Below are 144,179 nucleotides of genomic sequence, written 5' to 3'. Positions count from 1 at the left end.
TGCTGATGCTGCATCCAGCATTGCTATCTTCTACTTTCTGTAAGCCAGACTGCAGCACTTAGCTATCAATTTCTAATTGTGTGTGACAGTACAAGGGAACACAGTGTTATACTTGTGCAAATTCAAAGACCTGCATGCTCATAACTTACCCAAAATGTAGCCCTTACTGAATGTGGTTAAATGGTCAGTGCCAACGCAACCGCTGGGTACTCCACCTCACCCCTTGATCTTTGGTCTGGGGTAGTGCATCAGTTCTGCCAGTTTATTTAATAGGAGATGTGTGAAAAAATGTGATTGTTAGTTTTCAGCATATTTTTCACTTCTAACATTTCCACTGACCACATAGACCTTTGTAGTTAGCAAATGGCAATTAAACAACTGTTTACATGAGGTATAAAAAACCACACATCCCTGCTAGGATACTATACACACAGTACAAAAGGTCCAAATCTGTCAACTGAAAGAAAAGGTGCTCTAATTTTGTGCTGTATAACTAACAACTGTTAGGCTATTTGAATAGCCTAACAGTCTGATTTCCCCTATTAATCTGCCATTCTTCAATGATAAACCCAGCTGACACAGTTTAATAAAAGCATAAAGTAGAATTAACTATATATGATAGAATTGTATATTAAGGGTTATTTACTTATTCACTTTGAAGAAATCCTCTGCCCTAAAATCAGTATTATTTCATGATGCTATAAGAAATTGTTGCTAAATAAGTTTTTCATCTGCAGATTTGCCTGGTGTAATGGATGTGTGCGAGCTTTTTATTTGTCACCACACTGACTAATATATTCTCAGTGCTACGAAAGCTGCTTGGTATCTCAGATTAAGCTTTTTGTAAAAGACAGGGAAAGCATTCAGCAGAAACCAGGTGATAAGTGGAGTGTTTCAAAAGAAGCAGTGAATGCTGTCAGCAAACTGTTGTGTGTTTTATAAAGAGGCTGGACTGGAAATATAATTTGAAATCTCATAAAACCCTATAATTGCTCATGAAACTCCTCAGCAGATTTCTCCCAGTGACAAAAATGAAACACAGTAGGAGGCAAATATTAAACTTAAGACATAACTGGGGCATTCCAGTGTGTTCAGGAAACCACGAATCTCAACCCAGGCTCTCAGGTAACACCTCTGTATAGTGAGCGGTGTAATCATGGCTTATTTCACAGCTCTGAAGTACTCAAAATTGTCTTGGGGGCTTTCTCAAAAATGATAAGCCTGCTTAGCGTTTTATTTTTAAGAAACAATGAGAGACACAAGGTAATTGATTCACAATCTCCATCATTGGAGATACTCAAAAGCCGTCTGGACATTGTCCTGGACAGCTTACTGGCCATGACTCAGCTTGAGCAGGGGGTTGGACCAGTTGACCTCCAGAGGTCCATTCCAACCTCAACCCTTCTGTGATTCTGTCAATAATTTTTATAAGGAACTTAAAAGTACAAGCGAAACTGATGCACTTCCATCAGCTCTACAAAATACTCTATTTTTTCAGATTCATAGAGGCAAGCAAAAAGGAAATTAAATGGTCATCGCACTGAAGCTATAGTAACTATTTCATTAAGGCCCTAACTTCTATTTAAACTGTCAAGTAAAGCCATCCCAGTCTGACTTTCAGACTCAACTAACTTAATCCATGCTGCTAAGTCAGTTGTGGTATTGAATGTCTTTTCCACTAACAGTTGTCCCTTGTCTAGTTTACATGGGTGTAGCTTCAGTTTCCAGTCTGCTATTTGCCACATTTGCTAAAGGCCTACCAATCTGTAAAACCTTTTCCCAAAAAGTAAATGTAGACCACAGTCTGAAACACAGCTGGCACAGACCTTGCTACAGTGGAATGATTTCACCGTAGTTTAAATGATTAGTCTTTCTGGTACCCAGCAATGTAGAACAGGATGGCCATTGCTATAAAGAATGAAACACAGACAAATGTTACATTTTCTGTTGTCTCAATTCTGCTCAGGATCATGGCTTGTGTACCAACTGGACTTCCTAAACCTTATATAATTAACTTTCAGTCTTAGACTACGTGGAAAGGCTCTCTGATTTTGTCGTATAAGTAGAAAATAAAATATGATGATCTCATCTTCAGAAATTTAACAGATGCTTTTGTATGTTAAAACGAAAATCAGAATTTCAGTATAATGTGGAGACTGAAATAAAAGTCAATAGTTCAGAGATGGCCTGATCTCCAGGGGAAGAAAAAATTACTCTGGTAAGGAAGAGTAGGTTTGACCAGAAACCAAGATACCTGATAAAGATAGATGCCAAAGGATTAAAGACTGCTCCTTTCTCCTCTGTTTCTCAAATGCCATCTTTCCTCATAGCTGTACAGCACACACTGTGTTAGCACTTGGCCTCCACAAATCACCCCCTCCCGTTACTCCCCTCTGAACAGGACGCTCATCCTAAGCAGCAGAGTCTTCCGCGTGGGCTACTTGTGTATGATACGTGGTGACTGAGAGGACATGGGACTTTGCAGGCATCATCAGAAACAGTACCAGTAATTATGACCAACCCTGGATACGGAAAACAGCTGTCTCAGAAGCTTTTAGTGATTATTATAGTTTTGTTATGATCTGTCAAACCCAGATGTATAAATATCTTATTGTTAATCTACTTGTTTAGCTGCTTTGCTGTTCGCTCCTGCTGTTGTTATCCTTGTCAGTTTGTTTGGTTGGTTTTTGGTGGTATTTTTTTTTTTTAACTGAGAAACAATGCAATGAGGTTAAAATTAAAGAAAATAAAATCGCCATGCTTATCACAGTACATATATTCCTATTAGAGACTATAAACAGCAATTCTGCTTCACACAGCCAGAAGTCGTCAAGGTTCACACAACAGAGTGGAGCGTATCACACTATATCACTCCCACAAGCCTTAATCTACAAGCCTTGTACATTAACCGTGAAGTTGATTTCTTCTGTGAAGCTCTCAGTCTTTATTTTTACTTTATCAGTAAGTGGTCTGTATTTTAGTTGCACAGATCAGCTTTCAAGCCCCTTCACCCGGAGAATTTTTAATCAATTCTTCATATGGATTTTTGATACTTAGGGAAATTTTAACATTACAAATAAATTGTGGTACTTGGTGCAATATCTCAGTTTATCTGAGAGCTTTCAAGACTGAAGATAAAGAATGCATTGCATGGCATATATTTGTAACAGTGAAGTGACAATTTCATTAAAATGCAAAGAATAAAGTTAGAAGAGAAACATATTTGTACAAGTAATAAAAGCTTATTAAGTGGCACTGGCCTTACATTTTTTGGGGGAAGCCACTGTGATTGCCAGCTTCTAAAATCACCATGTTTTGCTATTTTCATTAATCTTGACACAAACCATAATTCATTTAACAAAAGGTTATCAGCATTTTTTAATCAATAAATTTAAAAGAATCAGTAAAATTCTCAAGAAAGCATCTAGGACAGGGTCTCTGTTATTTACAGAAGAAAAATACGGCTCCTAGAATTGAGGAAGGTATATTTTTTAATCTATACTATTACATATGTACAAGCTAAAACCTAACATCTGAACCTGTTTCACATCAGACAGCTTTCTGGTCCTCTTTCAGATCCTCTTTCAGATACTCATTCTGATTTCAGGATTGAAATTCTGCCTTCTTTAAGGCCAATACTGACACCTCCCTTAATACCTCTTGGGTCAGAAATTCCACCTGAGTTGTATGAACACAGGCAAAATAAAGACTGTCCAAGGAGCAGCAATTACAGATTTTATTGAGTTAAACCTACTAAAGACATTGATTATTAATGTCTCACACGACAGTATATGAGACATTAATAATCAATGACTAAAGCAAATTCACAAGAGCTCATGATGAGTCTTTAATATAATGGATAAAATAACAAATATTAGCAAATATTCAGGAATTGTGAAGGAAGGAAAAAGGTTTATATTTGGTTTTGTCAGGCTTCCAGCTCTCAAATAATTCAAAGAGAATGGTTTCGAGGATTCTTATATTTCTCTCCAAGCCTTTTTAAGAGCCAGCTACCAGTAAGGAGTATGAAACATTAATTAATGTCTTAATTTTATATCTATTTCCATTTGTAGTAAGGTTTTTCCAGGTGGTCAGCACGCATTTAAAATTATGCTTCTTTTTAGATGACTGGAAGCACTCTGAGAATTAAAAAAATACATTTACAAGGGAAAGGGTTGAGTGGGAGAGATGTCTTCCACCTACCCTAGCACTTCTGAAAATGTTAGAGCTAGGTCTTCTTTCACCTCTCTGCTGGAACTCAGCTGATTCTCCAAGTGATGCTTTTCCATTCAGGTGGAGTCCAATGATGCGTCCCAACACCACTGAGTTAATTCCATCATTTCTTGTACTTCTTATCTTGCACACTGTGGTTCAGGTTAATTTGCATAAACCATTTCCATTTTCAGGACACATTTATAAAGTCATTTACATAGCTGACAACTGCATTTCGGTGAAAGATTCATAGCATGGCTTCTGGTCTCCTGCTAATTGAGGTTAGAAAGGCATTACTGATGTAAAAATAATAATGATATCCTGCAACTCAGTACAAACCTACTAATAATTAAGGTCTGGAAAGAAAACAATCTTTCCATGTTCTCTTCTTAAATGTAATTTAAAATTCTCATTACTATTCCATGAAAAAAAATCTTAACTGTAACTGTGTTATGGTCCCCCAGTAAGAGTTTCAATTGTTTTGCTGATTGTTCACAGTATATGTGAACAATTTTATTTACTTTAAGTTTATATTCTCCAGAGTTTTAGGAAAAAGAAGCTCTTAAAAGATTGAAGACAAACAGCTGGACTATTTTAAAAATCTTGGCTAGAATTTATTGCTATCAAAGTTCACATGCGATATTCCTGAAAACCAGTTTTCTACAATAGCTCACTGAAGAACTTCAAAAAACTGTAGCAAATCAATTAACCTCTTAGCTAATACATGGCAAAAGTGAATGACAAAGGACCATATTCTTATTTTCAGGTGCCTGTGGTATTCACATCCCTTATGCCACGTGTGAGCATCCAACAAGGATTCAACATCTTTTGAGAATTCTGCCAGGCAGGGACAGCTGAATGTCTCAGCTCCCTTTGCACATCTGCTACACAGCATAACTTCCTTGCTTTTGTAGTTGTACTGACCATGCACAAGGCTTTCAGTTATTTCTGCCCCACCACGTATTTTCTTCCAGCCTAAGGAGGTCTCTCTCCCTCTTTCCCCACTACTTCCCCAGTAGAGGAGTCATGCCCAGCTACTGGGAGGATACCTGCCTCCTAGTCAGACTGCCTTCAGAACCCTGAATCCATTTAACACAAGCACTAGCTAATTGCTATCAAATTTGAGAAAGGTTATGGCCTTAAAGATGTTAAATTCCCACAAGTATCCTGAAAATACCTGCCTAGTAAAAAAACACCCTAATAACATGCTGGTGAAGGGAAAGATGCTGGGCAAGTTCTTCAGCTTTTTAGGCAACAGAGAAAAAGCCAGAGGAGAAAGATTTCATTACCTTCATTGCTCATTTTAAAGCTTGGAGCTGACTACACCACAGGCACCTCTCGAGGTCCCTCCTTTGCCCCTTCCTTCCCTCTCTGCTCCTGGTTTCTCTTGGGACCAGCACCAAGGCTGCTGTCTGGTTTGGCCAACAGAGGTGTGCTCACCTCGGGCACCATGCTTTATCCTGGGCACCTGAGGAGCAGCAGATGTGAATTGCCCAGGCTGATGCTGGGAAAGTTCAGCCTGAGACAGCAACAAAACGTGCCTCTCTTCTGCTTCAGTTCTCCACCCATAGAAACCCCCGCACACGCTGGCAGGTGCAGGGATCCTTCTGAATGTTAGCCGCTGCTTCAGTCCCCACTGCAAGTCCAAACACTCAGGGCCAAAAGGGAGAGATGAATTCCCCCTTTCTGACAGTCACTGTGTTTGGGGGATGCAGGGAGGGTCAGCAGAAAGCTTTGACTAAATCAATTGGTAGAACACAATACAGTACATCTGTCTACTTTTAACCCAAATCGCCTTTGTCTAAATTTTAAAAAGTTCTTATTATGAATCTGTTAAAGGGTGATATGTATTGAATATTTCTTGATAATTCTTAAAATGGACTTTTGCTCCATAAATTATGTGATTCCTAGAATAGATTCTCCACACCAGCAGTGTAAGTGCATACACAGAACTTGTATTTATTCCATAATAAATCATGACCTTGAACAGCCTCACATGAAAGCTCTTTATATATAGCTGTTTGGTGATATGGGTGAACGTGATTTTGCAAACTTGCCTACGTACTCTGTACTTTTTTAATAAAACTGGAAAAACCAGTGCAGCATCATCATAAACATAGCTTCTTTTACCAAGACGTACATTATTTCTAACAAAAAGTTTTTTCACTTTGTTCTAAAAACTTACATATATTAATATATTTTATATACTATATTAATATTTTTAAGTTTGTGCTCCTGTTTATTTTTCCTTCACATGGCTTCTTAATTGCTAAAATATGGCAGAAAATGTAATACCTAAAATAATGTAATAGACACTAGAGAGCGATAAGGTATCTGGGAGAGGTGGCATCCTTTGTATATAACTTACAAGATGGACCATAACATCTGACTCTAATGTGATGCAAAAAATGATCATTCCTCTCCCACTGACTCTGAGGGAGGAATCATGTCTTCCTACATAATCTGCATGATGGATTGGGTCATTTCATTCTACTGTAATGCAAATAGTAGATATTCTTCTTCCACTGACTTTGAATACTTTTCTTTACTAAGCTACATTTTGAGGTGCTGAAGCATATTCATAAAAATGATTAAATAAGCCTCTTAACATCCTTGGCAAGAAATTAACGTTTTAGTGACAGGGGAACAGAGGAACAACAATGTTAGAGATTTTACTCCATCCCAGAATTTATTTAGCAAGTTTAGAATCCACTTATCCTCACTCTCCATCCTGTGTATCACTTTCTAGAAGACTTTCTGAGCCAGATTCTGAGCACTGTGTCCTGCAGGAGATATGAGGAAATCCTGCCCTTTCTCTAGGTAGTAGCACGTGAGCCTACACTGAATCTCACCTCCCACATGCCACCATTTTAGGAGGCACAAACCTAGAATTAGAGCTAGAACTGCTCTCCTGGCAAGTCACCAAGATTTTTCTCTGGGATTTGGCCCAGGATCTTTTGTGGTTCCTGTGATTCATACTGATCATGAGTTAGATCTGAGAGTGGTAGATCCAGTGTCATGTGCACAAGCATGTTGAACTTGCACACAGACGGCACGTGCTGGATACGTTAGACTTGCATCAGATCAGATGCACAACAGCAGGGGCTCCAGCACCTCTCCAGCCTGAGCTGTGGCACAGGACAAGCTGATCTGTATGTGCCAAGAAAATGCCAGACACGAGAGCCACGTGTCTCAGACCTGACTTGTTTGCTGTCTGGTTTTGCTGTCCTTTCCAGACTTCTTTCTATTATTACTTTCTTAAGAACTGTAATGTCTGGGAAAAGCCAGAAGCAATATGCAGTCAGTCACGTTGTAGTTGGTCGTGATTTGTCCAGAAACAGAAAACTGCATTTCCTAAAACAGAATCATGTGGCCAAAATCATCCCTACCATTACTGTGGTCAATGCTGATTCGAGAAGGAAGAACGTGGTCTAAAGTTTATACCGTGCTCTATGCTGTTCAGCAGGAAGCCATCAAAGGAGCTTTTCAAACCAAATCCTTGACCATGTATCCTTTCAGCAAACAGGGATGCTGACTGGGGCACTAGGAGAATACTAAAGCATAGCCTTTAACTATATATATGGAATACATAACTTAAAAGACAGGCTTATTGAATAATAGTTTTTATTTTTAATAAATGAGGTTATCCTAGTAATCTCATTTAAAGAAAAATTATCTTTATAAAGGAAGATTCATTAATATGAAATTCAGATATGTTAACTGCCTACATTTTCTTTTACATCAGCGGGGTATATGGACACTCAGCATTGCTGTAGTAAACTAACATTTGCATTTTAACTTTACGAGTTTCTAACTAAAGTATAATTAATTAGAATGATCATGTAGCATATGGATTCAACTCAGGAGCATCAATCTGAGTAAAGTTTGCTTGTGTATAGTGTCCTCTCCATCCTTCCTGAACCCTTCTGGGGAAAGTTACTCTCTAGAAACCACCAACCTGACCCTTTCCTCTCATTCAGGATCTCAGGAAACAGATTTGGGTAAGAGGATTCAGTTGAATAATTTGATTTCCTGAGTAAAAGGATTTAAAAATACCAACCCATCTTTACTAGGCTATCTAGAACTAAAGATGGCAATTATTCAAGGAGATGGTGGTCATCTGAGCAGCAGGGATATAAAATGTTTTTTTCTAGGGTGGATAAGCTGAATAAGGCCTCCTTAGCAAAGCATAAAAGGAAAGGAAAATGTGCTGGCTAAGAGAGCTGCTTAATTTGTCACAAGTCAAACAGTGGGGTATAGACTTCCAGCAGGCCAAGGCCAGCACTCAGAGATAAAAGACTTAAGAGCAGCCTGGCAGAATTTGGGCTGTAAGCCAGGATCCAATCCACCACAAAGCCCCAGCTGGTGGACCTTGAACCAAGGAGCAACCCACTACTGAACATGGGCTGGTAGACCTCAAGACATCCACAACAGGATGCAGCTTTGGTGGACCTGAACTGGGGTTAAATGGGGTAGAAGCCTTTTTATTCTGTTGGCAGTTCTCCAGGCCTTTTGCCTAACATGATTCCTAAAGAGACAGAGGATTCTGATTATTGTCCAGTTGTGGGTTTATGAGTATGGCTTCTATCCACATAGTAGATGTTTGTATGTGGTGGCATAAATGTGTAGACTGTCATTTAATGCTAACTCATATATCATGTCCTTTTTGACCGTACAAGTGACAATGACTTTTCATGTTATTTTCAAGCGAAGATTACTTCTGTTGGTGAATGGCCTGTGAGAGGCGAAATCTTCCCTCATGGTATACCTTATAACATAACCTAGGTTCACTTTAATCTACATTTACAGAAAACCATGAAAATAACCTACAACTTTTAATTCTGAAATATAATTATCCTTTCTACACTATAACTAATGATTCTTTCCACACTGTAATTCCTTCAATCTTTGATCCCATGCCATAAAAATTGATTAAATTTTGTTACTGACTTCATTAAAAGCTAGATAAGGTACTCAGGTTTTCAGTAAGTTAAAAGCTTTTTCTTAGAAGCATATTGATGCATCTTTATGGAGAACAATGGTACACTTTCTTCCCAGTTGCTACACGGCATCTGGCAAATAAGATGAATACAGAAGTTAAATACATATTCTTGTGGCATAATGTAGTGCTATGCAGAAACACACAAGTAAGCTCTGAATGAGCCACCACAGTACAGGAAGCCACATCGTCCCAATAGCACCATGCTACATCCAGTACAGGTAATTAGCCCTGCTGCTGCAGGCCATGCAACAGCCTAAGAAAAAGGTATTTATAAAGGCCCTCTGAATGGGTAATTTATTTGTAGTGGTCTTTCTGGAAAGGAAGGGACTTGGACGAGCTTTTGCAGATTTATGTTCAGGCATCAGGCCACCCCTGCAGTACTGTGTACAGTTCTGGTCCCTGCTATACAAAAAAGATGTGGACAGGCTGGAAGGGTCCAGAGAAGGGCCACCAGGGTGATCAAAGGACTGGGAAGCCTGCCATATGAGGATAGGCTGGGAGAACTGGGTTTGTTCAGCCTTGAGAAAAGGAGGCTTAGAGGGGATCTCATCACCATGTACCAGTACTTAAGGGGTAGCTACAAAGATGATGGAGACTCCCTTTTTACAAGGAGTCACACGGAGAGGACAAGGGGGAATGCACACAAGTTGCTGCTGGGGAGATTCCAATTGGACACGAGAGGGAAATTTCTCACAGTGAGGACAGTCAACCATTGGAATAATCTCCCCAGGGAAGTGGTTGACTCGGCCACATTGGACACTTTCAAGAGTCGGCTGGACAGGGTGCTGGGCCATCTTGTTCAGACTGTGCTCTTCCTAGAAAGGTTGGACTAGATGATCCCTGAGGTCCTTTCCAACCTGGGATTCTGTGATTCTGCGATTAGCTTCTCTAATCAGTCACGAAGCAAATTGTTTTGTGCATGATTTGTTGACCTATGAGAAAACTAAAGAGAATTACAGAAGTACATGATGGTTTGTTTTTTAAGTAACTCGCCAGTGTCCAACCACCAAGCTAGCACAAAGCCAGCTCTAGCATCCAGGAATCTTGATTCACATTCTCAGTTTTGCCTTGCTGGACAAGGAAACAAGGATGAAGTCTGCTCCATTTGTCTTGAGAAATGTGCTGTAGGAAAATGCTCTGCCTAGATACAGGTCTGCAAAATAGCTCTCCCCTCACTGAAATTCATTGTGCTTAAAGTCTCTGCTTTTATTGAGTTCTCTGTTTTGACTGATGAAAGCCTTTCTCACATGTCTGAAAGGTCAAAATAAACAGAACGCAAATCATCAAATTACTGTTTAATTGCATCCCATGAAGCATTGGAACTGTATGCTCCATTCATCCCATACATTTGTTTTACTGAAATGAAAAATTACTTTGACTTCCACTTTTTATTTTAAATGTATTAGTCCTCCTCTTTAGACATTACGGTTATTAATGCTCAGGCTGCTGCAATGGCTCTGAATTCTTATCACTCATTCAGCTGACACTATTACCCAGTAAAAGCTGACATCAGAAATGGTACCTTAATATTAGAAAAAGAAGTCATGACTGGAATTATTCATAGATTACACAGCATACACTACTTGGAATATAAAGAATCAGCAGAGCTGTTTTTTTAATAAAAATTTATAGCCTGATCCAAAGTCAATACAAAAATTCTCCATGACTTCAGTAAATTTTTATTCTAGCCCTCCATAATGAAATTTAGAAGGGAGACCAGCAGTTGTGTCCATAGTTTTCATTCTCTATTTTGATGTAATTTAACAGCACTGACAAGAAATCTATATAAATATAGCAGAGATTTCTGGGTGTGTTCCCTGCAGAATCAAACAAGAGATTATTTACACTACTAAAAAGTAACTAAAGAATAAGCAGAATCACAGTATTTGGCAATGACAATTAAGTAAATAATAATGATATTTAAATTATATTATCCATTAGCTAATATAAAGCTCAATACTTCCCAAACATATATCAAAGTGAGGAGAAAGATGCCTCCACTGTTAATAAATTGTAAAAAGTGTTGTAAAGGTGAAAAAGACACTGCTTTCTTAGTAGGTACCTTCAGCTGCTGCAGCCACAGCTATTGCTTCTCCTTCCCTCAGCTGGCCCTTTGCTGCTGACAGGTGTCTGACCAACCAACCTTCCCGAGGCCTCCCCCAGGATAACATGTACGATGACTAGAAAAACTGAGATGATACTGAAATCAGGAACAAGAAAGTAACATGGAATCCATAACGGCCACAACTTCATATAAATACACACTGTAAATTTTGTTCTAAGCATACTTACTGAGTTGTAAAATCTTATTATGAGTTTGCATGGTTTTTCAACCTGTAATCATATACACATGCAAAGCTATGAGATAGGAAGTCTTTACAGGTACAAAGTGTTAATGATCCCTTGAAACTGTGCATGGAAAAGCCTAGAATGATGACTAGGCATGGATGAGTACAATTGCATGTGTTCAGGGAAGCTCCCCTGATTCCCAGCAACACTTGGCAGACACTTCGTAACGGTTTTATTGAAAGAACATGATAAAAAAAATGAACGTAGCTTGAATACACAATGAGACAAGATGACTCCAAACCTTATCCCAGGAAGAATTTGCCATCTATGATGGAATTGCATTAAGACCAGAAACAGCCATGGTTCTCTTTGACAGCATTTCATAAAGTTTGAATCATTGTGATGGGTGAAACTGATAGGTTTGTCACTACTTGCCGAGATTTACATACGTTCTCATCATTAGAGAACTTGAATAATGACTGCACGTACTCTTCCACTTGTGACTTGCATGATTAATTCTTTGCTTGACTGTTTAGGTGACAACGAGCAGCAGCTGTAATCAGCCCCCTTCAGCCACTTAAAGTCTTAGGTATGGTTTTACATGGCATCCTCTGTTTCTCATGGTGGCACTATTTGGAGAATACAACCAGGAAGGACAAGGCTGATGACATCCTAAGTCTGGTGTCAGTTTTGTCAGGTTTCAGAATATGGGAGGAAACACCTGAGTGATCTGACTGCATTTGTTGGAATAAAAGCATTCAGAAGGCTACCATTTGTTAAATAGCATTAGAATAAACCAGGATATTAAGTGACAAGGATATTGATGAAAGATGCTGACATTATTCCTTTTTGAAGTTACCAAATCCTAATTAAAAATATCCTGTCCTCTACCTCCGCTTCTACGTGGTTATTGTATTAAGTTTTTCTTAGAAATGTTTCATCAGCTGTTACTTAATTGCACAATGGATCAAGATTTAACTAGCAATTTTTTAATAATAATTGAAGCTTACTGCATAACAAAACAGCAATTGAAATATTTGATACTAACATATCATGCAACATCAGCTTTTGAATTCTCTAATGATGCCTGTGATTTGTTAGGCTGTTTTCACAGCCTGTAATTGTTGAAAGTAGCAAGTTAATCATGACTATTGTGAAAACCTGTTTATCAAACACGTAAGAACACTGACATTCTGGTTACTTATTTAATAATTCACTGATAATCATGTCATTATTATTATCATGTGAATAAGATTCCTGGGCTTTTAGTTGTGTATTGGAGCTCTGATTATACAGCATCTTTTCAAACAGCTTTCCTATTTTTTCTTTTTATTGCTTTTGTGATGGAAGTATGGAGTAACCTACTAATAAAACATATGGGCTTTTGCTATGTAAATGTATTTATCTAGTTTAATTGGAGACAGCACTGAGGACCAGAAAATGGTAGCAGTGGTAGGACAGTTGGTAGGAAGTAAAGCACCCCTTTTAGAAAAGATCTCTTTTTTCTTTTTTTAAAGAAGGAGTAATTGTTCATTAATATTTTGGGGAAAGGAGACTGACATACACATTGCCTAAGCAGGGCATCTGACAATGACACACCTGCATAGGCTGCTTTTAAAAGGTTATAAATACAAGGTCAAGACAAATAAGCTTGCAGACTGCATACTGCATACATCTTCATTTCTTCTATGTGCTTTTTCTTCCTATGTGTTGTCACTGATAAACAAAACGTTGATGAGTCAGTCACCTTAAAACCACTTGCTGACTAGTCGTTTAGGCTTCCCAGCAGGAAGAACTGCCGATGCTAAGGAAGAGCTGCAGCCACACCTGCTAACCACGCACAGCTGATTTACAAAGCTGGGGAGTCTAGGGCATGGCCTCTGTGTGTGGGAGCTGCCAGGGAACAGGCCAGAAAGCCAACAGGAATACAATTAATCATGTCAACAGAAAGATTGTGTTTATTTCACAGGCTCATTCTGCGAAATGATTAATATGAATAAAACCAATCAATGGAAATACAGCATAAACATAGTGAATATTAACAATACCAACTTGACCTCTATGTCCAGCCTCTGTTGTGAGATGGATTCGTGATTTCATTATTGTAATGTCAGAACTATAAAATTAATTTTTCTACAAGGCACTTTCAGTGTATGAAGAAAACATTAATTCAATATGTTAAAAAGGATTTGAAATGTTAATCATGTCAGTATAATTTCCACACTTTGCTGTAAGAAACTAAAGAATTAAATGTGCCGCTTAAAATTGCATATAGATTTAATATATTATTTCAAAAAATCATAAGCAGATTATAAAGCTATGAGTTGTGAACACCTTATGTGTGGCTAACTGGGGTTTTATTTTATAGAAAATTTAAGTAAAAATTAAAAATGAGCCCCTTAACTATGGATTATAACTACAGTCCTAGTAGGGAGACGTACTTTTTTTACCTAGTTATGTGTAAATCATTATTTATTGAAAAATGGAAGAAGAGTCATGGGGCGAAAAAAAGAAGGGTGACATAGGATATGTGAATTTTGTAAAGAAAAATCTTTTCATATAGCAATGATATCAAATGCAATAATTTTCTTGAATAGTGTATGAGGAAAAAGATCTAAATAAAATTGTACATAACAATGAGAGACTCAGCCCAGCTGCTACCAAGAGACATTTTCCTACTGCCTCCTGGAGCCTCCGTTTCACTCTCCGATTATTTAGTTACTGCACTAAGTAACCTTCCTTCAAAAATTGTGTTTGATGAGGCTATTGCTCCTAGTGGAGTCTTAGTTCAAATCTGAAGCACTCATGAAACAGGGTTTCTCAGAATCTGTTCATTTCCTATAAATTTTATGTCTACATCTTGGTGTTTTAAGCATGTAATCCTTTAAGAGACCTCCTTGTCCTGGCAAGGTAAGAAACAGGCCCACCTGTGAACTTCAGATGGTTTTAGCATGAACAGCATCTTTAATCTGGTGATAGTCCTTTTCCCTTCTTTGGAACAACTGATGTATTTCCCTGAACCGATGTAAATCAAGTCTCAAGTCGCCAGTGATGGCAGCTTGCAAATTGCTTAAGAATTTCTGAGGTCCAGACAAAATCCCATGGAGATTAGCTTCACGCTGTGCAGTATCAACTAAAGGGCAATTTTTGACATTATACTCATTTTATTCTTTATAATGCTTTTTGAGATGTAGGCATGCAGATGTGACGGAGAAATAAATAAATGAACAACAGCTTCTCAATGTCTGTCCTAAAGTTGGGCTGAAACAAGACTAACGTTTCAATTGAACTTTGACAAGTAGAAAGAAATGCTGCAATTATTTGTGTTTTTAAGCACTGCAAAAAGACACGTGGGCTGTCTTATAGCAATTACACAGGATGTCAGCAGGAAGGCATAGACCTTCTTACTCACAAGAGTTATTTTTTCCTTTGTTCTACAACTTTACCTGCCTAGATGAAGACTCCTGTTATACTGCAAGCTTATTGAAGTAGTAGGTTTGGTCTGCTTGTACCATACAAGTGGGTATTGGTCCAATACCAGGTGTCTTAGTTCCTACCAGAATACAAATACCAAAGCAATTAATGATATGGCTATATGTTGTAACTAGAAAAGCCAATGCAGCTTCTTTAGCCCAGTGGATGCCATGCCTGAAACAGCAAACTCTGAACGGACTTGTGATGTTGTTTGCTTTACACTGGAGTACTGATAAGTCACTCTGGTATCATCCTGGGAAATAAATTCAATCCCCTGGTATACGGAGTGAGTCACATCTTTAATAAAAGTAGGTAAAACCCATTTCAGATAAAGCATTGCAAGGGTTTAAAGAATGAAGGAGAAATTATCTTTGCAAATGAAATTTAAATCATTCACAGAACCGAAGGTTCAATAATAATGAAATCTGAGAATCTTTTCTTTCAGAACAATAAAATGATCATGTACCCTTGGCGTCCCGAAACAAAGGCCAAGTCTTTTTTTTTTTCCCCTTTCAGGATCAATTGTTAAAAGTGTAATGCAAGCTGAAATCGGTAATGTACTGAGTTAAATTCAAGACTGGTTATATTTAACAGGATTTGCTCTGCTCCCGAAGCCGGGGGGAGGTGGGGGACGCTGCTCTGCCCGCGCCCGTCCCCGCCGCCGGCCAGGCTCCCCCGGGACGCCACCCCGCCGCCGGTGGGGGGGGGAGAGGGTGTCTGCTGCCTCACGGTCCGCCTCCCTGAAACGCACACTTGTCGAAAATCACCCCATTTTCAGGGCCTGGTGGGGAGCACCGGGGCAGCGCGTGGGCCCTACGGTCTGCCACACCGTCCCCTGAGAAACGCCCACGCTGGTTCAACGCCTCGGGGTGCTGCAGGCAGGCTCTGGACGGGGCCGCCTCTGCCAGGGGGCCGCTCCTGCCGGGCCGAACCGGCCTCCTGCCGGGCCGAACCGGGCCTCCCCGCAGCGCCGCTGCCGCCGCCCCGTTCGGCGCGGAACTACAGCCCCCGTCAGCCCCCGCCCAGGCCCGCCGTACCCAGCAGGCCGCGCGGCGCCCAGCGCTGTCGTGGCGCTCGGCGGGTGCCTGAGCCGGGCGGCCGAGCTGAGCCGCGGCCGCCCTCGCCCCGCCGAGCCCCGCTTCCCTCAGGCGCTGTGGGCTCGGGAGCCCTTCTCCTCCTCGCGTTGTTCTTCCTTTTCCTCCCTCTGCAGTCCCGGGCACAGCGATGAGGCGCGCGGGGCTGGGTAAGCGCGGCGGTGCGGGCCGGGCTGGGCCGCTCCTCCCGCCCGGGCTGGCGGGACGCCGGCGGCAACCGCGGGCAACCCCCCTCTCCTGGTGCTGGGGAAGGTAAAGGGGAGGGGAGCGGAGAGGGGGAAAAGCTCGGCGGGGCCGGGCCCGGGCAGCCCGTGTTCTCGCGTGGGCCGCGCTGTGCTTGGCCCGTGGGAGCCGTGCCGCAGCCGGCTGGGCCCGTCCCGGCCGTGCCCCGGTGGGGGCTCGGGGTCCCTGCGTGGGGGGGGCCGTGCCGAGGGTGCAGGCGTGCTGCAGAGCCCGGGAGCCTCGGGTGGGAACAGTATTGTGTCCCTGCTGTCTCTCTTCGCTTCGTAGGTCAGTGGGATTTGGGATTTGTGTTTAATTGTGCTCGTGAATGGTTCTAACGCAGTATTAGCGTGAGCCATGTTCCATGGATGGACAGAATTGACAGTCTTCAGTCAAATCCTTCCCAGATTCTCAGCTGTTCAATTTTAGTACTTCTGTATGTTTTATTGCTGTGTTTGGGGGGTGCGGGAGCCCAACTGCTGACCATTTATTACAAATATAATCCGATGCAAAAGCAGAAATCTTTGTAGAGTTCCTGCTGAGTGTTTTGAGAAGCTTAGGCCACGTTTTTCAACCAGCAGCCACGTTGACAACTATAAAGAAACTTTGAACTCCCATGTCATGTTCTAGAAAACCGTGTAGGTGCTGTGACCTCACTGTAAAGCTCAGGTGATGATTATGCTTCAGAAGTTTATGACTGAGTTTTGGTACTTCTAGAAGGTGAATATTTAGGGGCTGTTAAATGCCATGTGGCTGAGCCAGGTGTGTCTGTAACACCATCCTAGATTTGCTTCTACGCTTTCAATTTCTGTTGTGTAATAGTTTTTCACAGGATAAAAAAGCCATGGATACACTTCATATGAGATCAAGAGAGGTGTTGGGGTGCTTATCGTAAAAAGGTGGGCATTTGATAGTACTCTGATCTTCAGTCCTTTTCTTTGTCAGACCAACAGCTTGCTCTCGGGTATGAACTGAGAGGGGTTAGACTGAAGGCCATCCACCTCAGTATGTTATTTCTGAAAAAGTAGAGAGATGGATGTTTATGGAAGGAGTGCAGGGAAAAGAGCATGCCTTCTTTTCACATGACTCTGGCAAACAATGCCTTAAGAAACTACTTCTAAAAAAATTGTGCTGGAAGGCAAAGCAGAAGACTTAAATGTCCCTTATGGCTGCAGCCAGCTGCAATAGAACTTGCTGCTTTCCCTTGACATTTCAACTGTCAGTCTAGAATTCCTTTTTATTTAGTAGGCTGGAAACAGAAGCTGGGCACCAGTGCTTCTGCTGTGGGCACCAGCTACCTGGTAGCTCTTTTTTAGCCTGTGATTATGTTATGGTCAAGTCCATATTACATGTCCTGTCAATGAACAGTGTTGCAGGACAGCCCATGGAACTGCCGTGCTGAAGTTTCTGTCCTTACTGTGAACAGTGGTAGCCAGGCTTATACCTAGTGCTTTCTATTACATATATAGAAGTAGCCATGCTGATTTAAAAGCTTTGGGGCAGTTGTTCATGTCTGTTGTGACACAGTCTGTGTAATAATCATAGGTATGGTATTTTGGCCTGAAGCTATATGGTAATATTAACTTATATTATACAAACATATTCAAAATTGTGCGTCACTTTGTAGGAAGTATTTATTGGTAGAATAAGACAAAGGGAACAATTCTGAGTCTCTAAATTATGAGTTTTTTAAGTCAGCTTTCCACACTTGGCATTGATACTTTTGACTGGGAGAGGACTCTCACTGTGATGAAATGGGAACATACATTTTACCCAGTCTTGTTGAGACTTTGTCACTAGCTTAATTTATAGAATAATATTAAAACAGTTTATAAGGACAAACTAAAAGAGTGTGATTAGTACACTTAAAGAACAGCTTTATGGGTTAATATAAAATGATAGCTGTTATGAAAGTAGCATCATAAAAGTAGCTGGGTGAAAAACTGGCTGGATGGCCGAGCCCAGAGAGTTGTGGTGAACGGAGCTAAATCCAGTTGGTGGCCAATCACGAGCAGGGTTCCCCAGGGCTCAGTGTTGGGGTCAGTCTTGTTTAATATCTTCACTGATGATCTGGATGAGGGGATCAAGTGCACCCTCAGTAAGTTTGCAGATGATACCAAGTTGGGCAGGAGTGTCGATCTGCTTGAGGGTAGGAAGGCTCTGCAGAGGGACCTGGACAGGCTGGATTGATGGGCCATGGCCAATTGTATGAGGTTTAGCAAGGCCAAGTGCTGGGTCCTGCAACGCTACAGGCTTGGTAAGAGTGGCTAGAAACCTTCCCAGGCGGCGAAGGACCTGTGGGTGTTGGTTGACAGCTGGCTGGACATGAGCCATCAGTGTGCCCAGGTGGCCAAGAAGGCCAACAGCATCCGGGCTTGTGTCAGCAATAGTGTGGCCAGCAGGAGTAGGGAAGTGATCATGCCCCTGTACTCGGCACTGGTGAGGCCGCACCTTAAATATTGTGTTCAGTTTTGGGCCCCTGAGTACAAAAAGGACGTTTAGATGTTGGAGTGTGTCCAGAGAAGTGCAACAACTACCTGAAAGGAGGTTGTAGTGAGGTGGGTGTTGGTCTCTTCTCCCAAGTAACAAGCGATAAGACAAGAGGAAGTGTCTTCAAGCTGCATCAAAGGAGGTTTAGACCAAAAGGGTTGTCAAGCATTGGAACAGGCTGCCCAGAGAGGTGGTAGAGTCACCATCCCTGGAGGTGTTAAAAAAAAAAAAAAAAAAAAAGTGTAGATGTGGCACTTGGGGACATGGTTTAGAATGCATGGTGGTGTTGGGTTGACAGTTGGACTTGATGATCTTTAGAGGTCTTTCCTAACCTTAATGGCTCTATGATTCTTTTCTATAATTCCCTCTTTTAAAATCTTAATATTACTTGTGCCAAGCACACAATGAAACAGTTTGAGATGGAGCTTTATCTGTGAACGTGGTTGGTGTCTCTCTTCTCTCCCTTTTTCCTCAAAAAGAAAAAAGGCACCCAAACACGGGAAATCTTTACATTGCCTTGAAGAGGAATTAACCGAAGGCATTCAGATAATCTTTAGCGTGGCATCCTGACTAGCCATATAAATGTTGATTAATGTTATGGTTGGATTGCTAGTTGAATTAATCTAGTAGGATCTTTGTGATAAAGCTTATGACAGTTCTTTTCTGTTTACCTTTCTCAGTCTTGGTCTCTCTTCTTTGGTTTAAAATGTTTGATTTGAGGCCTAAGACTGACTTTTGTCTAGACAGCACACAGTTTTAATTCTCCTGTGCATGTGCTGCTGTCCAACTGTTGTCTGTAGGAGATCTTTATTAGAGGCTGGAGGAAGCGAACATGTGGAGCTGAGGAGCTTTCATTCCCTTCAGCTCCGCTTACTTTGCTGAGTAACTTGTCTTGATAACAGTCCTGAAGCTCCATCACCCAAACAACAAAGGCAGGAGTGGGAATAGAACTGCAGAATGGTGACAGAAATGGCAGTGCTCTGCTTAGACGCCTGGCTTCTCATCTGAGTTCTTTGTTTGTAGAGCAATACATGTAAGGATCAGAGTATGTTCTCTCCTTTAAATGTGGGTGTGATCAAACAGTATTTGTCTTTGTTGGGAAAGTTGAGATCATTCTCTATTCTGAGTTAGGCTTACTGCTCTATGTAGTGGCCTCGGTGCTCCCTTCACACCTCCATGTAATGCCTAGGTTGATTTCCACAGAAGTAATCTGAAAACACTATGTGGGGAAAAATTTTATAGTATTAAATTAAAACGATTCCTCAGTTTTCCATCTTTGATCTGCATGTTGAAAGATATCTGGCATATTTGAAAAAGGTTGAATCTTTACCTCAGAAACACACAGCGCCTCTGCCTGGTTGCCGAGGGTGCCATTAAGGAAGTGCATTTTTAGATGGAAAGAGTGCTGTTCCACGTGTGAAGAGAACCTGCTCCAGTGGCGTTTTCTAACTATTGACTCTTACCTTTTTAGGCGATGGAGCACCTACTGGTAACTATGGCTATACCAATAGTGGATACAGTGTTTATGAAGAAGAAAATGACAGGTTAACAGAAAGTCTCCGTTCAAAAGTCAGTGCCATTAAATCAGTAAGTATTTAATTATAGTGGTATTGTCACATTTATTAAGTTAAATTATATGGACCAGTGAAGTAGCAGCCTTAGTTTAAAACATAAATTCAATACAAGAAGGAATTATTGTCAACCAAAATGCATATTCATTTGTGTAACTGATTCTTCATTTAATTAGATTTTTAGCTAGAGGTGTCCTTTTTTGCTTATATTGAGGACAGCTGTAGTGTTACTTCTGGCTTATTATCCTACAGAATGAATTACTGTCCCTGCAGAAACTAGAAAATTTGACTTTAGGTCAGTAAACTGGCACAGGTTCGTTTAAGAAAATGGACTACTTGTTTTTGGTGGTGTCATTGTGGCTCATCAGCTTCTGCTGTATCTGCTGATAAATCTGTAATGTGAAGAACAGCTGTTAGAAGTAGCATGCTAATATACTTTGAAAGAGAAATTTCTTGTTTTAATGATTCCGATTCCTTCCAGAGATTGAGGACTTCGTTCAAGCAAGTCTGACTGAAAGACAGCTCTTTGAATCAAAATTGTGTGCGTTTTTTTCTTAACCTAAGATTTAAAAAAAGACAATATCTTAGCAATAGGTGTGGTATCTATGTATGTCACACAAGCCAATGAATTCCTAGGCCTAAATTCATTCAAATACCTATTGTTATAATATCCTGTTGCTTAAAAGTAATTTGTTTGGTCTCAAATAGAAAATAAAACCTTAGGTTTAAATGAAGAAATTATCCACCTAAAAAATTTAGAATAAGTTAAGGAGGTAAAAAGAAAAGCTTTGACCTTTGTTACAGAATTTGATTTCTTGTCGTCTTCTCTGGTATTTTATATTTCAAATCAGTGACCCAGGGTATGTTGATAGTGCCCCATGGAGTAGCATGTGTGCTCTTTCTGCAGTTGCATCTTTTACTGCCACGTAATGATCTTGAGCATGCAATAATTTTCAGATAATCTTCCTAGAAGTGTCATGGTGCACACTTGACTTGATAATAGATTGTGGTGAAATGCAGTAGTAGGAAATAATGAGATCTAGGTTGTGTCACAAAAAACATGGGGTTTTGCTAATCCAAAGCATTGGGGCCTGGAGCGCATTTCTGTCCCTTCTAGTTCAGCTGGTTGTTCTTAGCAACACACTGGCCTTGAACTGTTATGGAGGAAGAGCTGCTAAGAAGCCTCAGTGGGGGCTCTCCCCTATTTCACTTGGGAGCTGCTTTTAAACTGTGATTCTCCTGGCTGGCCCCTGTCTTTGCTACGTTGCAGCTGTGTGGCATCTCTGTGCCTGGTCTTATACCTCCCAGAATCCAACCCTAATGTGAAGACTTGACTTTCTGGCTTGACCTTGGACCTGTCTCACAGCTGTGGATGTGCTGGGTGATCACCAGGCTGTTGCTGACCCTGGTTACTACCACGGGACTGACTGTCACTTGCGTACTCAACTTGATTCCTTGTCCTGCTGTGCCCTTGCTGTTTCACTACACAAAGCAGAGAAGGAATAGACAAGTTCACGAAAGAAATTCCCGTTTATAGCATAGCAGCAACTTGTCAAGAGAGATGTGTTAGCAGGTTACAGGCGTCAACTCCAGCAACACCGAGTCAAGAAGAGTGGTTGTGGTCCTTTGTGCTGCGTGCCAGTAGTTTTAATTACTTGTTCCAGGAAACGGGTAATTGCTACTTAGATTTGACTACATCTTGACTTTCTGAAATTCCCTGCAGTAATTCTAATAAGGAATTCTCTGTTCAAGGAGAAAAGGGGAGGAGGAGCACTGAGTACCTTCGGTGACTCTCTAGACTCATCTAGTAAAATGACAAATATTTAGTTCCCTAAGGGTTATTGACAGAATACTGTGCATGTTATTTTGTTTTTTTGAAAATACTGGGTACTGTGTTCACATTTTACCTGGGCGAATGCTAGTCATGTCACATATTTTAGACTGGTTTCTCTATGTATAAATGATTACTGATTTTGTTTTTGTTTTTGTTTTTTTTTTTAATAGCTTTCCATTGAAATTGGAACAGAAGTTAAAAACCAAAATAAAATTTTATCAGAGATGGTAAGTGTTTAGTGACAATCTTTCTTTAGATACGGGTCAGGATTAAGAAGTCAGTAATGTAAAGCGTTCCTTTAGTATGGACGTTTGTATTAAAATGTTGACAGCTTATTGTTGACTGTAAAAATGTCACTAATTCAGCGGCAATATTTCTGTTTAAAAAGATAGATGTGCAAATGTATTACTTCCAAAGCACAATGAAGGTCTTTATACTTCCTATTTGTTTCCAATTAGCAAATGTAGAGTATTAATAAAAAGGCAGTGCTATATTTAAATGTGTTTAAGAATAGAAGAGGGAAGCAAAAATTAAGGAAGTCAGAAATGCCTTTTTTTGCTTGCATCCATCTGGATAAATGGGTGACAGTTTTGCGTGGTTAAATTTTAGAAACTGCCTCTGAAGTAATTTTAGTTTTAGAAAAATTGAAAAAAAAAACCAGGTAAAACTACACTTAGCAAGCTTTGGGGGTAATAATTTTTTTTCCTCAGATTAACATTTTTGGTTTTGTTCTTTTGTTTGTTTTTAAATGTAGGATAATGATTTTGACTCTACGGGTGGACTTCTGGGTGCAACTATGGGCAGACTGAGAATACTCTCCAGAGGAAGCCAGACAAAGCTATTATGCTACATGATGCTCTTTTCATTGTTTGTTTTTTTTGTAATATACTGGATTATTAAACTGAGGTGATGCATGTTACCTTTGGTTTTAGATTGTGTACTTTCAACTATAAAGCAGTCTTAATTAATGAAGACATGGATCTGAAGTGGCATGTTCTGTTGATAAAACACAGTGAAATTGTAAATTGCATTAACTGTTAATGCAATGTTATATAGTTTTCTTAATGTATCGGATTTTTTTCTCATCATCCCCTGTTTTGGGGGGATTATATGTAAATATGCAGAAACTGCTGGCATAGTAGGTTGCTTTTTTAGGGGAAAATAGTTTTTAGAATTGATTTTAAAAATAGAGAAAACAACAGTTGTTTGGATATGAAGTAATTGCAGAATTACAAGGCTTTCTCTTTCTGTGTTTCGTTTTGGGCCATGCTCTAAATTAGAGCTCCAGTTTCAGGCATATAGTAATTTCCAGGTTGCAAAAGCATGAAGAATACTTGGATCTTTCTAAATTGGTTTTATCTGCGGCTTTTTAAAAGGCTGGCCTGAAGCTAACAAAGGTAATAGTGGTACCCCCCCCAAAGTTATTTTTGTGGATAGGTCTGATAGTGTATGTGTTTAAGTAGCTTAAACTGGGGAGAAGTTTGGGGGAGAAGTTACTTAAAACTGGATTTTTTTAGTTTAAATGTGACAAATTATGCTTACACGTTTCTTTTAAGCAAATGCCTTTGATCACTGGGATCAACAAAGATGGACACAGTACAACTGTTTTCTTTATATTTAAAGTATGTAAAACTTAATGATTCCATTGAATCACTACAACTTTTACCATTAGTATGTTTACTTTTCAATCGGTGATGATTCCTAAATCTACACTACATGATGTCTGAAATATGAGGTCAGATATTTTGAATCTTATATTGAAGTATATGATGATGCACCTGTTGGAGGTGCTGTCATATCAAGGTTTTTTATTTCGAAGACTTAGTTTTGGCTTATCAAATAGTTTCTAATAGCTGAAGCTATTATATTTCAGAGTTCAACATTCAAAAATTAAGTTTCCTAGATATTGAAATTGTATCTATAATTTTTGAACAACTTTTCTAGAAATACTGTATAGCATGTTGCCATTAATAGCTAATTACAGTGACAAATAAAGTGGCCTGTAGTATTCTAGCTAGTGTTGTTTATATACATTCTTTTCTACTGTAGAATACCAATGTGTTTTTTTGAAATGGTGCTGCATTTAAGGGGCTATACTTGTGTGGGGAGCACTAAAGAAATTGATGCATATAGATTTCATATGTAACGGAAGCGTGACATGTAAATCACTTATGTAGTACAACAACTTAATCAGAATGCGTAAAAGTAAGCCAAGCTCAAATATTTCTAGCCAGTTTAATCTTTGACTGTTAAAAGGTCTACAAAACTTCTACAAATAACAGAATGTCGAAGTACTGACACCAGGATAATGCATTGTCTTTATATGAGAACTGCTAGGCTTGTTGAACAAGTACAGCGTTCCCAAAGCTAGTCAACAGGATGTAGTTTGCCATCCAAAATTGATGCACTTGTATAATTTTTATGAGACAGTGGAGTGCAAGGTACCTAACGCAACGATAATTACTGACATATCTGTCTGACAGCCAGACTTTCCTGATAATCATCTTCTAGAAACACATTTCTGACTCTTAAACATGGTGTCTGAACCATTTCTTGACTTTTTTTTTATTAGTAATCAATCTGCCATACCAATAAATGGAAGAAGTTTTTACCTACCTAATATAAAGTAGAAAAATGGGTGGATGCAGCTAATTAATGGCTGATATGTTTCCTTTGGTCCGAAGAACATGCTAGGGTGTCCCTTAAGTCTTGACAGAGCACATATTAGTAAAACATCTTCTATCAGTCCTTCAAATCATGTATAAAACCAACAGGATTTTCATTTTAAAATGCCAAACCAGATTAAAAGGTAATTAATACAGAATAGGAACTAGGTTTTCCTCCTTCCCCCTTTCCCCCATTCTTCAGTGGTGCAGGGGAGTGAGAGGAAGTGAACTGGGCAGGGAATCCTAAGCCTATGTCTTCCTTTCTTTGTTCCTTCCTTTAATGGGAGTTGTCAGATTTTTTACTGTTATCTAGATAGGGTGGGAAAGGGGGAGAAAGCTTCAACACAAGAAATATATGAAGCCACAAAAAAACTTTCTACATCTCTATGTTTAGTAGAAAACACACAAGGTGGTTTTGTTTTTTTTCTTCCAATTAAGTGCTAAGACACAACTCTGTAGGGCTCTTTTAACGTGAACTTGTTGAACAGAAAGGTAACTGAAAGTTACATCGTCAAAACTGACATATTTCTATATGAGGTTTTATATGCTAGTACTGAATGTGTCACATTTCCTTTTTTTCACTTCCAGTAAAAGGTCAATTTTCAGTTTAAAATCTGAACTGAAATCCTGCAAATTTGCTTAGAATGGTTAAGGCGACTTACGTAAAGATGAAACTGCTTTGAGAATATTTCACTCGGGAGGGGAAATGGCAATTGGTGGGAACCATACACTGCAGCCTTAGAATTTTCCTCAGCATCTGGGCTTACTTTATCGGTGATTTTCTGGTAGAAAAGTATTACTCTGAAGTCCTTAAAATTCACAAATAGTTAGCAAGATTTCAGGATGCTATAGTATGATCTTGTATAATCCACTGCAGAGCCTATTTTATATGATAGAAAAATACAAGTAGCATTTAGTTATACTTTGTAAAAGTTGCAGTTACTAGAGCTGCAGTTATGTTTATTCTTGGTTTTGAAATCTTGTACGTAATTTTTACACAATATTTTTATATTGTGTTTCTCATTTAATGTAACTTAGACTCTACCTAGCAACCATACGGATTATTTTGAGGTGGAAGAAAATATCATCTTTTAACTAACCAACTGTTAACCTCAGTTGGTTAGAAGGAAAAGCCCACTGAAGCTTTTTTTTGCAAAAAGGTACATTGTCTCTTCTGACTTAAATGGCTGCTTTAGGAAGAGTTGCTGATGTTTTTGAAGGTACGGCTGATAATGCAAGTAAACATAAAGAATAAGATGTAAAGAAGATCAGATTAAGAGTTTATGCTTATCCTAGCAGGTGTATATTTCAGTGAGACTTTTTGGGTAACAAATCACAGTAATTGTGAAAGTACTTAGTATACACTTCTGGTTTAAGGTGACTGTGGCATATAGCATAAATTGTACCATCTCATTTAAGTAATAACACACAATTTTAACATTAACATGGTTTTTAAAATATTTTTCTTTAATGATTACACACAAAACATGATACCTTACTGCTGAAGTTCAGGCTTCCAAAAGTTTCAGATAGAGTTAAACAGCTGTTCGTAGAATTCTACAAATAAAAATCAACCCCCACTCCCAACACCAAACATCCATGACAGAGCATAGTACCAGTTGATGTGAACTTGGCAAAGATGAGAGAGTTCATTTTGATGATTATTGCTAAAACTGGGATAGGGAAGGTACTTGTAATTGAGAGTAAAATCACCATTCCAGTATTTGAATATGGAAAGGAATAATTTGTGCCTTAATTATTGAACTTGAAAGCAAATTTACCCTGAAATTAAATTAGGCTGCTAGTGAAATCGTAACTGTATCGGTATGGAAGTTATGTTTCTTAACTGGTGGCTTAGGTGCTCTAAAGTGTAGATGCACCTAGATTAAAGACCTTTTTTTGGGTGCTTAGTGTGGATCACTAGACCCCCCCCAAAAAAGTAACCCACCAAAAAAAGGAGGCCACATGCTTTCAGACTGCTTCGTATCAACAGAAATTTGATATTGGAGAACACGTAGAATGATAATGGTCAAAGACCCTGATAAGCAATTCACTGGCAAAATTACTGTTACGTTTTCTACTTATTTTACCCCTGAAACATATACTGGCTGTTACCGTCAGTGCGCAGGACAAGCCATGCTCTTGCTTGCTTAATTTCCAGGGTAGAGCACAGATGATGCATCATTTGCTTGGAAGTGTTCCCATGTATTTGCATATGATGGAAAGCATGGTTTCATCTGTACCGCCTCCTATCGATAATAATCTCATGTCTCTGTAGAAATACAAAGAGTAGATTTAAACATTTGAATGCTATACTGATGGAAAAAGTACAGACCTGTACATACCCATTTATCCTATGCAACTATTATGGAGCTGCTTTTATTACACTGAAACCCCTTGTTTACAGAAGTATGTAGATGGAGTGGACAAATGTGTTGTCAGCACCGTAAATACCCTTTTGTGTACAGGAATGTTGCTAATTCAAAATCAAAAGGCTTAAGATGTAATTTGGCACATCCAATATTCAGATTCTTTCAAAAATAACCTTATCTTGGCATAACCCTGTATTTTCATCTTGAAATAAGTTAAAACCTCTCCTAGCATACAACTGTCCCTCCATAAGCCCAGCCAGACGCCATAGACTTCTGCTTAGGTCTGATCACTTTGGCCTGGCATATGAAGCATCACAGGCTCCTCCCACGGTTTTCTGCTGGACCGCCTGCTCAAACGACCTACACGTTACGTGCTGACACCAGCTCTCTGCAGAACACCTCATCCACTGCCTCCTCCTGATGAGATGGTCTGCAACGCTTCCCACAACATCCCCGCTGTTCTTTTGCCAAAGCTGTAGGTGCCTAAGCCTGCAGCTGAATTTTTAAGAGGGGAAGGAGCTTTTGGAGGGCCAGCAGCAAAAAGTATTGCAGCACCTAATTTTGCTTAACTGTGTGGTCCATCAGTACGTGAGGTGTTGGAGAACTGTATGGAGAAGGTACAATTTTCATTCTAGTTTTTTAACCAACAAGCGTCGTGGTCTCCCTGATGGCTATGTGAGATCTGGCATAATCCATATTAGTATTATAGTAAAGTATTATAGTATAGTATTATATGGTATTATAGTGTAGTATTATATAGTATATAAAGCTTCTCTGCTTTAAAAATGAATGACTGCTCCAAGCTTACTTTTGATATTTCTAATTGCACTAATTTAAAAACTGCCATTAATATCACTGAGTCATCCCTAACAGTATTGCCTAAGTAAGTTTGCTGTGCTAGCCAGACTGCAAACTACTGCAGCCTTAAGCAATTTTCTTCACAAATTTCTTTTATTCTTTGGGGAGAAGAAAAAAAAAAACCCAAACCCAAACCACTGAAACAGTTCTGCTAAACTACCTGAAGATTCTTCACCTTCCTATGGGCCTTGTTGAAGGCAGCAGAGCGGGAACAAGGGTAGGTTACTTTTTCTTCATGCTGCAGTGCTGTCTGCTTTTTCATGCTGCAGAAAGCCCCTGCCAAAGCTTAGCATCTTGCATTTTCACAGCACCAGTAAGTAATTAATCCTCAGAACCCCTCTGTGATGCTGTAATAATCCTCCATTTGCAGCAGGAATCCTGGACACATGTGGCTTGTTTCTATGAAGTTATAAATAGGCAGCAGTAAAATCTGGCTTTGGTGGTGTGTGACACACGTCAGGTCATCACACATAAATACATGTTTTAAAAAAACAACTTTCACATATATTTGTGTGTGTGTGTGTGTGTGTCTCTACAAAATTGCTGGTGAATATATTTTTGTCTCTATGGGTGAGATAAGGAATATTTCCTACAGAATCTACAGGCAGGCAACTAATGCCTAATCTCTCTCCTGGGGAGACAGGATAGAAGGTCTCACCTAGTTTAAGAGGATAGAGATGACAAAGGACTCAAATGACTTTAATCTAGCAGCCCTCTTCTGGCAAAGAGCCTCGCTTTCAGCATAACAAAACAAAACCACAGGACTAACTATCCTGCCAGGAACTCTGTGAGGAAGCTGGGGAAAATGACATAGTAAAGTAAGCTTGTTTATCTTAAGTTTATATTATATCCATAATGCATTATTAATACAGCATATAAATACTTTCATATATAAGTATTAGAATTTTATTGCTTTAGGTAGGCTGCCCCTGGAATGCTTTTGATCTGGCACAGCAACGCTTTGCTTCTGATTTCTCCATCGCCTTGTCACTGCCCCCATGACAGAGCAACGTGTCCTGCACTACCTGCAGCCCTGCTGAGGTGAGCACCGACCCGTGATGGCTTCACCCTGACCAAGGACAGTGAGGAACCAGCCTGCAACACACCAAACAGTTATGTAAAGGTGTCATTTTGAGGGACCAAACATCTCTAGCTGCTTGTTGAATGCTGTTTTCCTCAGAGAGTGGGAGTTGGCCTGAGGAAAGAGACAAATCTTGACTGTTGTGTTCTGCCCTCCTAAAACACTCCGTGCAAAGATTCCTCTCATTCAGGAAACCCCATGCACCTGAAACATTCACTGTGGATGATAAGACTTGTTCTACTCAACCAAATCAAGAGATGTAATGTTAAAAAGCAACCCACTTTTTGATGGATTTAAAAAAAACCAGAACAATTTCTTCAATGCTGAGTTAAAAAACTGCATTTATGAGGGAGGGTGAAGAACTCTTCCCACCCATGAAACTCAATCCAGGTTATCAATAATTTCTAGTGAGGCAGCAAAAGGAACAAAAAGTACCCTCCACATGATCAAATCAAGTTGCCCATCTCCACAGGTACCATGTCATATAACCTCATTCAGAAACGTATCAAGCACTGCTTTAAGGAGAAAAAACAAGCCTCCTTTAATCTTGGGCTATCCTAATTTGAAGGCTTTCACATAAGTGTTCTAATGGTTAGGAACCCACTAATGTACGGCCTGAATGTGTTCCTGAGTAGTATAATTCAGTATAATCCTTGAGTTTAACATTCCTCTTTGGCTGGTGTTGACCCCTCTGCATCCAGAGTGCCATTCAGCCCTTTTTGCACTAGCCAAGCCATTTCCATCACCCTGCCTGAAATCTTTTGGTCCCACTTGTCCTGAAAATCAGGGCTGGTACTTGCTCCAGTCTGAGCTCTTCCTTGCATGGAATTTCTCTAGCCATGAAGTAGGGACAGGTACCTTCCTCATAGCACGAGGAAAGCTTTTGACCTTGTAATGTGCTATATAGGCACTAAGACCACAGCTAATGGCACACTAAATCTGTATCTAGCCTCACGCTGATAAAATGTGATGGTGTTTGCGACTGTGCATCCCACTACCATTTACTACCCGCAGTTGAGAAGCCATGCTTGCTCAGGGAACTGCTCTACACCAAATTTTCCTCTTGAAAGCCATACGGTATTGGGATCTAAAGAGCCCTTTCTGTTCACAAACACCCTGCAGGGAGCCAGCTGCACTATCTATCATCAAGGCAGATGTCTTCACATAACTTTGAAGTCCTGAGAAAATAAACTAAGTCATTTTTTTACCCTTTTCCAGCAGTCATCTGCACCAGTCAGATGTGGGGAGCAAAGCAAGTTTTGGTGACTCCAGCTCTGGATTTCCCTAGCAGCCTGGCTTAATGGCAGTAGTCCCTCAGAGATGCTGCTGGCTGCTTCCCTGGTTAGAAGGCCATTGGTAAATCCTTCCCAAGGTTTATGTGGATCAGAGTATGACTGCTTCCTTTCAGCACAAATTGCACTTGATTACAAAACAGTTATCCTTTTTTCTCACCATTATTACTTTAAAGTTGTATTACTGGCAAGATTTTCTCTTTAAAATATATTGATGCACCCTCCAGTTTAATATTTTGTGACTTCTTCCATCTTCAGACTCAGCTAGATTGCTTATAGGCTGTCCAAATTAAGCAGCATCGAACGGAGACTTTGACTCAGAGGGTGAAGTTTGAGCTGATACCACCCAGCGTGGCAGGCCTCCAGCCAGGGTGGCACAGCCCAGTCACCAGCGGCCATGCCTGCCAGTCTGGGTGGCCCTGCCCGTTTCCCCTACGGGGCATTCTGAAGGGACAGCTGAGCAGGAGTGGGCATCACCTTGGCCTGCTGTGGAGCATAGCTCCGCTTTGAAGTCATCGCTGTACAGTCACCTACTTTGATTTGCCATATTAGAACTACATGTCATGTGCTTCACCTCCTAAATTCCCTCTCAGGGTACTCACAAAAGTCAACCACAGTGGTATACAGGCATCTGCCTCAAAATCTCTGCAGAAAAAGGTTGAAACTACAGATTTGTTTTCACAGATGACTGAGGAAGCGTTACTAAGTCTTGTCCCAACAGCTAGCTACTGACTTTAAAGCAAATTGGTTTTGTCAGCAGAAATTGATAGGTTTCGTTTTGTTTGCTACAATCATAAATTGTGATAATGACAAAGACTGATGAAAAAGCCCACAATTGTCTAGAGTCAGTCTAGTTTAGACATGCTTTGTAAAGAATGAAAGAATATAAGTGAACAAATAAAGAATGAAACTGAATAAAGTATTTCAACTTACTTTTTAAATGTGAGTAATACAAAAAATAATTTAGAAGGAAATCCATTACCTACTCAAAAAAATTTCCTCTTAAAAACTATATAGAAGTTTGACTTTTAACTATCCTGAATTACAAATAAAGCTTCATACTGCAATACCTAGGTGACAGTTGAGGGGGAAAAAAGAAATCTGGTTTTCTTCTGTAGCTATGTGCATTTGCACTTTATCTATTTCATGTGAGTAGTCAACCAGTATTTTTCACTACCGCTCTCTTGAGTCTTTCACAATGCAGCAGGTAAAGCAATGACAGCATTCTCCCCATCACACCCCACAGGACTAAAACTTGTAAGAACTGGCAGCAGTTAGACACAGTGTTTAGTACTTAGAAACAATCTTAATTTAAAAACAAACAAACAAACAAAGAAACAACCTTTTTAAGAAGGCCAGACAAGTTCTTCCTATAACAACTGAAGTGTACATCATTACTATTAACATATATAGATCACTACCTGAAATTTTTTAAAACTCATGTTATGAAGTCTGAAAAATTGCAATATACTTGCTACAGAAAGTTTTCCTCCCTCTGATCTCTCACGACTGGGTTTTTCATATAGATTGTGGGTTTGTTCAATAATTGAGTTTTCCTAAGTCATGATGTCTTTGAGGCATTTCATACAGGGGAGAGAAAATTAAACAAACACAACTACAGTCTGGCGTTCTTCTCCAGAATCCTGCTAGTAGGGTAAAGTCTGGAAAGCCCACTCTTATTGTTTTTTATATTGGCTTGTATTTTTCTATTAAACCCTTTGATATTTGGGCTCAGAACTCCTTTTCAAACCCATTCTCCTTCTCAGAGTCCCTACAACTGAAAATGAGACATTTACGTATATAGAGTCAGCACAGTACAGGCACCTACAAGGTAAACCAGCTATCTTTATGCCTTCTAGAGAATACTGCACTTTAGAAAAGCCAGTTGTTCTACTAAATTTAAAAGACTAATGATTAAAATGACAGATGTGAATAAAGTTATTTGGCAGACAGTTTTGTGCCGGGTCTGTTTATTATCTCCCCACCAACACTAGTAACTAAAATTCAAAGACTTCATGCACTAACCATGCACTATGTCCTGTGCTCTTTGAGCAGTAACAGCCCAACACGTGTCAAAGGCTAACATTTCCTTGGAAACTTGGTAAGAATTATGCTACAAAAATCTTTGTACATCATGACTAGATGTCATGCTGTGCACTTACGCTGCTTGCTACCCGACAAATATCACAGTGACGTGAATGGTTACTCAGACTGCTGCACAAAAAAAAAAACGGCTTTAGGAAAGTTGGTGCTTTCCTTAATGCTACAGATTAACAAGATTCTGACTTGAAGCTGTAATTGTTTATTTAGGTAATACTCCACTTCTCCCTTCCTGGAGCTCATGGTTACTCAGTGAGGGAATTTTACTGATTCACAGAAAATTTTAGAGTATAGATATCATACCACCTTCAGCATCATTTATAGGAGTGTTTGTTTTAGAGGCAAAAAGATATGTTCCTTTAGCCAGCTGACACATTTTATACCAATAGAAAATACTCTTGATTTCTTCTCAGGAAAAACGTGCCTGTGCTGGTGTACTGAGAAACCACTCTGGAATTAACAAAGCCTTGCCCACAGTTAGCAATAACATACTGGGCTAGAAAATCTAAAGACAAATCAAAGCTATATAAAAACACATACACATTAATCTGAAAACATTACTACACTGACAGCAAGTTCATAAAATACTACTAAGAATAGAAAAAGTAACTAACCTAGAGTTGAATCTAAAAAGAAACAAGCTTTTTACAGATTTTTTTTTTAAAAGTGTTCTGCTCTCACTTTCCATAGATATGTTTACCAAAACTTTCAGATAACTGAACCACTAACTAATTTGCTAACCTTTGATTATGTATTGTATATATAAGGGCTGAATTGAAATCTGTTACTGCAAGAAAATGCAAGTTCCATTTTGGTCCTTCTACAGAATATAGAATTTTTCTAACAGCTGCCAAGAAAACTGTTCGCTTAGAGAGAATTGTGGTCTAAGTAGATATATGGTAAGATTTGAAGGGACTTTAATTAATTTGCAGAAAGGCCTCCGTACTATTTTAGTGATTTAACAGCCTACTGGAAGCAGCTACATCTCTCATATGTCTCACACAGTATCTGATATGATAATCAGGTGGAGACTTATCAGAAGAGACTACTGCAGGAGCCTAATGGTGAACTCCAGTTTCACACATATATCTGGGGAAAAAGATAATTTTCATTGGTTTTGAAAAAGTAAGCCTGTTTTGTTTTAGTTCTGTTCTTGTAATCAAGACTACAAGCAAACAAGGAGCAAAGAGGAAAAAAAAAACCACTTGTTGGTAGGCTTCCCCTTTTTTGCCTTGTCATACTGTCTGGGAGGTACCAGAGGACCATCAGGGAAAACATGGAGTTCACTTCTTTCACCGGACATTCAAGCCAATCTGTGTGTAGTTCAAACTACACAGTTGTGATGCAAAGCCAAGATTCAGCAAAGAAATAGTCAGCCTACGTCCTGACACTCACACATGTCACCCGGAAGTGATGTGGGACTGTGGATACCCTTGCATCCACAATGTATATCACGACATACCATTCAGTGGAACAATACCATTCACACCAGCTAGGAGCTGGTGCCCTTTTCAAGTAGGTGATCTTTTAGCAGGACGTTTAAGAGGCCAGATTTCAGTAAAGCCATTTCCTATTTTCAGCACTCGCTTGCTTACCTGTAAAACCTGCTCACCAGAACCTCGCTGGTGAATCCCATTCCTCCCCAAAACTGGAGACAGGTATCACTCACTTCACGGGCCAGACGACCTGCCTTTAGCTTAGCCATGGAAGCCAATTTCGTCACATCATTACCTTCCACATAGAGAGCTAAAGAAAAAAAAGATTTAAAAAGCACAGTTATACACACACTGATCACAGCCTGACTCTTGGCAATCACCTCCCCACGTTCCTTTAGCCTGACAACATTCTTTGCACGAAAAGAAGCACATCTGGGAAGGCAGATGTGGGAGCTCACCAACGGTGCGGTACAGCAGTGCGCGAAGGAGCTCCACTTCGGTTGCCAGCTCGGCCAGGCGGAAGTGCACAGCTTGGTTGTGCAGGATGGGCTGGTCAAACACTTTCCGCTGGCGAGTGTAGTCAATAGTTTCTCGTATTATAGTGTCCAGCGGTGTCACAGCTTGAAGAAGCAAAGCACAGAACAAGACGTCATTTTAGCCAGATTTGTTGTTTTTCTTCTTGTTGAAAAAGACCTTTTTTTCCCCATTGTACAAACAATGCATTAGGTTTCCTAAAGTAAATTATTCCATACACTCAGTTTGAGGTGCAGTTTCAGTTCTGAAAAATGCCTGGCATTTCCTTGAACCCCGAAGACGTCTTTATCCCTGTTCCACCTGAGCCCCAAACTGCCAAAACTCAGAGCAGAGTGGAGGTGGGTTGGGGGGAGGGAAGGAAAGTCATAAAGAGCAGTATGTAATGATGAGTATGTAAACTTTGTCCTTAATGCCTCATCTGGGGCCCCGGCAAAAGCTTGTGGCAACTTCTGCTTTCCATGCTACCTGTGTCCTGAAGATCTGTTACAATCCTGAAAGAAAATCTGAAGGCAGACGGTGTGCTCACTGAGGCATCCTGTCGAAATACAGAGTTCAAGGAATCTTTTAGGGAGAAGGCAGAAACCTATTCAGAGATCAAAGAACAGGAACAGACTGCTTACTTTATGTCATCAGACACTGGTACAGAAAGGAAGGGAAAATCATTAAGACTCAGCCACGTTCAGTAAATGCTAAATAGTGCTTCTAAGGGAAAGAGAATCAAAACAGGATACTGCTGGAAGACAGGTGAGAGAGATGGCGATACTGTTTTAAAGCAGGAGAACAAGTTTACTGCTACTTTTTGAGCAAACTTAGAGATACCCTGTTTTAAACAGGAAGAAAAGGGAAAAGGTTCTTTTCCAAGGCAAACCAGCCTTGAAGTGAAGGGCTAGGCTATCCGCCTCTTGCAGGTTACCTAGGATAACAGCTGATGCTGAATTTGTGGAGAATTTTGCTTGGCAAATGCGACCCATGTCACTATGGCAAGCAGTAAGGAGAGGGAGAGTTCACAAATCCATCTGCATGAGAAGGGTCACATTTTCACTTTTCAAAATACACATAGCCAGATCCATTCACATTTAGAATTTAACCCACAAAACTCTGAATCTGAAATGCAGAATACAACAAAGTCCTGGACTACTACAAAATCCCTTTTCCCACCTGCCAGTTACTCACGTTACAGTTCCTTACAGGAGCCTGGTGTGCTTCCATATTCCTTTTTGCATCGCTTTCAAGATCACCTCTATTTAAACTTCATCCCTATACTGCTCTCATATGCAGACTCTGCGTCCTACCAATTGCACCCCGCCACGATCATTCACCAGCTCTCTCACAGAGTGCTATTTTTCACATGCTGTCCACGCATTCTGTAAGCTGATCAGCTTTTCTCATTCCTTAAATGTTTTCCCCTCCTTTCTCAAACAACTAGCCTCAATGCTTATTTTCAAAAGTGCATATACAATAATGTCCTAATTTCTTCTGTGTTAATACACTATGCTGCCACCCTAATGCTGGTTTTCTGGCCAGGAAAATAAATTTCTGTTTTCAGGTACATCTCTTGTATGGAGGAATATCCCTGTTCTTCCAAAGGACCATGTAACACAACTGCTCTCAGTGTCCACCTCTGTGCTTCACTGCCTCTTTCCTGCCCCATCTGATCCATCCTCCTCTTTCCTTAGCTGCTATCACCACTCTTCCACTTATTCTGCTTATTATTATTATTATGTGGGGGACATCATCCCCCACAGCATCCTTCTCTCTAAACTGGAGAGATACAGATTTGATGGGTGGACTGTTCAGTGGCTAAAGAATAGGTTGGATGGTCGCATCCAGAGGGTAGTGGTCAATGAATGGCTCAATGTCCAGATGGAGACCAGTGACGAGCAGTGTCCCTCAGGGGTCCATACTGGGACCGGTACTGTTTAATATCTTCATTACTGACATAGGCAGCGGGATCGAGTGCACCCTCAGCAAGTTTGTAGATGACACCAAGCTGAGCGGTGCAGCTGACACACCAGAAGGATGGGATGTCATCCAGAGAGATCTGGACAAGCTGGAGAGGTGGGCCTGTGAGAACCTCATGAGGTTCAACAAGGCCAAGGGCAAGGTCCTGCACCTGGGTCGGGCCAACCCCCGGTATCAATACAGACTGAGGGGTGAAGGGATTGAGAGCAGCCCTGCGGAGAAGGACTTGAGGGTACTGGTGAACAAAAAGCTGCACATGAGCCAACAGTGTGCACTCACAGCCCAGAGGCCAACCATATCCTGGGCTGCATCAAAAGAAGTGTGGCCAGCAGGTCAAGGGAGGCGATTCTGCCCCTCTACTCCTCTCTGGTGAGACCCCACCTGGAATACTGGGAGCCCTCAGCACAAGACAGACATGGAGCTGTTGGAGAGGGTCCAGAGGAGGGCCACAAAAATGATCTGAGGGCTGGAGCACCTCTCCTATGAAGACAGGCTGAGAGGGTTGGGGTTGTTCAGCCTGGAGAAGAGAAGGCTCCAGGGAGACCTTGTTGTGGCCTTGAAATATATACAGGGGGCTAATAAGTAAGGCAGAAAGAGACTTTTTACCAGAACCTGTAGTGACAGGACAAGGGGCACCAGTTTTAAACCGAAAGAGGGTAGATTTAGACTGAACATAAGGAAGACTGCTTTAGGGTTGGAACTCGATGATCTTTAATGTCCCTTCCAATTCAAACCATTCTATGATTCTAAGAAATTCTTTATGATGGGGCTGCTGAGGCACTGGAACAGGTTGCCCAGAGAAGCTGTGAATGCCCCATCATTGGAAGTGGTCAAAGTCAGGTTGGACAGGGCTTTGACCAATCTGATCTAGTGAAAGATGCCCATGGCAGTGGGATGGGACACAATGATCTTTAAGGGTTCCTTCCAACCCAAACCATTCTGTGATGCTGTGACTACAGGTATTTAGAGCTATAAGCATAGCTCTAACATGGCAAAGCTTAGCTGTGCAGCAAACAGCAATGAAACGCAGCACACTGTGAATACCATCAACTCCCAACAGCCTTCTACTACATTACAGCACACAATACTTTGCCGGTCTCATAAATAACAGAGAAATGCCTTTCTTAACAGTGAAACTCATTTTCCCTCTGAACTTCCCCCCGCCCTGTATATTTGTTTCCTCTTTTGTCATACAATGTTCTCCACATCCTCAGAAAAACTTGGTGGCATGGGTTTCAATTGACAGCACACACAGGAAATGTCACTCTAGGGCAGCCTAAGAACACATGGTCTACCACACAGCTGAGAATTGTGAAAGCACGTCAAGTTGCCAGATGCAGAATAATCTTTTCCTTGTACTTCCATCCAACTTATATTTTTCCACTTGAAACTTCTGCTCACTGTAAACACACTTTGCCTTGCTACATCTTTAAAACAAAAGGAAATTAATATATTTTTCTTAGGCTGTGGCTGATCACTTTCCAATGAGATGTACAGTGAGCTCCAAGCTGAGCAATACATCTCTTAAGGATGTGCATTGCCAATACAAAAGAAACTGTCATCCTGCTTTACTGGCCATGACTCAATGGTGCTCATAAAACTGAGACTACAGGAGCAGATAGAAGTAATTAGAGAAGTGCCATTCTGCTCTCTCACACACACTAAACTCCCTCTTTGCCTCCAAGTTAAGCAATTCACAAAAAAAACTGTTTGTTTTCTTGCCATAGCAACTTCGTTTTTCTGTAAGCAATGCAAAGGTCCACAAATGGCCGGTGTTCACCAAGTGTCACAACATAGGAGAGATACATGGCAGCTCTTCACTTTCAATGATGCAAGAAACACAGCAACTTTTACTAATACATTTGATAACATGTCATTCAGAAGAAAAGACCACACCTGTGACCAAATTTTGCATTCCAGGAAATTAGTTTTCCATTTATATTTTAAATCTGTTTGACTGAAGACTTGTTTTAAAAGGAAATAATAAAAAGAAAAACAAACGAGGTGAAGAAGGAAGGAAAATCCCCACATGTTCTGAAACCTGGCCACAAAGATGATAATTAATAAACAAAGAGAAGGCTAGAGCACATGATAATTGATACTAAACATACATAAAAACAAAAAACAAACCCCCCAAACAAAACAAAACAATGACCAAAAAGGAAACAAAGAAAAGAATGGCACTCAACTGCCCCTTCCAAGTTTTAGAAAGTGGTGGAATCAAGGATGCCAAGACTGGTCCTTAAAGTGTTTAAAAGCAGACTGACGATTTTCAATGTCACATGAAGAGACATGAATGGGGAAGGAACAGAAACATCCTTCTGAGGGCCAGAACCGAGGACTAGGATTACACATGCAGACCTAACCACAAGACTACTGAAGGCATGTACGTAGTTTTGCACACCTGAGCCTTTTGCAGAACACTTATCGTTGAACATATGTAAAACCATTTGCGGGACTGGAAGTTAACAACTAGATGTCGTGGAGTACCAAACTGCATCCATCAAGCACATGGCTCCCTTCTGAACATCGATTACTGTTTTTTCTTGTTTTCCACAACTGGTTACCTAGGAAGTTTGCAACTTGGCCCAACCATGGGTCTTGTCCCAGCTCCAAGGGCTTGCATGCATTATATATCAGTGGATAAATGCAAAACCAGGGGGCTCAGCACAGTATAACACCCTGGCCACTGTGCTGCAGGAGGCAGCTCCCTCTCCCCTGGTGAGCTCCAAGGCTCTTCCTCCCTGACGCCCCCTGCCTTGGGGGGAGCGAAGATGCCCTTCCCAGACTTCTCATCCAGGGCAAGGGTCCACCTGTGCCTGCTGTGCTGCTCTGGGCAAAAAAAGAATTGAAACCTGGTGTCCCACTTCCTGACAGAGCACAGTGACTGCCGGGCAGTTGTGCAAGGCTGGACAGTACCAAGCTGCCCGTGGTTTTAACAGGAGTGATCTAACCTGCCAGGCTTTGCGTTTTGATGCTGTCAGTGCGCGTCACTTTTGCCTCGGGCGTGACTAATGCTGCAGGCTACTCTGCTGCCTGGGGAGTATCACTGCAACCCAGAGCTTCTGATTGTTTTGTTTAACTTAGACTACAAACTGAGCATAAAAATGAACAATGCATGTCCTTGCAGTCTGTGTACGCCTTGATTAAAGCAGGACCAGCAGTAGGACCATCTCTCCTCCTTGCCTGAGTCTGACCTCCTGCTTTTTGCTAAAACTACTCTCACATTTACTGTTTATCTCAGGCTGAACTAAGAAATTTGGCCAAAACCAAAGATTTTTTTTAAAGCATTTGAACTCTAAAATATTTGGTCTGGGATCAACCCACAACAGGGAGTGATTTTTTTTTTTGTTCGGTGACTGAATCAGAAAATCACTTCTTGGAGTTCTCAATTCCCCAGCCACACACAGGCAGTAACAAACAGGGTATGCATAGGAGCATGAATATGGTGAGATTATTTATACAACCCTGAAATTTAAAGAGTACCAATCTTCTTACAGTAAACCACATTATATTTAAGCTGAAGAAGCAAACACTGTGGCATGGTGGGGAAGGTTGGGAGGCTGACAATGGACAATCCAGACTTGGATCTGGTTACCTGGAATATTTGGGTAACCAGAATATTCATATAACTCAAATATGTGGATTCAAGTACGGCCTAAGTTCAGAGTAACAGGAACTTTGTGACAGCATAACTTCAGGGAAAGGAACTTGATGGTGTACCACTTACGTCCAAAGCATACAGAGGTAAAATAGATCCACAAAACAAAGCTCTTATACCCTGTAAGAGCCACTTCTTCACACAGCCACTAAGTTAATTTTCTAAAATCCAGGATAAACATCACAGCTTACAGGAACAGTCACCGTCCTTCTATTTTGTGCCAGTATTTTGATAGCCTTTGTACTATATTTGTAGCAGACATAACATGATGCCATATTTTATCAGCAGAAAAGCACCAAGAAAAAGAAACAAGGCAAAACCAGCCTCTGTGATGCCACACAAAATATTTTCTATTTCAAGTTCTCTTACAGAAAGGGAATGTTCTCTGTATCCAGGCTATGACAGATTTCAAAAACAGATTGTAAGAGGTCATTGCAGTTTACAATAAAAGGAAAGTGCTGTTAGTCATGCGAAGGGTGACCTGTGCCTCTCCCCAGCCCCAGAAGCACAGATGATGACTTACCAGTGGCTACTGCCCACAGCCGCTCTTCTTGGAATTGCAACATCTGATATGTAAAACCGTTTCCTTCCTCACCGATGAGGTTTTTGGTGGGGACTCTTACGTCTTCAAAAAAGATCTGAGCTGTGTCTGATGACCTCATGCCCAGTTTGTCTATCTTTTTAGCAATATGAATGCCTGAAGAAAAAGGGGTATTAGAAAGGCCACAAAAAAGTAGAAGCGCTATGTATAAGTACAGCATTTTTTAAAAAAGCACAGTTAGCAGATATAAAGGTATGTTCCAAGACTACAGTGAAATCTACCTTTAGTAAAAACATAACAGTATTCTGGAATTTAAGAGTAAAATGGCCCACATCCTATTTTTAAGAGTTTTTCCATTTAACCAGCAAATTGGAAACTGCAATAGTAAAGCTCCTACTTTTCATTATGTCTCCAATAATTATTCACTAGTAGTAATAAACTTACTTCATGCACATTTTGAAACAATGCAATGTTTATTTCCTCATGTTTGATTTTCAGGGCACTATAATAAAATGCTGGAATTCAATTTAGCATTATTTGCTGTGCGTCTGCACTGCTGTGTAACAGTAGAGAAGTATTTAATGATGACAAAAACAGAGCCATGTTTTAAGCTGCAACTAGATAATTTCACCTCCTGGAAATCTCCTTCCTTCCATCTCTTCCACATTTAACCTCCCCTTTCTAGCCTATCCTGATTATTTCTGGTACGTGTAGAAGAGAGGTTTATAACCACACCACACTGCTTTTTCCTAATAATAAGTTAGTCTTAAATTTGTAACTGCTACAAACACCCAACAATTCCATATCGATTCCAAATTTTGTTAAAGCTATGTATTTTATGATGGCCTACAAAATACTGTTTGATTCATCTAAGTAGTCATAGAAGGGTTCATAATGATACTGTGAACATAATGATAATGTTCACTCCTCTGAGTTTTCATGAGGACATGCTTGTGAAGGTGGTTTGCTTGCCCACAGGCCTCCGTACACAGCACTGACTCTAACCTCATACGCAATGGTCTGCTGGAGATGAACCCGGTTCCTTCAGGTCTGGCCATGTAAGAATTCAGCTACCCAGTCACACCAGGTAGGACTCCTTCCTGTTGTTTGTTTTTCCCTAGCTACAAGTTCTTTCATGCTATTGCTAAGATGCAAGCACGGCTTACCACTGTGCCATGGCAATTTCCTTGTCTTCAGTTTTTAACCCCATTGTTGCTCTGGGGCTAATGCAAATATTCAGGATGGAAGTCAAGAATGTTTCATAGGTAAACTGAGGCCAACAACCAGGCATGAGGATTTGTGCAAAACATGCTGATTACATCTGCCAAGTCAATATATGTAGAAAAAGCGTCCTCCAAATCAACTTATATCTCTTTGCAGAAGACCAAACGTTTTACTACCCACATACATGGTATTCTAACCAGGTTTGTGATGAAGAGGTATTCTGGTAGTATTTTCCCCTTTATTCTATTTTTCTTTTCTACTTTTTTTTTTTTAATCCTCTACCACTCTTCAATGTGGCTTTGTAGGAGTTGGTCACCACATAGATTGTTGTGTTCCCTCTCTGTACTTGTTTGTAACCTGCTACCTTTCATGGCTTTCACTGAACATCTCTTTCTGAACTAATATAGACATCTCAACTTCTACTGACAGAAGGCCTTCAGCCATGTGAAAATTACTTTGTTTTTGTAAGCAGAAGTTGGCAGTCATTCCATTAAAATTCACTTTCTCTGGCTGCATTGAATAGGGTAATGGAAAGGCTCATTTCTCTGCAGAGCTGAAATACTGACACTATTTCCAAGTGCCAAGACTGCTCTTAGAATAAGGTCCACATAGACTTCCACACAAGATTTTTCTCCACCAGCCAATCTATAAACAGATTATGTGTTAGGAATACTTGCTTTGATATGTGTTCAACACAGGAAGAAAATCAGGACAGCTGTATAAAAAATTTGACTCTTGGATTGAAAATTATCCAGCAATTTGCACCCAGTCATGCCAAAATAAGCATTTCTGGTTTGTTTCTGTATTAAAATCAGCTAAACACACACTTAAACATTTACAGGCTCAAGTGTATCTAGAACATCTTTTCCTGTTGAATATTACTGCTTGGTTTCTTGAAAGTCTCAGAGATCATGTCTTTGGTCTACTTCCAGCCAGTTTTATGCAACCACTGCTCCTCACCCATATGAAGATGCACTTACTGCTCATTAGTGAGTGGTGTACTAAGGACTCTGCTGGAAAAAGTATAACTGCCGCCAGTTCTATATATTGCTAAATCAATCCTGTTGTATACTTCCCCCGATCCACATACAACAACTGTTGAAGAAAGCTCTTACAGGTTTGGTTAGAGGAGCTAAATGTGTTAATGATTTCTATCCATACTTCCTCCAGATTAGGTTGTGTGTTCAGGGTTCCTGAATCCAGAAGCAGCCCCCCCCCCTTTGTTGTGCCTTACCAGTTTCACTTGCTCTTAGATTAATTGATGTTTCTTATTCAGAAGGAGGCCAAACTGCATCAGCCTCATGTGCTAACTACAGAGGGGGCACTACACGCTTTACATTTTCTCTTTCTTCTTTTTGAAGACAATTCTACATAATCATCTCTTTGGCTACAATATGGGCATCAAAATCTTCCTTTGCTTAGTTATTGTCTTCATTCTCTTCATAAGGGGTACTATATACTAAAAATTACCAGCAGCAGTAGAAATCATCTGCCCAGATAATGCCTGGAGTTTGTCTGTATTAAGTAGATCACAAGCCATCCAACAACACAAATCTCAATCTAGCCATGCCAAGTGCCTGACTTACTAAAACCACTCTAACAGAGCCATTTGTGCTACTTGCACCAGTACCACTGAGATGGACTGCTGCCTCTCTTCCTGGGCAGTTCTTCCCAGGCATCTTTGATTTTTCATTTTCTCCCACTCTCCAGCCTTCTGACAATCTCTTTTATTTCCTATATTCTATTTTGAGAGAAAGGCAGTCTCTCCTGACACCATTTAGTGCCATTGCAAAAGAAAAGAGGCAGATTTTAAATTGCAACTTGAGAAACATGCCCTTACCCCTTTCCTGGATGCTTATCTCTCTATTATCTCCTCCTCACAATCTACCCTCGTGCTATCTGAGCACACAGTGGACAAACCAGCACACAAACAGTTACCAGATTAGGGCTGCGAGCCATTTGCCTATATATCTTACACAGAGACATTTTACGACTTGTTAGGTGCTCTTTCATCATATGAGAAATTCAGCTTGTTTTTTTTTTAGGCATCATTAGTGTGAGTATTCACGCAATCGGGATATGTACTGTGAATCCACAATGCCGTTATCCAAATTCCCTTTACAAGAAATGTATTCAGCAGTGTCTCTCTAACCTAGACCATGATTTGCTTCACCCCAGAATAGACACTGTACACACGTGAAAATAGAAGAAGCAAATCCTACTTCATATCTCCAATAAAATGCCAGTAGTTGAAGGTAATAATAATTCACTTTCAGACTTTGAATTTTTTTTTTTTTAATCACCACGTTATACAAGTATGAAACAATTAAGATTTTCGTGAAAAATGCTGGACTAGTCACCCATGTCCTTACAGCTGCCAGCAAGGAATGAGTTACCACTGCGCCATGGATCCCTTCCTTACCCTGCTATATAGGCTGGTGACTGCAGCAGTTAGTCAGACATAAAACACTCGTTCTCCACCGCTCTCATTCTTGAGCTTTGACACACAGACATCTATAGACGCTTGGTAGTGCATCACTCGGTCATGTCCTCCAGACACTTCCTGTACAGTCTTGGTCTGCTGCCTTCCAAAGAGCACAATCTTTGGCAGACAGACATCCTTAGGATGTACCAAAACAGCTGGAGCTTCCTCCTCACATCTGTGTCAAATAGCAGCCTTTTTCACACTTTTCCTCTTCGCCTTCCTGAAAAAGCTCATTTCTGATATGACCCACCCACTGAGCACAATCAATCGTCTTTATACTTCATTTCAAAAGATGACCAGTCTTGGTAGAGTGACCCTTTTGGAGGTCGGTATCTGTATCACACAGAAGAATGAATGCATATACACTTTGAGGAGTGCAATTTTTGTTTCTAGGATGACTTCTACACTTCTGTGGATTAGCAGTGTAGCAATTTTTCTACTCAAAATCTATTTACAGCAGGTAAAGGTGGTCTGTGTATAGGCCACCCCTCATAAAGGTACAATGACTCATGTCTTTTTGCTTATTCCAAAGTGGCTGAAAACCTCCAAGTCAATTTCTGTATATTTGATCTGCCTCTAACAGTGGGTTGGCTGCTTTGCTGTTTTTGGAAAAGTGATCTCAGAGAAGTAGTACTGCATTTGCACTCTGACTGTTTCACAAAAAAATCACAAGGAGGACCTCATGCAGATGGCTGAGATGCGAGTTCACCTGGAAATTCAGGGAGATCCTGGCTCTGGGTTACATGTTCACTCACCATTTACCAATAAGGAGAAAGTCTACAACTAGTGAAGCAGCTCAGGTCCATCTTCTGTGATCACCCATTCAAAGTCTGTCTTGCATGAGCAGAAGTTGTAGAAACTCACAACCCACTCAGAACTTGCTTAATTCCTAAGGCAACTCACTTGCTTAACTTACTCCACACTGAAATTCACTTACAAGCCACTCCCTTAAGCAGCTCTCATCACCCTCTTTTGCAACACTGCAGCCCTGGGTTTTTTCCCAGTCTGATCCATTAAATCAACATATGGACCTTCACTTCACTGCTGTGGTGGTGCCCCTACATGTGAAATGGTGACGAGTATGTAAAATACGCTGCGTTGAGTGAGCAAAAGTGCTATTGGCTTATATATTAATATAAAATATTAAAATACATGAATATACATTACCATATATTAATATATATTATATATTTAAAATGCATGTTAAAATATATCACACATTATATATTAATGTATTACATAATTTTTAAAATCTTAAAATTAATGAAAACCAAAAAGGTTTAAAAAACTTTTGAACAGGTGTTAAGCCTGCAGAAGGTCCCCACCAGCATAACCTTAACCATATCCTCTCTGAATGATGTCCTTCATGCACACAGCACTTTATTGCTGCAAGGTCTGCAGACTACTCAGGAACAGACACCATGTGGACTGTACCACTGAAACTTGTACACTTAGATCAAGCTGTATTTCTTCAATGTCTTCACCCAAATTCTGAGTTGTCTTCAAAAACAAATCCCTGCTTCCAAGATCTTTGAAGCTTTCACTCCAGCCCACATTTAACTCACAGACTATTTTTGTAATTTAAACTGATAATGGCCCTGGCAAAAAGATCCCTTTGCAGAGTGCAGCCATGAAGCACCCCGAGTATGCCTGCATTTCTCTTCTGCAAAGCCACCAGGTTGGGTGGTGGAGGACGGTTATTGGAGGAAGATCGGGATCATCCACACAATACAATCTCAGCACACCATTGCATCCTTCTAGTATTCAGTACAGCTGGTCAGCCAACCTGCCCTAATGGAGTCAGATACTGCCCATGGGCTCCTGGGAGGCAGGTGTTAGCATGTGGGATAAGACTCTTTTGGGAGGTATTTTCCATGTATTTCCCAAGTTCAAAATCTCTAACTGCTTTATCCTTTTATTTTAACATGTTTGAGAATCACTTTCAACATTTTCTGAAGAAATAAGACAGCAAGCTTAAAAATACTGCTCCATTCACTGAAAAAAGTAGTACATATTCTGTTCACCAGTCCTCATACAAAACAGGAGTTTAGCGCTATTTTGGAAAGATAATTTAAGAACATTTTACATGTAGTTCATAAGTAGCAAAATCTATGTAAATAGAGCAACGTTATCTATTTTGTGGAAGGTTTGCATCCTTATGCCTTTTGGGGACGGAAAAACAAGATGAAAGTTTTGTGGAACTTCTCCAAAACTAAAAGACACTGGATGTTATAACAAAAAAAACCAAACCCCAAACTAAAAAGACCAAACTCCAAAACAAAACCAAACAATAAACTTTGGCTCTATTTTTCAAGATTTCTTTGAGGCATTAATTTTGTCCTTGGCATTGACTTGCCTATTCATTCTCACAGAAGGTTATGAAATATTCCCATGCAAATGTATCTGAACATCTTTTATAAATTTATTTTTTGGTAAAAAGGACTCTTCATATAAAATTATTTAGGAGTCACAAGCTGGAGTCTGCAAAATTTTTAACTTCCTTCTTGTTTCCTCTTGTCCCCTACTTTTTTGTGGAAGTGTGCAAATGCATTTCAGAACCAACTTTGTATGACAGTGAAACACCTAACTTTGAAGAGCATTTATGGGTCCAGTCCTTTCTGTCAAACACCTTTCCTTCTTGCACTGGGGATACACGAAAACACCAATAAAATAAAAAGAGAAAGGGTTCTGTGTTATTACCAGGTAGATTCATTGGCAGACATATGAGAGATTTATTTCGATGGGGAGGTCCTTCACTAGTGTTTGCCAGCAGGCACATCCAGTCCGCTTGGCACCCAGATGTAGTCCACATCTTACCACCATTTATGACATATTCATCGCCTTTTCTCACAGCTTTCGTCTTGATATCTGTTTCAAAACATAAGAAATGAAGGGTTATTCTTGTGAAAGGGGGGATAAGCTGGTTCCTGTACAATCGGCAGAGTCATTCCCTTGCCCTCAGACAGACAACTAATATTTGGTTCTCCCTTCACACCCTCAAGGGCTCTAACCCTTCCAGGCTGCACAAGGCAGACCCATCTGAACAAGTCTCGGAAGACAAGCCAGGGAAACCAGACCAGTTCTGTCACCCTCCTTCAGATGGAGCCTTCATCCCAGTGGAAAGCAGAAAGCCTTCCTTAAGTAAATTTGGTTGTCAAAAACTTGGGCCAGAAATATTTCAGTCTGAGGTGATCTATTACCCATTCCTGTTATTGTTCATTAGTCACTGAGGATGCCATTAACTTCAGAGTCCTGATTTAAACAAACATAAGCCTCAATATCTGTGTACGCATAAAGATGTATGTACACACAGTTCCTGCATGTTCTTGGTCAGAACTGTGTGATAAATTCAAAGCCAGTAGACTTTCCAAAGGCCAAGTCTAAATGCTAAGCATGGCTGTACAGGAAGGAGTTCTAAACAACAATCATTTTCATCCGTGAGTGTTCACACCATGCTGCAAGCAGCCCTAGCTGCAACAGACAGCCGGAGTGAATCACTAGGTATTATTTACACTCCAGCAGAATTTCGAAAGGGCTGGCTTCTTTCTCCTGCAATTGAACTTCTTCAGCTAAAACCCCAACTGAGGAAGACTCTCCAACAGATATCTAGCTATAAGTAGGTGATGGTATAAGAGAACCTACAACACCCGTAATAGCACCTGTAAATCAGATGAGACTATATGCCCATAAGAGCCCACCTACTGAGGGAGGCAGTAGACTCGGAGGGTGGGACTCAGACACGAAGTGGCATGGGCAGGCACATTTAAGTCAGCTGGTTATACCTTCATACACACCCACCTCGACCTGCATGTGAACCTTCTTCACAAAGGCTCTAAACATAAAACAAAGCAAACCCAACTATCTGATCTTCATTTACAAGAGAAACCGGGACTGAGGTCAGCATGGCTGAACACAAGTCTCGTTAATGAAGGAACTGGGGATAAAATGATGGGAGAAAATTGTATGAGGTATAAGACAAGGGAATATTGGATATAGCTATGGCTAAAGGAATTTACAAGCAGATAACGATGAACAGCAAGGGAAGGAGATAGTACTAAAGTAGATAAAACCAGCAGCCATATGACTATTCAGTCAGTTAAAGGGCTATGCCAAATCTGCCCAAGAGACTTGATATGGTATCTGTATAGTAATGAAGGCCAACAAACTGAAGTAATCTAAAGTATTGATGCTCGTAATACACAGACACAGAGACTGGACAATCATATACATGGAGACTAAATAATAAATGGAGGACACAGAAGAGCCAGAATAAGAAACATGACACTGTATTGAAGTAGTGTGAAAATGATGGGAGCATACAGAGTGATTTATATCACACATCCCTTTGTTCTGGAACAGCTACTGAAGTGATTAGATAGAGGTCCCATGCAAGGTCTGTAGAGGAACAGTGAGCACAGTCATCATGTTACCACAAATACAAACAGTCCTTGCAAGCATGGCGTCACAGAGTACTAACCATCCAAATACAGATTAAAGAACAAATGCCTTATTAATGGGAATGTTCAAGTACTCCCAGATGTGATGGTTGACAGTTTGCTTTAAACACTTGAGAAACGACTACTTAAAATCAACTTATGAAGAGCTGGTTCTCTTTAACTTTAGTCAGAAGAAAGATGATCAAGTCAATAACCAAGTTTTATGTTTAAAATACAGCAGGCTTTGAAAACCTACTAAACAATTTACTAAGTGGACTCAATCTTAGGGATATAGCTATGAAGATAATTTGGAATATTTGACTGTAATTATTCTCCCTGACAGAGCATAGCTCTGGGAAAAGGCTACTTCAGTGGGTGTTCCAAAATTCATTTTTGGCAGGTCCACACCACTGGCCCTGTAGCACCTATAACTCCTGGCCCTGTAGCACCTATAACTCCTGGCCCTGTAGCACCTATAACTCCTGGCCCTGTAGCACCTATAACTCCTGGCCCTGTAGCACCTATAACTCCTGGCCCTGTAGCACCTATAACTCCTGGCCCTGTAGCACCTATAACTCCTGGCCCTGTAGCACCTATAACTCCTGGCCCTGTAGCACCTATAACTCCTGGCCCTGTAGCACCTATAACTCCTGGCCCTGTAGCACCTATAACTCCTGGCCCTGTAGCACCTATAACTCCTGGCCCTGTAGCACCTATAACTCCTGGCCCTGTAGCACCTATAACTCCTGGCCCTGTAGCACCTATAACTCAACAACTTGCAGAGCATGCCATTGAGGGCCCCCTCTAGGAAAGGCCACAAGGCATCATCACAAGGCACATGATACAGCTAATGCCATATACGCAGCCAGGGCTGGCCACTTCACCATGCAAACCACAACATACTTGAGCCTGAAGTTGTCTTCTCCACTGTGCTCTTGAGTCCAGCCATGCATCTAAACAGATTTGGCAAAAGGCAAGGTTGGCCTCAACTTTTAAGGTCAATATTATGATCAAAGATAGGCAACACATACCTTTAGTGCAAAAAATGAAGAACATCTATCCGGAAGTTACATCATCAGCATGGGGGGTGGGGGAACGGGACAAAAAAACCAAAAAACACCAAAAACCAATCCCAAAACAACCAAACCTGCATGAAATAGCTTCAAGTCTAACTGAATGAGTAATCAATTCAAAATAACAGGAGATGGCCTACAGGAAAGGCAAGAGATTAATCATCAAAGCAAGCTACAGTTTGGAGGTTGGAGGGTAAAAACTGCCACAGGTCAAACTAAGTTAAATCTTGCAGATGAAAACCAACAAAATTGAAGATTGAGGCAGCAAACAGAAATGTTTCTGCCATAGAAATGAAAAGAGAATGAGAAAAAACATGAAGCATATAGAATATGCCTCAAAACTAAAGACATTTCACATGACATTACAACAAGATTCACAATATAGCTGACAAAGCAAGACATCTAGAGGAAGGACTGTACAGAAATGAAAATTAGTGAAAACAGGGGTTGTTGGTTTTGGCAATCTGCACAGCCTCAGAATACATTTGGAAAGAAAGGTAATTCAATTTACCAGTGGTATCTTATTTAAAACCAACCTGATTTGTTTATTATTATAAAAATGGATTTTCTAGAGAAAAGCAGAACAGGAAAAACCCTGTTGGACTCAAGCAAACCAAAACTGATGCTACTAGTTAACCATGAGCTACAATTTTTAGAAGATAAGAATTAGGACAAAAGTGAAAATGTGGGTAAGGAACTTGGCAAAGGGGAAATTGCATCAGGTTGCGTTAAAAGAGGAAGTGCTGATGTGCAGGGAGGGTACTATTGCAGCTCCTCCTTGGATATCAGCCTTTGGACAAAACCTATTGAATATTTTCATTAATGATCTTTAATTGAATAATACGAATACACTAATGAAATTTGCTGGTGACACAAACTTGGGAGACAACACCAACATGGACAACTGAGGTATCACCCAGTAAGAAAGAAACAATCTTGAGTTTTCAAATTCAACATGGCAAGTACAAGTACTTAGGCACAAATTAATAAGAATGATTGCTGTATCTTACAAAGTTTCGATAGCAAACCACTAACGAAGATGATCTGCAGAGTTAATCACAAACATTCACAAGCCAGCAAACTGTTGTGTAACATTTCATATTGGAGGGTAAAATTCTGTTAGGGTTGGAGAAGTATTTGGGCCATTATAGACACCATGTGCAATTTTGTTTTTTCATGCTCAGAAAAGATGACCTAAAACCAGAAAAGCAGAAAGATTAGATTCTACTGAGACAAAATGGGGAAGATATTTATGCTGAAAGACAGACATGAACAGGGATACTTGGTGCAGTTGCCTGGAAATCCTAACTTGAAAAAAGAGGAAGTGTCTTCCACGATGTGTTCTTACATATTCCCCCCCCCGCCCCCCGCCCCAACTATCAGCAAAACATTATTTAAATTGAAGAACAGTAGTGAGAGTAAGACAAAGTCGTTAAAACCGATGCAAATGTTTATGCTTTGTGGTACCAAGAATCCTGAAATTAAAGACACTTTCTATACCAACTGTTCTGTACTGTTCTGCTTCTTAAGTCAGCTCTGTGCTAGTTTTGGTCGACAATATTTTTTTTTGTGCTAGTACATGGTCAATACTATGTACAATATACAACAACTACATTTGTAAGCAGACAGGCGCTCCTTCAAATTTACTTGAAATTTATATTAGACTAATATACCCAGTTGTTTTTGTTCTGTTGAATTTTGAATAAATTCATTCCAGGCACCTTTTACTTCTCATGTGGAGAAACACTTGTTTTTCTTCTGTATTCACATCACCTTCAGTAATTTTGGACCTGGCAGAAGAAAATGCTAGAGACACCTTACTCTGTGTTATTCTTCAGTTTAAAATATACCAGCTCACACGGCAGAAGCATGTCCCCAAACTTCACATGTGAACAGTTGCTATGCTTTACTACCCCTTCACTTAGATGAGGGAGACAAACACCTCTGTAGCATGAGAAACGAAAGGATGCATCAAGTGCAGTTTCACGCAGTTCAGTCTACTTTAAAGCTGGGCCACCTGGTGACGGAATCCTCTTTCTGACTCGTGCAAACCAGTGCTACTCAGAACACAAGCTAGTGCTGCTCCTAAGTTGTCCTTTTAATTACCCTTTAGAAGCATTGTAAGCTGGTTTCTGGATTTATACCAGGAATCAGGTCTTCCATGACAGGTGAAAAAGTATAGTAATTTCATCCTGCAGTCTGCCTCCCAGCTGCAGTCTGGATTCATCAGATAATCCTAGTTGATCTCAAATTTTTCTTTAACTGTATTAATCAGTGTATCATAACAACTAAACTAGATGATAAACAACATGCAGCTAAAAGAATATTTGTTACTTATTGTCTGGAACACTGCATCAAAAAATTAAAATCATATTTAGAAAGTTCTGATAATCATCTAATTAAACTAGAGAGGCATTAATTAAAATAAATGATATTGTATTTCCTCAGTTAGCCAAATTCAAGTTTCAAATTCTTTTAATGAAAAACAAGTCTATAAAAATTATGGAATTTTTCTTATGAGCAAAATCAATTAACTAGAAAGGAAAACAGCAACAGGTCATGCAGGAAGATTTAGTCCCATTATTTCATTATCCCCATTAACTCTCTTGAAGACTACCTGCTGCACCCTTGCTCTAACACTGAATAATTATCTATTTGTCATGAGAAAATGACATGAATTTGGCCAAGGAGATGGACACAGGACTCTGCTGATCAAAAAACTTCTGTCAAACTCAGTGATTTTGTCTGCAGGAAGACATTGTGTCAGTAACTTGTAACAGCACGATGGGTTCAGTTTAGCTATCCTGTGTCCAGCAACAAAAGCTCTAAAAGTAGCTTCTTGTCATTCCCTTCTTCCTGAAATTCACAATTCAGTTAGATGAGATATCCTTTACTTCTTCTACAGTATCTGTTTTAATTTAGTTGTTCAAATTATCTACTGCCTCAGGCACTTCAGTATATGGTTTCATTTGTCCATGTTTTTAAACATATTCTTGCACTAAAACAAGAAAAATAGTTGCACGCAAATTATCTAGATCACAAAGCTAAGAGATTTAACATGGCAAATTCTTCATTAGCTCTAAGTAAAACAATCACCAGTTCAGAGACATTTTTGCTGCACAGGAATGACGGAAGGGGCCGACGTGAGGTAACAATGAGTGAGAGGAACCCATTGTGAAAGTGATGCCATCATTTTCTGAATGGACTAGCTCTGCAATTTGCCCACGTTCAGGGGAGAGGTCTGTTTTAAGGAAGTGCAAGTTTTAGTACAGCTGAACAGGCCACACCTCTACCATGTACATCTGCAGATTTGCACAACTGACAGTGACTGTGCAACTCAGGAGGTGCTGAAGTGCTCCTTGCCAGTGGTGAGCTCAGACAGAACAGGGGAAGCAGCAGCAGGACAAACACTAGGAGAAATCCAGGGCCAGCACGACAGCTGCATATTAATCTGTTGTGCTCAGCTTATACAGGGTTATAGCTATTGATTCACTGACAAATACATTCAGTTTGATTGCTTTTGGATGCATCAGAGGCATGTGTTACTGCTCCTGGAATATTACTTTTTGCCCTCACTGCACCAGACTTTCCTTCCTTTGTATTTATTACAAATGATAGTGGCAAAGGGAAGGGTCAGGGAAACCAGATTCTTTCCATTAAAATACCAGGCTGTCTAAAATTGGCAATTTGCTAAGTTAACTTACTTGCGACATCTGACCCAGCTCCAGCTTCACTGATTCCCAAGCAAGCCACAAAATCTCCAGCTATAGTTGGTACGAGAAACTCTTTTTTCAACTCATCAGAACCAAACCTGCAACAATATAATGAAAAAGATAGGCTATTAAAAGCTTTTGAAGGTCAACTTTATTTACAAGTTAGTTACAAATTTTGTTCTACCCACACAGTGATCAATTTTCCTATGACTAGGTAAAACCTCTCCCAGAACCCTCCAAAGCTATGATTCACAGCCTTCACCAGAGGTGCAGCCACAATAATTTTAAAAAAGGTTTTTACAAGCATTCAAGCATCTTAGCCCCACAGAAACATGCGGTCTAGATGCCCAAAATCTGACCTTTATGACTGTTTTGAGAGCTATTAGATCTAAATAAACATAGTACTTGGGGTTTCCCTCCAATGCTCCTGTACCAGCCTGCAGTCAGCCAAGATGGAGGATCTGCTTTCTGCCTATCTTCTGATTTTGTACCAGCTCTTTGCCAGGTTTTAGTGGTGACTAAAAAGTTATGACATGCGATGGCCACCCTCTGCAAATATCTGTATATACATTATTACTATTTCACGTCTGCACCTAAATCACACAGTGAAATCCATTAGTGCTTCTTCACAGCCGTTCTTTTAGTCCCCACAAAAATAAAAAGGAAAACAGCAAAACTGTTGATGGTGTTTTAACACAAGAGAGCCACTCGGCCGTATTTCAATTCAGTTAAGAGGCACCCTCTTTTTTTCCAATGTTTAGCTGCTTTCATCAATTCAAAACATGGCCCATCTCATTTCATGGTTGATTTTGTCTTAATTAACATTCACTGATTTGGTCTAGCAGCGCAAATGGCGAGCTTGTGGTCTAGTTCTTGAACCTCTCTTGTGCTAGACTGAAAGATTCCTCAGGTATTGAGATGTCTCTTCTGTGAGCAGAAATGCATAAAAGTCAAGTTCCCTCTCAGCCTCCTCTTTGGTATGAGGATTCTCAGGTCAGCATCTTCATTCATGTCCTTAGGCTTGCTGGCTGTCTAAGTAGGCTGCCAGTTACCTGGGCCCTCCTAGAACACTGTCCCAGTACTTCCAAAAGAGTGATGCCATTTTAGCTAAGACTCTGACCCTTCCCCTCCACTCCAACCCTGACACAAAACAGTCAAAGGACATGGGATGGCCAGAGAACAGACTGGGAGCTGGCAGACTCTTTCACTTTTTGCACACAGGGAGCTCAATTCCTAGTCCTGTCCCTGATGATAACCATGGCAGCAATCCCACATAAATACAAGAACCGAGCTGGAGTGTTTACACCTTCCTCCAGCATACTGGGACAAAGTCCCCTGACCTGTTATGCAGTGTACTTTTTTTTTTTTTTTTTGCTTTTCCTTGGGACATGATCAAGTATGGCCAGCTGAAAATTCTTTAGACAAAAGAACACAACCAACAACATGAAAAATTAGATTACAAGAGGAGCTAGCAGGGATTTTTGGCAATGCTTTCTGATGCTTAGAACTTTGCCAACCTTTAGTTATTTCAACAAAGGATTTCCATGACAAGAACTTTTCTCAGAATATTTTTGTTTTGATATCTTTGTTTGGTTTAAGTTTCAGAAAACAGTTCAGCTCTTCCCAAAAATAAGGCTACAGAAGAAGTTATTTTGCAATTAAAAAAAAATAGTCTGGCAGCACTATCTTCAGAAGATTATGGGTCTTTACGCCTTGCAGGAAGGACATGAAGCTCAGCAAGCAGCTAGCTATTGTGTTAGAAACACGTTGTTTCTGTAAAATTCTACCCCTCTTAAGTGCATCCCAGAAAAATCTCAGGTTTGCATAAATGCAATACCCACTTCTTTCCAGTTTAACAGCTCCAGAATTAGAAAATTCTGTTTGCAATGAGATCACACTCTGGCTCAAGACAGACCAGACTATGTCTGCTCTCTGGCAAGGGCCATACCGCAGAGCATAGTTTCCCATGTGATTAAATGTGCAGCCTTAGCATCGTTCTAAAATATATTTTCATGCATGTGTGTATGTATACACATACACAAGTCTACAGTCAATTAACCAGAGCTCCTTGTTGATGCTGGGTAACTGCAAAGTCCCAAGTGTGATTATGACACATTAATGGTTGCATGAAAGTGATCCATTCTTTCTTGCTCCACATTTTATAAGTAACATTGGTGAAATGTCATGAATACAAACATAAAAATGGCAATAGTATACAATATTGTAAATGATGGGTAAAAGGAAAATAAAACCATGGCAAAACACAGATGTAAGAAGACTTCCTCGATCCACATAGTGCTGTTTATGTGCTCTGCCAATTAGAAATTTGAAGTCACCTTTGTTCATCTCAAATACACATAAAAATCTTTTCTGACACATTGGATTGCTAGATTGAATGAAAATATGTCTATCACACATCACTATTCTGACTTAATTGGGCTGATAATCACCTTGGTAGAACCACAGATCTTATTCACCTTCGTTTTCTCTGCTTCTGGGGAAAAAAGCTGAACTGAATTAATTAAATTAGTAAGGAAGTTTGGAGTAGAACTGACAGATACACTAGGATGATACACTATTAAGTACAAATTGAAATTCTGAATATGCACAGCTGCAGGCAGTTCTAACACAGCTCTCTGCATCTGATCAAGCTTTCTTGCACTCACACATTCAAGCACTATTTCACCACCAAAGCAACCAAAGCAAAAATGAAGCAAGAAAAAAAGTTTTCAGATGATCTATGCATTATTCTACAGTATCTCAAAGATGACAAAATGGCTTACTCCTGGACTTCCTAGGCATACAAAGATTTCCTTTAGGCAAAGAAGAGGGTAACTCTGACCTGCTGTCACTTCCCTTCTTACGTACTAGCAGGAGGTGAATTTCTCCCAGCTCTCTTTCTGTTCTGCTCCTAGACTCAAACTATTAATAACGCAGTAGCCGCATACCACACTTTTGCTTCAGTGTAGTCCTGCACAGGCATCCTACCATCTGACATCCAAGTTCAGATTAGCAGTATGCCTTGGATCTTCAAGACACAGGAAAAGAAGCAAGAAAAAAATGAAAGGGAAGAGTTGCTCTTTGCAGGCCAGAAAGGGTTAGAAATGGATGGTGAGCAGCAGCAAGCACCCTTGGGCAGCATGGAAGCCTCATCAAGTTCAGTAATTTACATAGCCTGGATTTAAAAGAATCAGCTTTCCCTCCTTGAGTCCCTATTTCAGTCAAGATTAAGATTAATAAGACATGCAAGTTTAAAAAGAACGCATTTAGAAAACTTATTTACTTTTTGTGAAAGACGGCATAAGAAAAGAAGCAATAAGAAAAGTGCTCTGGCTCCCAGTTTTTATCAAGCCTTTAAGCTTCAGTTATTTGAAGATTTTATGGAATAAATTGCTCAGTTCGAGCTACATGCTATGTTCTGAAAAGAAAACTGACGAGAAGCCTGTATGAGGCTACCTGATGGGTACGACTACCTCATGCAGATGAGACTACCTGAAGGGTTTTGGTTAAGAATGATTACATCAATCTTCTATTTATTTAGGAATGCATTTTGCACTAAAATGCAGCTATTGTAAAAGAGAAGTCATATTAAAGATTATCCTCTTCAGTTCATGCAGTTTTTAACAGCTACTCATGTGGCTGGTGTCCTGCTGCTACCACACCATCTCCAGAGACCTCAAAGCTGCCCACCAGACAACCTGCCACTGTTCCATTGCCAGTTTGTCACCAGGAGCTGGAGAGACCTCAAAGGTATAGGAAGAATGTGAGGCTGTTTTAAGGAAAGCTAGTTCAGAAGCAGCTGCTTTACTTCATATTGCCCCACCATACTGCTCTGGCCAGGTTAGACTGTCCCAGGCGTTCAATACCACAAAGCAATACAACTGGCTATGGATGCAATATATCTAGCCATCATGACAGCAATGCTTAACGATACTTTTTAAAATGATATGTTAAAAGCTGCACCTGTAACAGTTTCTGCTCTGGTTCAGGGCAAGACCTGGCCTACATTATGCGGACCATACAAATTAAGCACCAAATGTGAGAGCGAGACAACTCAGTACATCGGTTCTTGAAGAAGCACCAAACCAAGCTTCCCTTCCGCTATGCCAGCGGGAAAGCCACTCAGCTCTTGAATGACCTCTTCCCATTTTCATTCTTTTCCCAGCCGATCATGTGGATGATCACCCTTTTCAAAACTGCTGTTTTGATTGTCAGCTGCAGCTTCTCTCTTTACAGCAAACAGGAAGAGAGACAGTAAAACTAACATTTTGGACATTAATTCTCAGGTATGCTGCCATTCAGTGTGGAGAAAGAATCGGTGATGAGTAAGCTGATGAACCAGAACAGCACCCTCTTCCTAGTAAATCATCATTATTATCCTTACTGTTTTCCTATAAATAAGGGACGGGGGGGAGGGAAAAAAGCCAAATTTACTGCCTACTGCCAACCTAAAGGAGCTCTACACTGATCTGGTATCACTATAGTTGTGTCATCTTATACATTTGTTTACAAGCCCAGGGGAATGTCTCTCATTCACTGCCTCAGCTGAAAGCCGCCTTCTCCACTCATAAGCATGAAAGCAAGTGAAATATTATATCTGAATGCATTTGAAAGACTTGACAAAGAAATATGTTTAGAACCAGGTATATCAAAGGTCAGACCATGGCTGACAAAACATTCTGGATTTAGTTCTCAAATTTAGAAAGTGCTAGTGCTTCGCTTAGAGGAATAAAAAAAAAAAGGAGCAGTCTGGGCATCTTCAAGTGAAATGAAACTATTTTCTCCTATATTTGTCTGCGCAGTAGAAATGCATATAAATCAATCTGCAGCGTTGCTTCCAAGTATGACCATGAATAAAGCTTTCTGAAGGGTGACAAAACTATCAAAGAATGGAGTAAAAATGGGAAGGAACAGTGAACAGGCAAACATGTATGGGTAACTTTTTCAAAATTTATGTCATTGAAGCTGTTACTACAATGTACTTCCCATTTCACTGAATATCTCAAAGACCTTCACAAACTAAGCCTTGCAACAGCCTGTCACTGAAGCAAGAAACCCATGGAAGTTGCAAAAACAGCAACAGGCATCCTGACTCTAGATCTTTTGAGACTTTATTTTCCCAAAATATGAAAATTTAAAAAGCTGTGTGTGTACACGTGTGTGTGGGCACATCCATCTGTTTAAACTACTGCGCTGTCTATATGTCTAATAGAGGGAACATCTCTGATCATGGCAGAGCATCTTAATGACATACCACATTCACTGAGTTCGTTTGCAGGTGCACTCAATACATGCTTAATGGATGCTGAATAAAGCCCGAAGTCAGGAAAGCCAACAAAGGGCTCCAGACTACTTTTAAAAAGTTTTTTAGGGTATGATGGTTGATTCCCATATTACTTTGTGCATCGTTGATGCATCATGTGTAAAAATGCATAGTTAAGATGCAAAATTTGGATTATCTCTTTGAACTTGTTTAGGATCACCACAGTACACAGATACCTTTAAAGAAACCATCCAAGTTGTGAATGCAGTTTGAATCCATGACCTAGGACAAGCAGTTAGCATGAAGTAAATCTGCACCCCTGCAAAACTTCCTGTATCAACTGGCTTTCTTTTTTCATTACCTAGTCTCACTTTTACATCTTAAGAGTGGGACATTGTACTGTACAATTAGTCAGTGGAATTGACTTAACAGTGGAAGAAAAGTTCACTAATACAGATGGAAAATTCAATTACAGATTTCATCATGTTAATGACATCTTCACGTTTACTTTCCAAGAATATCCACTTTAGGATTTCACTAGCACAAATGTATCTAGCTTCAACGCATTACTACAGCAGAACAGAGTAACAGAAGGCCAAAATACTGCAACAGAACAAAAGCCTGTCTTCTGTTACCCACAGATTTTTTTAAATCCCTGGGAATAAAAGGCTATCATGGAGACAAGGTACTATTCTCTCAAGTACTTTAAAATACCAGTTTTATTTTCAGTCGGACAATAGCTAAGCTACTGTTGCAACAGGCATACTGAACTCCATGCGTTCAGCAAGCTTTTGGTGTATTACATAGGGAAGAAAACTTTCAGAAAGATTTCCCACAGCTGAGACCTCAGAAGTTGCACATTCCTAGCTGAAGGATAAATGGATGTCAAGGGAACAGAGCCTACATTCCAGACTCTACAATGGATTTACAGGCATTTTCATTCAGAATGGGGAAGAAAAAAAAAAAAACACCAACAAACAACCCAAGGCTAATATGCTCTTCTGTGCAAAAATTCCCTTCTTGTACCTCTGTTTTGCACAGAGAAATTCCTGACTTCATCATCATTATTTGAATTTAATCCCCACCACCACCTTCCAGACCTTTAGGTGTATCCATATTCCAGGGTCAAACTGCTGGACCAGCCTGTCACCTCCCTCTAGTTTTGCAAACTGCTGTTTTGATGCAGAATGTCCGTGAAACTACTGCATGAAGAAGTTGGTAACTGCCACTTTTATTGAGGGAGGGGGAAAAAAAAAAAACAAACCACAAAAACCAGATTCAGAAAGTGCAGGAGTCTGTATGATAGCATGTGATAAAAGGAGAACACTGACACAAGCAGATGAGAAAAAGCAAAATAAGCAGTTGCCTGGAACGGGTGTGTTTCAGAAGCATGATACACATGCTACAACTTTAGGACTTACACCAATATTGATCATTATTTTCTGAAAAGTCACAGTCAGTGAGAAGCACCTTGTAAAGCTGGAAAAAAGCAAGTAAGTTATAAAATAGAATTAGACTGATCCTAATCATTACAACTAAATGTATCCTTAGCATGACTGGACTGGGATACCTGGCTAAGAACAAACACAAACGTGAATAGGGGGATTCTGGAATTAAAACTTTTATTGGTTGTGGCACCAAAGTTCTGTGTTTTTAAACATATCATCTAATATTAAACAAGGCCTATGTTTTAATATATAATATTCCAACATTAAAAAAAATTATATTTTCTCCCCTAAACCAAACTGTCTAAGAGAGGTAGAAGGTAGGTTCCTTCCTCAAGTGTTACTGAAGAGCAATTACACAGTAAATCTGCATAGTAATATTTTTCCGTACTCTTATACAAATTGGGTTTCAGGCCAAAACACATGACTATTTGGGTTTTAGGCTAAACCAAACTTTCTGAAAATTACCTTGTAAGAGCAGGGGTAGCCATGCCAGCTTGCACTCCAATAGCCATAGGAATACCTCCACAGTGGATATTTCCCAGCTCTTCTGCCACTGCCACGTTATAGGAGAAGTCCAAGCCCATGCCACCATATTCTGAAGAAAAAACAAATTTATGACACTCATATACTAGACTGGTATAAGCAACAAGAAAAAAAAAATATTGCTACTGCAAGGACTTTCCAACTGCAATTTCTCTACTAATTTTTAAATATTTGACAATTATCAGCTTTCCTTTCAGAAAAGCAATACTACACCATTCTTCACAAAACCTGAATTTAAAATTACACCTGCTTTACTTACCTGCGTGTGCATCAGGTCACCTCTGAATATCCTAACTAGCATTAATACTTTTACTGAGAAAAGCAGAGGAAAGTGACATGCTGCTGAAAATGATATCAGAAGGCAAAATTACTCTTTCTAAAACCGAGGTCATATGAACAAATCACCACAAGGTAAGAAGTGCTTTTATTTCTCCAGGATAATGACTGACACTCGCTCTCAGCTCCCAGCGCACTCAAGCGGAGCTCATCTTTCTTACACAGCAGTCAAGTCAGCACAGAGGAAGACCATGTGGAGGTCGTGTCCCTATGTTAAGTTACTGCCGTAGCTCAAAATCCATGTTAGACACAAGTACACCAAACACGTGTATTTCATATCCTGGCACCTGGTCAGTTCAGTCATTAAAGCATTTTTCATTAGCAGGAGGCTGACAACCAAGGGCACGGGCCAGGTGCCAGCACGGGCCGTTCTTCCTCCCCACATTCCGATCTGCAAATTCAATTAAAGAGGATATTATTCTTCACCTCTTTCCCATGCCTAACACTGATGAACCCACCACGTAGCAAAACACAGAAAAACGCTACATTGCTATGATGGATAAGGTAATTTCTAGATGTATCAAATAGTTTATAGTTCAAAGGAAATAGGGTGAGAACGAGAAGGTTACTGCTTGATGTCATTAGTTGACTGAGAAGCTTTGATAAGATAACATTTTCCTTCTCTTTTTTTTTTACCCTCATTTGAAGACCAACCAAGAAAATTTCAAATAAGGAGATACAATCTCCCACGCCTCACACACACAATAAGGGGTAAACGACCCTCTTCTGTTTTCATTTGCTGCCATCAAACACTATCTGAGCTCACCGATTTACTAACCTGCTTTCAAGTTTTCAAAACACACCATTAATTAAAAATCAGAAACACCACAGTGCACACAAACACAGGGCTTTGTGTGCTATCGCCTGTTTCCTAAACCCACAGAAGCTATATTTGTGCATTCTTTCTCTGCAGAAAGAAGGGAAACCACCAGTGGAAAAGGCTAAGCATGAAGTTTAATTTTCAAATAATATTTCTCCTTAGGTCATCTATTTTGTAATTCTGACAATATGGATTGTCAGAATTACAAAATAGCCACTTTTCCAAACTTTTACTTGAAAATAAAGCATGTTTCTAAAAAATATACACAAAGCTGAAGTTTTTACTGGAAGTTTAAGCAATACAGTGAAGTGACAGCACTATGAGAGTGTCTTTAGCATAATATATAATCCAATTCTCTTGCCTTAACAAAGGCCCCATCCATAAGTAAACGCTCTGAGGAACAGTAAGGAATATATGCGCAGGTAAAGACAAAGCTATTTAAAGATATGTGCTATGAAAGTGTTTTTGTTATTTTTATATGAATATGTATCAGAGTTATAATAGATAACCTCAGTTCTGGCACCACACAAATGCTTTCCATTTCTTTTTTTTTTTTTTTTTTTTAAATCAGTCAATCATTTTATTGCCAAACTACAGTTATTACTAATTTTGTCTTTGGTTTTGTCTACCAAGCAGTTCTACTCTTGTCTTTCACTTAACTTCTCAATTCAAAACCTTAGTTGCTTGATTTACCCAAAACAACTTCACAAGAGGAATGCTATGCACAAACTGACCAAAAGAAGGTCTGTTCTATGCAAGTGTACAGCTTACTTCGATTCTTTGTTCATACCACAATTCATTATGTATTACTATATAACAGACTCTCCTTGCTCTCACGATTAGTAACTAAGTGGTGTATTTTAAAAACAAAATGCTGCATAAGGCCAGCTCTCAAAGTGATGACACTGAAGGAATTTCCTACCAAAGGAAGGAAACGAATCAGAACAAAGCCGCAGGAGCTGAGAAGATTGAGGGGAGAAGCCCTACCAGGCAAAGAGATGATGCACCCTCCAAAGATTTTCTAATCCGGGGATAGATAATACAAGAGACAACCACCAATGCAGACAGGCAGGTGGGGCACGAGCAAGTGGTAAAAATATTAATCATACAACACCTAACTTTTCATCAGTTCTGTTCCAGGAGCCAAGGAGAAGAGTTACACGGAGAAATGTGAGTGGTCATATGATTACAGGAATACCTCTTTCAAACCCAGAGTACTCACTTGTCAGTGCAGTCTGTGCAGCTACATCCTAAAGTAAGTTGGGTAACTTATGCCATGGCTAAAGACAGTTGTGTCCCATCTGTCTGGAGAACCAGATCTCTGCACTGGCACGTGCTGCCAGCAGTGCCACACACAGCAATAGCAGGCAGCGCTGGCTCCGAGCACCCATGCAACTTTCTCTTTTCCCCAAACACATGGTGGCAGCCTGGCTTTTGCAGCCCCACTGCCAGTGCCCCAGCCAGCTATTCTGGGCTCGTCTGAGCACATCACCCTGCGTGCCATGGGACTCAGCTCTTAAACTGAGACAAAACCACCAGATCATTCTTATCTCCACCTGCTGCAGCGACGATGGTATGTTTTATGGAATGAATGTTTAATTTATTTCGAATAAGACTTACCCTTTTTGGAATAACTCTTGTTTGCATTAAGGGAATAAGCTGGTGGTAGGAGAGTTACGTTCACCTGCTTCATCAAACATGACCTCCTGGAAGTATCTGTACAATGATGTCATGCTAATAGGTTGATTTAATTTTCATTCAGAAAAGCAAACAACATGCTTAATATAATTTTTGGTGAAAAATCCATAATGAAAGGAACCAAATGAATTTCAGTTCCGATTGTTTGGGTTTTTTTTTAAAGAATAACAAACTGTATGTAAATATTAATACGTAAAACATTTCTAGGGTAAATAATTAATGTAACTTTAAAGAGAGATGAGTGACCTTTAAAGAACTTTTTGGCTATATTTCCGTTTTTAATTTGCAAGAAACAGTAAGAGAACAAAGCAAAGCAGAACTAGGCAGAAAGTCTAACGCACTAATACCTTTATAAAGTTCAAAACAGGTAGAAAAAAGGCAACTCTGCTGTATTCAAATTGTTACTGTTTTGCTGACAATAGCAAAACTTCCAGCTGTTAAATGGCTTAATTTGATATCTTATCCATTGTTTGATTTCAGCTTCTTTTACAAGGAAATTAAATGATAAAGCCCAAAGCAAGAACATATGAACATGCAAATAAATACAGATTGGGAACTCCAGACCACAGGCAGGACACACGCTGGAGTAGAGGAAAAGTATGAGGAGGAAGGAGCAGCACAGAGAAGCTGACATGAACTGACTGCAACCGCCCATCCCCATCCCCCTGCGGTGCTCTGGGTGGGAAGGGAGGTAGATGACTCAGGAATGAAGGACTGAAGAGGAGCCTGGGAAGAAGGGGGAGAGGATGGGGGGAACATGTTGCTTTAACTTGCCTTTGTTTCTCGCTACACAAATCTATTTGGCAGCAAATTAAATTAATTTTCCCCAAGCCAAGTCTGCTTTGCCCATGATGGTAACTGGTGAGCGGTCTCCCTGACTTTATCTCAATAGCTGAGCCTTGCCATCATATGTTCTCCACTGCCCTGCTCAAGAGGGGGAGTGAGCAAGCGGCTATGCGGATGTCTGGCTGCTGGCCAAGGTGAATGCACTGCACCATGGTCACTATATTAACCCCTTTTTTTCTTTTAAACTGGCTCTGTGATTTTCTACTAGCCACCACCACCACATTATTCCTCCCCCACCCCGCGAAAGCTCCTTATTTTACATAGACCAGCATATTTCTACACGTTAAGTTTGTGATACTGCCAGTAGAGTGGGAGTCCGAGAGCAAGCAAGTTTTAAAAAACAGTGTTTTTAAAAGATGCAGATGTACATTCTACTAAATCTGATAATTTAAGTCAGGACTTTTATATATGAATATAGGCAGACAAAGATGATGCCCAAAAATACAAATAAAAAAGCACGGCTACGTGATCTTCAGCTGTAACATGTCAGAACAAAAACACTGCTAAGACCACCAGTTGGGAAAACAAAACCAAAGAATGCCTAAGAAAAAATGACTTAAAAGGCAAAGGAGAAGCTGAGATCTTTCATACAATTGTTTCATTTTTGTGAAGACCAACACATTTCTTGTCACTTGTTAAGCTACAGGCTCCCTGTTCAAATACGACCCTGATCAATGATGAGACAGGATTGAAGTCTCTAGTCCAAATTTTTAAGAGTTCATTCTATTTGGAATTTGCTTCTGAATCCCATCTAGTAGCTGTCAGTGGGAATGACATCATCTGTGGTGAAAAGGGTCTGTGAGTTGAAGCAAGGAGAAACAGGCAGTCTTCAGAGTGTTTCAAGAATGTGAGTGAGCCTGGAAAAAGGAATGGTGAAAGCACAACACAGCTGTAAGGAGAGGTAACTCCATCTTAAATGCTTATATAATCTCTCGTTTGTTTACAGAGCTTCCGAAGTTCACATAAAGTGTATCTACACCAAAGGAAGTCACGCAGTATTATTTCTACTATTGGCACCTAGCTGGGTGCAAGAAAACACAAATGTGTGCTCTTATTTCTAGTGACTAGAAAAATAAAACATTAATCAACTCCCATTTTTAAGACAAGTTTGAGAGACTCCTACATCTGACACCAAGACGACAGAGCTAATTGTCAATTTTCATCATAGCCTACAATTTTAAATGAACAGAAACAAAATTTAAGTGTTCAAACCTTGATCACCTGTCATAAATATAGTTCAAGAATTTCAACTCCAGAGGACTACAAAGAGCCTTGAAATTACATAACTGCAAACATCACCAGGTAGGACAGTACAGAATTCCTACCGTAATTCCTTTCCTATACTTTACATAAAAGGAATTTAAAGAATTACCAAATGGTTACTCTGTGTTGTGCAATTTCCCATGAACCCACTCTGAAAAGTCTAAGCTGATTGAAGTCAGAAAATACTGCCTTTTTGATTATTTTCTTCTTGCTGGATGCAGTGGAGAAAACTCTCATTTCGTGTAACAAACACTGTGCATCCACTTCAGCCTTGCTGAGATGAACACGTATTTTTTTGCTATTTCACCTGGATCAGTTCACCAAAAAAATCAGAAAAAGAAACAAAACCCCATTGTACCAGATGCAAAGTTCCCTTAACAGATTATCTTACTCAGACAGATCAAATTCCCTCAGTTTGTCCCAAAGTAAGACGAATTACAGTGCTTTATATTTGTGTTTGGTTGATCCTAGAAAGATCACCGCCATGTACAGTACTTGATCTCTCAGATACTCACTAGTTCATCCAAGAAATCCAAGGCAGATAAGGACCTCTTCCACTAACCAAAGTTTTACTCAGTAATATTACTCTTGGGATCCAGTATTCTTTGGAAAAGGAAAAATACAGATTGGCTGCTCATTCATTTTCAAACATATACAGTTTGCAGCATAAATACAATCCCTCAGCAATTAACAGTGCAAATTGCGCGTTCCAGCAATGCAGAGTATTGCAATAGAAGCCACCACTGCTGCTGCTTCAGAAACAAGATTTACCAAGATGAGTAAGGTGATCAGTTCTGTCTAGCACTGCTTTAGATTAAGACAGAGCTACACTGGAAAATACAAGAGAAACTTCCCCCACAGTGTAAAGATAACAAACCCCCTGTAAAAACAACACAAAAGGAATAACAAGTAGGAACTCGGTAGTGCTTGCCACTGAGTAAACAAACACATGACACAGACTTGGCCCTGGCTGGGGGCAGCATGGACACATTTAAAGACGGTTCAAAGCTCTGTAGGACACTTAGAAAACCAGAGCAGTATATTCTAAATCACTGGTTGACACCAGCTGCGCTTGTTACCCTCTGCCGTCCAGAAAAACCTCCCTCACAAATTTCTGTTTTCTTTATTTTCTAAATGGTTATACAGTGTCACCAAGTGCTGTCTGAGTCAGCAATCACATCTGCATAAATCTTTAAACTCAGAAGGGTATCAGACCTTCTCAAGAAAAACCCAAAAAACATCACACAAACCACCACAATTGTACAGAAACAATGTTACAGGGAAGGAAAAGCTAAGCTGCACAGTACAATAGAATAAAATGTCCACATGGCAACACAAGAAACATTAACAGTGTAAAAAGACGCAGCAGACAAAAAAAAAAGAAAGAAGAAAACCCAAGATTGCACACAGTCCCAAGCACCAGCTATTGCATCAGCTCCAAGTCAGACAAGAAGTTTATGCAATCACTGGTCACAGATTCCTCAGTCGTCTTCTACCTGCTTTTAAACTGAGATTATTTTTCCCCCCTCAGCTCTGACCCAACATCAGTTCCACAGAAGCCCGTTTAAACCAATTTTGTTTAAGGTTAAAAAGAACAGATCTCAATTATTTCACGCTTGAAAATGCCAGTCAAACTAAATGCCAAAGCATGAAGAAAACAAGAGAAAAAACACATGGAGAAATGAAGTCAAGATGTGTATAGGCTGAATATCACAACTCCTGAGCTTCAGTGCCATGCTACTTCTCATGGGGTTTCTCTTTGGGCAAGCTCATAAACAAACCATTGCCTAGGTTTCAAGAATATCACCTCTGCAACCTCCCTGCTGCTTGAGGTCAGTCAATCAGCAACAACTGTCAACCTCCTCTCATACATTGAGCATATACATTCCTACAGTCTGTTGCACGTTTGCCTAGTTTAAGCTTTGCTTGTGGATGCTCAGTTTAATTCTCTGAGCCAGGCTTATTCAGCAGGGAATACCGCTTCTTTCCAGCTTGAAGGTTGCCACCGTGCTGATGAACGGACAAACACTGGATCAACATCCTTCGACACGGTGCATCTCCACTGCAGTCCTACTGGCACCATTGTGAATCAGCCCTCAGAGGCACTGCAATCTGCCTTTGGACTTAGTGAGGCATCTGTCAGCCCCATGCAAAATGTGCTCTTCCTCCCAAGAAGAAAACTGCACAGCTGCTCAGCTAGCTTCTTTTAAATATATTCATTCCTTTTGAACAGGTAATAAATCAATCTCACACCTGTACAAGAATAAAGCAGGTACATCATCTTTATATGCTGCTGGTGCTCCTCTTCAGGACCCTTCCTCTCAAGTGAACTACCACAAACTACTGTGAAAAGTTCATGTCACTCTGCATAATGGCAAATTTTCCTCCAACAGGTTCTGTAGTGTGAATACACAAATAGATATTTTAAGGAATCTACAGTAATGCACAGACATTCAACATCCTGAAGGTGAACAGGGAAAGAAAATGGGAATAGACATATCAATAGGGAACAGACAGAGCGAGCCCAAAGAACATTCTCCAGTTTAAGCACAACAGATAGAAAAGATGAGTAGCAGGACTGAATACAAGTATGTACATTGGCAAAAATTTTTTAAAAGCTGGATGAAAAGGGGCCAAGATCTGAAATCAGAAGAAATTGTACTCGGTTTTGTAGCAAACCCTATGAGCAAAAAGCAGACTAATTACTTTCATTTCTTAAAGGCATCAGGATATAGCATCAAAATTCAAAAGATTCAGAACCCATTCTGGCTCTTCTGAATTCCATATAAATAATTAAACTGAAAAGCAATATTATGTAATTCAGGGATTAAACAGATTTATTACATTTGCTACTTATTAAAATTTCCACACTAAGGTTTAATACTAAGGCTGACTATTTATCAGCTGAAAGCTGGTTTAACTTCTTTCCCAGAAGATCTTTTATTCCAGTCCAAGCTGATAAACAGCTTGTTGGAAATCCAGATTTGTCTGACATGGAAAACTTTAGCCACTTAGCTCAAGAGGTCACACTCAAAGGCATACATTTTACTACATCGCCAGTTCCAAAACTTGCAATCTTCAAATGGAGTTATAAACTGAGAATTAAAATTGTGGGCACAGGGGAAGAAATTCGGCAAATACTGGTTTTGAACAAATTCCAGAAAAAACTATTTCAGAATGTGTGCAGTGATTAAATGAACTTTGGACGTGCTCTGGAGCTAACCTGGCTAGCACAGGGGTTTTAGTTCAGTAGCACAGATCTCTGAACAGAAACACACCACAGGAGGCTTACACAGGAATTTCTGATCAGCACAGGCTTATAGGACCAAATTATTTGCCAGTGTCTGACCTTGTAAGTCCTTGAAAAGCTGGGCCAGATACTGAAACAAACACGTTATGCCATCCCAGAATACCTGTCACATTGCAGATCAATGTATTCTTAGCACAGACCAGTGAACAAATTATTAAAGAGACATCTATCAGCTAATGCCACAGCTAGAAGCACATCCCTCTGTCATTAGGTAATTTACTTGTTTATAAGTATTAACAGGCAAAATTCTCTTCAGCTGCCAACACCTGCATCTGCAGGCTGATGCAGCCATCAGTGCAGGCAGGGCTGGGACTGCCAGTTCCACAGCTCCTCGTCCCCAGCAGCTCCCAAGATCCTGCCCTGCGGGACAGCCTGTCGCACTGCTGGAGCATCTCCAGATGTTTCACTTCCTGAGAGCAGCAGAAACCAAAGGAGAGCATCTTCTCTGTGATTGTTTGTGAAATCTGATTGGTTTTGAAACTACTTTGAGTCAGCAAAAGCAAAGCAATAAAAGAGCACCCCTATTTCTGAGCAAGAGTGTGGTTAGCTGTTTAAAGACAAAACCCAAATTTTCAGTTTTCCAGGAAAGGTCATGAGTTTGATCTCAGACAGGGAACAAAAGCTACATAAAATGCAGAAATCTGAATATTTTTGTAATATGAAATTGTATTCTTTTGTCATTTCCCCCCCAAAAAAAAACATACAAAAGAAATTTTACAATAAAAACCCCTTCTGTGATGAGAATGGAAGACTTTTCAGTGTCAAAACAATGCATTTCCCCTTCTTTTTCTCCAACAAAATAGGTATTTCAATAAAAGCGACATGTTCCCATGCTTGCTCTCTACTCGATAGTTTTAACAGAAAAACAATTAATTAACAACTTTTACTAGGTTTAAGGAGTGTGGACAAACACTTCAAGCACTATTCTAGAGCTGAAAATGCCTGGTTTAGTTCTCATTTTTGCTTATGATTCTGTGTGCATCCTTGCCCTTAAGATTTGCCAGCCATACCATATCATAAACAGATTATCCCTCTCTGTTTGTAAAAGAACTAACACAGCAGGTTTCTAACCTGAACTGTAATTTCCAATGTGAAATACACTACATAGCTATTTTTGTTTTACATTGAAATTGGAGCGTGTGTCTTATATGTGGTACTGGCCACAAATGAAAGGATTTTCAGTACAGTGCAAAGCATACCGGAAATCAAATTCCCCATTCAAGATTGATTTCTTCAAAAGAAAATATTATATTTTTCTATGAGCATTTAAACATCCCTGGTGTTATGCTCCAAGAAATTATCATTGGTAAGGATTATCTGTTTCTTCTTACTGATTTGGTTCTGATATCAGTAACAAATCAGCACTCAAAACCGTGAAAAGCAAGTTATTCCAAGGGGGAATGACAGCACCCAGCCACAGAGTAGTTAAAATTATAACGTAGCTTGCTACTAAAAAACCACATCAACTGCCTAAATCAAAATTATCTGACATAGTGAGGTCTGTAACATACATACAGCATAACCTAGGGCAAAAGGGAACAATGACACTGTTAAAGGTATCTGTAGAAGTGAGGTGAGTTAAGGAAAAAAACCTCACAAAACCCCCCAGAAAAATCCTTTCCATCTTCACCTACTCCCAATCTTACCTGAACTGTAACTCATGTCCCTAAAGCATGGATGCACCCAGTAGTACAACTACCCTTTTACTGCACAGTTGAACTGTAATTTTTTACAACAGAAACACAAAACAGATTTAGCCATAGCAAATTAAAGTCTATGGTAAAATTGCATTTGCATTACCGACTGTATAAATACTTACAGCTAAAGTCATTCCTCTCCCAGTTGTGTATACACTCTGCTATTTATGGACCATTCAGGAACCTGAGCAGGGATGTTCATGTATTCAGCCACCACTCAGGAGCTCCGAGAACCTCAGAGGCTGGCTGTTCACCTCAAACATTTGCTTCTTTATAAGTAGCTACACAACAAATTATATCTCAAATTCTTGTGCTTAAAATATCACACTAGAGTTACATAGCAATTACCGTATTCTTCCAGAAAAGAATAACGTGAATATATGGTCACATAGTAAACCTGCAAAGGAATTATATTTTATTATGTACGCTGAGCAATTCTGAAACAGAAAGTACATTAAATCAACATATATATAGTATTGTATACATTAATACTTATGGGATAACTCTGAAACTGAGGTTTAAATATTAATATTTTAAAATAAAAGCAGCAAAACAAGTTCACATATATGTAGGAAAAAATTATTCTTCCCTGAAATTAATAAATTATTCCAGGAGATATTTGAAAAATAATCTCAGAAGTATTGCCAAATATCCAAGTTGTTATCTTCATGGCTCAGTAATCTAGCCAATAACATACCTTCCTTTCAAATCAAAAGAAAAATACCAGTGAGCCTACAGTCCTCTCCACCCTCCACCTCCCGAGGAGACAAATGTTCCAGTCATTGTGCTTCCCCCATCTCTCCCATACATCTACAAGTAGACAGAAAGTGGGGAGGGAAAGGTTGCCTTTTCATGAAGGAAAAAGCACTTGTCAAAGCTATATATTATTATTATTAGTTGGTATTACACCATGCACTTTCCATGAGATCCACCTGATTGCAAACAATTTTAACCATGATAGGCTTGGCAACCATCCATCAGGTACCAGTAGTATTGTAGTGTTGTACTGTTTCTAAATGAGTAACTGAAACATCTGAAATAAAAAAAGAAAATCCCAGTCAATTTACTGGTACACACGTGTAAGAATCTCCAGAAAGAGAACACACCATTAAAAAATTATGTTAATATATTAAGGCTTTTTGGCATGTGTTTTGAGAGTTACATTCCTTTCTATCTCATAAGAGGCACTATTCAAGAAACACATCCAATAGTCACAAAAGTATTTGTCTGATTTTCATGTGCCCCCATCCATCCAGCTGTAACACAAGAGGCTTCTGTGGCCACGAGAGCTTGCTGAGTAGCACAGGACTGTAAGAAAGGGAACTGAAGAGGATCTTATTACCCTAGGTACCTTTCATCATGGTTAGATGGCTCACCATGTAGCCACTCTACTAAGGTTGCTGATGCATCCTTTGTTTTCCTATGGTCTCCTGCACACTATTTCTGTTCAGAGATATAAATATTTCCTACTACCTCCTTGTTACTCTTAAGCCACATCTTCAAAAAGCTGGCTGATAAGCTTTCCAGTATTTCAGAGACACCCTCAAGAGGTGCGGGGCTGAATTTTTTTGCTCATTTATGGGGAGTGAATGACACGGGAGGTGCCTAGGCATGCAGGGATCATCCCTCTGAACCACACGAAGAGCCCATTGCTGCTGGACCTTTGGAGTTCACCTGCAGTTCAGGTGCTGCGGGCTTTCAACGTTGCTCAGCAGAGGCAGGAGACAGGCCAATGTCTGCCCTGGAATGGCTCTGGCTAAAGATGCATTTTCCAGCACAAAGTTTGTATCTCACACCCATGGAAAAACGTAGCACATTCAACATGTTTGCATATCCTTAGTCTGGTGGAGACACCAATCCCACACCGGCTCCAGACTGTCTTCATTAACCACTCAACAGCCGGATCAGCTGTTCAAGTTTGTGAAGCAGCTTTTTCAGCAACATTAGCATGATCGAAGTCCAGAGCTAGATGCAGAAGAAGCAAAGTGATAGATAAGCATCCACAGACTTCAACCAGTGATCCATTCTGAAGCTTCTGCAATGTCTCACATGAAATTATAATAGATATATTAAAACTCAAGCTTCACAATGTAGAGTATACTGCATATCCTTTCAGTGCTGCGTTATCATGATGGTTTTTTCTCCTTCTTTTAAGGACTACAACTATTTGCTAACTCATTATGCTTAATGAAAATCCAGCTTATAGCATCTCTCAGCCTTAGGTAGTCTCAAATTGAGCCCTTCTGGCAACTCTAAATTAACAGCGAGCAGCAGTGACTGTACCTCCTGTCTCCCAACTACATCATTATACTGAACCATGAAGAATGAGAAAGCCCACACCAAAGACATCAATTTATGCTCAACTCTCAGTCTATGTTTAAAACAGTTGAGGAAAGAACAAAAGCATTGTTCATTGAATACTGAATGGCCTGAAAATTAGTAATAAGGTTTAAGGCCATGCTATACTTCACTGAAACAATGAAAAGTCTTATGGACTATTCCCCAAATATAAAGCTGAAATCCTTTTTCCATATAAAAAAAAAAAAGGGAGGGGGGTTGAAAAGTGAGATAAGTTTTTCTATCTGGAAAAGATCACAGCATCTCCTAGGCTAGAGCCTCACCACTTCAAGTCAAAGGTCATAAAACAAGTCAAACATGAATTAATGCATATCCTCTTCCTCAAAAAAAAAAATCAAACCAACAAAACAAAACAAAAAACCTCTCCCAACCACCCCACCCAAAAACAAAAGAGGAAATCGGCTCATTTATTTTGCTCGCATTTATGCAAACACGGTAACTGTAATGACTTAATGACAGAGCTACAGATTTTCTATTTTTCTTACACCACCAAGGGTTGGTGAAGAGTCTTGTTTGAAATCCTTCTCACATTGTGACTGTGGCTAATGCTGTTCTCTAAATTTTGAAGTAGCACTGATAAAGTATGGCCTGAACTGAGAATGATTAATTAAAGCAAGACATGAAAAATGCACCAAATACAAGCTCACTTAAATAGCATGCTAAAACACAGACCTCGGCAATAACACTTTCAAATCAAACCAAGGCACTATTCTCCGCATTTTAAGGAGGTTTACAGAAAAGAATCAGATACATTTCCTTATTGCACAGATTCTTATGTGTTAGAAGTATTGCCATAAAGAGGGAAAAAAACCAAACCAAAACACAAAAGAAACCCCAACCTATTACCATTTAAGGAAAATTCCTGTGTTTGGGAGCTCTGCTGCTGTAGACTGAGGTTATGCTGGCTAATGTTTTACTACTAGAAAATGTCTCCCACTTGCAATTTAAACGTAATTCACTCTGCAAGATTTGGCTTGCTCCCAATTTTGTGTTGGAGTGGTTGGTGCTGTTGGAGCCCTGTTTAATCCAGCCGTGCAAGTTGAAAAGATGTGTGCAGCCTGCCAGCTTCCAGAAATATTAGTCTTAAGGCTAAATAACTTTGAGCAAAGTAGAAGAAAAATAAACAACCAAACTTTATTATATTGGAACTTTAAGAAACTGGTTACTCTTATTCAAATATGAGTATGGATAAATCACGCAACACATCTTGATATGATTTTTGTTTTTCTTCCAGTAGTTTTCCATCTCTCAGTGTGTTCTTCCATGCTGACTTTCCAGAGTCAGGGTGAGCCTTCAGACAAATCCTGTGCTTTGGTTTGTGCTTCCCATCCTGACGTGGGATGAAACGGCTTCCTAATTTCTCCTTCACTGAAAGGTCTTCATCAGTGTAAACCCAGCTTTGGGTGCTGTGCATCATCCAGCCCTGTTCCTTATGCTAATGAAGATTTATCTTCTTTTTTACCATGTTCAGGATGCTTTGGAATACCCTAGCAAGATGAATGGGCACTGGTGGTCTGATTGTTGTGTTTGTAATCAACAAAGAAAAGATGGAAAAATACAAAGCAAATTCATAGAGATTTTACAGCTGGATCAGGAGACCTCTCTGTTTAGCCTGCCAGCAATGGAGAAATTGTGACAAGGTTATATAAAAACTAATCATATTGGAATTTCATTATCCCTAATGTTTCCCTGTTGACTCACTTTCTTTTTTCTTTTTTACTTTTTTTTAATCTGACCTCTAGCTAAATTTCTCAACTGTGGTCAACAACAGCCTCAGTGCTGTGCTCTGCCCATTGCTGAGCAAAAAGCCCTCACCTCCCAACACTGCCTCTCTGCTGTCCCTATTTCTTGATGGTCAGGTTTTGCTTTTGAGAGACAGGTACTACCTGCTATCATGTCCTTCCTGCTGAGAAAATGTCATACAAAAGAGAGGGGCCAAACACCCGTACCTTTTATCCCTCATTTACCCACTCATCTACCTTCATTTTCTCATCTCCTTGCACAAGCACAGAAGCATTCTGTATGCCTTTAAAATAAATGGCTAGTGAAGCAATAAAGCACAGTATTATACCATGTACAGACTTTCTTTTAAAATGCCTTATACTTAGTAAAAAGACAAAAAGTTCTTACCCCTTAATGATGACAGCAGGATCTACAAAACTGGTAAAAGTCATGGAAGAGGATGGCCCGGAAGGACAAAGTAATTTAGAAAAAGATGCACTGCCTGCAGTTTAATATTGCATTGTTTATGGTCTCTATGGCAAAGTAGATGCTGCAAGATACCTAACAAAGGTGTAATGAGCAAGTCGCTTGATACACAAATTACCGGATTTTGCCACAATCTTGAAGAAGTCAAAGAAGAAAAAAAAGCCTGAAGCTGGGAAGAGTGTAATTAATTAAGGAACACAATAGAGGAGTAATTTCAGGGAAGTACACGGGGAAGGAAGGCAGACAGATGGGAAGAATGATGCTTTCCACTGCACAAAACAAAGGAGAAGGAAGTTTAAGAATAAAAGTATTTTATTTTTAAACCTAATTCAATGAAGCAAGGGGTGGAAGGAAATATGAATCCTCACAACCAACTTGGTATGTGCTCTACCTGGATACTCCTTTTGGTAAAAGCAAACAGTAAGACATAGCAGCTTGAGAGGCAGGTGGAGAAGCATGCAGCCCTGCAGAGACGGCTGCCCCAAACACAGATTTCGGACTTTTACCAACTGGGACTGTCATTTTCCTCATCCCACTGGGAAGACTGTTTTAAAGGTAACTGATTATGCCTAAGTAAGTGTGAACTACTGCCCCATCTGCAAGCAGAATTCAGCAGGAAGAGAATTTTTGACTCCTGGAGCGGTGATAAACAGCACACCATCCTGCTGTCAGAAGCACTGCTGTTATTTCAGCCTAAGCATAATTTGCCTTTCCTAATGCTAACAGCCACGCTACACACTCTTTAACAATTGTCACTAACCACAGCAGGACTGTCTGAATAACGCAAAATCAAACTACACAAAAAACCTCCTGTCCCATATCCAAACTCTATATAGGAAGTTTCAGATTTGTCTGTTTAATACTTGCATCTCTTAGGTGACAGAATAGCAAGAGACATGAACAGAATCACACAGATTTTGGTGGTTTGTTCCACAAAATTTACTTTAAAAGTCTTTCTATCACGCACACTCTCTAACCTCAATGTGACCTAACAAGCTGCCTAGCAGGAGTAACAAGAGAACTAGAGACTGATGTTTTCCTTGTTTATCTTTTTCTGTTTACAGCTGAGATTATTTCCTCATTAGTTTTGTGATAAATTACTTCAGTTTTTCACTACTTTCAATGATACCACAAGCCAGGTTTGTTTTCACAGAAACAGAGCAAAACTTTAAAAAATTATTTTAAAAAATTAAGAAATTCACAAGAGAATTCACTACTGAGAGTTATATATGGATCAAAATGTTCATAGCAAATGGATGGTCTTTCTGCCTGTTTGTTAACAGAAAACAAACTTATAAACAAGTATTTGAATTTGTTTAATAAACACTTCTCTGAACAAATTTATGAAGATTCTGAAGACAAACTGCCTGTTTTCATTACCAACCTTCTTCCCTTTTCATTTTTCATACTGCAACACTGTTCACTGGAAAGAGACTTATTTACAATCTGTATTTCATCTATAAAGAAAGATGCTTTTACTGATGATTAATGATAGACTTGAGCACATGAGAAATAAAGCCAAGTAACCCTACAGATATATTAAATGTAAAAGTAGTCTGTATATAAATAAAAGACAATTCATTTCTTGAATTCCTACTAGTATATTTCATATGTAAGTATTAATATCGACCATAGGACCTCCTCTGTTTTTATCTTGACTTACTGACACTCCTACACTAAGTTACGAAAACTAGATTTGAAATGACTCATTGCACTGTTATATCATTGTTATTTCATATGCAAAACCTTTAAAGCATTTCCTGAGGTTAATGGGGAAAAAAAAACCAAACATATGTAGAGAATTAATAACATTGACTTAAATTTAAAAAAATCTGAAAAAAAAGATCATAAATAATTAGATAGCATCATAACAGAGAAAGCATCACAGATGCCTTCTATTAATCTTCAGTGGTTCAGCTAGGACTCCACAGTCACTGATATTAGGCCAGTGCTTTAACAGCTCTAACACAGTAAAAATTCAGCCTGGATCAGGCAGAAGCACATTTATGTCACATTAGCCAGAACACACAGTACGAGGTTACCCACTCTACACTGACTCCAAAAATGAAAGATGCTAGCTGATCTGGCCTGAAATCTGCTGAACATGTTACCCCTTCAAATATTTGTTAGCAAAATTTTATTGGTGTGTTACTTTTTGATATGTCTACAGTAGTTTTCTATCTCCCTGCTGTTACCTTGACTCCATGACCAAAGCAACAATTCAGGTGATGGTAGGTAATACATGATCCAACAGCCAGAAGCTGAAAATAGCAAAACTGAGTGTTGAAACAAGACACAGATTTTCATCAGTGCGTACAGCTAGCTGCTGTAACAATTTTGCCAAATAGCGCACTGACCATTCCTCTACAAAAATTCAAATCTGATGTCTTTTAAAGCATACACACACATACGTAATATCTTTACTGGCTTCCTTTGCTTTGTTGCAGTTTTTTTTCCCCCCCTCCTTCAGGGACATAATTTTTGATAGTAAATATTCAAGCCTACTCACAAGAAGTTTGCTGTCCTCATTAACTTTTTGTCTTCATCTTAGAAGTATTCTACAGCAATCCATAGGCCACAGGCTGAAACCTACTTCTCTAATTTATCTGCAAGCACTGGATTTGATCATTTCATTACCATATGGAACTTATTACCCATGTGAAGCCTTATTTCAGATGACATGCTCAAGCAGTCCCCTGCCTGCCTCTAAATCTGAATTAAAGAATCAAAGAAATTAAAGAACCCCATGAGTTCCAGAAGAGTGAGTCCCAGTTCCATACCTGCTCCTGCCCGTTTAATAGAGCTGGTATGTCTCCAGCAGTAAGTTTTCCAACTTTTGGAATGTTTTCTTTGCTGGCAGTTTTTCAGGCTGCATTTCTCCTCTTCTTCCACTGTCCTAAACAGCTCCCTCCTTTCCTTGTTTATGTCTGACACATACATTGTAATCACATGCCTTTAATCACTCCCTAGTTCAACTACTGAGCTCTTTAATTGCTCCTACAAATCAACCCTTTGAGCTTTCTTAATTTCTTCCCTGAGCTCATTAGTTTGCCGAACACTTTCAGGCCAAAACATGCCCAGCTAAGAGCTCCCATTCCAAGTCTGTCTCAGTGTTGGTAAAATATGCAATTAATTTTGGGTTTGGCCAAAGAGTTGTAGATGAAAATTTGCTGAAACTCAGGAAAGGTTGATTCCCTCTTTTCTGAGCTTTCACTAGTAATTATGGTGATGACCTTTGCAATGTGTGGTAAACAGATGCAGAAAGCAGCCCTGTAGCACAGAGGAAAGAGGAATCAACTTAAAATAAAGAAGGGATCAAATCCTGCTCGCACTTACATAAAGCTCGCACTCCAAACTTCTGACAGCAGGAAGCAGTTTGGCGCTACTTACTGAACTTAGGTCTTTTCCTGACAGACCAGCACCACAGCAAAGCTATCCCAACAGTCAAACATGAACAGCTTTCAGAAATGTCTCTCTTGCTGACAGAAAGATGTTTTTATAAAAAAAAGTTTGAAATCAACATCACAGATCAAATAAGACTATAAAAATATATAAAAACTTGTCTCTGGCAGCATATAAAAAAAAAAGGTCATTTCCCAGTATTTTTTATTTTGGAAAAACAAAAGCAGTGTAAGAAATAAAGCTGAGTTGAAAACAGATCTAAGTTATTTTTATTGCCACTAGATATGGCACATGCCAGGAAAAGGACTCTGTTGTATCTAAGCTCCTAAACAAACATAACACAGCTTTCCTAGTCAGTAACGTATAGTGCATTAACTACAGATAATCAGCTGAAATACACTTCACTTAAGAACATCTTCAATTGTTACTTAGGATTTGGAGCAGCTGATGCATGGAGATCCAATAACCAATTTCACTTCAAGAAAGCAATCTTACTGCTCCTTTTTCTAAATATGATGGGTGACAGAAACTGCAGTCACCCTTCCCACTACAGACTCAAGTCATTCAGCATCCAGCTCCTCCAAGAAACATGAAAATAGCTACACTTGATCTCCTACATATTTCAGGAGACAGCTCTGCTTCCTTCATTCCCTTCTGAGATGGGAGGTTGGGAGACCGATGTGAAAGCAGCCACAGTTTGGTGTCAGTGTGAAGAACAACCCATCACGCTGCATAACTGCGATTTACAGCAGCTGAGGGTCTCTGAAACGCAGGGCACCCTTCAAATAGTAATTCATTTGGAAATACATGTTGCCACCACATGAGGAACAGTTGTAAACACACAGAAAAAAGTCTTGCTAATGTTTTTCCCATCGTAGTTACGATTGTATTGTTTTTAACCAGGCAGAAGGTGCGTTCATTCACCCATTTGAAAGAAACGGTGCTCAGAAAAGCCTAATCCGTGTATCACTATGAGACCAGGCCCCACAGCAGTGGAGCAGCTTCTCAGACAGCAGGCCCTCTGCTCTGCCATCCATACCTTTTGCTGCCTGGCAAGTTTGCAGGCACACGGAGGAACAGCTAGCCAGGCAGGATTTGCACAGCACATCACAGCAATGCTTCCATGCCTGCAAATCCACTGCTAACAAGTCACTCTTGAGTCTGAACTCTCCGTAAGCCCTCGGACTAATACCACAAGCAAGAACCAAGCTATCAGCAGAAAAAATGGACAGTGTTGTTTTGGAAACTGTAAAAAAAAAAAATCTAAAAAACATTCACAATTTTACTTTTTATTCTCCTAAATCTGAGAGATCCAAACCTCCACTTCACATTGTTTCTGACCTAACAAGGAGACTCAGGTGTATGCTCTTCATGATCAATTGAGATGGCTTAAGAAATGCTTACACAAAACTGCAAGAGTTATGAAGCATAAGTAAGCTTCCTCACTTGAATCCATATTAATGACACATTTATTGCAAATTTACAGTAATGCCCATCTACCCAGTAGTAAGAATGAAAAACTTACGAGTTTGTAACACTTTTCTGAAATTTCACTTGCTGATTAACACGACAAGCATCTCCAACTAGCAGTATGTCTACTAGCCAAAGAAAAAGCACCTTGTCCTTTACGAAATAAGGCCTCCCCTACAGATCACCTATACCTGTAAACCCAGTCAGGAAAAGGCGTCAGAAGAAAGATGATGTTCCATGAGCAGTGCAATTGTTTTGTCCTTTAAAATTCATGGCAAAATAAAAATTGTTCATTAATACTTCTTTAAAGCCTGGAAAACACATGCATATCTGAATGACGCTTTTAGTCATATGGTCTAGTTTTAGGTAGCCCTGCGAGGGGTAGGGGAGTTGGACTCAATCATCCATACGGGTCCCTTCCAACTTGAGACATTCTATGAAGCGTCTTAACATGCACATACGCATACACACACATATATGTATATTAAGACACACATGTGTATACAAAGTGTACGAATATGCGTATGCCAGCAACATGTCTTGCCACCATTGCTCACGTTACCGACAACGTGACTGAAGACCACTGCTTATGGCTTACCTGGTTCTGCTTGTGGGGCAAACACCAAGCACAGCATCAAGGCTGCTATACCACTCACCTCTTCTCCCTCTACAGATGACAAAATGATGCAGAGAGAAAGCTGCAGAGATTTCCCTAAGTCTACTCAGCCACACCTGAGCTTCAGTCTTGACCTAGAACCACACCCAGTGCCTCCACAGAGACCAGCTTCCTACCATTCCTACACCTGCAGGTCTGGGTAATTAACAGTCAGTGTATTAGTCAATTAGTTTCAAATTAAATCTTTTAAACTCACTGAGAACTACAGCGACGAATCTGTGCTAATTAAATATGAAGGCAATAAGTGGAAATAAGCATCAGGAGAGTTTTTTTTTGTGCCCCACTCCCAATGCACAAAGGATTTAAGGGCATTTACTCAAACTCATTAATTGGATCTGTGAGCTTCTGCTTGGCCCTTTTTTTATTTATTTAACATATACAGGCTGTATAAAATATGTATAAATGCATGAATATGCAAAGCACAACTACTGAAAATGGCTTTATAAAGATTTCCTTAGAAAAAACAAACCAGTGAAACCTTTTCAAAAATATTAAAACTTCATTGCTATATAACTAATGCAGAAAAAAAAATTGTCAATAGTAACATATTAACTCAAAGCAACACAGAAACACCTCATTACCACTGTGCACAATATATAGTAAAAAAACACTCCTCCAAAAATTGCACAATAATTCTTCTCACAACAACCTGAATATATGCAATATTACAGTAGCCCACAAGCATAGAGTGAGGAGTATATACAATGAAAAATTAATCAGATGGGTAATTTGACAACAAGCAGAGAAACAGTGAGGATAAAAAACATCAGTGAAAGCGGAAGATGGGATGGAATTTTTTTTCCATAAATATTTATGGTATCAGTGGTAAGCATTACTCTGCCTGGCAACCCAGCAAAGGAAAAAGAATTAGATTGTGGTATCTTTTGCCATCATGCCAAGGGAAATCCTGTCCAAGAAACAGAGCTCTACTCCCACTGTCCTGTGCTCCTCAGGGCTCTGCACCACCAGTTCTGGGAGAGAGGAAAGACCTGCAGCAGCTAAACACTTAGGGCAGACCGACTATTCGGGTTACGCAGGTTGAGACAGTTCGAAGGCTTTGTTAGAAAGAAACAAGGAAAGATGTGCTAAGGAAGTAAACAAAGAGGAAGCATAATATTCATCACATCACTTCATTTTTCTCATTACAAGCTCAATTTTCAAGAAACTAGAATTGCAAATATATGTCCAACTCTCATTCATGTTCAACAGAAAAAAGACGATAACCGACACATGGTTTAGGAGGCATGGTGGTGTTGGATTGACGGTTGGACTCGATGATCTTAGAGGTCTTTTCCAACCTTAATGATTCTACGATTCTAACACTCAGGTCTTTCAAAGTTTATCTTGCACAGAGGTTATTTAGATAGAGGTGATATTCGGAAGGCCCAGGTGAGCAGCAGGGATACTATATTCCATTATCTGAGGGTCTCAGTCAGCAGCCTTAGAGTTTAAAGCACTGCTGCAAGAACAAGATACAACGCTGACATATGGTCTTCACAGACTGTCATCTTGAAAATGAGCTTAACTATAATCCCTCGAGTTTGTGCCCTTTGCAGAGCAGGTTGCGACACACATCTCACACAAAAAATAATACAGCCATGCTTTCACTCTGCATTTTATTGCCCATCTTCACAAACATGATGAGTTCAAAGCCTATGTTGAACATGGAATATTTTCATCTGGCCCTGCACTTTAGAATGACTTCATATTGTTGAGCTATTTTTCACCGTAAATGCTGCTCTCATTGGTTGCAATTTATTACTTATGAGTAAAATTGCAGCTGACCATTAAAAAAGCATTTGTGGTATCCTTCAGATTCTCCAGAGCCAGCTGAAATAAAAACACCCCTGCCAAGTGATTTCACAGCCTGCTGTCTGAGCAGCAAGAAGATTTTTTAATGTTCAAAAACATTCCCCATATTTCTGAAAATAATGACTCTCACAACAAATATAACTTGACTGAAAAACATGACAGACAAAAATGGGGAGGGAAAGGGGAAGCCGAGTAGGTATGTAAGGAGATAGTGGAGGTAAGCACTTCCCTGCATGGTTCATCTGCTGTGGTCTTTTAAGTCTTGGACTACAGTAATTCTCCCAAGATTTTCTGAAGGGGAACACAAACTATCCTGACCAGGAATTTCCCATCTCCCATGTTCATCACAGATACCCAGTCTCCAAAAATTTGGGTCCAGTTTCTGGCTCTGCTCCAGACTGCCTTTGCCACCTCTGCATCTCAGCTCCCAGCTGTGCAGCCTCCTCTGGCAGCTGGCTCAGGCCAGCAACAAGCTCCGCATGGGCATCCACACCCAGCATCATGGGCCCTGCTTACAGTGGTGGCCTCCAGACACAAGCAAAAATAATGATGATCATATGAGAGTTTCCATCCCACTTTCATAACCCTGCAAGTGTAGCTCTTCTTTGGTTTTTGTTTGTTTTGGTTTTTTTTCCTTTTAAAATAAGCCAGTATTTCTCTGGCATAAATAGAGATAAAAAGGAATCATGTAAGGGCTTGTGCAGTTCCAAAGCCAGGGATAATTGCAAAACATGAGCCTTACCTCACCAGCATTTTCTTTACTGCACATTTTGCAACTGTGGCCACAGACAAATTGGTGCCTACTATCTACATTAAGTATTGATTTCTCCTCTTATTTGCTGTATTAATTTTCCTCTTTCTTTTTAAACAGTACATCAACTAAATGTCAACCCACTTCTTTATTTGCAAACTTTTGTGTTTACATTTACATGTCCATGACATTAACTACTTCACAGCTAGTAGACATTTGGGACTCTGAGAAGAATTTGGGTATTGTTCCATTTCACCTTCTCTCACCAAGCTATGTTATGACTAAAAATTACTGATTTCAATTAAGCCCTTCTTCATCATTATTTAGCAGAACTTATATTTAAATTCCTTTTCCACAGAAAACTGGTAGTATGCTTCAATAACTAACTTTAAGGATACTCCCTTGCCAAAAACTAAACTGCAGAGCTTTGTGGTTATTTCTGAGTGTTGTCAGATTAAACTTAATATTAAATTAAAAGCCGTTTCACAATGTCAAAAAGAATTCTCTGTATAATAATCTACCTTCTGACGGTAATTTTGTATAATTAATGCCACCTTTTCATGCAATCTTTTGTGCTCTGAAGTTTATTCTGTACTCCCACATGGAAAATGAGATCATTCAGCATGTGGAGGCATTTACAGAATACAGCTCACTACTACCAATTGAATCAATAAAATACTGAAAGGAAGGGAAAATTATTTTAACATATCAACTCATTTTTCCCTTTAAGCACTATTAGCATTTTCAGGCAAAAGAAAGGGAGGGGGATGATGGTAGGTAGCGTTAGAGATCACCACCCTTCACATGTGCTACCCCATCTCCACATCAGGACACCAAAAGTATCTGCTGGAGGTTTTCCTCCACCTTTCATTATGGATGAGCTTGTTGCAGTGCTCACTGGAGTGGGAGGCAAGGGGGCAGGTTCACACCCCAAAACTACCATCCATATCAACATACACACTGTCTATCCAGTTTCTCCTCACTAAATCCATCAGTGGAAGATGATCCACACCACACCAAGGGACAAACACAAATCTACGCAAATCCAGGCAAAACATTTTAATGCCGTGCAGGGCAGCCACATCCACAGTACTCAGCGTGAGCCCCAGACAGCTCACCAGTAGGACAGAAGACCTGATGCTGTCTCCCAATCCCCCATCATGCAGGCACAAGGTACAACATAGCATGTCCCCACCTCTCAACCCTCCGCACACAACTCCACACTTTTCCTTACAGAAACCACACTGAGCTATAAATCTAGATAATGGTCACTGCAATGGTAAAAATCTCCAATGTTAACAATCCTCAGTTTTGGAATCTCAGATTGTTTTAGAGTCACTTGCCTTAAACCTGGGAGCAACTAGAACCTGTTAAAGCTTTAGCAAAATCAGAGTTGGAAGATTCTGGAATTCTCTACATTTACATGTTTTATGTTTCAGGCACATAGCTAAACTGCTTGAAAAATACCCTCAGAGAAAGTCCGATTCATTTTGTTCCACTCTGTTTCTCTTGTTTCCGAATGGAAAACTGGCATTTTCTCTCCTTTCCCTAATTTGCAGCAGCACCATATAAACTGTGCAATGGCCAGATCCTGATCTACCACAGACAGGTACAACTCTGAAATCCCTGGCGTCACTTAGGGGTTACACAGCGCAGTGAGTCTATGGGCCAGGTAAGTTCTCATGCACATGAGTTTGCACGAGCATGTTCAGTGGGCATCTCCAAAACCAAAAGTTCCTTTAGTTTTAAAAGTAACACCCAGCAGAACTTGTAACACCTTTTTTATACATTAAAGATCTGCTGGTGACTCAGAGTTGATGATCAGCAATAGAAGACAAAGTTTTCAAAGGCTAAAATACACTGGATTTTCAAGTGGCAAGAAATAAATGCAAAACTGGAATAAAATGAAATTAGCATCTTGAAAATAGTTACAAAGCAAGTTTGCCAAAAGGAGCAGAACATTTCCTGTTGAAATGATTCCTACTTAAAGAATTTTCCTCCTGGTATTCGTTTCCTTTTGTATTCTCTTCTCGCCACATCCTCCCCTGGGACTACGGGACTTGACAACATCCAGCTACAACTTGGGCAGAGACAGAGGATGGGATTCCCAATGCTGTGTTTGGAAGGAGATAAGGAGAAAGCGTAGGAAACTGCTTTTACTCGTGAGAGAATCTGGTTTGTCCAGATTATCACCATTAGTATGGTGACTGGGAGTCTAGAAGAGGCCTGTCCAAAGGCAGGAAATGCATCATACTTTCTTTCACAGGTCCACCAGCCCACAGGTTTTACAAGCACAAACCAGAACATACGGTTTATACAACTTTTCCACGGGCACAGGCATGTAAAGAGAACAGTACAATCTACAAAGGGGTCAGAGGATGTATCGTGGTCAGCTCAAATGCCCCACAGAGTGCAAAGATGCCAACATCAACCCCTCCCCCTTGAAATGCAGTTCTGCTACAAGCATCAGCTGCCATAACTATTTTTTCAGCAATGGAGAACCTGAGACATGCAGAACAGGAGTTAGTCTATTACTTCAAGGAAGACAGCATACAGGTGGCATGGAGAAGAAAGCCAAGGGAGGCTTTCAACAGCTGAAAAAAAAAAATTATTACATTTTACATGGTTCCTTTTTGTTCTTCCAAACAACCCCAAGCACAGTGACACTGTCCAACCAGTGAGGCTATCCTCCTTCCATAGTGCCAAAGGATCTGGCTAAATGCAAAATAAAAAGCATTCTGAGTGTGACTTTTTTTATTTTTTAGATCACGTGCCAAGTATGACACCAGCCTTGTGCACAGGAAGCATCTGGACACACTGGAAAGAATTTCCTGACTCGCTGCAAGTGACAAGCTCAGCTAACAGCTTCTTTTCCTCAGCTACAGAAGAGCACATTGCTCCCGTGCTGCTTCCCTTAGAAGAAAAGGGGAAAAAACCCTAAAGCAAAGCCTAAAAAGCTATTAAATTGGATTCAGATGTTTTGGTTTGGTCTGTAAACACGGACTTCCATGATACCAGGATTTAGCCTGAACTGCTCAGCTATGAGAAGACTTGGAAAGCAAATCCCCATTAGAATGCCAAAGGAGTAAGATATTCTATTTATCTTCCAAAATAAAACTTGTGAAGAGGTTATTGAGAAAGAACAAGCAAAAGACCAGGTAAAGGAACACAGCATTTTACTAGCTTGAAGAAAAAATATGCAATTTAATCTTTAATAAGCTTTCCCCACAAAGCAAAGTCCATCTGTCTAAATTTGTCTTAAATGGCACTGGCTTTGAAGAATAAATCCACAGCAAGCAGATGACAAAAAAGTCTCAATTTTCTCAGCCTGCAGGACCTTAAGGTCTTTATAATGCCAAGAATATCTGAGCATAGAAGATGAGTTTTTTCCCCCTTACATCCAGAATTTCATTAGTTTTTTTGCAAAAAGTTTTTATTACCCTCAGTCCTTTTGAAAGACATTAAAAAAGAAGAAACAGCAAATAGCAGTTGTTAGAGAAGTAACACGAGTCCCCACCTGAATCCTCTTGAGAGGGGAAAAATGCAAGAAGAAAGAGATAAGGGGTTCAGTGGGAAAACATGAATAGACAGAGGTGGCTGAAAACAACTGGTAAGGTTTAGGAAACAAATATGGATGGTAATGGCCTGTAAAAAATGTGATCATAACCATTCCAATATATGAAGAAGGAGGGAAGTGCAAAAATTACAAACTTCCTCTCAGGCTCAGAGAGGACCCTAAAAAGCTGAAATATCCACTGTGGGTTTTGTTTTGTTTTGTTTTGTTTAATTACTTGAGCTTTTCAGTCCTGGCAAAACTGAGCCTGGAGCAAATCTTTTCCTCCTAGAAATAGTTCCCCAGGAGATGATTTTCTTTCCACACAAGCCTTGGCTCTGCCATGCTCCACCCGAACCCCTAGCAGCTCTGGACCAGCTGGCTGCAGCCTGATGCCATCTTCCCTCTGGAGCTCTACCAGCACGTGGAGAGGGCTCTGATGGGGTGTCCATGTCAACCCAGCCTTGGATGGGGCTCACCACATAGCACTCAAGTGGGTAAGAGCACTCAACCCTTTCTATCATAGTCCTTCACCTGCAAAGCTCCCTGGGGGTCAATGGGTAGAGAGAAATTTTTCAGTCAAGAAACTTGGACCTTCTTCCATGTGTCATCCTCCCCAACTACACAGTCGTACCCACGTTGTCCAAGTGAAGCATCAGGGCTGCACCTCACATCTCAATAAAGCACTAAACTCCATCCAGAGGAGCACAAACCACCCTTGAGTAGCCTCTGCCATAACCAAAGGCTGAACTGTGCTCTCAAGCAGGTTGACGTGACCAGCATCCTATACCACGTCTCAGCCCAGAGAGTTGCTAACGCCATGGGATAAAGTCCAGATTTCTGGCATAAAATTACAACTTCTTGCTAGAACTAAAGTTCTGATCCACCTCCTTGTTACTTTACCCATACCAGACTTAGACACCAGCACACAGAGCAGTACTACATGAGCTATTCAGGGGGGTATCAGTGAGCCAGTAGAGGCCACAGAGTATAAGAAGCTGAGAAATAGTGTATCCACCAGCTGAGTGAGTAGTTGATAATCAGAAATACAATTACGCTCGCTGAAGATGGTTCCACCCTCTATAAAAGTATTTAATAGCTTCTGGATTCCTATTAAACTTTGCTCCTTGTGATTTCTACAGGATGAGTTTCACAGGTTATACATAATGTAAAAAAGAAAAAATATTTCTTTCAGCAGGCTTATTGCACACAGAATACACACAGAATTGTATAGGCTGGAAAAGACCTTTAAGATCATTGAGTCCAACCATAAATCTAACACTGCCAGTTCACCACTAAACCATGTGCCTAAGCACCACATCCAAACGTCTTTTAAATATGTCCAAGGATGATGACTCAACCACTTCCCTGGAAAGCCTGTTCCAATCTCTGACAACCCTTTCAGTGTAGTAATGTTTCCTAATATGCAATCTAAACCTCCCCTGGCACAGCTTGAGGCCATTTCCTCTCATCCTACCACTCGTTACTTGGGAGAAGAGACCAACACCCACCTCGCTACAACCTCCTTTCAGGTAGTGGTAGAGAGTGATAAGGTCTCCCCTCAGCCTCCTCTTCTCGAACCTAAACATTCACTGATCTTCTACTCTGCTGAGAGACCCCAGTTCTTGAATAATAAAGTGAGAATGAACATAACAGTCTCATTCATTTCCTCTGATGTACAGGATAGGAAGCAGAAGAAATGCTGACTAAAGTAATCTTCAGAGATTTTGAAACGATTTAATGATGCCATAAAAAAAACCTCAAATACCTGCCCCTGTGAGAATCATTCACGGAAATATTCCATTAATTCTGCCCTTTGTTTCCCCGTTCAGCTGTACAAGTGAAGCTAACCTGTAAATGCTTCAGGTTCTGGGCAAATGCACATTTTCTGCTAGCTTTACAAGCTCAAGGAAAGTGCACATACACAGGTGATGGTGTTTCAAAGGTTTCTTGAAAAAAAAGGCCCTGCCCTCCTCCAGAGCTGTGCTGCGATCCTGGCTCCTGCTTCCCAGCACTGAAGTCATTTCCCAGAGCAGACAGGACCACAGAGAGCGTTTGTGGTCTTATGGAAAACAATAGCTATTGCACTAGAGATGACTGAGAAACCAGCCCTTCTAGGCTACCCCAGGAAAGGCAGAAAGGAAACAAACAGGCATGTTCTTCAGGAAATACCACTGTCCCGAAAGAAATACTTTATCTGTCCCAAATGGTCTCCCATGCATCTGCTTGAGAAACAAAAAAAAACAAAAACAAGAAAAAACCTGACATTGAGGTGTGATTTCAGAACTGATTCTGTGTTACAGAAAAGTGGTATCATATTTCAGTGTGTACTGTTCTGGTGTTTAGGAGAACACTTTCCTTACCGCTACCCTTCACAGTTGGCCAACACTTCAAATACTTAAACAGATACTTTTTAACAACCCTCTGCATTGCAAAAAGGCTCCAAGCTCTTTTAAGTTACTGAAAAAACCTAGAAGATTAAGTTATTTAAAAGGTTTCTTGAGTGAACAGAAGGAAAATAATAGAAAAATGAAGTTTTAATTCACCCTGCCTTTTTCATTATTCTTTTTTTAAACTGACACACACTTTTCCTATTCTTTGTTTTCTTCTCTTCAAACAGGGTAAAGCTGTATTGCCTCCACATGATCATGACTTTGAAATGACAGCACAAAACCAAACCCACCTGCAATAAAAGCATTAAATCTTCACACCACCTTGCAGCTTCTTCCCTCTGAAACCTGGTATCCTGTGCCCACTCCACGACCTCTGCCCCAATAAACTTCTGACGCGTCTCCTCACAAGATCTCCGCCAACAAGGTCAGCCGCAAAGTAACTGACACAGCCACTCAGATTTCACTGGCACCACAGCGCAGAGGCAAGACTGCAACAAACTCTTCCCAGCACGCCCAATCCACCAGTCCTGCTCAGTGCTCCTTCCACCCCTAAAGGCTGATACAGCTTCACAGAGCCTTGGGGTTGGTATTTTCCCACGAGTTGTTTTACATTGCATTGTGCATGGAAACTGCAGTGACACCTGATCCAGTTTGCCTTGGATGTTAACTGTGTGCGTTTCCACTTAAAGATGCTTTTAAAACGTGTAGGAGACCAGATAAACAAAACCGACTACTACATTAAACTTCCGGCATGTTGATGTTAGTGTGCAGAGACAGCATCTTACCTAAGCAGGACTTAAAACAAACCAACCAAACAAAAAAAAACCCAAACCAAACAAACCGATCCCACAGCAGCTTCAAAAATGCACATTTGCTTATATTCTTTTTGGTCCTAGGAGGTGCACAGAAAAGGAAAGTCTGAAAAACTTGAGCACAAATAAAAAAATTTCCTTTGCTTTCATTCAAAATTCTAAGAAAAATAGCTATCAATTAATCATATCAATGTTCCCTCTATGTTGGATTACAGTTTGCAGGAAATAATGTTTGCGTAGTTCTCCTTGGACACTATAGATTACATGAGAAAAAACAGTTGAAGTGTGAGCACTTAGGAACCAGAGCAATAAGACAAGGCATTTAATGCATTTAAGCATATATTTAAAGAAAAGGCAAAAAGTATCTTGTGCTGCATGATCAAAGGTTTGAGGAGTAGCTACAGGCCAAGGAGCACTAGCTTTTCTGGTCAACCCTGTTAACTGCCAGGAATACACTGTCTGTCAGAAAAAGTCCAAACATTTGTTTTATGGTAGATTTTCAAAGACTGGATAAACTCGCATTCTAGATTTATTTATTCTTTTAGCTAAGGAAACTCTCAAATCTTATTTTCTTTAACCACAATGTTTAAGCAGCTAAGTGCTTTGCTGAGAAGCTGTCTGCTTGGCAGACCATTTATGGTCTCTAGGAACAGGACAATGAACCTAACTGAAAAAACTCTCTGACCCATGAATAATCCTTATTCATGTGAAAATAAGCCAAAATAACGATTACTTATTTAGTGATGTCCAGAAGACTCCAGGCTAAATAATTTTATGCATCAAGCAAGAACCCTGAGCACTTGCTGGGACAGAAACTTGCAGGTCAGACCAACAGGCAAGTTCCTTGTGGTAGGTCCAAGCTCCAGGCACAGCTCAGCCTGGCCACCCCCTGGGAGACTGCCAGCCCCCAGGCATCACCGAACCCTGCAGCTCCTGGGAAATGTTATGAAACAGAGCGTTTGTCAAGAAATTATTTGGTTATTGACCTAAGGGATCTGCAAGCGTTGACAAGTCAACAGCTCTTCAGAGATTTTCCATGTCAACCTGAGAATGACTGTTCCATAATATTTTTCCCCATTTCAGCCCCAGGAAAAAAAAAAATCAGCCCTCGCTCCTGAAAGTTAAAAGCGAATCAAGCTTACTTTTCACAAAGATAATTTTCCCACGCTCACCACACTCAGTGTACTGGCATGTCTTAAAGTGTAAAAGGTGCATTTATACTTTTCAGGAAGCTTTCTGATTATGCTATCTCGGTATACGACGGATGTCAAGAATGTAGCACCAAACTTTTGAGACTGGGAAAAGACAGTTATGTGTAAATTAGAGAGACTTATAACTTTATTTTAGTATAAGCTTGTTAATTGGCACATGCTTTGTCAAGAAACAGTCTTGTCATTCAATCTACAGAAGTAAAGGATAAACTCAACTCCTCTAATGGAAACTCCCAAACAGTATGTCTTACTTAATGTCTCAATCCCCATATTCTTTTATAATATTTCATATTTCTTTAGTCTATTCAGCTGCTCTCTTTAGTGTGCACTCTTTTCCTATTCACAGTTATAAAATTAAGAACACCACATTTTTAGCAGATTTACCTCTTCAAAAACCCCCAAACCCAACAATTTTCTACAAAACTGAAGGAAATTCAAACCAAAGTTATATACAGAGACTTTCAGAAGCATGGGAACAGGAGGAAAACAAAAACATGAACAAGGATAAACCAAGGAAGTCACAAAAGTTAACTAAGTATTCAACTCTAAAAGTGTTCAGTGCACAGCTTCTGAAACAGGCTGACCTCCAAATAAGAGATCACAAGAAAATACTAAGAGTCTTGACTGCTTCTTCCAGTGTTTTATCATGATATTATATTGAGAAATACCATGTGACTTTTGGTCCAGTTCAGTGCCAACTAGTCAAATTAGTTCTCTCCCACAGGATAGATCTGGCTCCTGATTCAGCACCTGGACCTCACAGCAGTATGCAGGTCCTCCCCTTGTGTTTTTATAGAAGAAAGAAAACTATTAATGTTGCAACTTCTCCATAATGCATTGGTACACAAAAAAGTCAGAACCAGTTAGGCAGTCGATAGGACCACAGTTTGGATTCTGGAAACTGACGTTGTCGCTCTGACACCTCATTTCAGTGTGACCTTCCAACAACATCACAGCTGTACCTTTACTTTTCCATCTGCATTTTGGACTGCATTCCCCTAAAGACACATACTTGGTATGCGAATCCATACAGTTTTGTGCAACCTTGAAAATTCACTGACAAGCCTCATGCAAAGCACTCAACTTGGTCCATGCTTAACCTGAAGTCAAATATAAGAGAGGAGGACAGACTCTCCTGCACCACCCAGAGCACAACCTCGCATGTCGTGCAGAATGGGGACAGAACAGTGACAGCTGCTTGCAACTGTCTTTATCTAAAGCAACTAAGAGCTCCTAGTCAGCTTCAAGACACCACGTGTATCTGCCAGTCTGTGCAAAGGCTGTAATACACAGAAGAAAATTTGACACGGCAGGTACACCATGAGACAACTGTGTGTCAAGAGCTCAAGCGCTTAATTTCATGTATGTTGCCAAGCATTTGTTCCCAGTTACATATTTCTGACTTCTCCCAGGAAAGAGGAATTTCTAATTTCTTTCTCAATACCATTTTGACATAACCTCTAAGTACCAGCGGTTGGTACACGTATCAGATTTCAGAAATTCCTAGTCTGCCCCTAAGGTATTGGCATATGCACTCCTGAACTGGGTGAGTTACTGCTGAGTCCTGCATTACAAGCCACAGGTGCAAGGATCTGCCTTATCTCAAGTACAAAAGAAGAATCCCAGGAACTAATCCAATCCCTCTATCAACAACACATTTAAAGGAAGATTATCTCTTCCACAAAGACTCGCTGTCCTTCAGTAAGTCTGTTCTCTGCTGGATGTTTCTACAAAACTGTTGTTGACAGCTGAACAAGCTGTTCCCAGAGGTACTGCAGCACTTCCTAACCAGCCAGGAGGAATGAAGCCCTCATGTTTCCAAGTCACGTGCAGAGTCAAGAAAAACCAAAGATGAACTCAAGCATTCATTTCCTTGTCTGATCAAAAATATATGATGATCTGTGGAGTGCAGCAAACAAACTGTCTCCCCCTTATCATTTTCAATTGCATTTCATCCTGTATTTGCAAGATGCTAGACGGGACTTGAATCGTCAACATTTCACAAGAGGTGCAGGGAAAAAAATCTCACCCACACAGAACTGGTATTTACACATATAAAAATGTGTTTTCCTGAGATTTCAATCCAATCCACCAAATTCAGAATGTCAGACAAGCACCTGAAATTTCTTATCTGATTGAGGTCTCCAAACCACTGCCGTCCATCACTAACTTTGTCATCAATTTTATTCAAATAAAGCAGCAACTAGTTTTGGTCTATCATTTTTTAGAGACTTATCAAGATTATTTCTTGATTGCAAACCAGGTATATCTCATAGCTGGTAAACAGTTCAGAGTGCTGATTTACCGGCTCATTGGTACCGGAAAATGTGGCACAATGGCTTCTCTCTCAAATGTATAAAATGCAACTATTACTAACTGCTACTGTGCTCCTCTGTAAATGAGATAAAGATCAAGCAGTAAGTTCAGCTGGCTAGGCTTAACTCTACTAAACCAAGCACAAGCATTGCAGCTGGTCCGCTCCTGCTATACAAAAATGGTTTGGAGCAAATGAATTCTCTTCCAACAAATATGCACCTTTTAGCTTCTATCCATAAACACACCTGAAAATGTTTACTCTCTTAGAAGTCCTAAAACCCTGTTTCACCTGAGCTACTAAGCCCCCTTCTAGTGACAGAATTCACCACTCCTCCCAGGTCCTTCTTTTGCTCATTCCATATAATAATGAGGCTTAGTATTACAGAAAGGGAAAAAATTAAAAAGAAAGAACCCCACACATTCTTTCCAAGTGACTCTCCACTCCCAAACTCTCATAAGGTCTCACCTTACCAGAGAAATGCATACTCATGAAGACAACAACAACATTAACCTTAGAGGATAATATAGATTTATACTCCCACATTCAACACACAGACACTTGCAACAGACGGGCTTTTCTTAAGAAAGATACTGCATCATTTTCCAACTGCAGCGCAATCAATCATTTGAAACATTTGGTTTGTTTCATCAGATGCTTATCTGCCTCAAGTGACAAGAACGTACTGCTTATTAGTTTCTCCAGTACCGTATCCAGAGTATTTCGCTGCAGTAGGGGAAGGAGATAGTGTAAAACTATACTTTCCCATCCATGTACAAGTCTTACCGCATAGTTTCCTGATTTTCCTGATATATTTAAGAACATATTTCTGCAAGTGCACTGCTAAGTGTTTGACAGGAATAAATGAAGGCTACTATTTGGACATACCTGTCAAACTTAGTTCTATGTGGTAATGCATTCTGCTAAATATTCCTACAGAACTGCCAGTGAAACTACTAATGAAATACCCACAGGCAGGGGCATCATTATCACTCGTGTCTCACAGTGATGCTATGTGAATATGCGGGACAGCAGACACTGTCTTCTTACAAACTTTTTCCCCCGTCCTCTTTGCTTTTCCTGAGCCTTTACAGGATTCCTGTACTTTTCCATCACCTGATAAAAACAACTTTCAGTCATCTGCGTTGGCATACAAAGGCACATAACAGTACATTTTGAGCCTCTGTCTTTGGCAACACATCCTAAAATTTAGCAACAGCCAAGCCTTTGATTCATAAACCATAAGATCACAAATGACTGCATAGATCTTTTCAGCTTTTACTCCAATATCTCATCTAATCTGCACATAAAGCACTCCAAAGAATATGTCTTGACCACTTCCCTCAGCAAAATAGACAATGGCCAACTACCAAGACAGTTTAAAATATTTTTGCTGCCTACCCTAATATTTTCTGCACTTAGTTTTGGGACTGTCAGTACCTCAATATCCCAGAAACTTTATAATTTGAGGAGAAACACACAGTAAACATAAATGAAGAATAATAAGTATATAGAGATGTTGGCGGTTTTTCTCCTTCAAACTAAATATTTCAGGCTGAGCTGCGTGAATCTGTAAAACACATTTTGCATAGAGCAAAAAGACACTTTTTATGCATGAAAAATGTTCATTTTTCAGCATATATTTTACTAATAGGAAGAATTTCCTAATAGAACAACACACAGTTTTGCCCAAGGAAAACCAGTGTATGCACAGTTTTTGAGTCGTATAAAGAATACCAGAGCAGAGAAATGGTTCAAAAAGAAAAATCCTTCTCTGGCAGTTGACTGACCAGACAGTGCAGCAAGTTAAATCCACTGATATCTTCAGGATTCTCCAATTATGGGTGCATGGCTGGGCCTTGCCTATAATGTTTACATGGCCCCCCTCAACTAACACCCTGAACTACTGTACTACAGCCAATATTCACTACAAGCATAAACAACTGTGAAAAAAATATACAGGAAAAACCCTGACAAGTTTGTAGCCTGCAACTGCATATGGCGGGAACTGATGGAGCCTTGAGCCTTTGCAATACAAATAGTGCCCCAAATCAGTTCTCCACACAAAGTTTCCAATGATAAGGGACACATGTAAGGCATGCTCTTTTAAAAACCTGACTCCCATTAAGCAGCTCATTGTTCATAATAGGAATGGTGTTTACACAGGAAAAAGTCCAGTTTCAACAAATCTGAAATCCAACAGATGTTTCCTTCTATCTAAGCAAAACAAGTTTGTGACCCGTTTCTGCCCAATCAGAAAGCGTTATAATTAATTTTAGAGCAGGGAGGGAGGGGGCGAAAATACTCGACAGAATGACCCTGGAAAACAAAATCAGAAAAACTTTATATTTCAAAATTGTAGTTGCTACTAAAGTGAATTCACTTGAAAAACTTAGTCTTCTTTAAACAGAATGCTTTATGATCTGGGTTTGAAGGGATACAGCATGAGAATTGTAATTTTGGTTTGTGCTGGAAAGAGAAAGTAGGGCAGGTTGTTACCGACATGGCTCCGCATTGTGAATGCTCTCCTCAAATCACTTAACCTCTCTTCTCCATACCTCTCCCAAACTCCTCTCCCCTCCCCCAAAGCTCCCAGCTGCTCTTGGCTTCTTCAAATCTCTTAATGTCTCTCTTCCTCTGCACACAGCAGTTAAATAATAGAAGTGGCTAAGCACAATTTTATTTTAAATTACTACTACCGGTACACACTAATCACAATCACAAGCAAGCATAAGCACTCTGTAGAAGGATGAAGAATTTCAGGCTTTGCCAAAGTCCTGCTGTTGAAACTATGCTGCTACACACTTGACTTTCATTTGGCATCATGAGAAAGTTTCAGTACTTTGGGGATGTGCCTGGTGGTACTATACCGTTACAGGGCAAAGCTCGATCTGGTGACATTCTATTGCACAACTGAATGCTGCAAAGGCATATGATACCAAGCTGGGAGGAGAGGCTGATATACCAGAAGGCTGTGCTGCCATTCAGTGAGACCTGGACAGGCTGGAGAGCTGGGCCGAGGGGAACCTCATGAAATTCAACAAGAGCAAGTGCAAGGTCCTGCACATGGGGAGGAACAACCCCATGCACCAGTACAGGCTGGGGGCTGAACTACTGGAAAGCAGCTCCGCTGAGAAGAACCTGGGAGTGCTGGTGGATGACAGGTTGACCCTGAGCCAGCAATGTGCCCTTGTGGCCAAGGCGGCCAACAGTGTCCTGGGCTGCATTAAAAGCAGTGTGGCCAGCAGGTCGAGGGAGGTTATCCTCTCCCTCTACCCTGCCCTAGTGAGACCACATCTGGAGTACTGTGTCCAGTTTTGGGCCCCCCCAGTTTAAGAAGGGTGTGGAACTGCTTGAGCAAGTCCAGTGGAGAGCTACGAAGATGATCAGGGGACTGGAGCATCTACCTTATGAGGAAAGGCTGAGAGTATTGTGTTTGTTCAGCCTGGACAAGAGAAGACTGAGGAAGGATCTCATCAATACCTATAAATACCTAAAGGGTGGGTGTCAGGATGATGGGACTAGGCTCTTTTCAGTGGTGCCCAATGACAGCACAAGGGATGATGGGCACAACAAGTTGGAACACAGGAAGTTCCAGCTAAACGTGAGAAAAAACTTCTTTCCTGTGATGACGACAGAGCACTGGAAGAGGCTGCCCAGGGAGGTTGTGGAGTCTCCTTCCCTGGAGACATTCAAACCCCGCCTGGATGCGTTCCTGTGCCCCCTGCTCTGGGTGTGCCTGCTCAAGCAGGGGGGTTGGACAAGATGATCCTCAGAGGTCCCTTCCAACCCCTGCCATTCTGTGGTTCTGTGATTCTGTGATCTCACAGGGAGTTGGTACATTTTTCTGTTACCCAACAATACCTTGTTCCAGAAGATGAACTGAGACTGACCATGCATGACTGAGACTTTTATCCTTTTTTTTATAGCTTTTTTAAAATCCAGCTGCAGAGGCTCAACAAATTAGATCAACAGCTAGACACAAGCATCAAAGCCAAGGCTAAAATATTCTCAATCATGAGTATAACAAGCGTAGTCAGTGCATGCAACCTGCTGTGCACACCTTTGCCTCTGCAAGTCCCTTCTTTGCTAGATTTCACTCACGTTATTTCTTGTCCTAGCTATTTTGTGTGTCATACAAAGTTCCCACCTCCACAATACTTTATGCGCAGCGTGCTCAGCACTGAGGTTCCTTACCCCAGCCAAGGCCTCCACATGCCATGAGATGTATATAACAAGACAGGGCTGTAATCAGGCAGCAATACGACACACCATTATTACAACCAACGTGAATATTAGCAGTGTGAAGGAGACCCCACTGAGACAGATTTCAAATCTGCCTATCAAACAATTGTAGCAGAAGGCAGAGGTGGTTTCTCCCTCCCCAGTAATCCTATTTGTCCTTTAAATACATCTTACTGTATAAAACTCAAACTGTAAGCATTTTTGTAAAGAAATACCGGCTCAGACCTAATTGGATTTGTCAGACAATCACAGCTAAACAGTTCTGCAAGCTCCAACAGCTGAACAGTTAGAGAAAAAAACCTTCCACACTGGAATGTATAAGGACATGAAAGTTCATTTCAAGAGGAAAAAATTTCTCTGAAAGTAAGTGGTAGAAAGACATAATTTGTTCCACGGTTCAAACCCTGTCCCTTGGCAACATAATGATGTGGTGTGGCACAGCTAAGGTTGTGCGAGTTGCTCCATATAGATGATTATCTGCAGTTAACTGTCCAAATGTTGTCACTTTGGGTTGCTCTGAATTCACCAAGATTGTCAAAGGTTTTGCTTACACAAACTTTCTTTTGATTTAAACTTTTTAACTACGAATAAGAAAATGGAGAGAAAAAAACCCGAGACAATTCTGACAGGAACACGTAACAATAGCATTTGAAAAGAAAACAATTATACATTACATCACATACAAACAAAAAACCTAGGGGAATATGTATTTTAGTTGAAGAGCAGAAATACCTCCTACTCCTCTGGACTTCTTGACTTTTTCCCTTACCAATAAATATGTGTACACATGAAACCTGCTCTGTCCTTCCTGTGTGTATCATCAGCTTCTTGTTCTGTACATGCTTCTGTACGCTGGAATAGTGCAGTTTAAAGACAGTCTAGGATATAATGGTCTAAAACCCACACAAACCTCATCCTCTGAATGGCGAGACAGAATACATTACAGTGATGTAGAGGTTACAGGTTAAGGAAGTATAATAGGCCAAATCTTACAGCAGTTTCACTGCCTTCAAATTGTGGTTTCTGTAGTAAGGATAAAGATTATTCCATACATGTCAAGATAAAAGTCATTATACAGATTGTATGTTGAAAATTGAAGTGATGTTCATTTCACTGACTTTAAAATAACAATCACATTGGTTTTAACATTTCTGTTTAGGAGAATACCAACTTGAGTACTCGGCAACATCATTTTCTGTACTTGAACAGTTGGTAACCAGCATGCCTGTGACTGAAACTCTGCACTGAATTCTGAACCATGTTTTAATTTGGGGCAAAAGTTATTTGAGATGATATAATGAGTCTATCACCATCAACATCAACACACAGGAGTTACACACTCTCCTACCTGTTGGCTTATCCACACCAAGGAATCCAGCCTGTCCCAGGATTTTAAATACTTTATGTGCTGGGAACTGTCCTTCCTCTTCCCACTTGTCCACAAAGGGATTAATCTCCTTGTCGATGATCTAGATTTGAAAATTAAATTTTAAAAGTTATTCACAGAATCACAGAATGTTGGGCACCACTGAAAAGAGTCCGGCCCCATCCTCTTGACACCCACCCTTTAGATATTTATAAGCATTTATAAGATTCCCCCTTCAGTCTTCCCTTCTCCAGGCTAAACAAACCGTGTCCTCATAAGGTAGATGCTCCAGTCCCCTGATCATCTTCGTAGCTCTCCGCTGGACTTGCTCAAGCAGTTCCACACCCTTCTTAAACTGGGGGGGCCCAAAACTGGACACAGTACTCCAGATGTGGTCTCACTAGGGCAGAGTAGAGGGAGAGGATAACCTCCCTCGACCTGCTGGCCACACTGCTTTTAATGCAGCCCAGGACACTGTTGGCCGCCTTGGCCACAAGGGCACAGTGCTGGCTCAGGGTCAACCTGTCATCCACCAGCACTCCCAGGTTCTTCTCAGCGGAGCTGCTTTCCAGTAGTTCAGCCCCCAGCCTGTACTGGTGCATGGGGTTGTTCCTCCCCATGTGCAAGACCTTGCACTTGCTCTTGTTGAATTTCATGAGGTTCCCCTCGGCCCAGCTCTCCAGCCTGTCCAGGTCTCACTGAATGGCAGCACAGCATTCCGGCATATCAGCCACTCTTATTAACACAGACATTCCTACAGAAAGACCTTTGACTACTTATGTCTAAAATCTTTAATTTAGAAAGTAAAAAAAGAAAGGTACAGGAAAATTTTGAAAGCACATTAATTTTCTTACTTCCTGTAGGATGTCCTTATTCTCCACCCACCCACAACTACTACCACAGATGCAATGAATCAAATATAAATATTTCTTTTAGCAACTACAACTACTACAACAGGGAGACATCAAAGCTGGTTTAAGCCTCTCAAGACCTAGGAAAGTGGCAGTTTCCCCTCACCATTTGTTACCTTTCTTGGTACAGTTTCTAGAAAGTGACAGGAAGGGAAACCTGGACTGTCCTCAGAGGGACCTTGCCAAAGAAGGTTGATGAGCTGTTCGTGATCACCACACATGGTATACAAGACAGGCAAGTAGAAGAGACATCACCTCTCCACCCTTTCCCTGAAATGCTCTCAGGGATGTTAGCACTATTCAGGGCACATGTGTCCACTCTGCATTTAGACTTCCCCAGGGTCTGCAACAGATGTACTGGAAAAAACTGGTCATCTTCTAGATTTTACAGCATTTCCAAGTCTAGTCCCTGGGCAACTCTCAACTGGGCTATTGCTACACACCTCCCAAAAGTCAGTGTCCTAAGCTGCCTGGCTACTGCCCTTGCCCTGTTCAGGCTGCTGTCTTCCCTTCCAGCTGTTGCAAACAAAACACTGCTGGAGTACAGTCACTGCATTAACACTTCCAGGTTTCAGAGCACAAGGGTGGGACATCTCACCCCACAAAGTCCCAGATTTCCACAGGTGTGGGAAGGGACCAAAATGGGCAACCTGCAGTTTTGCAGCTGACCTCTAAGCCTGGGAGTAACTCCCAGCACGTACCAAACAGCCCCACACTGCAGGGTGCACCAGGTGTTTGCACTTCTGCCGCCTTGTTCTTGCTCCCCATGCCTACCAGTCTGGCATGAGGTAGACGCAGTTTCAATAGCTCTCAAAAGGAGTCAGTTTTATAGTGCTCACCGCTGTCTACCTCCACAAGCCAAACCAGGGGTTGGCACAGGCTGCTTCTGCCGTGCCACCAAGTGTGCCATGCACCTGGGTCAGCACGTACAAGAGGGTCCAAATAGAAAACAGAAAAGCCATCCTCCTTCCCCCAAACGAAACCTCACCAAACCAAATACCAATTCCCAATTCCCAACAGAAAGTTAATGCCTTTAATCCGTGACCACAATTTTACTGCTACGCTATTTCGCAAAGAGAGAATTTGTTATTTTAAGAACTTGCTCCTCTAAGTCGTTTCTCCACACTAAGTCCGTCCTGTGGTGCTATTTCTTGAGCTTGAAATAGACTCCTCTCCCTCCCAAACTGCTGTGCTCATGAGACCCTGTGGAGCCTTCTTCTAAACTATTTATTGCACATTCATTGGAGAATTTCAGCCCATATATGGCTGCTTTCTGGTTCCCAGTCTGCCACAGAAGTAAGGATACTTTGCTGTTGGTAACAGAAAAATAACTTTTTCACTTCTCTCACCAAATTCTGAGAAATTTGTACACTGGATGTTCAACTCATTCAGTAATTATCATCCTTCTCCCTCTCTTATACTGAATAATGTAGGCCTCATGACCAATAGCAACAAAATACTCACCAGGACACTACCTAGGAGAGCCCACATGTAGCTTCTATGCTGCCATATCCTAGATGCTCAGATTCTAGGATGCTGACCCTCAATGTTGAGTTACAGGTGGTGAAACGCCTTTTTGATGGTTTATAATAATATCTGGTAATGCTTATCAGGTAACATCCAGGGAAATGCCTGAAAGAGGTTATGAAGTACGTACAGGAGGTTATCCCAGGATTTTGATGGATCTTGGCAAAAGTATGAAGTGAATGTACTAACAGAGTTTTGTGCTTCTTATGGCTGGTACCAAGCCAAATGGTTCACAGCCTACATACAAAGCTACCTTTGAAGTTAAATGGAGTCAGAAGAATAACTAAGGCGTTAGAGAAGTGGTTTTACATGATTTCTGCAGATGCTTGCTCCTGTGCCTTTGAATAAAACTCAAATTGTTTGCCAGAGCCAAAGTTTAATTATTACCAGGTGAAGTTTGCCGTGTTGAGTAAAACAAGATCATCCTTGCATAAGACAACAGAAAACATGAAGACAGCCTTGCTGCACAAACCATAAACAGTGAATGCCTCTAAGTCAAAAAAAAAAAAAAAATTAATATCACAGTCCAGATACTGATATCCACAGTTGTTTCTTAGCCACTGGACCATCCACTTTAAAACGGTATTTTTGCAAAGAAATTAAATAGGTTCTGTCAAAAGCTTTTTCCACTTTAGACACAAATTGTTTGCAAAATTCACACAACATTTACAATGATAAATAATACTTTCAGGCATGCAATCTCATTCTTTTAAAAGTACCATTCCTCAAAATAAACCTTCAGAAAACACACATCCTCAGATAATTTGCAGAGAGTCAGAGGGGAGGAGCAGCCTGCAGGGAAATCAGAGGGCAGACAGCTTGGATGAGAGAGGGGATTTGGGGAAACACTTCCCCATATACTATCACATACAAACATAACTCATATTACTGGAGAACTGCAGTGCTGGTCAAGTGGCTGATGCTTTGGGACTAATTATTGTATATTATCATCTCTTCAAATAAAAGCAAACCGAAACAGGGATTTTTCAAAGGGCCAAGCCACCAATGGCTGAAGGAACACATGCAATTAACGTGTGGTTAAAACATTGCTAAAGACAGATTTATGTCAATGCAGGTCAAATAATGCTGCATACCTAACCATTTAATTTGCCCCTTCCCTTGGCTTTGGCCAATTCCTCACATCTGTGCCCTAGAGAAATATTACATGCTTGAATTAATTTAGAACTTGGCTAATTAATTTTGAATTAATTTTTTTTTTTGCTTTTAGAAGCAAACACTAGGAACTGCAGGCATAAATTATGCAGGCACCTTAACCTAAATCATAAGGTATACATCCAGTGTTTGACAAGTATACAGAGGCAAGGTTTCAGCAGTAGGTCAGCAACTAGTCTGCTCATTTTTACATATGCTTTACCATGAGACGTGTGGAAATGATGGGTGATAGCATTTAGATGTGCTTCATTGGTATAGACACTGACTATACCAAGACCTAAAACTCCTCTCAGTAGAAATATTTTAACATGGCATGCAACAGATGCTATCTGACAGATATTCCTGATCTAGCTGGCCAAACCTCAATGGTATTTGGGATGTAAAGCTGATTTAGGAGCCATATATCCTTCCCACCTGCTGACAAAGTATGAGTAAACCACAGCAGAAATTGTTTTTTTTCCTGACAGAGAGGGGATAGTAAGTCATGTATGGGACCAGTGTTTTTCTCAGGCTGCTTCATCTGAACCATGAAGATGGAAACCTGAAGAACTCAGTTCTGGAGGCAGCATTGGTTTAGCTCGCATCACAGCAAGAGCTCAGACTTCTGTCTGGGGAGCCTCTGAAAGAATGGCTTCAGGGCTGGTATCAGCCGTGAATTATTTCAAAAAACACTGTGGAAGTTTGCCCAGTCAGAAGCTGACTGAGCCAACAAACTCACTTTGTGTTGAATGATGGTAAGAAAAATAGAAGTGTTTTTATTTAAAATAGTCTTGACAAAGTTTTGTGAAAACAACACCTGCAGCTTCCTGCCCGGGAATGAGAAAATGCTGTGGCAGGGTTGGGGAAAGGATAGAGACAGAAATTCAGACTTTTTTGTTTGTTTGTTATAGATTACTCTAATTTCTCTCTACACCAGAGCAATGAAAATATCTTGCCAAAACCCTGGCAGATAGTTGCATGTTTTGATTATTTCCCACTGCAAGTTAGTACACTATCTAAATAAATTTAAAAAAAAAAACAAACACCAAAAATGCACATTTGGGGATTTTCTTTCACATGATGTTCAGTATTTAGTGCTGATATTGTACCAGCACCTACCCAGAAACATTAGCAATTGACATTTAATTCTTACTATAGTCTAAAATAAATACACTATTTCTACAACAGTAGAAACTGGAATTGAATTAATTTGGGTACTGAGAGTGGCTACAGATGTCCTTTACAGCAATTAAAGATTTCTTTCCATTATTCACCAGCAAGTTCACCTTCTATCAAGCAATTCAAATCAGAAATTAAAGGCCATACCACTTCTACACACAATATCTCTTATATCTATCCCTTCTAATACTTTACAGTGATAGTGTATTTCAGCACACAATTAGCAAGATGATGAATTCTGAGAAGAAAACAATAAACTGAATTTTTACAAAATGGCACAAATTTTTACTAAAGCTTCGTGTGAGCAGTTATACCTAAGCTGAGATTAGACTGACTTACTAGAAAAGCAAAAGAAAATGTCTGAGAAAAAGGTATTTTTTATTAAGATTAAGTGGATTTAGTGGTGCCACATAAATGTACCATATTATGTTACGACCAGCATTTTTTCCCTTTAAATCAAGTTACAGTAATTGAACTTAGCTCTATTAATATAACAACCAAAGATGACACAATTAATGGGATCTTTAATGTAACAAAAAGGCAAATAAATAAGCAACAAACCACTAATAACAGTTCTTCAGTGGTTATATCTAGATATTAGCATAACACTGACTTGAAAGGAAGGAGGTAACAGACCAGAGAGTCCTTTGCCTTCAACACCAACAATAACTAAAGAAAATAATTAACAGCCCACAAAACAACATTCCTCCTTGTACTTTTATTCACAACCACTGGTAGCAATGACTGCACTGTGAGACAACTCAGCATCATAGGGATGCCAGTGTTGAGAACAAGGTAGCGCTTTAGCTACCTTAGACGTAAGGCAGAGCTGAGGCAGTCACGCCCATGGGCCACCCATGGGTGCTACCAAACCTGGCCACCAAAAGCCACCCCTCACTCGCAAGGCAGCCAGGACCCCATCAGTGAGCTCCTCACCAGCCACCGCACCGCAGCCTGTGCAGGTGCTCTCAGCCACTCTTCAGGGGGGCCTTATATGTCCAAACAGCAGCTGTTAATTTCCCTCATGTTGGTCTGCATTTGGGTCCCCCCGAGGAATGCATTGCAAGCACACCAGAATGAGTTTTCCAGCGTACATTCCCTATTTCTTCTTGCTGCTGGGCTTGGAGGCCATGGCCCTCCTTGACTCCCTCACAACTCCTCCAAAGCCCTCAGCAAAGTTTGGTGGCCAATCCTTTCCCAGTAATACTCTTCAGAAAGTTAGGGAAAGGGCACAGGGAAGAAGTCTGGGATGTGGAAACACATTCACAACAGAACTGGGGCAAATCCAGGTGGGTGGGAGAAGGTGGTCAGCTCCTCGTAGCTGCTACCTACTAGAGAGGCTGTGGAGAGACTGGTGCTTCTGCCATAGCACCTTGCTGATGAGGATGTCTCATGGTGGGCACAGCAGGGTCCTGCCACCCCTCCTGCACTCGTGAGGTCCCTCCAGCGCTGGCAGGACGGCAGCTGCTCCGGTGCTTCCAGTCCCCATGATGTGTGCTAGGAGACCCCAGCAGAAGCCAGGAGCTGCCCGAGTACATGAATCACCCAACCTGGTGGTGGCAACCATTCGGTCTCCAATGACATCATGCGCAGAAACAAGGGCAGTATGGGACTCAGAACACCACAACAGGTTAAAAATAACCCCATCACATGAGGATGATTTAACCACACAGCAAGCAGAAAATGGTCCCTGCAGTGCTAACCTTGCCTGCTCATATGAAGTTATTCAGTGCACTTTCTTCTGGCAACCAAAATCCAATATTACCCGCTTGCCTGAAGTCTGAAGTGATCTGGGGAGCAAAGCGGCAACGTATCACTCCCTCTTTCAGGATGCATCACCACCACAGGGTGAATATTTCCAGGAAGTTTTGCAGGACTGTCTTCTGGGGATTGGATTTTTCTTGTTTTGGATTTTTGGGGCTTTTTTGGCGGCTTTTTTAAATACTAGTTGAAACAAGGGAGATAGCCTTCATTCTTTCTCTTATAAAAACATACACGCTCTTATTGATTAGGACTCACCTAGGAAATCTATGTAAAAAATTACTCACCGCTACGCAAGGGGTCCTGTCAAGGTGGCAGACATCCTAGATGCTGCCAAAACATTTCTCCCCTTTGCATGAGGAAGGCAAGTCTCTCTCTTGCCCACAGCATGGAAGATTTGGCATTTGGATATGATCTGCACCTCTTACTCTGTAGTTGACTACCCAGCCAAACACATGATGCCATACCTGGACAAATGACTGTCTACAAGAGTTGTCACTGAAGAACTTGCCCTATTTGAGTACGGGATTTGGGACTGGGCCTCAACGACAATATGGAAACTTCTGTACTCTGAGCTGTCATCAGACTGTTGCTGGGAACATGCCAAGGAAACATTTTCCACAACGATGCAGGGTTGAATTGAAAAAGTTCAATTTAAGTGTAGACATCCATTTCATGACCCTGTGAAAAACACTTGGCAGAAAAAAAAGTCCTAAAAGCAGAATATCCAGATAATTAAAGAACAAAAATGACCTAAGCTTTTTAAAGCAGCATGATTCATTTCACAAACGCCAAACCAACAAGTTATAAAATTATAATCTAGACAGCAGTTCCTTGTAAAGCCTCAATATTTTCAAGCCACCATCAAGATACTAAACAATAATGTGAGCGCAGCACATAGAATATGGAGGAAAGAGCAGGAAAAAAACACAGTATTTAAGTATCTGTCTAACTTAAAACTTTACAGCTAGTAGCAATGAATCTAGAGAGTGTGGTCTAAACTTTAACATAAACTTTTGAAATAAAACAGCTATGATTTCTTTCCATATTTTTCTATGATTACTGGAAACATTTTTTTTCAAAACGTTTTGTTACTCTACTTTGAATTTTCAATCTCCAGATTCTCCTGGGAATCTGGAGAGGTGCCAGTTGACTGGAAGCTGGCAAATGTTGTCCCAGTCTTCAAGAAGGGCAAAATGGATGACCCCAATAACAACAGCCCTGTCATTCTCACTTCTGTGCCTGGCAAAATTATGGAGAAGATTAGTCTGGGAGTTATTGAAAAGCACCCAAAAGACAACGCAGTCATTGGTCCCAGCCAGCATGGGTTCACGAGGGGAAAGTCCTGCTTAACAAACTTAACTTCCTTCTATGACAAGGTTACCCACCTAGTTGACCAAGGGAAGCCAGTCAATGTAATCTTTATGGATTTCAGTAAAGCTTTCGACACTGTCTCTCACAGTATCCTCCTGGACAAAATGTCCAGCATACAGCTGGATAAACACATAATGCAGTGGATGAGCAATTGGCTAGTGGGTTGGGCACCAAGGGTCATAGTAAGTGGGATTACATTGAGCTGGTGGCTGGTCACTAGCAGGGTTCCACAGGGATCCATCTTAGGGCCAGTACTCTCTAATCTCTTCACAAATGACTTGGATGCAGGACTGGAAGGAATACTAATTAAGTTTGCTGACAACACAAAGTTGGGAGGAGCTGTTGACACTCTCGAGGGCAGAGAGGCCCTGCAGAGAGATCCAGACAAACTGGATAGCTGGGCAATCACCAACCATATGAAGTCTAACAAGGGCAAGTGCCAGATTTTGCATCTGGGGCACAGCAACCCTGGATGTACCTAGAGACTGGGCAATGAGAGGCTGGAGAACAGCCCCGCAGAGAGGGACCTGGGGGTTCTGGCTGACAGCACGTTGAACATGAGGCAACAGTGTGCTCTGGCAGCCAAGAGGGCCAACTGAGTCCTGGGGTGCATCAAGTGCTGTATTGCAGGTGGTTGAGGGAGGTGATTGTCCTGCTCAGCTCCAGTTTGGACACCACAGTATGTTAAGGATACAAAGCTACTAGAGAGTGTCCAGAGGAGGGCCACAAAGTTGGTGAAGGGTTTAGAAGGACAGCTAAAGTCACTTGGTTTGTTCAGCTTGGAGGAGATTGAGGGCAGACCTCATTGTGGTCTGCAGCTTCCTCATAAGGAAAAGCAGAGGGGCAGGTGCTGATCTCTTCTCTCTGGTGACCAATGACAGGACCCAAGGGAATGGCAGAAAGATGTGCCAGGGGAGGGTTAGGTTGGATATTAGGAAAAGGTTCTTCACCCAGAGGGTGGTGGAGCACTGGAACAGGCTCCCCAGGGAGGCAGTCACGGTGCCAAGCCCGACACTATTCAAGAAGCACTTGAACAATGCCCTCAGAGACATGGTGTGAATTTTGGGGTTGTCCTGTGCAGGGACAGGAGTTGGACTCAATGATCCTTGCGGGTTCCTTCCAACTCAGGACATTCTATGATTCTATGATCTTGTTTCCCCTCTGTGAGAACCTAAAATGAATGAGGAATTACCACACATATCCACATCTTTTTTAAAGCCTTTACTGCATTTGGAGGAAAAAAATGCCCCAAGTTGTATTGTTGGTTTACTCTCCATCTCTTTTTATTACATTTTTCCCCATTACAATTGAGGACTAACAGGTCTAATCTGAAACATGATTGATTTAGCCCATATAAACAAGCTCACTGATCTCACCCCAAGCACATCCCATAGAGGAGAGATGCACAGACTGGAATTCATGGAGTAAAAAGCAATTGCATAGAAACCCTGGGTAAATAAATGGTATTAAACAGTAGGATGGGGTGTTCTTATCAGCATCTTTTTGAACACTAAACAAACACTTCTGAGCAAGAAATGAGTGGTTGTGGGATGACTTAAAAAGAGAAGGTAGGAAAGCCTCTCTTAAAACTTTGTCCTTCATTCATGAACTTTGAAGAATGTGCCAGACACTCACACACCAGGCAGGACAGCTGCCAAAACCCACCCCTTGGAAAGGTCCAGAAGAACACGCTCTGCTGTCTTAGCCGTTCAGTTCATTTTGGTCTCCCCAACTTTTCATGAATTTCATGTGCAGAACTCAACCACTCTACATGGTGCCTGCAGAACAAGATGTGACCAGCCCAGTGAAAAAAAAATGCTGGATGAAAAGGACACTTCAAACCAACAAGAAGATATAATTGAAAAGAAAAAAGAAAGCCAAGTCAAACACAACTATATTTTCTCTTTTTTTAATTCCATACCTAAAAGCTTTAAACATATGTTGAAAAGAAAAAAAAATGGTTCCACCTACTCTATTTAGCATTGCCAGTCCCCTTGCCTTGGTGGGATTACACCGAGGTAAGGTTAGGACCACATTGAAGTACCTGGCTGAGCATGGGCTCTGTGGCAGGTACTTATACTCACCACCCTCTTTTTCCATGGAATCCATTGCTGATCTTTTATTTTGCTTGTAAATGTACTAAGCACTTGACAGAATAAGGAGAGACACATCAATTTTGTTATATGTACGTTACATATAATCTCTCCTGAACCTACTCTGTTTAGCTTTCCCCCTTTCCCAGTGGGCAGTATGAAGCTTGAAACATTAAGAATTAAGGAAAAAAAGTAATTCCAGCTTAGCACTATAAAGCCGGTTCAAAGGGTCAGATAACAGATCATCACTAGCGCCTCAGGTATCTTTTTGATACTTCTACTTCTCTGTTCATTGCTGCAAAACGAGGGTGAACAGGCCTGGCTCACATCTGGGTTTCTCCACTGCCATTGCAGGTAGCTGTGGCCAGCACTAAGCTTCCAGTGGATTTAAAACCAATATTCGGTAGGCTCATATTAGAGAAAAACAGAAAAATTTCCTCAGTGCTGGAAAATATGTGGCTGAAATGGGAAGACATTAATTTAAAATTGATTAATAGAGGACAATTCCTTTTTGTACCTTCAATTAAGCCATGCCACAGGCAACAAAGTAATCATACAATTTGCTACAGCACTGGGTACCAAAGTCTACAGTGAACAGCAAATACAGAAACCATTACTAAATGAAATTTTCTCTTTCTCAAAGGGGAAAAAAAGTTAGCAGAGGGAAAAACCCTATAACATAAGAGCTGGCAGCATCTCATTACATAATAAAACATACCTGTCTTATTTTTACAAAACCTGATTTCTGGAAAAAAACCCCATGCAGTTTATGAGCATTCTGCCATTTTGCCTGGTCCATTCATTTGGCAGTAACTACACATGCTTCTCTTTAAATAATTGCATTTCTTCCCTTTCACTGTGACACAGTTCTTGCAATATACATAATACATAAAGCAAAGATGATTATTGGTTCAGAAATTTGAATACCACAAATCTTTTGGCATTCATCTGGCTACAGTTTTTACTTCAGGAGGCCAGAAAAAAAAACCAAACCACCAACCAAACTCAACCACAAAGTTTTTGCCAACGCTTACCTAAAAATCTACAAGTCTGACAGGGGTGCAGAAGCACGTGCTACTCCTCCACCCTGTGCAGCTGCTGGCACATCTTGGGGCCGCACTGCTGGAGCAGAGGGCACATATCATCACCATACTAAGAAAATAAAAGGTCCAGTCCAGGACCCAGGAGCTGAACCCAGCTTAACCTTTTCCTGCGGAATGAGATGCTAGAAGACCAGCTCCAGCTGGGGAGGGACATACATGGTCCTAGCTAAACCCTCCTCCCTCCCTATGTCCTTCTTCCCAGGACAGCTGCATAGGCAAATCCCTCCTGCACAGACCTGAGTGTCTTGGCAATCCCTGCACACTCTCAACCACAACCCCTTCAACTGCCTTATCCAAGAACATGGCAGAAAAAGGAGGATCCCAAAATTGCTTCCTACTCTGGACTCCAAGAACTGCTGCTACCATACAGAGATCTGCTCTCCCGCAGAGGATAGGAACATATTTGCAAAGCCTCCCGAGATCAGGCAATTAGTTCTGTGTTTAGTCCCATGGAATCTCTCACCTTCTCTCCTTTGACCACATGCAGGTAGTACTTTACTCACGCTACCTCCCTATTGGTAATATCTACTGCATCTTCCATTCAACCACTCCACAAGGGGCAAAGCAATATGCCATCAAAAGAGCATTTCCTCTCTCAATATTCAACACCATGGGTTTTAAGCCATGTGGGGCCCTGTGTTCTTCTTTGACAAGAACCATGTATGCACACGGTGTCACTGTGGGGGAAAAAATAGGTCAAAGAAATCCCCTTTTCCACCTCCAACCATTGACTGGGTTCAGACTCATCCACAGCAATCACAAATTCTGTTCATAAGAAGCACAATTCTTCGTTATTTCACAACGAAGCAACCCCTCCAGGTGCCCTATGAGGCTGTCCACAGCGCCAACTCCCAGAACACAATTTCACAGATTTTTTCTTATTAATCTTCCCACACACACAAATTATGACATATCTAAAAACTCCCACATGGGACTGTCCCAATCAACTTGACTTTCATCTGGAGGGATCATCCCAGAAGGAACCTGAATGAGCACAAACCATACACTTTCACAACATTTTTCTTTCCTGGCCTGGCATACAGGGAACCCAGAATTAGTGAGTACAAGTGAATACCAAGTGCATGGCTATTCCTGGGATCCGAGGGCAGACGCATTCAAAACAAGGTACTCCTACAAGAGCAAAAATGTGTGCCATGTCAGTCTAGGTGCATAGTGTAATGCTCACCAGAGGTTGCGACGTTGGGGTTTGGATCTTGCTTTTGACTCCAGGTAACATCCCTGCAGGAACAAAGTAAGTTCTCACCGTGGCCCATGTCATCCAAGGCCACCTCTCCACTGCAAGGTCTTAGGACATCATGGAATCATATAATGGGATCCAATTTCAAAAGCATGTGCCTCTGGAGTTTACCCATCTTTGCCACTCACCCACAGCTCCCCATCAAAGGGCTCAGCACTTAACTAGGCAGAAGGGCAGACTGAAAACAGGGTAACAGCTGGAGAGACTGCCTGTGTTAAGCAAAGTTGTACCCAGTGCTAGCTGGGCTATACCATTTGCCTGGACTTCCTTTATCAAGAGATCTCCATTAGCAGAGCTTCCGAATGTTCATGATGCTTTTTCACCAGTCAGAACCACAAGTGGCAACCAGGGTCTCCTGTCGTACTTCTAGGACTTCCCAGTGTATCAGTGGGCCATGTTCAGACTATCACACCTGTATCCAGAGTAGTCCTGGACATAAAACATGGTTTACTGACTGCATCCAAGAGGCCCACAGCATGACTGAATCCTTTAGATAAAACAGAAAATAGTCCTAGGAACTGATCCTAACTCTATTGCTGCCCTCATCTTTTCTTTGTCTTCAATCACTGAAAGGGAAAAATATTCTCTAGAGTTATTCAAAGAGCGGCTCTGCACATGCCAGACTGTAGATGGAGACCCACCACAGACCCACAGCTCATGCCATTTTATATATGTGTTGGCACTTAAACTATGCTAATCACCTATCAGCCAAGTATCTAGTAAGTTTGGGGTATCCTCATGGATTAAAACAACTGACCTCATTAAAGGTCTGCTAGTTCATAATACCAAATCATCAGCTAAAGATTTGGACAGTCATCTGAACCACAAGAAGCTTACACAGGATCTATTTGCTGCATTGCTGCCGCATCACACAAAACATTTTTATTCAGCATGCTCTAGTTAGTTGCTTCTATTTTCCATTTATCTTTGTCTCTGTGTGTGTGGTTAGGAGAAAGCTAAGCTGAAATAAAATGTTCCACACTTCTCTCTCCAAACAAGGTGATTTTCCTCCAGGATTTTATCAGTTTCCCCCAAGAAAGGCTGGTTTCTTCTCAAGAATAAGAGATGAGTTTCTAATACCTTTTTCTGCCTTTGAAAATGCAATCATGACATACACCATTGTGCTTATCCCACTGCACACTTTTAACAGCAATGCTTGTGACAACGCACCGCAGAGGACCCACTCCCAGAGAAACCCTCCCAAACCTGCCCAAAGAGCAGCGCTGCTCTCAAACACTGCAGTGCTTCTCCAGTCCAAGCCTCCTGCCCTCAGCAGGTTTGGGGGATGCTGACAAAGGACAAAGAGGGTTCCTGACCACCGACAAAATCCTGCCGGTTCTTCAGCGGTACTGGAGACTCGACACCAGCAGGCACACTCAAAAGCACATCAGAGCATGCTCCATACTCCAGCCTTTCAGTCCTTTAACTTTCACAGAGCACATGCTCCCCAGGTGCCCCAGTACAGGCAGGGAGCTGAACATCCACCACTAAAGGGCAGCTTCAGGTGTGATGATTTGGCCACTCTACTACTGCCTTCTGCTTAGGATCTCTGCACCTCACTGTCTCGAACACTTCTGGCACTTTCAGGAACACAGCATGCCACCCATACCAGTTTGCTCAACCTCAAGTTTACATGGCATATTTTGAAGGCTGCCATATATAAAATGGCAGATTGCAGATATAGTGGCATTTCTGGAAAGACTTAGAATTATTCTGTTTGCCCTGACTTATTCCTACAGATAAACTAATGCTCTAGTTTTTTTATGAGAAGTTAAAAACTACTCACTGAAATCAATCTGAGTGAACATACAGCCCAGGTGCTGCTACCAGGGCTAATGACCAGGGATCTTTGGCTCTTAAAGGACATTGAAAATATAACAATTGCTGTCTAGATGCACAAACCCAGCTGCGTGACAGAAAAGAATTTTAAGAAGCACACCAAGTATTTTGGAGATCTCATGTAATCTATCAGTGTCCATCTATCAAATTTCATCTTCAAGGACTGGAGATAGATGTAGGCTTTCATGCTCCCTCTGAGCCCAAACAGGGGAAAAAAGTCTCCCAGGAAGTCAAAGTCCGGAGCAAGGCGAGCTGAAACAGAGAACAGACTAGCTTTCAGAGCACCCTGACACCTGGCTGGGAGATGCCACATTCATTAGTATGGGTACACGGGCAGGGGGAGAGATTTAATTGCACATTTCAAAGCAAGTGTGACCTAAAAAGATTTAAGCAAAGTTACATTTTCTGACAAGTCATGGCAAAACCTATATAAACCCTAGACATTTGCTCAGTCATAAACTGCTTATTAAGACACTATTTTAGTTGTCAGAAGTGCGTAACTGTATTGCCTAACCCAATCAAGTTTGCCAACAATATAGCAATATAATAGCTAGGTCTGAACCACAAAAATATCCCTTAGGCTCAGTTCTCCTAAAAGATTCTCACTGAGAAGTCTAACTAGATGCAGTGGCAATTTGTTCTGACAGGAATATGGGATAGGAAAAAAATCCAGTGTTGAGACACAGCAACTGCAATGTCAGATGTATGCATTACTGTGACACTGAGTAACAAATAAGAGCATTGCCCATAAAATTGTCTTTACTGCATTTTTGCTACACAATGAAGCATTTGTACATTAAGTGACATTTTTCTGATTATCAGAAAAAGCTTTTTACAGAGCTTGCTTGACTGTGCTGAAGCTCATGGTTTTTTTCTCTCCTATTCTCCTAAACTGATTTAAAAGCAACTCTTGGTAGGGCACTAGTGAATGTATTGGATGGTTCCTCTTATTACAGGGGTATATCCCAGCTACCCCTTCCAATAACAACAGAAATCAATTATGAACATTTCCTCTCTGTTAAACCACCACCAAAAATTGCTGGCAGTAGTAAATGATATTGCTGTATTTACCTACACCAGCAAAAGAACTAGCCCCTAAATGTTTATGTAACGTCTCTGTCAGATAGAAGATGAGAAAGGCTATTGCAAATACCCCAGATTCTGGGAATACATTTACTTCCCCTAGACAGAAGGGCATTCAGTGAAAAATCTTAGAGCTTTCCTGATGTCATATTTTTTAACTGTGTCCTCCTGAAACTTGTCCCTCAGGTGTACGATAAATAACGTCTTAAAATTACAGATGCAAGTCATGTATTTTGCAGATTCAGCTGTGCCCTTTCTCCCTCCCAGTTTAGTGAGAAACTAACTTTTAAGTGATTTATTTCTAACACCAGCAATCTACAACTTTGCTGTTCTGTTGCTGGTTTCTATCATTTGCTACAAAGGTAAATAAACCAACTCCATTCAAGGTGATCCAGTGGCAAAGGTGGTCACCCTTAGTATTTTGCAGAAGGTCAAAAAAAGCCATATTCTTTTGTCGGGGAATTTACAGTAATTTTACCAGAAAGTTAAAGTAAATGTCAATATTGAATTCAGATCCTGCATGCTCTAATATGAATGGGCTTTAATTCTTGTACAAATACATATATTAATAAACAGAAACTCATGACATACAAGCCAAGAGTGGCAAATAAGGTAGTGGTGTCCTTTGGTGGGCTCTCACTGTCACAGGGGAAAACCCCCTTATCCTACAGAGACGTAACACAGCATAACTAGACCAAGTCACCACTGGATATAAAATGAAATCTCATTTATATTACATGCAACTCCAGCAAAATATACGCCAATCCTTTTCAAACCTATTTCCCAAAGCTTCTTACTACTAATGCCAGGGGAAAAGAAAAACGGGCAGCATGTATATATCCCGTGTGTGTGCATAACAGTATGCATATACACATAGAGCAGGCTAAATCTTTTTTCCTTCAAGTGAGCTATACTATAGTTTAATTGCTGCAGCAAGCTGTAGGGTGCTACTGCACTGCATGCATTGTTCAACAAGCTAAGGAAAAGTTACATTTTTTATTTCAAAGAGGAAGGGTGGTGACCTAGAAAGTTGTAAAGGAAACCACTCACGAGCTTATTTCAATACCCTTGCTAAAAACAGCCCCCTGGAATTATAAGACACTCTTCCTCATCCTGCTCAGAACAATTGGAAAATTACAGACCGTTTAAAATACATTAATTTAATAGATTAAAAAATAAAATTAATGGAGACAAAAAAAAAAAACACCCACAAAAAAAACACCAGTTCTCCCTCATGGAATTGCCCTGCTCATTTCTCTGATAGTTGTATCTGGATTTAGCTAGAGGAACACTTAAAATATGTTACAGATCCTGAGTGGTCATTCTCTCTTTTCGGTTTATCCTGAAGTCGCTGGGGGCAGGTTTAACTAAAGCCAAAACAAACACTGATTGATAGAAGCTTTGGGTTGAACAACATCAGACTGGATTTGACACAAATTGGTGAGGTTTTTTTTCCTATATGAGCAGATAAAATCTAAAATAAATGCTATATAAGCATTTTGTAAAATACAGGACAATGATAAAATTGGGTTTATGTTGCTTACTGGAATTTCTTCTACAATATAGTCATCACAGGGATTTCTGTGATAAATGTAGCATCACATTCCCTCTTAGCCCAGCATTCAATTATCTGTGCTAAACCCAGCAGGGTAGGGCATACTGTTAGCTGCACTTCAACAGGCATGGGGAGAATAAAAACAAGATGGGGAAAAAAAGTATTTGTGAAAAGATTCACTGTGTCACACAACAGAGCAGCAAACACTGCACCAGCAGACACCAACACAGCCACTTCCCCCACCTCCTGCCTTTTCAACTGATCCCTCAGTAAATGCACAGCAGCAGACACCTCGGATACAAAACAATGTGTGTCTCAACCTATCCCTGACAAAGCAGGACTTTTAAAATCTTCCAGATCCAGACTACTGCCTTCGCAATGTCTGGCCTTGTCCTCTGTATTTCAGAAGGATGCTGATTTTTCACTAATGCAGTTGTAGTGCCCGGGCAGGTAACGGGGAGCAGCATGCCAGGGAACAAGTTCGTCGGGCAGATGACTCTCCAGACACACAGAGCGAAAGCCTCCTCCAAGTGGGATCAACACAAATTTGACACTACGGTATTAGCTATAAAATCCTGCACTACTGAATCACGTGAGAGAAGAGGATTCGTTTCCAACTTCTTCTAGGAATTCCCCCATAATTTAAGGGGGAGCAGCTTATTTCCACTTTGCAGAAGGTCCAGGAATTCTGAGTAATGAAACTAATTTCTTATGAAACAGACTGGTCACGTATATCTTTTCTTTATTGCTCAGGTTTCTTTTTATAACACAGATGATGAACCCACAACTGCTAAAGCTCAATGATTACAGGCCTCATCTTAGTGATATAAAACTTGATTAATTAAATGGCCTTTGGGATATCTTGTTTTAAAACTAGAAGTTTGAAAGTTAATTCCTAAAAAAACCTGAAGGAAAGTAAAAACCGCATGGATCAAAAGTAACTCAAGTATCTTTTGCACACAGTGACCTGGAAAAGAGATGAAATTTGGAAAAGGTTCAGTTCACCCATGACAGTATAAGATTCCTCGACTAACTTTAAAACACATCTATAAAAAATATGACAGCACAGCTCCAAAGTCACCTAAGTGTCTGGCAATCCAGTGCATACTGTTTGCAAAAAGCTACAGAACAGCACTGCGGCACCAGCTAGGATTTGTAAATTTTTCTATAGGTAAATGAAGTACAAGTCTTTACACTTCACAATACCCACCTCTGAAAGCACATCCTGTTTGTTCATATGTGGCTACCATAGTAACACTGTCTATTCCTTGTAGCAGGTACCAAACTTCAGCACTTTTCTCATCAGGCCCTAGTTTAAAGGTGGACCTCTCTCACACACAGCTGGCCTCAGCCCCCCCAGGTGGGCCCCACACCAGGGCTTTCTCCCTCCAAACTATCTAATTGTATAACTTACACTCATAGAACCATTAAGGTTGGGAAAGACCATGAGGATCATCAAGTCCAACTGTCAACTCAACACTACCATGCCTCCTAAATCATGTCCCCAGATGCCACATCTACACGTTTCCTGAACACCTCCAGGGATGGTGACTCCACCACCTCTGTGGGCAGCCTGCTCCAATGTCTGACCACTCTTTCAATAAAGACATTTTTCCTAATATCCAATCTAAACCTCCCCTGATGCAGCTTGAGGCTGTTTCCTCTCATCCTATCGCTTGTTACTTGGGAGAAGAGACCAACACCCACCTCACTACAACCTCCTTTGAGGTAGTTGTAAAGAGTGACAAGGTCTCCCCTCAGCCTCCTCTTCTCCAGGCTAAACACCCCAGTTCTCTCAATCTCTCCTCTTAAGACTTGCTCTCCAGACCCTTCACCAACTTTGTTGCCCTTCTCTAGACACACGCCAGCAACTCAACATCCTTCTTGTACTGAAGGGCTCAAAACTGAACCCGGTATTTGAGATGCAGCCTCACCAGTGGCAAGTACAGGGGCACGATCACATCCCTGCTCCTGCTGGCCACGCTATTCCTGATACAAGAAGAACAGGTGTGCTTGATTATACCACAGCCTTCTACAGGTGATGCTGACCTCACCGTTGGGAATAAAACAGTTTGCCCAGTACCACCATTACTTTCAGATTGCTCATTTGACATTCAATTTACATGTTACCTTACCAGAAATGCTTCCTTTCCTCTTGATTTAGGATTCACTTTGACAGAAACCTCCTATTACTCCCCTTCTAGAAATCATGCAACGACAAACAAGCTCTGTTCTGCCTCTCCTTGTGCTCTGCACCCGCAAACAAAAACCTTGCATTCTGCAGCCGCTGGGCGGGAGCTGCGGGCCCGTGTGTGCCCGGGGCAGCAGCACGGGTCCGGTCGTGGCACACGGGGCCACCAGTCACCCCGCAGGACTAAACCCACGCACCCGGCCCGTGGCAGGACACGGCGGGGAAGCAGTTTGCTGTTCCACGTGTTGTACTGGCTTCGATCCTGACGCTGGCGGCGGGGGGGGGGGGGGGGGGGGGGGGGGCATTTACTTGTTTAAACACACCCTGAGCCACGCCGGGTGGCTCGGTGGTCTTGCTGCGGTTGCTCTCCCCGCCTGTGTCCCCACAGACCCGTCGCGCTCCCGGGCCCGCCCGCCGAGCCGGTACCTTCCTGAGGGCCGCCCGCAAGTCGCGGTGCTGCGGCGTGTCACCGAGCCGCCCTCCGTCCCACTGCCCCGAGCTGCCGCCGCGCACCGGGGCCGCGCCTCCCCGCAGCACCGAGGCCAACACCGCCCAGCGCCTGCCGCCCCGCAGCGCCATGGCCGCCACCACCGGGCCCGCTCGCTCCGCCCCGCTCCGGCGAGGGCGAGGGCCGCGGCCTGCACTGGTCGGCTCCAGCGGCGGGCCCTGCACCGCCCCGTCCCGTCCCGTCCCCTCCCTCCCTGCCTCCTCCAGCCCCTCTCCCCCCCGCAGCAAGCCACGGCAGGCTCTCGGGTTACACGCAGGTTTTCTTTAATGCCAACGAACAGCGATGAAGCAACCGGTTGATAAACGGGTGGCGAAAGCGGGCGCCGCGAAGCGAGAGGAGCCGTCCCGGCCGCGGGAGGAAGGACGGCCGCGGCGGGGAGCGGGGGACAGCCGTCCCCTGCCGAGCGACCCACGCGGGTCTCGGCTGCTCTCGGGTTGGTTTCTTTATTGTAAGAAAAAAAAAATCCGCTCCTGTGCTCGTTCAACAAGGACCGGCGGCGGTGGGGACACGCTAGTGACTCCCTACGGGTACAACACGAGTGTCTGCTCCGGTGGCAGGCGCCGGGCTCCTCCTCCTAAGCGATGACACAGCCTCCCTTCTCCTTGAAGGGGTTCTTGTCTTCGGGAACCCCCTTCACCAGCGGGTCCTCGCCCGACCGCTCCTCGATGTAGTTCTTGATCTCTTCGGAGCACTTGGACACCTCGAGTGAAAGAACAGAGAAGTGGCAGCGTTACGGCCGGGGCTCACCGTGCACGTCGGAAGAGCAAAGCAGTGAATTCACATCCTTCCTTCTCTTATTTACCTTCCTATCAAACATAAAAGGTCTGCCCACAGAGCCAGCACTAAGCACGTGGAAGGCTCAGCTTCCTTCCACTCTTTCACAGCCCGATATTCACAGAACATGAGTATCACTGGGATGTGTATGCCACTCTAACTCTGCAGCAGCTGCAGTTCCAACTTGTTAGTTTGTGTTGTGGTTTTTTTTAATTAGTCAATACAGTTTTTTTACGCTGCGGACCAAGCTCTCAGGGTCAGCACGACTATACAGTCAATGGGTTCAGGATCAGTAACTTTCAATTCCATTTCAAAGTATTTATGACTTTACATGTTTTTCCCAAACAAAGCATTCAATAATGATTTTTCAGTGGTAATACAAACTCTCACCTTATGGTCCTATAATAGCAACTATGCATCTTGAAAAGGAGTAAAGACCTGACTAGGAAAGACAATTTACTTATGGGTTACCTGGGGTTATTTTGAACAACGGTTAATAAAACAGCCTGTTGTGTTATGAGGGAACATAATATGCATAGTACTTTGCATGACGTTCATGGAGAACTAGCACTGATGTAGGTAAGCCTGCACAGAACCTGCCTGTGTAGAAGAAACGGGTTTAGTTTGTGTTCACCGAGGCAGGAGCACATGCAGCGCGTGTAGTAACGGTGTCTGCAGAGCTAGAGGATGCACAAGCAAATCCCACCAGCTCCAGAGCACCCTTGTCCACGTACATCTCTCGTTTCCCTTCCCTATGTCAGCAGGATCTGTCCTGAGGTGCTCGAATACCTGACATGTCTGAGGACACCCTCTGGGCTCTGTCCCCCCCCTCCTCCCCGCAACCCCTGCGGAGGCATAGCAGTAGGGAGTCAGCAGTAGGAACCAGCTGTTGGCCAGGCCACTACATGACTTGTATTTCTAACTTAAGGCCCCTTGGCCTCTTTGTTAAACTTTGTTTTACTCCATAGGTAAAATTATGACAAGAAAACCAATTAATTTACTCGCTGCATCACAGACCAGCAGAGAGTGACCTTGTGCAAAATCAAGCTTTAAGCCATCAGAAAGAACTTAGGGTTAATTCCCAATTAAACAGTGCATAAAATAAGGTCTAACTACCTCTAGCTGCCTTACAGCAAAGAAGAATTTGGACCTACAAATCCTATTACACATGCCTCGCTCTTCTGTGCCTTGCAAACCCTCTTCATTCAAACTGGGGCACCTTATGCCATAGTGAAGCTGTGCTCCAAAGTATATGCAGGACCAGGGTTTGTTTTACTTCAGTCAGCACTATCAGGATCTTTTCCACATATAAGAAAAAAATGTCTGCTTAAATACACATCCAGACATTTTTATTCATTCAAAAAAATACTCAAAAGGATATTTCCTCTTCGTGCTGTAAAGGTATAGGAATAGGACAAGAAAACTTTGGCTAAACGTTTTTACTTTTGGTGACAACAGAAGAGTGGCTTCTGCATTTCCCTGTCCCTGTAACACCCATACAGGCACCAGGCGACAGTGACAACTACAACACAGATTTCATTCCCACAGTGAAACTTCTGTTATAATGCACTGGTAAAATTGAGGATTTTGTCTGTGCTTTACTAGGTGATTTGAAAACATCCATTTCCCGAAAACAATCAGGCTTTTGGTTTATTCTGAAAATTTATACAAGAGTTATTATTATTAATAATAATGTAATATTATTATAATAATTATTATTACAAATCAAAATCTGTACATCCTACAGAGTATATTTTAATTGCTTGGGAACTCTCTAAGGGATCACGTAGATATCTACAGTTCTTGGATGTGGAGCCTTCAATACTGCTGGAGCTTTAGAGTATAGCATATCATCTACAACCACTGACACCTAACTGACAGCTAAAACAGAACTGTGGCTTTCTTACTTTCTGGGTTAAACACCTAGACCTGCAATGTAATTAGTGTGACAAATGCCACTGATTCTCACATATAAACGTATTTTTAGTCCTAACTAGAAGCGTTTATTTAGATGTAGTTTGCTTCTGCTGGCATGCAGAATGAGAAGGATATTAGTTTTATCACGGAGCAAGATCGGTTTCTGCACGGCTTTCAGCTATAGGAAATGTGTAAAAATACAAAAATTTCACTGGAAACTACTTTGCCTGTGGAAAGGAGCAATGACTGGAGGTAGAATGTTTCTGTCGGACGAGGCTGGACGGATCACGGCTCTGCACCAGCCGTCCTCAGGCTCCTGTCCTGTGCCCGGGCACGGCACAGCCCGGGAGGCGGGGAGCGATGCTTCCCCCGCAGCCCCGCCGGGCCGGGCCGGGCCGGGCGCGGTGCCGCAGCGAGGCTCCCCGCCGGCACGCCACCCCCTCGCCCGGCACTGCCAGATGCCAACGCGCTTGACAGAGGAGGGGAACCGAGCTCGACGCGCTCCTCCCTCGCCAGGCAGGGCCGCCTTGTGCTGGCGCTGGGCTCCGAGGAACCGCGAGGGAGGGGAACCCGAGGGGTGCCGAATGCAAGGGGAGCGGCCGCGGCCGGCGGGACCGTGCCGGCCCCTCGGGGCGACCGATCCCGGGACGCTGCGTCCCTTCCCCCTCGCTCCACAGCCACTCCCGTGAAGGACCTCCGCTCCTGCACGGTGCTATGTCGCCGTCACCGGTCCCTGCCCCAAACGGGGTGCCCAGACCCGTCGGTGCAAACTGCGGGTGTCCCAAAAGAGCCGGGGTTCCCCCGGAGCGCGGCCCCCGAAGCCCCGCTGCCCCTTCCTTCGCCCGGTCCGCCGCGGCGGGACGGGCCCCCCCGCTCCGCGCCGGGCCGCCGCGCCCGGCCCCGCCGCCCGCCCGACGTGCCCCCGGGCGCCGCACGAGCCCTCGCACCCCCGCCCGGGGAGTAACGGGCTTCTCCCCCCTCCGGCCCTGGTCCCGGCGGCCGCCCCGGCGGCCGGGCAGCCTCGGGCCCCTCTGCGCGGCCACTCACCGGCTGCCTCTCCAGCTTCACTTCTTTCCGGAGCTGCTCCACTTCCATTTTCAGTTTGTCCTTCTCGCTCAGGTCCTCGATGTTGATGGCTGGCATCGTCTACACTGCCAAAGCGCGCAGGGAGGGAGGGAGGGAGGGAGGACAAAAGGTTACCTCTGGGCAGCAAAGGCGCCGGGGCCGGAGCCCCCGGCGGGCGCGGGGCGGCGGGGCGGTGGGACGGCCGTCCCCGGCCCGCCCCCGGGCTCACTCACACGGTGCCGTCCCGTCCGGGCTGCCCCGCTGCTCGGCGGCCGCGGCCGCTTCCTCCCCGGCGCCCCTGGCACCCCTTCCCCGCCGCCGCTCCTTTAAACACGACGCTAATCCCCCCTAACCGGATTACAGCCCGCCGCCCGACCGGGCTCGCTGCCGGGGCGTTGACACGGGCCCTGCCTGCACAGGGAGGGTCCGGTCGCTCCGGCGCGGCCCCCGGGAAAGGGCGCTCGGCCCCGCCGCCGCTTCGCCCCGGCCCCCCGCGGGGCAGCCGGCGGCAGGAGCGGGGAGCTGCAGTCACCCTCCGGTGCTGGCATCTCCCCTCCAGTGCTGGGCTCTCCCCTCTGCCCCCTCTTCACCACCGCTGAGGGGCAAACGCAGCGAGATCAGCCGGGTGTTCTGGCCCATCGTTGAGGGATTTCTCCCCTGCCACCTCCTGCTCCTCCTGGCTCTCGCTATGGTTCTCCTTTGCCTGTGCCACCAGCATCCTTGGGCTCTGTGCTCCTCTGCCCGGAAGCTAAGCCAGTAGCGGGTGGTTTGCATGGACACGTTCCTCCATACCTATGCACTGAAACTACAAATGGACTGGACTAATGGTAGGGGAAGGAACCGCTCTCAGGTCAAGTGTCCTGGCAGGTGGCAAGGCCACCGGTGGTCTTGCAACTTTTGCAAGTTGCATACCTAGCAACTTTTGTTCGTAGGTATGTCTGCAAAGAAGAGTTGCAGCTCTCTATAAGAGGGTGTCTTGCCTGACCTGCACAGAGCATCTCTGGAGTAATGGAGTTATGACAGGTGTTGAGGATGGCGTACCACCTGTAAGAGCAATTATGGGTTAAAAGAAGGAAGTAGGCCATTCTTCTCCTGTGGTTGCATATACTTTTGAGGTCTAGATTCCAGAGTGCTGTGCTCTTTGGAACTGGGTGGCCCCTCCATGCGTATTTGTACAGAACCCAACACCTTTGATCCCAGCAGTTGCTTTCCTACAAACCCAGCAGAGGCAGAATCTGCAACCTGTTACACTGAACAAAGCTGCAGGCCACTACAGTGGGCCTGTATGAGTCCTGTTATCTGGCACTTCAAAGGTCCCTATAGGCATTCACTCCTCCCTCCTTCCACTTCTGGCTTTTCCCCTTAAAGACATTCCTTTCTTCTCTCCCCACTCCCCACATGTAAGCAGCTCTCTGCAGTATGTAAGATTTACATCTTCCTGCTCCAGTGCTGCTCCTATAGTGCTCTTGGGGTTTGTATTTGTTTCAGTTTAGCCAGTTCACTAAAATAAATTCCTTTCCCTCTGGCTCTTATCCACCCCCTTCCCAGCTGTTGGTATGGAATTTCTACACCCCCATAATCTACACTGGCAGCTGCATCCCCAAACCCCACCAGCTGCTGGTCCCTGGGCCAGTCAAAGCAGGTGGAAGGAGCTGGCTGGCTGGCCAGGGTCTCAGGGTCTGCTGGCGGAGAGGTAGAGAGCGTGTGGTGTGGTGGTGGCAGGTGTAGGGTGCGGGAGTGATCTGAGGGTGGGCTCTGGCACACAGTTAACACAGTTAAGGTGGGAAGAACAGTTGCAGCTTGGTATCGATAACCCAGTAATGGAAAGGCTGCCGTGAGCTGTCTGCTGACATGACTTGCTCTGCTGATTGCAGTTAGTAAAGGACTTTCTACCACTTGCTATGCTAACTTTTACTCTAGTTCATATATTTTTAAAGACACTTACCCAATCTAAGTGAACTTCTTTGCTGCTCCAGCTGAATAAATACTGCACTGAGCTGCAGCACTGATGGATAGGTGGGTTTAGCTCAAACTTTGATTTGTGTGCATGTGCACAGAGGAAATGGAAAATATGGCAAATAGTATTTGCATGACAGCATTAATTTTGCTGCTATTGTTTAAAGCAGTATTTCAATGACTTCCTTTGCAATTCCAACAAAATGCAATGAAAACTAAAGGACATCAGTCTAGTCTTTAAAATCACGTGAGAGTTTCCTAATATTAGAAACATGTCCTTCTGATTTTTTTCTGAGAATAGAAAATGTATGTTGGTTTACTTTTTTTTTTCCCTACCAGAGGGACATAAACTTTATTATAGTTGCTGTACTTAGTAAGCTTAAAAGAAAAACTAAAAATGATGACATGTGTTACTAACAGTTGTAGCTATGAGATTCCAAAACACGGCACGTGTGTTCCATGGTGATGTCTCAGACTGTATCAGGGTTTATGGTTCAGGGTTTGTTGGTTTGTTTTTTGGATTTTTTTTATTTTTGGTCACTAAAGCATCCGCTTGCTCTTTTGCAAATGGGGATTCTGAAAAAAGGAACAGTCCTAAAAAAGGAGGGAGACAGGCGCCATTCATATCCTCCCAGAAGCCACCTAGGTGGAGTGGGGGTTGAATTTACTCCTCTTTCTTGCCTTTATGAAAAACAAAATTATGTCAGAAAACTAGGTCGTAAATCCTCCATGAGATAAGACAAGCAGAGAAGCCATGGAGCCCGTACAGGCTGTGGCTTCTTTCCTGCAGGCCACAGATTTCCAGGGCCCTGTATCCCAATCCCATCAACAGCAGCCCCTGCCTGAAGGACTGAGCCCCAACACCGTGGCTATAAAGGGAGCGGAGAAGAATAGGAGATCAGATTAGTTTATTGTTATCTATAGAAAGCACACCTAATTTGCAGCCACTCTTATCTCTCTTACTGTATTAAACCTGGAGTAAACACTAATTAATGTAACGGGTCGAATAGATTAGAGAGGGAAAGTATGCTGTTCGTTGCTTACCCCTTCCTCCCCCAGCTCATGCTGCATCACCCGGTGGGGTTAAAATCTACAGAATAAGGCAGGTCGTGATATTTTCTGAAATCCAGCTCTCCTTTGAACTAGCGAGAGGTCTCATCCCTACAGGCCCTCGGGTTTCCCAGCAGTCCGAGCCCGCTGGCGGTGCCTCGGTTTCCTCAGGCTCGTTAGGGTTACACACAACGGTACCAAACCGTGACCCGCTTTATGGGGTTAACCCTAGTGGCACCTGCGAAGCGGCCTGTGCTTGACCCGTCCGACCAGACTCTGCGGGAGGCTCCGGGGCTCCCTTCTCAGCGCCCTCTGCCCGGAGCCTCCAAACGGGGAGCGGCCGCCACGGGGGCGAGGGGGGAGAGGACTTTCGCTAAGTGACCCGTCCAGTTTTCGCCGTGATTAACAGGAAATGCTCTTGGAGCATCATCCCGTAAAGTGCAGGGTGGGGTGGGGGAAAGCGGGAACGGGACGTGACAGCCACGGGCCCCGGCCAGCACCCCGGCGGCCCCGCCGGGGACTCCCCACCTGTCCCCCGCTGCTCCCCCCGGCCGGGGGGCCCCCGAGGCGGCGGGGCGGGGGTCGGCCCGCGCCCCCCGGCGCCCGGGCTCACGCAGGCGCGCAGCCTGCCGCGCCCCGGTGACGGCCGGGTCAGCGGGGACCTGCTGCCCTGCTGAATCAGACCTTCCCCTCCCACCACATGCGCAAGGATGTAGGCGGCCCGGGGAAGCCGTCTCGGTGCATATAAAGCGCTGCCGTGGGGCCGGACAGCGCCGTTCGCTCCCGGGACCCCGCTGCCACCCGCTTGCCCGCCCTCCCGTCCTCCCGTCCGCCGCCTCGACATGGCCGCCGGCCGCCGCCTCCCGCTGCCCGCGCTGCTGCTGCCGCTGGCCTGCGCGGCCCTGGCCCCGCGCACCCTCACAGGTAGGAGCGGGAGCTCGGCGGGACCCCACGGGCGGCTCCGTGGGGCCGGGGCCGGGGCCGCCGCCGAGGTGGCTTCAGCCGCGGTCGCTGGTGTCTCCCGCAGAGAAGCAGCGCGCCTGCCTGCTGCCCCCCGACGACGGGCCCTGCCGCGCCCTGGTGCCGCGCTGGTACTACGACAGGTACACGCAGAGCTGCCAGGAGTTCACCTACGGGGGCTGCCACGGCAACGCCAACAACTTCCTCACCCTCGACGACTGCGAGAAGAACTGCTGGAGCATCAAGAGTGAGTCCGGGCACCGGTCCCGCCGCCCTCCTCAGCCCCGGGGGCCGACCCGAGGGGGTCCGGTTCCTCGGAGTGCCCCCGGGGTGGCAGGGGGCCGGAGGGGGCCAGGGGAGCTCCGGGGAGGCTGTGCTGCTCGCGGGATTTGCTTTGTACACTACCCGGTGTCTGTCCCTCCTGCCTGTTGCAGCTGTCTTACAGATGTCAATTTTACACAAAGAAACAGCAGTGACTTGTCTAAGGGGTGACACGTGGAGTTTAACTATTAATATTTTAAATGAAATTTAATATTATAACTAGTCAATGCATCAGATTCCTCCTGTAAATCTTATCCCACTTTATTAAAGAATGCAGGTAGTGGGACAAGCTGTGACTTGCCTTTGACCAGAGTAATAGTGTTTTGTCTACACTACCAGGTTGTTCAGTACGGAGAGCACGAAGGGTTGATTTTTCAGAGAGTGAAATTATATTTGTTGCAGAAGTGCCCAAATTGTGCCGGCTGGAGGCTGATGGAGGACCTTGCAGGAGTTACCTAAGAAGATATGCCTTTAACTTGAGCTCGATGCAGTGTGAGGAGTTCATCTACGGTGGCTGTTACGGAAATGGCAACAACTTCAGAGATTTGCAGTCTTGTGTGGACCACTGTCTGCCGGAGAAAAGTAATGGTTGTTCCAATTTTTTAATAAAATAGATGGTTTGAAAGAGATATAAAGATTATATTTTCTTTGATATTTTCCTCTGGATACCCATACAGTGGTATTTTTTAAGACTTCTGTGAAGCAGATATTTGTATTGTCTGCAGACTTTCATGTGGCAATTGTCTCAGCTGTTACTGAGAGAGCAAAAATGCTGTGTTAGTTTAATGTTGTGACCTTAAATATGCCCACAGCTACACCCAACCGATCTCTTGACTTCTAGAGAGCTGTACATGTGTAATCGGGAGGAAACTAAGGTTGGAGATCTGTGTTGAGGCAGATGTATGAGATGTAGGGGCAGTCACGTTCAGGGCAGTGATATCCCATTACAAAGTAGAAGTGCCTTTCTAAAATTTAGGCCTGAGAGATGGTATTAGGTGGCTTGGGTTTTTAGCACTTGCCAGCTCAACTGATAAAAGTTTTTTTTGCCTGACATGACTCTTCACTGTCTCTCCGTACGAGCTTTAAAGAAGAGAGGTGGTAATTACGAGCAGGTGACTATAGCTATGTGTTGTCATAAACACCACTTTAATATCCAGTGCAAGATAGGATCTTTGAAGAAGAAACATCTACCAGAATGTATAAAAATTGTCACTGCCTAAGCGTTATTAGTGCTTGGTGAGACAGTTATGTTTGGCTGATGACAGGTTGTCAGTGTTTTCTTAGGTGAATGCTGAATTATTTTTAATTTCTTTGTTGCACATCCAATAAATTGATAAAAGGTCTCTGACAAGAAAAGTAAAATTTTGTTAAGGCAAAATGAAACATGATTCTTGTGAGGAAAGTGGTGCGTTTTGTACTTTTTGCTGCAAGCGGGCAGGATTTGCTGCCAAATTGATAGCAAGGATAATCAAAGTAGTGCCTTTTTCTTCTACAGAGGTAGTTTGACTGCAATTATTGTTATATTCTGATATATATGGAATAAGATTTCTGGTCAGACTATGTAAATATCTCAACTGTCATATGTTTGGCACCACAAATAGGGAAAGCTGATGAATTTCACTTGTGGGATAGTAATCCTATTTTCGGTGACTGTCTTGCTTTCTCAAATTCATAACTCTCAGGAATAAGATGGGAGTCACTGAAGTCATCGGTAACAGCCACATCAGTTCAATGGGAACAAGAGCTGTTTAGCCACAACATTTTTTGCAGGGTAAATTTTAAGCCAGGCGTAGAGATTACATTTATGTAATTTTGCTTTCTCTCGCTTTCCCCCCCCCCCCCCTTCTTTTTTTTCAAGCTGGTCCCTTGCTATGCTATAGCCCAAAGGATGAAGGATTGTGTTCTTCTTCTGTACCTCGCTATTACTATGACAGCAAGACTAAATCATGTAAGGAGTTCAAATATACTGGCTGTGGTGGAAATTCCAATAACTTCGTTACTGAAACGGATTGCTACAATGTCTGCAGAAAAGGTAAATTTTTTTTTGTATTTTATCAGTCACAAGGAGATAAAGCAATCCAAATACTCACCTTGGCTTGTGACAAGTGTATACTTTTTGCATTTTGGACTCTGTTTTCAAAGGCAGAGAAAATTGAGACGCAACACTAAATTCTTCTGACAAGACCAAAATGGTGTGAGGTGGTCACACCATTTTTGCATGGAATGTAGAGAAGGGCACACAAAGAGACTAATTAGCTTACTAGAGCCCACAAGGAATGTCTTCAAACTGTTCAGTACCAGCATGAACACTAATTAAGGTCTCATTTTCTTCCAGGTATTTTAAAGTAGGATTAACTAAATTGTGAAATGAATATACTTTTTTCCGTTGTATTTTCAGCAGTTACCATCCTCCCTTGATTCCCTGCTGCCTGTTCCCATTTTCCCTTCCCATTACTGAAGATTTCTGCCTCATCAGTTGTGCTGAGTCAACTCTTTTTGTGGCCGTGGGTAGAAGGATTGGGAATGATAACTGATTTTTCTTAATGGTTTTATTCAAATCAGCTACCGGCTGTGCTTTTAAGTCAAAACAGTTGTGCTTTTACCTGCAGTCCGATGTTCATACCACCTATTGCAAGTTTTAATACTCTACTTTAATTCATTTGATATGTAAATCAATGAGAGAGAGAAAAGCATAATCGTGTGTTGATCCCCACAGCACTCAGGAAGCAGGCACAGCACAATACTTTAAAAATTGATACTAATGAGAAAAAAATGTAAGGCTGTATGTAGCATGTACATTGACTTGACCCTGGGGGAAAAAAAAAGCCAAAAAGTAGCTCTGTTTTAAACTTGAGATATGCACAGGTCCAAGCACTTCCATATTTAACATGTGCAGTTAGAAGGCTTAAGTTAGGAGATGATTCTTCAGTTCTGGTCTGGAAATGCAGGGCTGGGACAAGGATTGCAGCCTGAGCACAGTCCTCAGAAGTAAAAATTATAATTTTTACTTCTAATAAAGTAACTAATCTACCAGTTAGTCATGGCAGTAATATTTCTACGGATGACAAGCCTGAGTGTCTCTCTGCCATTCTAGTATTGTAAAGGAGTCTTTAATAGCATGCTAAGTCAATGTGAGGTGCTTGTGATTATCTAATTTGCACCTATTACTACCTGGGAAATCGTAGGGACAGGCTCCAGCCTAAGCATGCAAAGAGAGAGAAGGAAGGAAACTGCCTCTTTGGCATCTCCCCTCTGTGCTCTGTCCCTGCCTACACCCAGCCAGAGCCACCAGGGGGTTCTCCCTTCCGCACTCTTTTTGTGGAAGAAAGAAGTAAGGAAATGCTGTCTGTCTCGTACCTAGAGCACCAGATAGCCAAACATAAAGGATCGTTTATCAGCTTTTTCGCTAACTTGTGGATTTTGCAATTCAGGAAGGCTTGGTACAATCGAAGCCCATAGTTAAGGGCATAATTAGTGCTAATTAATGTTGCACTATACGTATTCATTTCTATAGCTTGGGAGCGTACAGCAACGTTAAGCAAAGCTTTAAGGCAACTTAAGCCACTCCTTTTCTCCTGCTCCCGTAATTCCCTCCTCAGCATCTTTCCTGTTACCTTTTGGAATTGCAGGCTGAATTCAGTTGACCTTCCCTGTGCAAATATGCAACTGCTGTTTGAATTGATCTATAGCTTTTGATCTGAAAAGGTTTCTGATTAATTTCATTAAAGAAGTTTATAGTGGAAAAGAAAATAAATGTGTTGGGGTGACAGCAAAAGAATTGGGAACTGGCCACAGGGGCTCTGCATGGAGGTAAACAGCATAAAGACAAAAGATTTCCAGTCAAGCTTGCACAGTACCTGTTTTCTGAACTGCATTCACACATTTCTTGGGGCCTTTGTAAGTATTCCTGGAGATAACCCTGACTGCCTTTGGCCACTCTGCAGCTTCTGTGTGAAATGCAGTTCTGTGTGGAAAACCAAATCATTTTACCTTTTAATTTCCCACAAGCACTGGTTATATTTTGGACTTTGCCCCAGTGTTGTTCAGAGAAATGTGGTAATAGTTGAGTTTGTTTTTTGTTCAGATAGAGCAGTGTGCTTACTTCCATTCTGCTTTCACTGCAGGATAGCTAAAAAAGACTTTGATGCTCAATCAGGAAAAGAGCAGCAAAGTAGGACTCCAGTGCCAAAGGTGGACACACTGAAAACCTTAGTTTGTGAGAATAGGGTATCCGGAACACATTTTACAGTTTCTGATATGTTTGCTACTATTGGATCAACTGCTTAAACAGTATAACATGAAAAAAAAAACCAAACCAGACAATAAAGAGTAGTAACAGTCTTGCCATAGTTTCCCTAATTGCTTCCTCTGTTTTCTTAGCAGGGACTCAGAAACCAAAAATCAACAAGCCAATGAAAGAATTCCGCAGAAAAGTAATGAGAAAACTGATTAAAAAACCGCAGACGTATAAGCCGAAGTCTTAAATCTGATATGCACTTGGATGCTTGAAACACCTTCTTTTGATTCCACTTTCTTATTTTGTAAGATGATTTCCACAGTTTTATACACTGACATAGTTCTATCAGAACTGCTTTTTATTTCCAACTTACTTTTTATAAAGAACTGCATTTAACAGAAGAAGAATAAACCTAAGTTTGGTTCTTCTGTTCTGTTGTCTTTGCAGTAATAAGCAAAGCCAGGTATTTAGATTTCCATGTTTTTATGGGCGAATGTTACTACTGCCTTGGGAGAATATTTCAGCTGTTAACAAATCAATTAAGATTTGAGGAATCAATCATCTCTTAGTATAACTAAGGAGACTACAAAGCTGATCTCTACCATGGGGTTTTTTGGCATCTTCTGCTTGCCAAAGAAAAGGAACCCTTCAAAAGTGTGTTCAGAGGTTTATTGCCCTGCTGTTTTACATACTTTGGTACTATCATTTAAGTAGACTGTCCTTTACAGTTATGTTTATAGTCAAGCCTTTCAGAAGCCTTCATAACAGTAAAAGAAGTATGAACTTAAATCTGGCTCATCCCACAAGAGAAAATTGGGAACAGAGATACTTTGATAAACACTCTGACAAAGGCAATGAATAAGCTACTTGAGTATTAAAATGAAAGTGTAGCCATTACTTTTTCATGACATTTGAAATTTCTGCTAAGTTACCCTTCAGGTCCTCGTATGGCATAAATCAGCATATTCTTGTTTGTTTGTGTTAATGGAGCTACACTGATTACATCTGCTGAGGATCTTGATATGTGTTTATCCAGTGGCTGTTAAAGCAGAAAAACAGAAGCTTCTGCAAATCTCACATAATTCCTCTTCTGAGGCACTGTTGTATTTCTTATGGTAGATTATGCCTATGGTGATATTATTGCACCTTCTTTTATGTTTTGTATTTGAGCCATGTCTGAATTTCCATTAATTTCACCAACAATATTTTCTAAATACAAATTTATAAGTAATGTTAATAAAATGTTTTTTGAGGAAAAAAGGGAGAGCTTGTTCTGTTGTATGCTTCTGTTAATGATCCTGAATGAGTTGTATGCACCAATACGTGTAATGGAACCTATTATTTACTAATTATGACTCTAGCAGAGTTTAGTTGTCTCTTAAATCATTTCCTTATGCTGTGGTCTTTATTTGAAGAAAGCCAGTAAATTGCGTTGATGTCATTCATCCCCAGCAGTTTTTATGGCTCAGCTGGTTCTCCCTAAAAAGCTGCTCTCAAAGGGGTGCTTAGTTAAGCTGATTGTCTGCTGCTGGGTCTTCTTTTTGATGTTCCGCTATCTGAAGAGCTTTTGTGGGGGTAGCGGGCTATTTGCTTGAAATGACATTGGCTTTCAGTTAGAAAATTTTAGGTGTGTGCTTTATCCCCATTTAGGAGAGGGAGCATGATGGGAAAACTAGTCAAGATTTGTTTTTCTCACTGATTTTTCTCTCACTACTGGATTTTCAATTAAAGCAGTTGGCTGTGCTTGCCATAGTCTTTCCACCACTCCATTTCTGGTTCTTGATCTCAAAAAGCCTTCTTATTTCAATTAATCATCACTTCATGCAGATGAATGAGCACAGTCTGTGACAGAAAATCGCAGGTAACTAGTGACAGACTTTTGAGTGTTTGTCCCATACCAAACCTTTTCTCTGATAACCAGCCTTCAAACGGAAACAGAGCCAGTCTAACCTCCCTGGGGGAGGCAGGGCACACCACACTACCTTTGCACACTGCATGTGTCCTTTCCCTTGGGCTGTGAATTTTGGCCATGATGCTTGGAGCAGCAGCCCAGAGTGTCCCTCTGAATATTTTTTAAACGTAGCATTATCATTTGGGGCACCCCAGCTGCATTTGTTGCAGATTTCTGACCATGGCTTAAAAAAACCACAAGCCCTTTTTGGAAGTCAAAGTTTTTTACCTTAGAGGACGGTCATCTTTTAACAGCATCACTGTGGGGTGTAATCTCTGGTAACACATTTGAGAAATGGACTATCGCTTCTTGCCTCTCTGGGTCTTTATAGGAATATCTTGGGGCAGGATACAAAAATGGACCCAGGATTTAAAGGGAGCCCAAAATCTGAGAGCAGCTCCATCTCACTTTATTTTTTTGGTGTCCGAATTGGGTGCCTGGTCACACATCATGACATAACCTGGACAATGTGATACCCAGATAGTGTCCTGGAAGGGATCCAAGGGTTTGATCATCATCTGCTCATGCCCACTCAGGGGCTCAGTGAGAGCTTTCTTGTTCCAGGACGCAGGAGTGGCCACTGCAGCCCTTTGTAATGTGGCTGTTCCACATGCTTTTTCTTTTCTTGCATAAAAACATAATTCAAAGTCAAAGGGCTTACTGCTAGGGTACTCAGTGAAATATCAGAGGCTTGGGTTTTAATCCCTTATCTACCTGTTATCACACAGGAATTTAACCTAAACCATCTGTAATTCTTGCAGGGTTTCCTAGTGAGCAGCCTGTAGAATATTAGAGGACGGGGGTGGGGGGGAAGAGGAAGAGGGGAGGCCATGGAAGTTTGTTTCAGTCCTTTAGTGAAGGTATTCCACTTTGTATAAATTGTACCTTCTTTTCAGGTAAATGCCTTAATCTCTTTTTTTATCTACAAAGAATTTCAGCTGCCACTGTACTGCTTTGCTTCACGTTCTGACATTAATATCCCTGCAAATTCCTGTGGCTTTGACTAATCTAAACACTTCTCTATCATTTACAGCATTTTATATGACTCATGACTTACTCCCTTTTTTAGTTTGCTGATGAAACAACACTGGCCCAAGGTTGGGTCAACTGTTAGCATTTTGCCACTTTGAAAATTAATGCAGCCCATACCATCCTGCAAATTAACTTTTATTACAGTAGCCAGTGTCCAGCAGCTGGTATCGTGTGTCACAGTGCCAATTTCTACTGGAGAGGAGGGAAGCAGCGATTATAATCAGTTGGGTTCATCTTGTCTTGCATAGGCAAACTGCCACTGAAACTCATGACTAGTGATTTGCATGGGACAGTCATACCTGCTGCTGAACAGTGGTTGCTGAAACAAGCAGATTTGACTGAACTCCATTGCAAATAACATCACTGCTTTTTAACTTTCCATTGCAACCCGTAATTCCAGTTCTTTTCGTAGTGTTATCTTATGAAGAACTATATCAAAGACTATAAAAATGAAAATCTGTGCTGATTCCTCATCCTTTGTGGCAACACTCAGGGAATTGCTTTATAAAGTATTTCAAAAGTTGTAGAGTGGCTTTGTCTTTACATTTCAGTAGAATTCTAACTATCAGAGAGAGAAAAGAAAAAAAATCCGTGGGGAAACAGGTAATTTTTTTTATTGGCAATCTAAATGATGGCAAGCAAAATTTCACCGCATCTATTTTAACAGTGATTGGCCCTGATAAAAGGCTTTCTCACAATTTCATACTTCAGCAGCAAAATAGCGATGAATTCAGCTTGTATCCCTGGTGTCAGATTTCTGACTGCCACATGCGTCCCTGGTCCTTTATTGATTCTTGTCATCTGAGGAGATGGAAAATGTGGAACATTTATTTAAAAAAAATATTATTAGACACAGTAGGCCACATTAAAAAAAAAAAAAAATCACTGAAGTTGTGTGTCAGCTCACGGGTGAAAGATTGTGTCCCCAGGCTTGAAGTCAGCTATACTGCTGAGGGCAGCAGTTCTGGATCCAGGCAGTGACAAAAAAATCTGTTCTACTGGATAAACGCAGTCCAGCTACAGCTACATGAATCTGGAAGAACCACATTGCAGATGTGCCAGAATTATTATGCATTTACATTAGTGTTATTGAAAGCAAAATCTGCCTCATTATCTTTCTAGAAAGCTTTTTATTATTATGCGTAACTATCACTGGTGATAATCGTTGCAGATACTTGCTTCTGTTGAAGTGAGCCTAATTTTTCAGTGTGTGGTGGTCAGTAATGTCTATCATCTGATAAATTACTTAATTGCTAAGGAGAAGGGGTCTTAATCATAGTATATAAAGCCTAATGAAGAGCAATGATACTTAAAAAAATCTATGTAAACAAGGTGCATAAAAGCATGCTGTTTGAGGGATTAGCAACTGATGTGATTATGGCTATGATTTCCAAATGAAAGCCAGAGAAATGAGCATTCCCAGCTCGTGTCTGAACTATTCGTAAAAAAGAGAGAGTTCAGGCAAGTTAAAGACTAATTTATGAAATGCAAAACATTGTATCTATTATATGGGAATCAAAGAAGTCCCTTTTAATGGAGGTCCCTTTGTACTGGCAGCACTGACCATTGTTTCAGATGAATATGGACAAAATGAATGCTCTTCCAGACACAGCTGGTTAGGTGCCTTACTGCTTTTGTGTAAAGGGTTTTAAATGCAGTTTGAACTCAAAATACATCACATTGTCTCACTTGGTGGGGCTGAACTTCAAGCTGGTGAGCGTACAGTAATATTAAGCCTTATTTTTCCTCCTGCTGGATCCTCATTAAAGGCCTTAATATCTTAACTACACGGTAAGTTCTTTCATATAACTGCCAGCTGAATTACAATGTTTTTGCTCAGTGAGCTTTCTTGGTGGCTTACTACTCAGTAAGAAAGTGCACATCATCTTTTCTAAGAGGACAATGCATGATTAAAATGTTTAAAGCTTCATATGAAATGCAGTAATAAAACTCATAGTGATTAATAAATGTGTGTGAACACTGTTCTCTATGGGATATTTTTCTCTGTGTGTGGGAAGCAAGATAAAGAGGATAGATTATGCTAAAAAAAGCTATTTAAAGAGTCAACAGAGTAAAAAGTGAAAAATATACCTCATTATCGAACCAAGAAAAAGCTTTCCATCATCACACTAGTTTTCAACAATGAGAAACCTTGAGTTTTACTGATGTTAGAAAATAACCCTTTATAAAAATGCCTCCAGTAGAAAGTAGCAAGACTAGCATGACTTTTTCTCCCCCCCCTTTTTTTTTTTCTTTCTAAAAGTGGGAGAAAGTGTCTCTCTGCTGAGAAAGGTAGTGATGACAAATGGTGTTTACTGCTCTCTCATGGATCCAGGCTGCTGCGCTGGAGCACAAGGAGCCTGTACAGTTCCCACTGCCAGCTGGAGGGCCTTGACTGTGAGTCGGTCAAGACCTGGAGTGAGTCCAAACACTTCGATAACCTCCTTTAAGTGCCGAAATGTGACCTTGTATAGAGCAGCATTCTCCTGCAGCAGTACCTGTGCCTACTTTACTTGAGCTCTTCTTCATCTATTTTTATCAGTGGGTGCAAGCAAATAAACAAAGGCTAAGCAAAAAATTTCCAACCTTTATTTCAGCACTCATACAGTTGCTGGATGTATGGTGTGAATGGCTGCGTGCTCTGGTGGGGCAACAGGTTCCTTTCAGGTGGGAAAGGAAACTAATTTATTTCTTTACTCCAATATGTCTTCAGATAGGATTAGGACCAAAACTGCTATGAAGCCTATTATATAAAAATGCTGGAAAACATCTGTTTTAATATTAAAGGTATTTCCTTGATTAGGTTTTATTGGGGTTTGTTCCTTTCAACCTTTTCAAGACTCTTCTTTTAAAATCTAAAGCAATATTCAGATAAATAGAGATCAGTTTATAATGAAGGAAGAATTTTTAAATCTCCTTAGTTTGGGTAAAAGTTAGCAGATAGCTTGGACATTCTTCCTCATGATATATTATATGTTAGCAGACACCTATTCTAAGTGTCACTTTTGTACTGTCAGTTCATCTGGGTTCCTTAACTGATCTCGTAATAGCAATTTTGCATCCTTCTAGTGTGAATTAATCTAAGCAGTACTAAAATAAAACTCTACAGTAGGAATCGCAATAAGTTCTAATTCTCATAGAATTCTTTAAATCTACAAACACCTGAAAAAAGTAAATGTGTCCCTGAAGGCAGGCTCACCTCATTTTGGTTTTCAATTTTGTATTTTGTTTCTAAAACTGAGATCAAAAAAGAATTACAGACTGTACTCAGCAGTTATGCTGATGGAAAGCTTCTCTTAATCTCCAGATAGATGGTAAAGCAACTATTTCCAAACCTATTGCAGTGGAGCTGACAGAGAATCATCCGTCTCTTTTTGACCAGACACCTGTATTTAATATTTCTATCCCCAACAGACAGAATTATGCCTTCGAATGTGATAGTAAGCACTCATTAGTGTTTAGCAGAGGTTTTCTTCTTTAAAAGGCTCTTTTTTTCTTTTTTCTTTTTTTTTTCTGTTTATCACAGAAGCGTCCTGAAGGCTTTCTCATTTCAGCCCGAATGGCATTATGGACAACCATGCTGAGTCGGCTGCAGAGGGTGAGGATCTGGAACTCACAGCCACAAAATGCCCATGAACTGTTTACTGCTGAAACCCTTAGCTCCGTGAATAAGCCACTAAGAAACAGCTCAGATGGCTTCACAGAGAGAAAAGAGGTAGGACATATCTTAAGCACTTGAGAAAGCTAAAAGGAGGGGAAAATAAAATAGCTGCAGCTCTTGCTGGCTCCCTTTTAGTCACAAGAGACATTTTTTGCAAGTTGTGCAGTGATGTTCATTCCCTGGCTAGGGAAGCCTAGGCTGGAAAGAGAAGGGAAGAGCCTTCTCTGACTCAGTGCACTTCCTCCTGCTTTGCCCTCGTGAACAGCCTCTGCCCACACCATGCTCATGCAACAGCCAGGAAACGTTGGACCTGACGGTTCTCCTGGTGTTTATTAGCTGGGGCTGGACCAGATGACCTCCGAGCCCCTTTCAGCCCACGTTTTCCCTATGAGTATGAGTGACTCTCTTAAGTGGAGAGTAACGTAATGTTGGAAATGCAAATAAGTTTTCTGAGGACATCACAGAAAAACTAAGGAACCAAATGAGTGCTCCTGTGCACCTGGGGCATTTCCCATTGCCATTACCTGGGGAATTCCCCATTCCCAGTAGGAGTCACAGCCCATGCTGGCAGCTTCGTTTTGATTTGGGGAGGAGGTCTGTTCCAGTGCTTTGCAGACTATGGGCAGGTCTGTGCTGGGGACATGGGCTGAGGGTTACAGAGCAAGAGGATCAGGGCATGAGGAGGGAGACAGAGCTGGGTGCATCACTCTGGGTGGGAATGGGGAGATGGCTATGGGGAGGGGAAAGCAGGAGTGAGCAGGGGGGCTCCCACCACCCGACCTGGCCTGCCAGGGTGCTGAGGCTGGTGACGGAGCCCTCTTTCCCTGTCCCTTCCAGCAAGTCCTTTTCTGTACAATATGCTCTATGGCTAATGCAACATATTTTATTCTAGGAACAATATTGATTTACATTCTTTGAGCACTATGTGGTAAACTTGTTGACCACATGTCATATTACAGCACTGTCATACACCAGCCAGTGTGCATAAAGCAAATTAAAAATTCAGCTATCTGGCCTCTCAGGTGGGAGCATACAGTATTAACAGAGCTTTGAAATGCATCATTGTACTCTGCAAAATCCTAAAAGTAATATTTTTTTTCCTTCAGACATCCAAAAGCATAAAGTAATGACTATTTAGTTTTCCAGCTGATGCAATAAATCTCAGCAGTATTAGAGTGAATGTTCCATAAAGCACACCAAAACACAACTTAGGGATTTTTGCAACTGCTGAATGACTGTGACAGCTCTTCCTCTATTTTATTGCATTCAAACTAAGCAGATGTGAAGAGAAATTGTGATACATAACTAAATACATATCTAGCAATGATATGCATTATTGGTAGCATTCATTCAGAGTTGTCAAACCTATTCCTATTCTCTTACTGACGCTTGTACAGTCACACTCCGAAACATGATGGGGACTCAAACTTTCTGTGTGTTTTGCCTGCTAACTTCCATTTAACAGTCAGTCAACATCCACGAAAAATGATTATTTTCCTAATCAACAGGTATGGGAACTCTACTTTGTCTCAGAGAGACCTTATTGGATATGTTTGGTCTGTACAATGTCCGCTTTACCACTAATGCAGATTTTGCAGCCTGCACTTTGGTCTTTGTCATTTCCTCTGTTTTAGTAACGAAGGAAAACCAAAAGAAGGTTGTTGGGGAAGAAACTGCACATCCTGTATCTGTACTAAGTGTTTGCATAGCTGAAGAAGAAAAGAGAAAGGATCAGGATACAAAGACCACATTTACAAAGGTGTTTGATTTGTGGGATTTTCATAAGTGTCTAGCTGCTTAACTCCTGTTGATAGAGTGGGAATTTCCCAGGCACTTTTTAAAAGTGTCTAGGGCACCTTATCTCTGCCCTTGGACATTTATCTCTATCTTTTTTTTCATTGAGGTAAATATCTTTAAAAATCTGGCTCCGCCTCTCATTTTCAAAATAATTGAAGATCAAGTGGTTCATGGGTCATGCAAATTGTCCTGCTCAGAATTCACACTTTGGCATTGCCTAATGCTAAGACTGTTTCCCTTCCTGTGTGCCAAGTGCCACTATCCCACCACGGAGTGCTCAGTGGACTAGTCGACCACGAAAAAGATGTGCAGAATTTGGCCCATTAGATCGGCAGCTGCCTAGAACAGAAAAAAGGAAACGAAGTGAAAAGGCATGTGCACATATAAATGCCTGACTTGGTGCAGCTGCTGAATTGGCCAGAAATGAGTCGTCTCCCTCTGCAGAATCCAGGGCCAGATCCCAGTCCATGCTGCCTTCTGCCTTGAATCAATAAATTTGGATCAGTGCATTTTGTAATATTAGGAGTTGCCCAAAACTTAATTAATTTAAATAAAGAAAAAAATATTAGAATTTCCGTAAATGCTGCAGTATAAGAAGATATCAAGATGTGAACCACCCCCGGTTTCAGTTTTGCAAACCAGAAACCTGTCCAGTATTTTTCACAGTCGAAACCACACCCTTTTCCGCTCAGCTCTGTTTTATTAACTAGAAAGCTCTTATATCATTCCCTCTTTCCATGGTCACTGGTACTATCTACAGTTTCATGTAACATAAAAGAAAGCTTGCTGTGCCAATTGCAGTGATTATAATTTTATTTTTTTTGACACAGTTATAATTTTCACATTTCTTTCTGTGTTTTCCAGTTCTGGAATGAATCATACATATAAAAAAATAAAACCTTTCATATTAAATTGGTCTCAGAACATTAAGAAAAAACATCTACCTCACCCTGTGATTAATTCATTAATCCATCTTTCAAAACAAGTAGTCTAATTAGCTTGCAAACAAGAACATGACGCACACGTGGCTCTTCAAATAGTGTTGACATATTGAATAGTTTAGATTCCTGCCATACCCAGCCTTTCACTTGCTGCTTTCTGTTCCAGTAAGACCCAAGACCAGAACGTTTTTGCTCTCGAAGGTTACTCGGTGTACAATAATGAACTCGTGGTCCAAGGCTGGGATGCAAAGAACAGTTCTCTCTGGATAAAGTTGAAATTTCAAGTGCCTCTGACAGTCCTAAGCACAGTTGACTAAAAACTATGCAAATTTTTAAAGACCTGAAAGGTGTCATTTGGCCTCCTCATGAGTACTAAAACTCAATCAAAAGTTCAATAACTCATGCCATATGTATGTATTTGTATACATGAAAGAGAGGGAGAAGTGAGGGAAGCAGATTTTGTGGTGAAGAATGCAAGGAGAAATAGGTCTGTCAACTTAGTTAAAAGAGCTGCACCATTTCAAGAGGCCGCAAAGCAGTGTAAAGTAAGGGTGATAGTCTTGTGGGGGACACACTGAAGCTGAATTTTATGTATGCCTATCATTCAATTGAAAAGCAATACAGAAAAAGTACCCAATAAAAACATTACCATTCTATTTATAATGATACAATCAGCTTTAAATATTTCAGAAAGATCAGCGAGGATAAACAAGCTGGTTTTAATCTGCTATTGTAATATATTTTTGTCCTTAGGTGGGCTTTTTACCCTTTCATTGTCAGACTCTGCCCTCATGTCACAAAACCTCAGAAACGGGACTGAGGTGAGCATTTAGTAAACGTCAAGGTCTCTGTCATTGCACCCACATTCTCAGTCCTTTCAGCTAATGGAGGTGCTGCTGCACTGAATTAATGCATGTCATCATCCAGCAGAGAGGACTTTATTTTCTGGTATTGACTTCTTGGCTTTTTGCTAAATTTTTTTGGCACAATCTGTGATATAACTGGAAATTATTTCTTTTTTTTTTCCAAAGTTCAACCCAAAAGAGAGTTTAGGTGCTGGCTATGTTGTTCATTACCTTCTTTATTTTGGAAAGCTGTAGGGAACACAATCAGTTTCTGAGAACTAAATTATCCCACTGACAGCAAAGACAAGGAAGCTGAATGATCTATCAGATTTACCCAAGTCTGACAAGATGTCTTCTGTCACACCTAATACTTGGTTAGTGGCTGGAATGGGTGGAGATTAGAGTGGGAAAATACATATACACCTTATGTGTTGTGTAATGGTTCTTGCATTGGCTTCCTGCACAGGAGCTGAATCAGAAAGCTCTTATGGAGTGGCCTTGAAGCAGGTTATGGGAAAGGCCAGAGATTTGGGTTCATGTAGGTCCAGTCATGCTAATGAAACAGCAGGGAGGTTCACGAGTGCATTGATGGTTGAGAATGATCAACACAAGAGTAAATAACAAACTGATGGAATTTGCCCTATAGATGCTGTCCTGTAAGGAACTTCCTGAACTTCCAAGAACACAGTCTGGAAGGAATCAGAGCACTCAGTACATGTGAAATGCAGGCCTGGTAAGCAACGATGTTTGTCAGAAAACAAAATTCCTATCCTTTGGATAATCCTGAAGTTTCAAATATTTTCTTCCTCTGCTGGGCTGGAACAACAACAACAAAGTAGAAATACCAGGTTTTTAATGAAAGACTAGTTTTGTATAAGATTGAATTACATTTTAGATGTATCATTTTTACTAAAAGGAGTACAAGAGTAATTAAGTCCAACCAAAATGTATTGAATGCAAGAAAGCAAAATGCTTTTTTCTTTTCTCCCCTATGAAATGCAGGGAGAAGTATGCTCTCACTAAACAGTCAGTCTCACTCAGACTGATATTTCTCAACAGAAAGGTTATTCCTTTTGAAATGGTATGACAAAGCCCTCTCAGATATTTCATGTACACCCTGTTTGTATATATTTGTCATATCAATGAGAAATATTGGAGGCCTAGCAGAAGAAAATTCAGTATGATCATTTGACTGAGGATACTGTGAAGAAATATGGACAAAATCCAGTGTCACATCATTTGAAGGTCTGCAAGGACTAGGAGTCCTTTCAGGGTGCCTATACATCCACCATTAATGCAGTTATTAGGGATGTATAATCTATAGATTAGTTCCCTTTATCTGGGGCATTGGGGCTGAGATTCAGTGGATAAGTGAACATAAAGAAAGTGTTTCAGCTTCTGCAATCCCACAAATTCCTGCACATCCAGCTCGTCTGTCTCTGCCTTGTGCCCCCAGGGTGTTCAGCCTGGACTCAGCAGTTACCAGCCCAGTCTCAGCCTTGCATGTAAGCACCAAGGCTGCTGCCGGCCTGAACTGACAGAAAATGTAGTAAAGCTGCATTTGCTTGACACTGCACATGAGCTAAGGAATCCTATGAACAGGAAAGCTGGAGACATCTTCACATCCAGCACATGGCTAAGCCTCAAGCCATGTGTTGTTGGCTCTTCTTATGCTCGCCTGTGACCGAAGGAGGTCCTTTCAAAATTATTTTGCAGAGCAGAAAAGATAAGCCATCTCCTGAAGGACAGTTAGACATGTAGCTTTCACAAAGCTAATGAAAATTATTTACAAGTTAGATCATGGAAGAGCTACTTTATTTTTCTAAAACAGCACAGAAAGGCTGTGGCAGAAGACAAACTTTGCTTTGGGTAATTCTGGTACCCAATGCCAAGAAAACCAGACTCTCAGACAGGTTATTGGTTTTATCACTAATATGGTCAGGTCCAGCCAGATCACAGCACAAGCAAGGCAGTTTGTCTGTCTGCAGAAAGCAAGATGGACATAATCTTAGTTTATTTAGCCAAGTGTTTTCTATTTCCAACTTCTATGTTAATGTAATTTTATTTTATATTTAGTTTTCTTACATATTTTTTTCTGCTCTACCTTGAATATTTGGATTATTTTCTTTTAAAAACATAAGTTTGGAATCTAGTATAATAGAAAGAACAGATACTGCAGCAATATTTGACACAAGCAGACACAGGTGGGAGTCTCCTCACATACCATTGACCTATTCCCATACCTCAAAGTGTTTCAAAAAGTAAGATTCCACCATTTTTTACAAGCTGCAGAAATGGCCATACATTTTTTCCAAAGTTAAATCTGCTCAACAGCTCATCTTTTTGCACAAGACTATCCTTTTTTACCTAGATTAACAACTTTGATGTTTTGCAAAAGACCTGGTCCCTAAAGGTTTGACAGTTGTATAGAACACAAATTATACTGAGAAAGGTATAAGTACAGTGAGCTCATTTGGATTCCTTTTTCTAATCACAAAAGTGGGCCCAGAAAACTAAATGTTGGTAATAGGCTATTCCTGTAAAGTCATAATCTTAGGAGCAAGCATTTATTTTTTCAGGCTAAGTATTATTAATCCACTGAAGCATGAAAGAGGCTATTGTCTCCCACTTAGTTTACTACATAAAACACTGGCTTGTTAGAGGTATTTGGAAGAAATATAGACCATTCCTTCACTTCCTAAGTCACATTTTCCCCCTATG

General features: G+C 41.4%; 4 protein-coding genes across 7 annotated transcripts; 2 read left to right on the top strand and 2 right to left on the bottom strand.

The window, feature by feature from the left end:
• The first annotated feature begins 15,827 nt into the window (after positions 1-15,827).
• On the top strand, positions 15,828-23,107 carry BET1 (Bet1 golgi vesicular membrane trafficking protein). Its single transcript, XM_075082849.1, has 4 exons — positions 15,828-16,220; positions 20,255-20,370; positions 22,359-22,415; positions 22,943-23,107. The coding sequence occupies exons 1-4, from the start codon at positions 16,202-16,204 to the stop codon at positions 23,096-23,098; spliced, it is 348 nt and encodes a 115-aa protein (XP_074938950.1). The 5' UTR covers positions 15,828-16,201; the 3' UTR covers positions 23,099-23,107.
• Positions 23,108-26,300: 3,193 nt separating this feature from the next.
• Positions 26,301-119,108, bottom strand: LOC142052571 (putative acyl-CoA dehydrogenase 6). The gene is made up of 9 exons (XM_075082848.1): positions 118,870-119,108; positions 99,400-99,520; positions 60,799-60,928; positions 53,614-53,720; positions 47,101-47,268; positions 40,674-40,847; positions 34,452-34,613; positions 34,153-34,303; positions 26,301-27,126 (listed from the first exon to the last, which is right to left on the bottom strand). Exons 1-9 carry the CDS (start codon positions 119,020-119,022, stop codon positions 27,036-27,038), a joined length of 1,257 nt encoding a protein of 418 aa, XP_074938949.1. The 5' UTR covers positions 119,023-119,108; the 3' UTR covers positions 26,301-27,035.
• Positions 119,109-119,197: 89 nt separating this feature from the next.
• LOC142052573 (guanine nucleotide-binding protein G(I)/G(S)/G(O) subunit gamma-11) lies at positions 119,198-123,023 on the bottom strand. 3 transcript variants are annotated; one of them, XM_075082851.1, is made up of 3 exons: positions 122,941-123,023; positions 122,690-122,788; positions 119,198-119,651 (listed from the first exon to the last, which is right to left on the bottom strand). In XM_075082851.1, exons 2-3 carry the CDS (start codon positions 122,783-122,785, stop codon positions 119,526-119,528), a joined length of 222 nt encoding a protein of 73 aa, XP_074938952.1. In that variant the 5' UTR covers positions 122,786-122,788; positions 122,941-123,023; the 3' UTR covers positions 119,198-119,525. The 3 variants fall into 3 exon arrangements, with proteins under 3 accessions (XP_074938952.1, XP_074938953.1, XP_074938951.1); XM_075082852.1 differs by having other exon boundaries at positions 122,690-122,793; positions 122,943-122,961; XM_075082850.1 differs by lacking the exon at positions 122,941-123,023 and having other exon boundaries at positions 122,690-122,924.
• Positions 123,024-126,399: 3,376 nt separating this feature from the next.
• Positions 126,400-132,491, top strand: TFPI2 (tissue factor pathway inhibitor 2). 2 transcript variants are annotated; one of them, XM_075082846.1, is made up of 5 exons: positions 126,400-126,637; positions 126,741-126,920; positions 127,397-127,576; positions 128,853-129,026; positions 131,375-132,491. In XM_075082846.1, exons 1-5 carry the CDS (start codon positions 126,556-126,558, stop codon positions 131,476-131,478), a joined length of 720 nt encoding a protein of 239 aa, XP_074938947.1. In that variant the 5' UTR covers positions 126,400-126,555; the 3' UTR covers positions 131,479-132,491. The 2 variants fall into 2 exon arrangements, with proteins under 2 accessions (XP_074938947.1, XP_074938948.1); XM_075082847.1 differs by having other exon boundaries at positions 126,461-126,637; positions 131,378-132,491.
• The last annotated feature ends 11,688 nt before the right edge of the window (positions 132,492-144,179 follow it).

This window comes from Phalacrocorax aristotelis, chromosome 2 (assembly GCF_949628215.1).
Source record: "Phalacrocorax aristotelis chromosome 2, bGulAri2.1, whole genome shotgun sequence".
NCBI classification, from domain to species: domain Eukaryota; kingdom Metazoa; phylum Chordata; class Aves; order Suliformes; family Phalacrocoracidae; genus Phalacrocorax; species Phalacrocorax aristotelis.
This window is presented reverse-complemented; position numbering and strand designations above follow the sequence as displayed.

Coding starts and splice junctions, on each gene's coding strand:
- BET1 (XM_075082849.1), top strand. Junction 20,371..22,358: donor AAGTCAGTGCCATTAAATCA/GTAAGTATTTAA, acceptor TTTTTTTAATAG/CTTTCCATTGAAATTGGAAC. Junction 22,416..22,942: donor ATAAAATTTTATCAGAGATG/GTAAGTGTTTAG, acceptor TTTTAAATGTAG/GATAATGATTTTGACTCTAC.
- LOC142052571 (XM_075082848.1), bottom strand. CDS start 119,022: ATGGCGCTGCGGGGCGGCAGGCGCTGGGCGGTGTTGGCCTCGGTGCTG. Junction 47,269..53,613: donor AGCTGGGTCAGATGTCGCAA/GTAAGTTAACTT, acceptor GTTTTGAAACAG/ATATCAAGACGAAAGCTGTG. Junction 40,848..47,100: donor TCTGCCAATGAATCTACCTG/GTAATAACACAG, acceptor CTTTTTCTTCAG/GCATTCATATTGCTAAAAAG.
- LOC142052573 (XM_075082851.1), bottom strand. CDS start 122,785: ATGCCAGCCATCAACATCGAGGACCTGAGCGAGAAGGACAAACTGAAA. Junction 119,652..122,689: donor TGAAGCTGGAGAGGCAGCCG/GTGAGTGGCCGC, acceptor CTTTCACTCGAG/GTGTCCAAGTGCTCCGAAGA.
- TFPI2 (XM_075082846.1), top strand. CDS start 126,556: ATGGCCGCCGGCCGCCGCCTCCCGCTGCCCGCGCTGCTGCTGCCGCTG. Junction 127,577..128,852: donor CCACTGTCTGCCGGAGAAAA/GTAATGGTTGTT, acceptor TTTTTTTTCAAG/CTGGTCCCTTGCTATGCTAT. Junction 129,027..131,374: donor CTACAATGTCTGCAGAAAAG/GTAAATTTTTTT, acceptor CTGTTTTCTTAG/CAGGGACTCAGAAACCAAAA.